The 144179-nt window shown below is 33.8% G+C and overlaps 5 protein-coding genes and 1 long non-coding RNA gene across 20 annotated transcripts in view; all 6 read right to left on the reverse strand.

Annotated features, from left to right (window-relative positions):
• Positions 1-10196: 10196 nt before the first annotated feature.
• On the reverse strand, positions 10197-24996 carry LOC125654240 (uncharacterized). The gene is made up of 10 exons (XM_048884099.2): positions 24980-24996; positions 14899-14983; positions 14556-14615; positions 14074-14139; positions 13593-13658; positions 13109-13174; positions 12630-12695; positions 11655-11723; positions 11309-11518; positions 10197-11217 (listed from the first exon to the last, which is right to left on the reverse strand). The coding sequence occupies exons 2-10, from the start codon at positions 14978-14980 to the stop codon at positions 11027-11029; spliced, it is 876 nt and encodes a 291-aa protein (XP_048740056.2). The 5' UTR covers positions 14981-14983; positions 24980-24996; the 3' UTR covers positions 10197-11026.
• A 13923-nt stretch (positions 24997-38919) lies between these two features.
• Positions 38920-41632, reverse strand: LOC130046336 (uncharacterized). The gene is made up of 4 exons (XM_048884095.2): positions 41438-41632; positions 40335-40530; positions 39632-39766; positions 38920-39477 (listed from the first exon to the last, which is right to left on the reverse strand). The coding sequence occupies exons 2-4, from the start codon at positions 40489-40491 to the stop codon at positions 39008-39010; spliced, it is 762 nt and encodes a 253-aa protein (XP_048740052.2). The 5' UTR covers positions 40492-40530; positions 41438-41632; the 3' UTR covers positions 38920-39007.
• A 210-nt stretch (positions 41633-41842) lies between these two features.
• Positions 41843-44258, reverse strand: LOC125654237 (uncharacterized). Its single transcript, XR_008796630.1, has 4 exons — positions 43820-44258; positions 42928-43302; positions 42744-42804; positions 41843-42034 (listed from the first exon to the last, which is right to left on the reverse strand). It is a non-coding gene; the product is annotated as an uncharacterized LOC125654237 (long non-coding RNA).
• A 15060-nt stretch (positions 44259-59318) lies between these two features.
• On the reverse strand, positions 59319-105147 carry LOC125654241 (interferon-induced protein 44-like). Of its 7 annotated transcripts, none has more exons than XM_048884105.2 (13): positions 104958-105147; positions 96568-96696; positions 94436-94520; positions 85539-85572; positions 85188-85262; positions 83243-83305; positions 79220-79282; positions 78021-78068; positions 75881-75936; positions 67160-67357; positions 66877-67032; positions 62609-62789; positions 59319-59744 (listed from the first exon to the last, which is right to left on the reverse strand). In XM_048884105.2, exons 4-13 carry the CDS (start codon positions 85564-85566, stop codon positions 59488-59490), a joined length of 1125 nt encoding a protein of 374 aa, XP_048740062.2. In that variant the 5' UTR covers positions 85567-85572; positions 94436-94520; positions 96568-96696; positions 104958-105147; the 3' UTR covers positions 59319-59487. The 7 variants fall into 7 exon arrangements, with proteins under 7 accessions (XP_048740062.2, XP_048740058.2, XP_055999325.1 ...); XM_048884101.2 differs by having other exon boundaries at positions 85176-85262; XM_056143350.1 differs by lacking the exon at positions 94436-94520.
• Positions 87584-88902, reverse strand: LOC125656717 (protein IMPACT homolog). The gene has a single exon (XM_048887308.2). It carries the CDS (start codon positions 88900-88902, stop codon positions 88246-88248), a length of 657 nt encoding a protein of 218 aa, XP_048743265.2. The 3' UTR covers positions 87584-88245.
• Positions 105148-116179: 11032 nt separating the features above from the next.
• Positions 116180-144179, reverse strand: part of LOC125654244 (uncharacterized) — a 40533-nt gene continuing 12533 nt past the window's right edge. The window contains exons 1-7 of one of the 9 annotated variants that reach the window (XR_008796632.1): positions 126608-126704; positions 118712-118748; positions 117892-117957; positions 117636-117737; positions 117181-117243; positions 116836-117045; positions 116180-116744 (exon numbers count right to left, since the gene is read on the reverse strand). Coding sequence is in view for 6 of the 9 variants with exons in the window: in XM_048884111.2 (XP_048740068.2) it covers positions 116539-116744; positions 116836-117045; positions 117181-117243; positions 117892-117957; positions 118712-118745 (579 nt within the window). In the remaining 3 variants the exon portion in view is untranslated. Of the gene's footprint in view, positions 116745-116835; positions 117046-117180; positions 117244-117635; positions 117738-117891; positions 117958-118711; positions 118749-124280; positions 124439-126607; positions 126705-136785; positions 137029-144179 lie in introns of those variants that run through there. The other 8 variants (XR_008796631.1, XR_007362264.2, XM_048884111.2 and 5 more) reach the window with 8 other exon arrangements.

Genomic DNA, 144179 nt, shown 5'->3' on the forward strand with positions numbered 1-144179 from the left:
CCGTGGAACTCTTCAACAATCGCTAAAGGTATGCTATAAATGGAGGTATACTGCAACTTTTCTGGTTTTGGTAATCCTAGCTTTATTTGTGGAAAATCTAATCATTATTCCGAAGATTCTGTTATTACACCATTGACGAATTGTACGAAAGATACATCTGCACATCTACGTTCATTGAACAGTTCTGATTATAACATATATGTACCAGAACCTCTCTTGATTCTCTATCGGACCGGATTTTTCTGTGTTACCGCGCAGACGTTCAAATTGAATATATGTCAAAAACATCATGACTGTTATGGCGTGTATTGGAAAAGGACACGGACAAAATGTAGTGCTCCAGACCACCCCTCTTCAAGTAATGCGAAGGCAGATCGAGGTGCATCCCCTTCATTGTGTAAAGGACATTGGTATCGGTCAAGGGGGGCAATTCCGGTTGGAGCTGGTAAGGAGAATTTGCAGTTTTAAAACGTTAGACTTTTGTTTCGTGTAGTCCGCCTAAATATACTGTTTTTAATTTAAGAAAATGATAAGTGTAGGGTAATTATCATGTGTTTCAAGTTTCACCGCAAACTCCATTTTCCCCCACCAATCCCCAAATTAAAAATTATTTGTTTACAATCTTCTTGACTTTTTGAAAAACAAAAGTATGCGTACCTTAAGAAAAGAAGTGATACCAAATGATTAATCTGTGCTTTTGTAATATAACAGTGATAATTGACTAGGTAATGGAAAATCATAAAATACCAGTATTTACAGTACCCGCAACGTTATTCTTGACATGATAAACGATAGAACACGATACACGCACGATAGGATAGGATACACGCACGATACGATAGGATACACGCACGATACGATAGGATACACGGTAAACCTGATAAACGCAAAACCTGATAAACGATCTTCACTATAGACCCGATAAACGCAAAACACGATAAACGATCTTCACGATAAACGGAAAACCTGATAAAAATGTTGTAAATTTAGAAACAATTTAGACAGAACGAAAGTTTGATACGTACAAAATAATTTCATTATGTTGATAATAATATTGAAGGATTTCAATACTTAATATATACCTAAAGCATATAATGTAATTATCCACGGTTGTACGTTTATTTTTTATTTTTAAAAAATTCTATTTATGTTTTCTTTAACGTCATTACAGCTAAAATCCGGAAGCTAAACTATATACGGTATTGAATTCATTATTAGATATCTATATGAATTTTCTCAGCCAATGATTCTAAAACGTATATTGTCACCTTGAATGTTTAATATATGAATCATAAATGGAGTGATTGATTTTTATCTTGCTTAACGTCTCGCTCAAGAATATTTCACTCATATGGAGACGTCACCATGACCGGTGAAGAGCTTTTAAATTTAGGCTTATGCTCGGCAATTACGGCCATTGAGCAGTGAGGGTTTTTTAGCGTGCCACACCTACCGTGACATGGGGCGTCTGTTTTTAAGGTCATCTCCGAGGACCCGTGGTATTCACACTTGATGCCGAGTGTTTAGCAATTAAACAGGGAATTAACAAAATGGAATATAATGTAGTGTTATCATGCTTCAATAGCTCTCTTATTCTATTGTCTATTATCTTGGATATCAAATAAAACTAAGTAATATTTTGTGTGTAGCGAGGAGGGGGTTATTTTGCATCAAGCTCCAAGTTCACCGCTCTTTCAACAACTACAATTATTTTCATAATGACCGCTTTAAATTCAATCCACTGCACTACACCATATGTTAGATATTTCTACACTATGAGTGATAATTGATAGTCACAAGTAATTGGAACATATTCATATGAATTGATATTTTGTTAACAAAAAATAAATAAACTATTAAAAACATATACGAAACCCGGCTTGATTTAAAGTCGCAATTTAGAAACGCTTTAAATTAAATGTTTGTGTTTAGCATGTAAAAAATTCAAATAATCATCAAAACCGGCATACATTTCCAGTATCTACACGTACGACTATTGGTATATGTGTACATGTACATGTACAAATAAAAAAAACAACGATGACAGCTGAATCGTGCCCAATTGAGCAGAACTGTGGGAGATGCAATATACCTTTGCACTCTTTTAAAACTTAATCTTCTAAATGTATGAAATACAATGCCCCTGAGAATGTTTACTGTCAAAACACGGGTGATACACAAAATCAGATAGATAAGAACGCGCACAAGTTCAGTAGTTGGTATATAAGTTGAATACAGGTGAACAAAATCGAAAGAAAAAGAACCATTATTAAAATATATGCAATAAACAATGTAATTTACTGATTTTTCCTTTCAGATCGGAACTTTCTATTTCTCTGTTAGTGTTAATTACAAATAATTGTTTCTAGACAAGGAACTGTTTATGAACTCCAGATGAAGGAGCTTTCAGTTTTATTGTCCTCGGTTTGCTCGACAAACCACTGCCTACTTTCTAGACAGAATGAAATTGCGATAAATTTTCACCCTCTTTGGATAGAATATAGCTCTTTTTCTGCTTTAAAATCAACAGCTTTATGTTCTCCTTCAAATATACTGTCTTTCCTCGATTCCTAAAAATAGCTTCTTTAACAAAACGAATAAAGCTTTCGGAAAGTATCTTACTTTTTCATTAGATTTAATATACGATCCCGATAGTTTCCGAAGCTACACGATAAACGATTTTCACGATAAACGGAAAACCTGATACACGCAAAATACGATACACGATAGACCTGATAAACGCAAAACACGATAGAAAACGGAAAACCTGATACACGATAGGATAGGATACACGCACGATACGATAGGATACACGCACGATACGATAGGATACACGCACGATAGAACACGATAGGAATGTCAAGAATAACGTTGCGGGTACTGTATGCTCAATACTAAAAAAAAAATTTGCTATACAGAGATCTTTGATAGTTATGCGAAAAAGCTGCAGAGTCACGGATGTTTTGCCCAATAGTAACAAAAAGGGATTAAGTTTATGGGGTTTATGTCCAATTTTAAGGACAGCATCAACCCAAAAGTGATTATCCAGTTGATTTGGGGGCTGGGGGTTGGGAAGACTTGGTGCAAAAAATCCAACTTCCATTGTAAATGGAAAAATATTAACTTGAGGCAAGGAAGTAGTTATTCCTTAGCAGAAAATATGTCAGGATCCAGGAACACTACGATACAATGATTAATGAAACACGCCACACATCATCAGATCCATACTGCTCGTGCACACTACGAAATGAGTGCATGTAGTCAAATTACAGTCATACATATGTATACCATAATACGTTTTAGAATTTGAAGAAAATATAGCTTATAGAATAGAAAGTTATATGAAATATAAGAAGAATGACATCAAGTTGTGTTTGTTTACTTGTATATGATTATATTATTTACAATATGAAATGCTGGTTGTCAATTTGACCAAAATATCGACAATTTTCCCATTTAGAAAGCCACAGGACCCTTTTGAGAAATGTATCAAAAATCACGGCTAAAATGAAATATATGTGTTTGCTCCGGTTTCCTGAACCTACCTACTGTTTTGCTGCCAACCCCAAAGATTTTATTTGCAATATATATATATATATATATATATATATAAATGAAATATATACATATGACTGCTGGTGGACTGTTAGTCCCCGAGGGTCTCTACAGCCCAGTAGCTAAGTACTTCGTTACTAGCTTGAAAATACGGATGTATATTTAATTACTGTTATAAAATTTAGAAATTCATTTCAAAATCAAGGATAATCTCCCTCATGTATAGCTCTTATCCTTGGACGAATTTGGCTCCACTTGTTTGGCACGCTGTTTTTGGCTATATTTAGATCTAAAACTTTATAGTTATTTCGGATTTCAAACATTTCGGTTGAGCATCACTGAAGAGACATTATTTGTCGAAATGCGCATCTGGTGCATCAAAATTCTTACCGTAAAAGTTTTACATTATGATCCCTGGGTCGAGGCCTCTGCTGGTGGATTGTTCGTCTCCGAGGGTTTCTACAGCCCAGTAGTTAAGTACTTCGTTACTAGCTTGAAAATACCGATGTATATTTAATTGCTGTTATAAAATTTAGAAATTCATTTCAAAATTAAGGATTATCTCCCTCATGCATAGCTCTTATCCTTGGACGAATTTGGCTCCACTTGTTTGGCACGCTGTTTTTGGCTATATTTAGATCTAAAACTTCATAGTTATTTTGGATTTCAAACATTTCGGTTGAGCATCACTGAAGAGACATTATTTGTCGAAATGCGAATCTGGTGCATCAAAATTGGTACCGTATAAGTTTTACATATGCAATGTTCAAATAAGATTTTTTTTCTTCATTTCACATTGGATTTTCTCTGATTTACATATCTACTACTATTTGATCCTCAAAATGTTTGAAAAGAAATCACATGTAGACAGTCACATGTACTCAAAGTTTAAATTAAGATTTCAAATAAAATGTTTCAATATTAGATAATGAAATGTTTTACCTACTTACCCTCAGGGTTGGGCAGTTAAAACCATCCCCGGTTTTAACCAGTGGTTTTAACCGTCCCGGTCAATACTCCCCAAGTGGTCAATACTGATCAATTGTGATTTAAACTGTCCATGTTTCTATTTTTGTACATTTCTTGCAAAGATAAAGAAAAATGAAGTCTTTTCATTATGTGGATCAATTGTTGATTGATATTTTTCATTAGATAATTTGATATATTTGGTTTATTGAAACTGACCAAAATATCTCGTATTGACCACTTTTTTGCCAACCCTGCCTACCCTACCTATTTCATTTGGGGATTGAAATAGGAAACACATATATTTTATTTTGGCCTCAAGTAACAACACATAATTTTTTCCATAGGTGAGTACTTCATACACTATTTGCAGGTTCTCATTAAGAGCTGAAGACTGACAAGTTCTCACCCCCTACTTTGTGCCCAAATTGCCACATTTAGTATTTTTTATAGCAAAGACAAATTTATAATAACTTGTGCAGCTATAAATATCAATATAAAATCACATATTTTACAATCAATTAATAATCACAATAAATAATTTTCAACTGAACTAGTCTAACAACACATGCCATGTTTGTTGTTTTTCTGCAATCCCTATTTTGCATGTGGTAAAAAAGTAGGGACACCCCCTCCCCCTTATTTGTTAACCTGTAGTAGAAGCCATTTGGAAAAAAAAATAACAGTCATTTTATCAAGAAACATTTATATACTTAGTGATGTCAAACTATATGCTCCATTCATTTGAAGTTGTATTTATTCAGTATTTATTCAGTTAGCATCAGAGTTATAAAAGATTTTAAAATAAACGTTGATGAAATTTAATTAACCCAATAAAGAATTGGTTAATTACTATCTAGCAAGAGGAGAGTACCAACTCGTTAGGATAAGCGAGTTATGTCCAAGCTCTCCTCTTTTCATTCATACTCCCTCAGTTGCTATGATCTCTTAATAAAACTGGGATGGTGGTGCAAGTATAAGTGGCAGCGCCTAAAAATAGGTCATGTCAAATTTTTATTACAGGAATGAAGTAGGAGGGAAGGGGTGTGTGTGGCTATGGGCTCCCTTGACTATCTAATTATAGGATTCTGTATTCGGCAAAGTTCTGTACCTATTGGGGTTGCTGAAAAAGTAATCCAAGTGAGGAGATGTACCACCGAACCTTTATAGCAGACAACATTAATATATCTAAAATATAGCACAATTTGCTGACATTCTCAGTGTTTTTTCCCCATGATAATTCAATGCTGTAATTCTAAAATTGATGAGGACCCTATACCAACTGAAAATGATGAATTGTTAGTCTCTCTGCATCATCACTGATCATATAATCAAATTAGCTATAGCTTACAATTCGGCACTGTTTTCTCTATTCTTGTTTTGTAAGAAAATCTATTAAGGGTTTTTCTTTTGCAGGGTTATGTAAGCAATGTGCAAGCAGACTGAAGGATTTTGTCACAAATGCCAGAATTGAGGATGACATTGGTAAGATAAGTATGAATGTGTATTCTGTAATAATTACTACATGTATAACGTGATTTTACCCTTACATGCCTAACTCTGTCAACTGAGCAAATAAATATACAGCAAGGTATATGTACTTGAGAAAAACAACATTCTTCATACATTTGACGTATTTGACTAAAAACAAAAGAATTCTAAATGCATCGGGATCGAACTCGGTGTGCTGTGACAGCGGGATCAATATCCCCTGAAATACTGTGTTTATGTCCAACCGTACATCATGGTCATCGGTCTTATGATTGTGAACTTTTCATAATCATAAAGCTTTTCGGTACATTTGTTGTGTATTATTTCTTATGATTCGTATTGATTTTTGATTTATCGATACATGTACTTATAAAATGGAAGGGTGTCTTCCCATTAAGTGTAAAATATAAAAAACGACCAATGTCTTATTTTGTTAAATAAAATTATATAGCTTGAAAAATTGGTTGCCATGGTAACATGAAAAATATCATAATATGAATATATGAGTCAACTTTAAATAATTTATCAATATTATATCCTTAATCTATTAAATTTGGCATCAACAATGATAAATATCATGAATTCTAGTGTTATGAAATATTTCAGTTGCCATGGGAACCATATTTCAGTATTTATAACAAGATTTTAATAAGTAATGCTAATTTGTATCAGAAAGCATTACAGGTCTGCTTATTACCATGTTATAGTGTAAACTCATTGTCATATTATATTTGGACATATAAATTGATGTAAAAGTCTGCTTAAATTAATTAGCAATCTCAATGATTTATTCTTTTGTTACCATAGTAACCATTATAAGATACATGTATATGGTTCCTTTAAGTTTTGAAGAAAAGCGCTGACTATCAAATTGATTTGTGTCTAGAAGCATTAACGTGTGTGCCTATTGTTAAGTGAAAGTGTTCTGTCATAATCTTAATAATTGTTATTGACCCCTGGGTCGAGGCCTCTGCTGATGGACTGTTAGCCCCCGAGGGTCTCTACAGTCCAGTAGCTAAGTACTTCGTTACTAGCTTGAAAATACCGATGTATATTTAATTGCTGTTATAAAATTTAAAAATTCATTTCAAAATTAAGGATTATCTCCCTCATGCATAGCTCTTATCCTTAGACGAATTTGACTCCACTTTTTTGGCACGCTGTTTTTGGCTATAATAACTTTAAAACTTCATTGTTATTTCGGATTTCAAACATTTCGGTTGAGCATCACTGAAGAGACATTATTTGTCGAAATGCGCATCTGGTGCATCAAAATTGGTACCATATAAGTTTTTACATTATAGAGTACAAATTTCATAATTTCCATGGATTAGTCATAAGTTGGTGTAGCAAACATTTAAAAAATCTTCAAGTCAAAAGGCATTGGTAGAAGATTATAACATTTAAAATGAAAATCAATTTTTTCGAATGTGTTTGAATTACTTTGTATTGAATAGAATTTTTACTTTTTACAGGACAAAATTACATATTTATCTTTAGGTATTTCTTGTAAAAGCAATATATGACTATGTTTAATCATTTAAATTTAAACATTAGAAAGGTAAAAATATGAAGAAAAATATGTTACTATGGAAACGATAGGGCCAGCATCCATAATCATTGAAAACAATTTAATATACTTCAGTAGATTTAATCTATAATATCATAACTTTATCATTGTATTCATTGGCTGGTTAAAATATAATAATTAAGAAATAATTCAATTTGTAGTTTAGTTGCTATAGAAACCTACTTCAAGGGAAACATTATGCAAGATGAAGATAACGAACAGTGATCAATCTCATAACTCCTATCAGCAATACAAAATAGATAGTTTGGAAAACACGGACCCCTGGACACACCAGAGGTCGGATCAGGTGCCTAGGAGGAGTAAGCATCCTCTGCTGGATATTTATTTCTTTTCATTTACATTTTAAATTACACGTATTTTACCTACTTATGCTCAGTTGAGTAAGTTTTGACCAGAGATAGCTAGTCCAAAAGTCATGTTATGAAAATGTTGGTAATCTGACTGTTTTGTCTCTATGGAAACATTAAATAGGAACTGTATCAGCTACATGTAACTGTAGTATATTAATGATTGGGTATGCATTCTTTTTCCAACATTTTCTTGACACTAATTTTGATCAGCTACCCACATACATATGTACTAAAGATTTCATCAAAATTGTTTTGTGTGTCAACTAAATATGCAGGGTACCAGAAAGATGATGTTGCTTAGGTCATAATCTACTTACACCACCCTTTCATTTCATTTCGTTCTTTCTCAATTAATCCAACTTTCGTGGGAAAAAAACTACTAAACATGGATGGCCTTTTGGCTTGTGTCAACACTTTCTCCATAAGTACATAAGTGCACATTTCTAATTACTTTGTAGCAAATAATTTCATTCATTTCAATAGATATCAGATTCTGTGATGACGGCATTAAAAAAAGATTTGCAATGCAAAATTAATGCCCATTAAAATTCCCAACACATCCATTGTTTATAACAACATAATTTACAGGGGTGGGGGATTGCTGTTGTTAAAATCAGGTTTAGGTTTTATATCAAAATTAAAATATGGGTTTATGTGTCATACATGTACATAAATGACTTATAAGATGCATGCATTGCAAAAATACTGCCCAACTTCCAATGCAGGGTGGGGGAGGGGTATTATTTTGTTTTTAAACGCAAATTTTGTGTCCATCGTGGTTATATTATGAATATGAATTTAAAGTTGTCCTGTTTCTGTCAGACTTATCCTGATTGTTTTCTATTAAATTAAAATTGTACATTTTAAATTGCAGTCTGTGAAGCTCTTAGTCAGTGCAGAAAACGAATTAACCCATCTTCAATTATATGTTCAAGCTTTATCTAAAAATGAGTTTGTTAACGATGACCAGCACACTATATTTGTTTTTGCATATATATCAGTATTGTTCTGTAAACTATGGACATGTACAGTTGCATTGTTCAGTTGAGTACAGTTCCTTCCATGAAAGGGGATGAGAAATTCAAAAAACAGGTCATCAAATATTCTCTAACAGTTTCAGCCTCTATAATGTCTCAGTGGACACATTCCAGCTGAACAATCTTTAAACAAGTTACAGTCATGTTAGACACACTTAAATTTTAATGACTCACGACTGTGTTGTCATATGATGATGCTGAGTCCTATACATTCCTCGCAGAAAATATTTCTGTCTTAATTTCATTAAGAACATCCAATTTTGAATATACACCCCTGACAGTCAGAGCTACAAATGTATATTAAAAATAATAAATATTTCTTGCTGATTAATAAGTTTAAATAACATCAGAATGAGCAATTGCAAACTTCAAAATGAAATTGAATTGACAGATGTATGAATATTTACAAACGTTAAAGTTAATGTGATAAATCTTGTTCACAAACACCTATCGGCACAGGCATTTCTCATGTACAAGATTTTGCTTGAAGTTTATATTCAACGGTGAATTGCATATGGATAAATCTATATATTTGTTTACTGTTTAGTTGTTTTACAAACTGCGACAAAATGAATGACAGTAAAGTACTTACGGATCTGAATTGTTATGATAACAGCATTGGACACATTTAATGCCGCCTGTGCGTTTCGTTTTCGGCTAATCTTCTCAGAAGTTTTTGCATACAAATTTTCCCTGTTGTGATCACGATTGCAGCGTAAATCCACCGATACATCATCATAGAAAGGTACCCATCGAGAGCATAACGGTCTCCGATAAACACTTAAATATCAAATGAAAAATTCTAGTTGATTTAAAGAATTCAACCAGCTTAAAATATCAAATCACCACTCAGGAATGTCTCCTTTCATTTCAGGAAAGGGACGTAACTTGTCTTGATCATGATTATACGTGGAATACGCATTGCAGTCAAGAGCCGAAGTGATCTAGATTACGGAAAAACTCGCATATTTTCGCAATAGCGCAAATTTTAAAATCAATTTATTTTCTTAATTGAAAAATGATATCTCTAATTTTTGGATATACTATTCTAGTAGATACGATGCACATTTATCAATGTAAGAACAATCCACAAGTGGTTGTGTTTCTGCACACAATTGAAACAATTTTCTTTCATTTTCAGTGGGATTTTGGGGTATTTGAGGGCATATATTTCATGTTAAGGTGTTGCAGCAAATTAATTTTATTTTCAAAAATTACACATAGCATAACTTAATTAAATAGCAATGGGAATTAAATGAAAAATGAATATACACATTTTTATAAAGGAAAATTCAATATTTACTGAGGCTCATGTCTTTGCAAAAAATTGGATGTCTTGTTGCCATGGAAACACGAGTCAACGCCCACTTTTAAAGGTGTCATGTTTAAAGGACTGAAGTATATATTCTTTGTGTAAAATTTCGTCAAAATCCGTGTCAGTCGTTGTCCACATGTTATGATGCTTACAGAGAATGGCTCACAAGAATGGAAAATTTTAAAGTGTAATGACATAAAATACATCAACATCAATGGAAATGAAAAATTACAACAGCAATATTCGTATTCGTATTTGTTTATTGTTGTCGTTAATACTAATCAAACATCTTTTCCACCGTTTTTGCCTATGCATCGCTGGTAAAATTGCTTTATGATAATTGATGCTCCTATTTTTAGATTTGTAACCAGTCATACGTGGCGATAGATGTTGCACGAGCTCAAAACATTAGTGCATTGTGTATGCATTGTGTATGTAAAATATTCCCCAGGTGTAGAAGCTTAGCGGTATTGCCTGACACCATAAGAGCGCCCAACTTTCAGATTTCGTTTGCACACCTTGATGAGTTCTAACAGAAACATGTTTCATTTATCGCAAAACAGGCGAGGATCAATAGACAGTCAATCATATTTACAAGAACTGACCCCGATACAAGCAGTTGTGTGAATCACAAACTACCGGTGATCAACTGGATAACATGATGTTACGAAGAATCAAAATATTTCGGAAATAATGTACTGTGACGCCATTACTCTGAATTTCAATCATTTTGTCCTAAATACAATCTGATGTCATTTTTCGCCTTTTCGTTGGTTGGACAGTCATTGATGAAATCATTCCATGTCAAAATATCTGTAAAAGAGATCACTCTTTTGTCTTCGCAGCTGCGTAGTTGTTTGGTTGGTCTCAGGGTCGGTTCACAGTTATGCATCGCTATCAACATGATATTGTCTGCAATATATAACAACAGTTCATTATCTATCATATAACTGGATGCAAACATCAAGTTTTATGTCCGGAAGGAGTTTAAAGTACCCATTACTCGTATGTGTGACGTTTTCCAACGTTGCATCAACTTCCCCCTTTAAAGATGCTGTAGACCGAAAAACAACTAAGAGTGGAAGACTGAATGACACCGATGTATGCTTCTGAATCCATTGTAATTCATATCTGTACCAAGGGCAGGCTGAGTAAAAGAAGTTCTCAAACAACGAACTGCAACTTGGAGACGCTTCCAAGCAAAGAACCTTCCCTGTAATTAAGTGTTGATAGTGATATGTTAACACCCTTTTTATATAGATAATAACATTCTCTTTTTGAAACAAGCCTAATTTTTAACATTTGAAATTGTTATCCGTAGGTACAAGTAAATGTCGTGTTTCCCTTACTTCTTGTCCATTTCAACCACACAACGGCACACATGGAAAGGCATAGAGCTGTACCACCAATATATTTCACTACAAAACATACATTTGACATTTAGCACAATCAACACATCTGTTTAAAAGAGACAATGCAAATCAATTATATAATGACTTAATGACAGCATAATTGCATAGTACAAGAAAGAGAAAATATAAGACAGGAAATAGTACTAAACAAGCAATTATTTTACCTCGTACCAATATGACTATCTATTTGTATATCATTTTATAAAACTGCCGAACATTTCTATATACAGTCAATAAGAAATCTATTTATGGTAATATGGTGGATATTTACGACATATTACGAAACATGAAAATTGTAACTTCCAAGACAAAACCACGTAGATGCAAGGTCCAGCAACCATAATCATTGGAAACAATTTAATGCACTTCAGTAGATTTATTCTATAATATCATAACTTTATCATTGTATCCATAGGCTGGTTAAAATATAATAATTAAGAAATAATTGAATTTGTAGTTTAGATGCTATAGAAACCTACTTCAATGGAAACATTATGCAAGGTGAAGATAACGAACAGTTATCAATCTCAGAACTCCTATAAGCAATACAAAATAGATAGTTTGGCAAACACGGCCCCTGGACACACCTAAGGTGGGATCGGGTGCCTAGGAGGGGTAAGCATCCCCTGTTGACCGGTCACATCCGCCGTGAGATATGATAAGTTTATTTGTACACCGTACCATAAGTGTGATGCTTCCTGGGTTTATACTGTATCTACAATAGTCTACACATTTTAAAAACATGTTCAGTTTATGAACACTTGCACGATAACAAGATTTGGCTACATCAATTTGAATGTAAATATGTATATCATGTACAGAAGTTGATGGTGATATATCCAGTGTGCACAGTTTATCTCGAGACTACGAAGTCATTGATGATAAAATTGATTTATGCATCTGACACGTTACCTTTAAAAAATTCTCTCTTCCTTTCCAATACTAAGTCACGAAAGAGACCATATGTTGCTCTGGTTCCTGGATTATGTAAAAATGATGGTGGACAGTCAAATTTAATAATGTATATGTTAGCAATATATGTAGGTTCATGATATCATTAAGAGGTTGGACGAGAAATGCGGAAAATAAGATCTTTATATGTAATCAATCCATTCATATGAAACAGTTTGAAGTGTCTTAAACTAAATTGAAATATGGCGAAATAAAAAAATTAATAGTCTACACGTTTTAAAAACATGTTCAGTTGATGAACACTTGCACGAATAAAAGATCTGCTACATCAATTTGAATGTAAATATGCATACCATGTACAGAACGTGATGGTAAATCACACATATCTAGTGTCATTAGACCTGAGTGCATGTGCACCGTTTATCTTGAACATAAGAATTCATTGGTAATAAAATTGTAGTATGCATCTAACATCTTACCTTCAAAAATAGCTCCCTTCCTTTCCAATATTAAGTAGCGAAAGACACCATAGATTGTTTCTATGCCTGGATTGTGTAAAAAAAAAAATGATGGTGGTCAGTCAAATTTAATAATGTCTATGTTTGCAATATTTGTAGGTTCATGACATCACATAGAGTTTGGACGAGAAGTACGGAAAATTCGTTCTTTATATATAACAGATTCATTGATATGAAGTATGTTGAAGTGTCTTAAAGTAAATTGAAGTATGAAGAAATGAAAAAAAGGAATAGCCTACACATTTCAAAAATATGTTCAGTTTATGAACACTTGCACTATAACAAGATCTGGCTATAAAAATGGACGTCAATATGCATATCATGTACAGAACTTGATGGTAATTCACACATTTCCAGTGTCATTAGACCTGAGTGCGTGTGCATCATTTATCCTGAAATTAGAATTCATTGAAAATACAATTGTAGTATGCATCTGACAGCTTACCGTCAAACATTTCTTCCTTCCCTTCCAATATTAAGTCACGAAAGATACCATATGTTGCTCTAGTTCCTGGATTGTGTAAAACATGATGGTGGACATTCAAATTTAATAATGTCTATGTTTGCAATATATATAGGTTCATGGCATTATTAAGAGGCTGGACGAAAAGTGCGGAAAATGAGATCTTTATATATAATAAATCCATTCATATGAAATAGTTTGAAGTGTCTTCATCAACATTGAAATATGGAGAGACAAAAAAAGCAATATTCTACACATTTTAAGAACATGTTACAGTTTATGAACACTTGCACGATAAGAAGATCTGGCTACGACAGTTTGAAGTAAACTTTCTTATCATGTACAGAACTTGATGGTGATTCACATATATCCAATGTCAATAGACCCAGGTGCGTGTGCACCGTTTATCCTGAAAATAAGAATTCATTGAAAATACAATTGTAGTATGCATCTGACACCTTACCTTCAAAGATGTCTTCCTTCATTTCCAATATTAAGTGACAAAAGACACCATATGTTGCTTCGATCGCTGGATTGTGTAAAAAATGATGGTGGACAGTGAAATTTAATAATGTCTATGTTTGCAATATTTGTAGGTTCATGGCATCATTTAGAGTTTGGACGAGCAGTGCGGAAATTCAGATCTGTATATGTAATCAATCCATTCATATGAAATAGTTTGAAGTGTCTTAAACAAAATTGAATTATAGGGGGGGGGGGGGGGGCAATAGGCTACACATTTTAAACTCATTTTCCAGTTTATGAACACTTGCACGATAACAAAATCTGGCTACATCAATTTGAAGTAAATATACATATCATGTACAGAACTTGATGGTAAATCACACATATCTAATGACATTAGACCTGAGTGCGTGTGTACCGTTTATCTTGAAACTAAGAATTCATTGGTAATAAAGTTGTAGTATGCATCTTGCACATTACCTGTAAAGTATTTCTCTTTTTCCAATATAAGGTGACAAATAAACCCGCATGGTTCGAAGCCTGTATTGTGAAAAATATATGATGTTGGGCAGTCAAATTCAACAATGTATATGTTTGCAATATTTGTACTTTAAGGAATTAAAGACGAGTGCGAAAAATAACATCACCATTTGTAATAAATTCATTCATATATACAACCACAGGAGACCTGTTCTCCTTCAACATCTGTATCTTATCTAGCACCTGTGTTTCCCCATTTTAATTTTCATTCAAGTTTTTTCAGCGTATATGTACAACTTTATCGAAAGTTACAATTTATAGATAAAATGATACTAACACATACCAATGTTGAATTGATTATCAAAATGTACAGGTGGTATAGCACTAATACCCAAATCTCCAATGCATGTAAAGGGTAGTTCCATGACCTACAACAAATGGTAAATTTAATTATGCAAGTACCTATCGACAAATCTCGTTACCAGCAAATCATTTGAACTTGATTGAATTTTCTGAGGGATGGGGAAACTACCAAAGTTCTATAACAATGTTGAACTAGAGACATATGTGTCACAAATCACTGTATATGTAGAGTCAACAATCTCGATTAAAGGTTTTGGATTTAAATCATTAAAGAAAGAGTACTCCCCTCTAAATGAAAACGGTGACAATGAACTTTTCTACAGTCACACCTGGTATCCAGTAAAGGTCAACAGTAGATTTAAACTCTCTATTTTGAAGATTTGACATACGATTTTGAAGATATGTATGTTATTGAATTTGTAAACATTTCCACTTTACTGGATTAATAAATGTGAAAATCGATTATTACATCTTATGTGATTTAGATTTAATTTAAGTAAAATCAACGTGACCAATCTCAAAATTATCGAATGAATGGCCAAAGTGGTAAAGTGAAATTAACGAACAGTGGTAAATCTCAAAACCATAAAGGAAAATGGTTCATCAAATTAAACTCATCCATTACTTCAATAAACTAACCGATTTCTTATCTTTCATTTCTACAAAATATAACCCGCAATATTTTACATCGTGTTTATAAGTTTACTACTTGCAAAAAGTAGCATTCTATATTACCACAGTTTCCTTCTCTGACTTGAAAACTGAAACGATAACAAAGACAGAAATTGCAAAGCGATTATTTTCATAGATCCTATGAAGTACATGGTGGATGTAAAATCGGGAACAGGAAAAACAGAGAATCCTAGAAATATCCTACCTAGGACAAATTAGAAGACGTAAGTCTCACCATGAACCCTACGTCTCTATCAGATAAAGGGAGTAATCTGTAAACATTAACAATATACTAAAAGTGTACTGGATATATATATGTATGTATATCCCTATACAAAGTCTATATACATTGTATAACACAGATATACCATTATAATTCTACACATGCATGCTCTTAACCTTAGATTTTCATACATTTTCTCTACCAACAATATCAATTCACATTAATATGTTGAGTCAATATATTCCAGTGAACTTAAAATGAAATACACACTAGAGTCACCCACATCTGCTTCAAATATGAATGTCTTAATTAAGATATACATTATCAGGAAACTGTAAATTCGTGATATAAAACAAACGGTAAGACTACCTTCTCCATTGCCAAAATGTCATCTCTATATAGCAATATTCCATTAACAACTCCATATGGCGTTTATGTTTCTTAAATGATTCGATACGCTATTTATAATATGTTCTGCGAAAAACAAGTTTGTTTGGAGTTCAAACTGAGAAACTCGTCGTAACAGCTCTACTACCCAAAGTGACAAACATGATACGAAAGGTAAAGAAGATATCATACATTGATCTTATGACGTACACCAAAATGGAAGGTCAGCAGAAGATACTAAATATTCATTCACAGATCATAGAGAACAAGAAGTTGCAGATTACGATACGTATCAGCACAGAGGCAACTCTCAATATATGTATGGTAGTGGAAGGCCAAGACCGAAGGTAAGCTTTGGTTACTAAAAACAACATAACAGAACAAAGAATAAGAGGACGACGAATGACTAGGGAGTTATATGTCATATCAGGCGATTAATTGCCAAAAGTTTGATTAACGATCTGTTCGCACGAGTAAACAATTCCAGACTGGGGCCTATATAGCGGAACAGCACAGTCGCATAATGTGCTTAGGAGAAGTGAACATCCCATGTCAAAGGGTATTAGTGTGCACTGGTATCATTTTTCATTATAAATTGAATCTATAAGATAGATAAGTAGATACATAGATATATATGATTCTAAGAAATATATGATTTCAACAAAAACGTTATCAGCCATCTTCCTCAATTTATAGTTTATGGAGTAATGCTGCAAACTTGATAGAAATGAAAAGTTGTTGAAATGTGAAATATTTTGAAACTGAAAAACTTTCAAATTTCCTTTATCTAATCCAAAAATTCAGTTTTCGTGTTTAGCAATCCGAAAAAAAAGAAGAAAGAATGGAAATGGAAATCCCTGCTGGTCTCCAAGCCCTGATCTACACTTGAGCAGTCAACGTGCTAACCTACTGAGCTAATCAGCTAGGCTACGGGAGAGTGGAGTCGGCGTCTCAGGTGACATTGAATTCCTTGATATTCCTATCAGAATTTTGACAAGTGTCGTCAAACACTTTTTGATATACATATATGAAATGGTTATCTTTACATGCATCAACAATCAGCATGACAAGTCACCATGATGTTGATAGCAGGCACTCCCCTATCGAATTAAACGCAAAATGATTCTTTTTTTTTTATCATTAATGATTTTCAAATTAGAATCCTTAATTATCATTTCTGATTAAATTACATGTATATACATGCACTCATGTTTTCATTTTGGACACATTTTTGTTCTGAATATGAAAATGAAAAATATTCCAAAGAGTTTAACGCGCTACATACATAGCTCAAAATAAAAGACACAACAAAGTCGTTCTTGGCTGCTTCATACTTATATATTTTATCGAAAGTAAATATTAACGGCAAACTAACAACGCCACTTTATGACTACCAGAATGGTTTCAGCTTCTCCACCGTCAACTTCCCATATTAATGTAGCAATATTTTATTATTACCTGCATATGGTGTTTATATATATCAATTGATTCGATACCCAATAACACCTTGTTCTGCGTATGGTCAGTTTTTAAATCAAGGCAAGCTACTGACAAACAAGTTGACGGTACAGGGATTTCAACAGCGTCGTTTAAAGTCAGCATTTAGCAAAGTATATGGTCGTTATAACCATCTCGTTTGCCAATACAATCTGCCATTGGGTCAAGTGCTGTCTGATGTGTTTCTTACCGATTGTTAGGCCGTTCTTGGCACAGTGATTTTGTTACGGATAACGGTTTACCTGATCAAGATACAGGGCTCACGGTGGATGTGACCACTCGACAGAGGATGCTTACTCCTCCTAGGCACCTGATCCCCCTTCTGGTGTGTTCAGACTCCGTGTTTGTCCAACTATTTATTTTGTATTGTTTATAGGAGTTATGGGACTGATCTCTGCTCGTTATCTTCACCTTTCATACATTGTAATATACATATGTATGGCTATATGAGCCCATGTTAGATTACAACAATGCATTTACTGTATGTACAAACTGAATTGCTCTTTAGAATTGCCTGTGCATTAAGGAACCGAAAAAAAAAATAGTTTGAGTAAAGGATGGTAATGTTACATTGTATACTATTGAAATCGGACATAGTCTAAAATAACTCAAATCGGGGTTTTTTAAAGGGTAAAGTTGTTTTCTATTCATTACATGTCGTAAATGTAAATATCCCAATGTGGAGTATGGTTGCATATATGTGTTTACTTCAACCCCCTTCCTTCCATTTTAAAATATTCATACTTGTAGTCAAAATAAACTTTTATTTTGGCACGTACTATCTCTTTCATGCAATGGGAAGGTATGGATTAACAAAAGTGTCCAAAATGCAAAATTTGAAATCGAAGCGAAACTGTTCGTTCCCACTTTGGGTCCAAAACTTTCCGTTTTCAATGACAACTGTTTGTCCCTATCTCAAAGGGCCCCCTACTTGTCGAAAACTGTTCCGTTCAAATCGTTCATCGTTCGTTCCCTATACAAAACTGTTCGTTCTCAACCCATCCAGCGTTTGTTCACCGTTGCACTGGTTTAGTTGTACGTTTGGAAGTCTGTACAGATAGTGATATAATTGGAATACGGGTTATTACGAGTTAGAATAGGTCCTCAATACCCATTGTTTGTCATAAGATTTCACTAAGTGGGGCCGTCCTTCGGATAAGACCACAACACCTGAGGACCTGTGTTACAGCTGTGGCACAATTACGACCCTTCGATATTTAAGGGGCGTAAACGGCGATCATAGGTTTAAAATGGCGTAGCCCTTCACCTCCAATGGTCAGGTCTTCATATGAGTGGAAATTCTTGAAAAGGACGTTAAATGAAATCAAACCAACCAACATATCGTATAGTCAAGTTACTGTTCCTAGAAACAGTAAGAAATCTAGAGAAAATATTTTAATATACATATACATAAAGGATTTTTTAGAGAGCGGTTTTTTTCCGAGTAAGTGCTTTTTTGTTGCGTGTTATATAAACCAAACATGACGACCACGCGAGGAGGATGTCTGCAAGGAAATCTACAATGTATTATAATGAAATATTCAAATGTAATTTGCTAAATCGGATGATTCGTAATTAGTTATATATTAATTTTTACAGTGAAGCTTCACTTACATGTATCTACACAATCCTAACAGCTGTAAAACCACAAATTACGAATTATTACAGTTTTAGAGGATCGCCATTTTGTTATTCCCAGAGTATGTTATATATGACCAGGAAGTAAATAACACTGTATCGTGATGTATTTTTTTCTTCTTGTTTAATCCCATCAGCTTTGATTTTTATATAAGCGTTTTCTCTTATTTACTATAAGGTAATAACCAGCTAGATAAGCGTGTACATGAGTTTCGATTTCTAAACTTACTTTGTCCTAGCTCCAGCTATGCGACCACTAACGAAGTGTGAAAACAGATGTTGGCCATTTAAATTTCATCGACAAAGAAACCAACTATCATGTTCTCCAATTCATTTCATTGAGGTGTTTTGTACTCCTTATGGGTGAAGAAGGGATGTGGATTTTATTCAGGTTTTGGAAGGAAGGTGTAATGAAACAAACTTGCATATAATTTCTTGGCGCTAAGACTTTTTTCCGTTAAAAAAATAATCGCATATTCTTCGTGCACTTTCAACATAGAAGTTCGACAGAGATCGGCATAAACTGCTAGCAAATTGTCATGCAGAAGTTAAGCGCAGCTACCGCATATGAATTCTGTTCTGGACCCTATCATTTTATAAAATCCACACTTGCGCCTTGAGAATAAAACTGAACTAGTGACAACATATACGCATGCTCTCAGTTCCTACCTACACGCAGATGCATTTTAAAAAAATCACAATGCTGTGCGATTTATCTCCGCCTGATTACAGAGGGCGCGGTAGATTGTGGTATTCAGTTGACAGTGCCATATAAAAATAGATAGCTGCAATCGATAGCTGGTTAAGGAATTTTTCGAAAAATTGAACGTAATGACTTAAAAATAGAAGAAACGAACAAAATATTTCATACACTTATGTCATCTTCTAGCAAGCAATATATGGCTATTATAAATATTAACTAGTTGTCGATTTCTTGAGATTAGAATCTTCAGTATAGAAGCATTTTTTCAGATTTAATTGTTATCAATAATTTCGACAACCCAACCACAATATGATATGCCTGAAAACGCATTGAACAATCGACGCATGCATGCATATTATTAAATTATCATTTCACACTGGATAACAGTACTTGTTGCTAAATATACACCATAAGCCAATACACAGAATATGTTAATGATCTTGAGTTGATATTTCTAGCTTGATATTTCTGTCGAAATATTTTTTTCGCTTAGGATTCAAACTTTTGGAAGTTAAATTGTGTATAAATCAGCTTTCAGCTTTTCTTGCACGTCAGTATTACTCAAATGAGAACGTAACAACTATGGATCTGCCTTCTCTTATCATTACATGCAAAGTTGGTTATTTCTATGTACAGAGGTCGATCAGTAGATAGGCTGGTTGCCCCTCTTTAAAAAAAACATTGTCATGATTGGTAGTGGAAATGTAAATTTAACCGATGAATGGAACTGAAAGTCAAACCCTTGCTGACATTCCTCTCGACCTTTGGATGTTTTTAAAATTTACTTCTCAAGAAAATTCGGGCAATATTATGAAGGCATCCCCCTTTAACGATGCTGCGTGTCTCATTACATCGCATGTTTTCATCGTGCTTTCAATTCAAAGTGTCTGTTGTTTAAAAAAAATCATATTACTACTGCCATCCTCGGTATTAATTGCTTGGAAAGAAACAAACGTTAAATACTCATTTGGCACCACACTTCCCTAACTCTATAAAATGACGAAGTGCATATTGTAAAACTTTTTTTTTTTTTTTTTTTTTTACATCTCCGTAAAATTGAAAAAAAAAAATTAAACCTTGTTCTTTGTCAAAGATTTATTAAGGGGATATTCTAAAAATCATTTTATCATAGAAAAGAGGTATCTCCTGTTTGAAAAATGACAATTTTTATATATGTAAATGAGTTCGTTTCCATGGAAACAACCCCTGAACCTAACAATGTTGAAAAAACACAAAAGGCCAAAATTTAGTAGTTGTAGATCCAAAAATATGTTCAACAAACAAACAGGTTGTAATATGGCTATACTTATTGGTCATCATACACACATTCTTTGTGCAGACGCTATGATATGAAAATATTATCCACGTAACGCAAAAACAAATTGCCCAAAATTCAGTCCGAATTTCCTCAGCACCTCTAAAAAATATCTTTTTGAGGATGAAGTTTTCTAGCAAAACATTTACTGAATGTAATTAGATTTTAATTATTTTACTATGATTTAAAGATGGCATCCATAGCTACAGGACTAACAAAAAATATTGGCATGTCAATGAATTGGATAAAAAGATATGATGAACCGAAGGTCATTTGGGGTCATCGAAAATTGTTATAAATAAATCTGACTAATTTTTTTTTCTTTAAAACACTTTTTTATAACCTCAAACACAGCGTTTAAATCTAATGTTCTTAAAAGTGGTTAATTTGTCAAAATATTTTGGTTGGTATGAAAAGAAATTCAATTTGGAAAGAAAACAGTCTGAATTTCCTCTGTCTTTTTTTAAATTTTGCATTTTGAGCCTAAATTGCATAGATAAACACCAAAAAAAAAAATCATATTCTGTATGAATGTATATAGAATTTTTGAAATTTCATATAAAGAATGCATAAAGGTACCAAACCAAACAACAAAAAACCACTTAAAAGCATATTAAAATAATATCACCGACCAACCTAAATGTTCTGATCTCATTAAAACTTTAATACTTTAGTGAATCTTTAACCATAATAATCAAATGTTTGGCTCGAATTGTTTTGAACACAGCCTTATTTTGCTTTGAAAAAATAATTCAAACAAGTAGCAATCTGACATCCGATATTGATACCGTAATTGCACCTTAGTATTTAATAATCTAAGATAGTCTTGTGCCATTAGTTGTAATTGAATCAGTGCATGTAATTCATTATAGTAAAAGTGTTAACTGTGAAAAATACAATAGAATTGACATGAATCAACGGATGATGGACACATACAAATTAGATTATTAATGATTCAACTAGATACTCACGTAAAGAAATTACGTATCGCAGATTTACATTATGTACCCCTCTAAAATGTAAATATTGTTTTAGATGTATGTATAAATTATTTGATTGCTATTGATTCTAACTATTCTAAAGTTTAAATTTATATTGTGGTGAAACCTATTAATGTTTTGAAAAGGGAGGGGGTGTAACAAGTTGGTCGCAGTAAACATTTTCATAAAACTATTAATGAAAGTTGAAGAAAACGAACAGTGAACAATCTCATAACTCCTATAAGGAATACAAAATAAAGAGTTGGACAAACACGGATGCCTGGTCTTACCAGAAGTGAGATCAGATGCCTGGGGTGGGGGTGGGGGTGGGGGGGGGGGTGTTGGGTGTTAATGCTTCATCTCCTCTAGATCCCCTACTTTATTATTTAAAAAATGTATACAAGAATTATAATCAAATATTTGGTTTTCTTTCTACGCAATCTGGAGAGGGAGTGGGATTGGCTCTATTTGAATATGGAATTTGCGTAACAAATATGCCCGTTTCAAAGTAGAGGAGAGGCAGTCAAGAACACTCGTTTAAGTGAAAGTTGAAGAAAACGAACAGTGAACAATCTCATAACTCCTATAAGGAATACAAAATAAAGAGTTGGACAAACACGGATGCCTGGTCTTACCAGAAGTGAGATCAGATGCCTGGGGTGGGGGTGGGGGGGGGGGTGTTGGGTGTTAATGCTTCATCTCCTCTAGATCCCCTACTATATTATTTAAAAAATGTATACAAGAATTATAATCAAATATTTGGTTTTCTTTCTACGCAATCTGGAGAGGGAGTGGGATTGGCTCTATTTGAATATGGAATTTGTGTAACAAATATGCCCGTTTCAAAGTAGAGGAGAGGCAGTCAAGAACACTCGTTTAAGTCAAGCCCCCCCCCCCCCCCCCCCCGATATGCAAATGAAAATTAGATGGGTAAAATACATTTGCTATGTTATGTTTTAAGTATACAATCATTATTTGATGAGAGAAGCTACAGGATGATAAAGTAAGTTTTGATTTTGCCTATTCCGCATTTCATCCGATTTATGACATCTAGGTGTTTCGACACGTGGCGGCCGATCTAATTTCAAATCCAAACATCTAACAATATATAATTTTGATTCAAATAAGCAATTAAACTTACGTACATTCCAATTATTTATGCAAAAAATGTATGCATGCACACATCATTTGGACTTCATTTTCTCTGATGAGTAAATCCAACGGTAATTAAATTCCGATATGCATATCCAGAAATTAGTGCTAAATAATACATAGCCTGCTTTGTATATCTCTACTTAAAATGTACATGTATCATAGATGAACCAATAATTCACAAGACGCAGACAGTATATACATGTAACGGTAGAGGTATACACGTGAGCGGTATGATATGTACCTATGTGCCGACAAAATGTTTAGTCCTCGGGTAAATATAGTTTTCAATTATTTTTATTATTTACGAAATATCGGAATATAATACAAAATATCTATTATTACTCTGGTATGATAAAAATTTTGCAGCATTTTTACCCCAAGTTTATTGTCGTTCAATTTGGCTATCTGTACTTTTAAAATTGTGCAGATATTATGTTCGACATGTTGCGACTCCGTCTTTCATTTCTATTTTGAGTCTATTTTGAACAGAATACACAGGTCTAGAAATATATATTAACATGCGGTACCACGACATCTGTCAAACTTTATTTGCTGTCAACGTAAACAACGTAAATATGGCGTCAAAAATCACGCGCTTATGTCGTTACCTCATATTTCCTAAAAACACGTCATAACGGCATTCATACAAAATTATTTAATCAAAATAAGGTCCCAACTGTTATTATATATGCTTTAGTATTTCGAAAATATTACTTTAGTCAAAGTCATAATCAATATATGTCACAACAATCATGACCTACGTACGTTAGTTCGAGTTGCGCAGTGACTTCAAAAACGTCACAATCATATCCCCTTAAAGTCTGTTAAAAGTCAGCATAATAACGAAATTAGTAACGTAAGCTTAACTATACACTATTTGTCACTACGGTATTTATGTGAATATTGGGACCGCAATTGCAAGCGCGCCCCCAACTTCCGGTATAAGGGGAATAACTACAAAATATGTAGGCCATTAAACTTGTATTTACTATATATAATGCGTTGTAATTCCTACCTTAAATTGGATTCTTTCAAAATTTGCTTGCAGTTATTTGAAGGAATACACTGATAACATCAACGTTGTGCTCTTAATTGCACACAAAATGCTGATTGCATTTGATCAAAAAGTAATATCTTGTGTTTATGATAAAGTGGTGTGATTTCAACTTTAAACTCAACATTTATGCACCGATGAAGGTAGTTGTCATCGATGGTATCATGAATTTTTCCCCTGATCAAAAGATAACTAGTTATTTCACGTTTTATATTATGCACAAGACAATGTGCTCGCAATTGCCGATTTCATCCCAGATTTTCTCGCTGCTTTTTATGGTATTTACGTCGATGTTATTACGAACTTATGCAGTTGAATATTAAGATTCGACAAAATCCGGTATTTGTTAATGTGTAGTGTAAACACATTCAGAAAACCAAAACACCACAGTTACAATGTAGTTAACGTTATAGAGGTTTATACAGTGGAGTACTTACGTTATATTCCCCGTCATCAAAACAGTACACACTTATCTCAAGAGATCATCTACTGTATATACATTATATCATGAGTACAGTGGATATGCGTTATCTGGAAATCACGTGATACCTAAAGATTAGTAAAATCATTCACAGGGTAGAAAATTCGTTATCATATTACTTTCCTCCGAAAGTTTGCTGCATAAAGTTTTATCAATATCAAGTTCGTACAAATTTGAGCTTTGGTGTATTATCGACAAAATCTAAGAATCATGGTTTTTATCGTTCTTAAGAGAAATAAATTTTACTATCACTGTCTTACGTAAATCTCAGCCCCACTTTTGACATAAAAATCCAGATGGGCTAAACATTAACAGCAGTGTAAACACTGTACTTCTTTATCTTTTCGTTTTAAAGATACAATAACAAATTCATGTTTATTATAAAATGGTATGACACAAAAAATGTATTGATTGTATTCCCAATCAGGCTAGGGAATGCGAATGAACAGTTCTCCAACAAAATAACTTTAAAATAATGGGATACCTGAGAAACCTAGCAAAAATGCATGGGTGTGTGTGTGAAAGAATTCACGAAAAACTTAAAAGTTCAACTTGACGACAGAGAACTAATAGCGGTGCGTAGGATATCTGGAAAAGGAGAGATAATGTCAATCATTGTTAAGGTCTTGAATTGAATGTATCAATGTATATGTTTGTACGAATATTGTTATGGTTGATACTGTAAAGGTGGTTACTGTAAACTGTCAGGGGCTTTCTACTCCATGCAAAAAGCAAGATGTTTTATTTTTTATAAAACAAAAGGTTTTTCTATTATATGATTACAAGACACTCATTTCACACGTGATATAGAAACTTGCATAGAAGCACAATGGGGATAAAGATGTGTTATTAATTCTTTTTCTTCCAACTGCAGGGGTGTTGCAGTACTTTTTAACAACAATTTTGAACTTGAATTCCATAAAGAAAAGAAAGAATCCAATGGAAACTTATTAGCAATTGATTTAAGTATCAATAACAGTGGAACAACAATAGTTAATATATAGGGACCTAGTTTTGATTGTCCAGAGTATTATGAGAAAGTAAGAAAATGTTTTATACAATTTTTATATTAAATGATTACATCATATTGTGTGGAGACTTTAATATCGCTTTGGATCAAATTCTGGATACTCAAACTTATTGTCATGTCAACAACCCCAAGGCAAAGGATAAGCTTATTAAGGTTATGGATGATTTACATTTAGTAGACTATATGCGAGTTTTCAAACCATGTAATAAATTGTATACATGGAGAGAAAAAAACATTTAAGCAAGCACGCCTGGACTATATCTTAATCTCAGAAAACTTTACCAATATCACTGAAGACTGTTCAATTAGATCAGGTTATAGATCTGACCATCCCATAGTAGTCATCGAGTTCAGATTTAACACATTTGAGAGAGGACGGGGTTTATGGAAATTCAATAACCTACTTTTATATGACAAAGTTTTTTTTTGAAAAAGGTAAAACAACATATTCAATTAGTAAAACACAATATTCTCATGACTCTCTAGATGATAATTCTGAGCTTCATGATGATTTATTTCTAGAAGCCTTACTTATGGAAATACGAGGAATGACAATTTTTTACTCGTCTTACAAAAAACGGGAAAGAAATATTTTAGAAGCCGGTTTGATTGAAGAAATCAATGAAATCGAAACCAATGACTCGGAGGAGTTTGGGGTATTCGAAGAAAAACAAAAACAATTGGAAAATATAAGAAAGGACAAATTAAAAGCTCACTTTGTGCGTTCTAAACCCAATGAATTGAAGAAGGGGAAAAATCACAAAATATTTTTGTCATTTAGAGGCAAGAAACTATTTAAATAAGACAATTAAAAGGATAGAAACCCAAAATAATAGGATTCTCTATAATCAATGAGATGTTCCGAAAGAAATGAAACAATTTTATGAAAACCTGTATAAGAATTATGACTCTGATTTTATCAATATGAACCTGAACGATATATTAACTTTAACATAATTCCCTAGACTTTATCAAAAGACTTCCATTGATCTATAAACAAATATTGGTGAGCGTGAAATTTTTCAAGTGCTTAAAGAAATGAAAAATGATAAGTATCCAGGCAGTGATAGATTTACAACAGAAGTTTAAAAAAAAATGGAATGATCTTAAAGTTTATATTACTGGTGCTATAAACCAAATGTTTGGACAAGAATATTTACCAGTCTCACAGAGACTTGGTATATTTTTTTGTTTACCAAAGGGTGATAAACCGAGATAATTCCTTAAGAATTGGTGGTCTATCACTCTACTTAATGTGTTATATGAATTAATATCAGGCTGTATTAGTCAAAAAATTAAATGTACTTTAGATTATCTTATTTCTAAATCACAAACTGGCTTCATAAAAGGTAGATATATAAGTGAAAATACCATATTTATATATGACCTCATGGCCTATACAGAAAACATAATTTACCAGGCTTGTTTATGCTTATAGATGTTGAGGAGGCATTTGACTCAATATAATGGTCGTTTATATGCAAGGTCTTAGATGTGTTTAGTTCCGTTAACAATATGATTATTTGGGTTAAAATTTAAATAACAATACCAAAGCTTTAGTTCTACAATGTAGAAAGCTTTCTGAACAATTTGACATTGAGAGAGGGTGCCGTCAAGGTGACAATATTGCCCCATACTTATTTATTCTATTTGAAGTATTTGCTATTTTGATTAAACAAAATAAAAATATTAAAGGCATAGTTATCAATGACAAAGAACAAAAATGTCTCAGTACGCGGATGATACATCTTTGACCCTTGATGCTCAGATAAATAACTTTTCAATGCTTTGGTAACCCTATAATTCTTCTCAAAGCTATCAGGATTAAAAATAAACAGCTCAAAAACAAACATTAAATGGATTCGAGCAAAAGAAATTCTGCAGACGTCTATCATCACCCAAGATGGAAACTAAACTGGAGATCCACAAGTTTCACTCTCCTGGGAATACATTTTTCAGTTGACCTAGAAAAAATTGTAGAATTAAATTATATGGCTCGAGCAGGTCCTCTCAACATGTATATATCACTATAAAGATATACTATTGCATAAGAAATGCACAAATTATATTTATAAGAACCTTACTTATCAGGAAGAAATTCCGACTTCAATTGATAAATGAAATTCCTATCCATTTTTGAGAGGCTACATAAAGATATCAATACCAAAGAAGTTTTTGAAATATCTTTTAAATTAACATCATATTCAGCAGCACACTGGTTGCAATACACAATTTTACATAGAATTATACCTGTTAAAATTTACTTCAAAAAAAAAAAAATCAAAGTTTAAAAAAAAAAACTGTCAACCTTGATATGTTATTATAATTAAACTATGTGTGTGGATGTTATTATCAGTCATCGACACCTTTATTATGGGACCTGATGGTAAAGAACTTTTTAATATTTTTCATATTTTTGCTCTAGTTTTTTCAATCTTTTTAATATATGTGAAAGTCTTGACAATATAATGGAATAAAATCAAAATGTCCCCGTTTAGAAAGACCCAGGGACCATCTCAAAGTTTCCTTCCTGAGACATTTTTGGCTCTCATAAAACACTGTTAGGCAACATTTTGAAGACGAAACCCTATAATTTTGTTTGTAACTTCCTCAATTCATAGAGACTTACCAAATCTATCAAAATAATCTATTGGGTGTGTATCATGGTAGAAAATGAAATCAGAAGATTAATTAGGAAACGTTTCAAAGTTTTCATTTGAGAATATACTTATAGTTTTAACTACTGCATATACATATGTATGATATATTAATGAATAAGTCATTTGTTTCATTGATTAAATAATTTCATGTTTAAACATCTTTAATTTTGTAATGACATAAATTAAGAATATTATGGTGTATACGGTTCACAGGGACTATCTCAACGTTTAATTTCCTTTTCAGTCAATCTTGTTTTTCTATTATTCATCAATATTAGGCCACATTTGTTGGATGAAAGCGCGTATCATTTTGTTTTGCAATATACTCAATTCATAGGAACTTACTTATGATCTTTTAAAAATCTTTTATATGGTTCATAATGGGAAATAAATTCGGGGAATTGCTTAGGGAATATCTCGCTTTCTTCTGTTGGTCTGAAATAGTTATACCCGTTACGTGTAATAATGATTTTGTGTGCGTGATTTAGATGTTTCTTTGAATATGGGATATTAGATAACAGTAGTACATTACTAACTTCCATTTGACCGGGGAAATAAATTAAACAGCTATATGCATATTTGATATAGAATAAAGAAATATCAGTAAATCTTTGTAAATCTCAGAAAAGTTAAAAGAATCACAAGATTATATTCTCAAATATTTACAAATTTATGTTTCGATCTCAGGTGTATATAAATACAACACTACTTTATAAATGATACTATCAAAAGTTTAACCATTAGGCCTACCAATCGCTCCATGTATACTTCAACTATGGAAAAATATACATAACAAGGTCAGAGAACATAATTAAGATCACCAGGTCGTTAAGTTTACTATTCGTGGGGGGGGGGGGGGACTGCCATTATACATGTGTGTTGGAATAAGTAGGCCCCAATTATATATTTCTATATCGAAATCTCTATGAAGTGTATTGTTTTACCCAACTACATTTACAGTATGTATGTGATCTGCAATGTATGAATTACAGAATTTGTAATTGGAAAACAAGTGCAATATACCCATAGTATGATAGTATAGGGATGGGATATTTATTAGAGGATCTACAAGCGAAATATAGGCCTACGGTCCACAATCAGACTGTAAACACTCCTTCCTCTTTCTCATCAGAACAGCAATCCTCATCGTTTTAATAACGTACATATAGAATATTTCGAAATACGGATTGCATTATAATAAAAATTACATTGACCTTTTGATAGAAAATAAATTATTTTAGTGAGAATGAGATGCTTTGAATACACAACAAGTACGTCAAAATGCATGTTGAGTATGACGCAATATGAGGTTAAAGTGTGACGTCAGCATTAGTAGAACATGATTTGTTAGGCGAATCTTTGTTGGTTTTTTTTTCTATGGGAAACAAGTGTAAATATGCGTCAAATTTCATTAACTATTAATTTACTATCTTCAATATCGCTATTATTTATCGCTTTTGCATTTTTTTCCCCTTCTAAACTAGAACATAGCATACACCTAGGAAATTTATTTTGAACAATATGTGCAATCTAAAATAACAGTGACATTATGTTTAAACCATGTCATGTAAACACTTCTTTTTCTTTTTTTTTTTTTTTTTTGCTGATGTATTTATACATTTGTGTGTATTTTCAAGCTGTCCCTTGAGGGCCCTTGGCGTTTGGAAATAAGTGTTAGAGATTGACCGAGTTTTTGTCAAAATAAATATAAAAGGAATGACACACTGCACAACATTTTACAATATATATATATATATATATATATATATATATATATATATATATATATATATATATATATATATATCTCCACTTTTACAGATTACATTTTGTTTCCTACAGTTCATTGAAGAATTAATGATGGTTTCTGCTTTCACTTCATATATCGTCTTGTTCTCAAACTTTGGTGGGCAGAGGTATAACGTGCGAATGGCGATATTCCCTGTATTTGGTGTACTGGTACCTTGGACATATAATATAAATGTCACTTCAAGAATACATACTGTATCGTTACACAACAGTTTATTATTTACGTAAACTTCATACTGTACATTTGAGAAATCCACTATACGTTAATACCGTGGTTTTACATTTTACCTCTACTTTTGTATACATCACATATTTTGCTATACAACGCATATACATTGTACACTGTACTACACGTAAAAATAATTACGCATATGTAACTTTACTACTCCTCTTTGAGCATAAAGTTCTACCCATATTTATTCATTGCTTTGACATGATATACTCATCACTGGTCCATTATGACGTGTGCAACAATATTACATGTACACTATGCAAACTTAAGATTACTTTTACTATAACGTTGTAGGATAAGAGAAAATGACAAAGCTGTTTGCAATGCAGTACGGTATTTACTAAATGTATTGAATAAAGATAAACTTACCTCAGAAGTGAAGTGAAGACAATCTGGTTTATATGAGAAATAAGTAAGTGAAGTTTTCAATATATCAAACACTGGGTGCCAACTATCTCTGTGCACACCTTACCTGCTACACCCAAACTTACTCGCAACTGGTATTTCAAGTGAATATATACACAGGCATCTAAATTTAGACCTGGTGAACATAATTAACTCTAACTCTATGGAAGCAAGTTAGGAATAACATTATATACATTTAACTCTTTTGTACAAGGTTGAAAATATGGAAAGTAGTTTGGACATAAAATGTGACAATAAGATATGAACATGTAGGGGGAAATACACATGTGTATACATGCGGATGATAACACATATTAATATCAATTATCTGACTTTATCTTAGCATGGGACAAAGGTTGACGTCGAACTTTTTTCTATAAATAATTTCTGTTTGTAATACCCCATGTGTTAAAACCACCAGGAATTTGTCTGACGTCTGCTCTGTTTTTCTCAAGTTGTAAAACCACTTTTTAAACATTTTTTTTCTTCTCAGCTTTAGGATTTACTATATTTGAACATGAATTAACAGTCCTTTAGTTTAAAAAACACCACACATCGTATGTGTTGAAATATCTAGGGTTCACATTTTACGACTTCATGAAAGTGAAACGATGCGCAACAACTGTGCAAAACGTAAAAATTCGAATTGTACTCGGTCTCGTTAATATTGATTTGTTTTCACTACATATTCGCTCCATTGGTTCAATGAATTTATATTTTTATACGAGAATATGAAGAGGTCCACACTAAAGTCCGTTGCAATACATTCAAACGCGCATAGCGTGATAGCCTAGGGAAGATGAACAAAGTCACCTCCCAAAAATGAAAACGAATTTGATACAACTCTCGATCACGGCAAAATTTACTTAAGAATGACAACATGACAGCTATGCAATCAATATTGAATGGGCGGGTAACTCATCTTTCAAACTAAGAACATTTCATTGAAATTAGAAATTATTGAATAGATGGATACTTTCTGTTAATCAGTATCACAGAACACAGTATCGTATCAATGGCACATCATACTCAAATAATCACTCTTTCCTATTATTTTAAAGCGTTTAACAATATGGCGGCACATGCAATTGATTAAAAATTTCAAAATATACCCCGCTGATATTTTATATGATTTGGGCACTCGTATATGCCGTCAATTTTATTTTGATCGCAATGTGTTTCTCTCTCTAAAAAATCAGTTGACTGTTAAATTAAATGAAAATTGTGACAAAAGTTTTCGTCAGTTTTTTTCTGTTCCTTGGATTACTCATCAAAGGGCCGGCGGTCGCTTTTTGATACTGCAGGTGAATGATACAAATATTTTGTGAGCAATTTAGAGTTACCACAATGCAACAAATATTTACTGCTTTAAACGTGAATTTAGTTTGTATTCATCCAAACTAATGCCAAATTAATGATACGTTTACCTGTATATAGATTTGTCCATGTGATTGATATATTGTATCTTGCTTAACGCCTCTCTCGATACTTTTTTCATTCATGTGGAGACTTCACCAAAACCGGTGAAGGGTTTTAAATTTAGGCCTATGCTCGGCGCTTAAGGCCATTGAGCTGTGAGGGTTCTTTAACGTGCCACACCTACTGTGACACGGACTATCCATTTTTAAGGTTATCTCCGAGGACCCGTGACACTCACACCTTATGCCAAGCGTTTGGCGATGGAACTGTGTTTGACGATGGGATTGTCATTGCCTGTTTTAACGACTTAGGTTTGTCGCGACCGGGATTCGAAGCTCGGCCTTCTGCATGCGGGGCGAACGCTCTGACCTTTCGGCCACCACGGCGTTAATTAAAACATCATTGAGGGTACATCACATAAATATTGCATGTAGCGGAGGGTAACATTAACCATTTTCACTCCAGAACAGGAGGAGTAAACATCCCCTGTTGACCGGTCACACCCGCCGTGAGCCCTATATCCTGATCAGGTAAACGATATTATACGCAGTCAAAATCAGTGTGCCAAGAACGGCTTAACAATCGGTATGAAACACGTCAGACAGCACTTGACCCAATGCGATGTTGTATTGACAAGCTAAATCCTTATAATGACCATATAATTTGCGAAATGTTGACTTCTATCGCGAGACTGTTGAAACCCATGTACCATCAACTTGTTTGTCAGTAGGTTACCTCGATTTAAAAACTGATTATACGCAGAACAAGCTCTTGCATATCGAATCAGTTTAGATATATACACACTATATGCAGGTGATAATGGAATATTGCTACATAAATATGGGCATGTATTATTTCATCATATTCTGTTCTTTGAAAATCCGGTTGATGAAAAACGTGGATGATGAGGTTTTGTTTCCATCCACTTATTATAGATAACATTATAGACACATATTAAACATTTCCAAACACATACCCAATATTTCCAGACAAATATCAAACATTTCCAGAAACATAATAGTTACGTTTAAACATTACTCTACATAGAATGTGAAGAGAACAAACAGTGATCAAAAATCATAACTCTTATAGTTGGGTTGGGTTGTCTTCACCTTCCATCCATTTAATGTTAATTTCTAGGATAAAAAGTTTCTCTTGATTTGTCTTTTGTTAATTTGGTATATGTGTCTGACAATGCATATTATGTGTGCGTATGCTTATTGCAAACCATGACATATGGTGCACATGTCTGAAAGTATTAGACATATTTAATATAAATGCATGGTATATGTATGAAAGTTTTAGAATATATATAAATATTCTTGATATAATTAGAACACATTTGTTATATAATAAATTATTAGATTTATTGTACACTATTTAGCGTTCCGCTCACGAATCTTTCACCTATATGGAGACGTCACCATTGAAGGGCTGCAAAATTTAGGCCTAAACTTGGCGTTTACGATCTTAGAGCAGGGAGGGATCTTTATCGTGCCACATTTACTGTGGCATGGAACCTCAGTTTATCGGTCTTATCCGACGGACCGCCCCATTTAGTCGACTCCTACGACAAGCAAGGGGTACTGAGGACATATTCTCACCAAGGTCCTCACGGATTGAAAGAATATGTCTGGAATTATGAAATACATACATGGAAAATTTTGAAAATATATAATTTTTGTTGGCATTCTTTTATATTTAGAATCTGCATCAAAAACTCAGTATTTGTAGAATATTGGGGCTTTTTTGTGTTTCTCGGGTTAATGCAATTTCTTGTTGATATGTTTAATATGCGCCTGGAAATCTTCGCTTTGTATCTACGATGTTTTATCTCATACGTGTGGTGTATATTGAGAGTGAGATAAAGCATTAGCTTAATCACACGCCCGTTTGATAAAGCACTTCCGGTCCGAACTACTATTGACACTATCCCGCTTGGATGACATATTTTCTGTGTTTATGTATATCCATGCATGACATAAAGCGAAAACTTATTATTCTGTATTTATTTAGACTTTCTTTTATAGCAAAATTAAAATAGTGTTGCCTCCACTGATATATAATGCAAGTCACCGGCCACAAAAATGCCAACTCGGTCTCTAACTACTCAAAATTACGATCAGAAAACAAAATATGTGCACACTATTATCATCGACAACGAATCGACGACTTACTGGACAAGCCTAATCGAAAGTACCTCGACATGCTGCGGTACCAAGTATTCACAAGCACAGTCTTTTTTTTTCTGGAGCATATTAAATGTAACAAATCTCAACAGCTTTACTTACTAGGCTAGACCTATTTAAAGTGCCTCAGGATTTTCTCTCACCCTTAGATCTAAAGAAACTACGTAAATAAAATCCAAATACACAAACACTTCTACTTTTCATTGTAAACTGTTGAACATTCTAATAGCGCTGCATTAAAATATTACTTTCATTGATCGTTATTACACATGTTTATTTCAAAACGACGACGACATCAAACTTTTATCAGAAGGTCAGGCCTACGTCAAAAAATAAATACTTGTTCAATAGTTGTTACTTTGTTGCAATGGCAAAACCATTATTAATTATAAAATATAATTCCTTCTAAAACAATTTCCATTCATGGTTTCTTTTATAAAAAATGACCTTTTGTACTGTATATTAATGGATTATAAGCACACTACTGTTTCCCGCGTAAGGTAGACATATTAAGCACGAAGTCTGAGCCACGGATTCAAAACAAATTCAATCAGGTGTTTCTATCAAACGGGGGATCATCTCAAAATTAAGTGAAAAGAAGACGTATGAGATAAATAGAACATCTATAATTGCGTATTTTGATATTTGGTTTATCCAACTCGTTGATATGGTGTATTTATTCGCTCGGCAAGCCTCGCAAATAAATACACCATATCAACTCGTTGGATAAACCAAATATCAAAACACGCAATATAAATATCCTCTATTTGTCATATGTCTGAAAACACTAACATTATCTCTGTGGGTACTGTGTAGCACGCTGTTCGTAGGATTTAACTAGGAACGTTCAATGTTTCTATGATAATGTTTAGTGTGTATTTGAAAATGTAAGTATATGTACATCTATATGTAGGAGAAAATGTTCAGTTTGTGTCTCAAAATCCAGAACATATTTGGAAACATTTAGCATGTGTCATATTTTTTGTTTAGTATACGTTAGGTTAGTGCACATTTGTACATGTTTAGTATTTGAATCTTCAATATATGTATGTGTATGAAAATGGTTTGAATGTGTGTTAATTATATATGTTTTAATGCTACATATTCTACAGTGAATTATAAATAAATTTTAGAATGTTGAATCTTTAAGTGATTCTTTTTATGGTTTTACATATTTTGAAAATGTATATAAATGTTAAGTATGAAAGGTGGAGATAACGAACAGTGATCAATCTCATAACTCCTACAAGAAATACAAAATAGATAGTTGGGCAAACACGGACCCCTGAACAGTATATGTCTTAAATTTAATGCTATCGTTGTTCTGGATATTGTTTAGCATATGTTGGCAATTTCTTAGCATTTTTCTGGAAATGTTAATGTGTCTAGATATGTTTAACATGTTTGGAAATGAAAGTGTAGTTTGTGTTTGAGGAAACAGTAGTATGTTTCTGGGGAAATCATATATGGTCAAGCTTTTTTGATGTAAAGTGTTTTATTTACTACTCAGCAATCTGTCTATTGATTTAATTTATTTGAATAGTCCTAACACATCCAGTTAGAGAGTTCCTTAGTTTTAAAATCATTTCATGTATATGATTTTCATTCTTATCAAATGGTATTGATAGAAACTAGTGTCCAGTGTATGGTGCAATGGTATAGTCATAAAGTTGAGTTGAGTGGAAAAGACTATACCGATACATCAACGTTTTATATGGTATTGCTATTCATTTAAATACAACTCAAATATGACTATACTACTAAGTATGAAGTGTATTAATCAGTGTTGATGTTTTAAGCAGCAGTCATGTGTAAGATATCACCTGCAAATAAGATGATAATGTGTGTTTTTTAATTCTGTCTATTGCGGTTCACTGTTTTATATATTTAGTCAATATTTCATTCACAAAGATTTGGCAGAGGCCAGAACCTATTTTTAGGTCTCTAATCTTTCTTCGTTTTGAATCTGATGGCAAAACATTTATCATCTGAAAGACATCGGATACCCAAAATAAAATCGCATTACACTGTGAAACTATTGATCCATATCATCTGATCACACAGCAATTCAAATCAACTATAAATTCATGCAAGCAAAAAGCCAGATATCTTGATGGATTTTTTTTTCATGATTTCAATGAATGTAAATTTAGATATTGATGTAAAGATTTTGGCAAACATGGAAAAGAATGGTGCGCTAAATGTGCTAAAACACATGTAGTACATTCCGGAAACAAGAAGGGGACTCTATTCTCCCAGTATTTTTTCTCCCAAACGGATGAATGTTTCCAAGTGATATCAAGACTAAAATATTAATTCTGATGGATATCAATTCAGTAAAGCTCATACATTATGCAAATAACAAGTCTTTATAAAGACATACAGCTCTTTATAGGTCTATTTTTATGTAAACCACATTAATACAGGTGTTTAATTCATGTCTACATATCTTGGGCAGTATACGGAATTTCGGGAAGAACTTTGGTAGTAATGTAGATTGTGTGAATATACCAGATCACAGAGTAGAATTTTATGGAGACCCGGACAAAATGCTAGGAAATGGTTATGTAGAAGCTAAGAACAGCATATTCATTATGTTCTGGTCCGTATCATTTCACAAAATACACATCCTCACCTTGGGAATGAAAATGAATTTATAACAAAATACAAAATAAGCATATGCTTACATTTCCTACCAACTCGTTAATTTACAAAATTGTTAAGGTATCTGATGTACAATTGACGAAAAAATTATGCCTGGTAAGGTATATATTTCATATCATCATTAGATAGGTATGGGTGTGTAGTTTCTCAAAATAGCATTTTCCCCCGCCAAAACACTAAACGGAGGTAACTCTAGCCATTTGAAAATAACATGGAAAAACGCATTTATTCTTTGAAGATGAGCAAAAAGTAAGCTTGAAATTAATATTTGGACACATCTCGACTTTTCTTGTTTTTAAAAATGTGTGTGAGGGGTCGTGTGTATCTGTAAGGGGGGGGGGGGTAATTTTTTCTAATTGATTTTATAATTGAATGCAATAAATGAAACAACATATGTTCATATTATGCCTGAAATAAATTTCATGATTTTCTGGTTCAGGATACACATGTAGATATATGCACAAAATGAATACCAGTATTTATGACAATTTGGTTACATGCACATGTAATAAACAAGTGGCCCACAGGCCTTAACGATCACCTGAGTACCATACCCCATACATAGACCACGCAATTATTTTATCCACACACTTGTCTGAAAATAAAGATTTTATAGAATTTGATTCAATATAATAATAAAATTATAAAATATAATACATTTTCACTCTACAGCCCTATTGGTAACATTAGTCTAGTCTATGTTTTCAAGAGAAAATGAAAAATGTAAAAATGTTAGCCGACAACACATGGCGACGAACAAAGACCAACAACACTAGTCCATCTGAGAGTGAATAGGGTGACCTAAAAATTCTTGGTCAGCAGCATCCTTTGAACAGATAAAAAATGGCACAATTTAGGCATCTAATCATATAAAACATACTTTAAAATAATTCCAATGTTATTTATTACAATTGTTTTGATTGGACAAAAATAAAGCTGAACAAGAGTTTACACATCAATAAATCCGAAAACACAATGTATTCATACACACCTGAAAACAAATAACATAGTGCGGGGAAACTATTCAAATTTTTGCAATTGTTAATAAAGTGAATGAACTGGAATTATAAGAATCAAACATTCTTTGTGAACAATTTATCGATGTGTAAACTCCGGACATTTTACTCACAAACTTAACACAAAAGTGCTCTGAGTCTAAGACACATCATTGCACTGTACAGGTTTGCATAAAGTAACTTCTAAGTAGTAGAAGACAACATTTCTATTGTGAAAAAACCTGACATAATTTAGGTACTACATAATCCAAAACCTTACAATCACTCGTAACTCGTGGTTTACCACGAGAGGTTTGGGCACACAAAATATTGCGCAGACCATCTTCACCAGAACGCTTATATATTAGTTTCAGATGATGCAGGCCAAGTCCAGAGCCTGCAACATTCTCTGCCATGTCCATTTTCATAACACCATTACCAACAAGAATATTCAATGATGGCAGATATAATGTTTTTTGCGGAATTAAATTTATGTTGAAGAAAAGGGGTTTCTGCATCATATGCAGCTTTTGACAATTCACTTTGTGAAACAGCAACTGATAAAATTTTTGAGAGCATTTTCACATCTTCCACTGCATCATGTGCAGAATAAGTCTCATTACAGAAGTGCTTAGATAAAAAAAAATCTGTAAATACTTTTCAAGTTTCTTATGTTTTGAACGAATCAATGACAATGAGTCAGTAAAATCATACACTATTTCTAGAAAGTCTTCCTGTAATCCAATACAGTCAATGGTACGGGAAAGGACACGGAAATCGAACACACGGCCATTGTGAGCAATCAGTATAATTCCATATTTGCCAAATGTACCTAGCCACTTGAGGAAGTTCAATATCGCTTCACGTATGGGGACTGCAGTGACTTTGGATCCATGTGCAAATACAGAGGTCCCATCACAGACTATTCCTGTTGTTTCTTCTGCTCCGGGCTCTATTGGAATCTTTGGCTGAACATAAGTTGAAAACACATTTCCAGACTCTATCTCCACTGCGCCAATTTGAGTTATATGAGGCATAGCTCCTTGTCTGACTTTTAAAAAGAAAAAAACACATTTATTTTGATTCATTATCATGATTTAGAAAGCAAAAGTACATATACCGGGTATATTGATAATCATTTTAGTATCTGTAATATCCGCAATCACATTTTGTCTGAAAAAAGGGAAAATTATTAAAGAACTTACTAAGGCCTGTAGTTTCAAAATCAAATATAATGTACTTTGCCTCCGTGTTCTTCAGCTTTCGGACAGCACAAAAATTTGGCTTGGGAATGGGATTCGGAATCTGTTCAATGTCAGCCTCGGTACCTAAACCAATCTCTATAAATACAAATACTGTGTATTTAGTTATTATGTAATGATTATTTGTCCTGATTTCTATCTAAGATATAAACTAATTAACTCCAGGAGGTTAATGCAGAAAACAAAAGGCCCACGGGCCACATCGCTCACCTGAGCCTATATCTAAATATTTTCCATTGTATTCATGTAATACTTTGGTGCCTATTTTGGCCCGAACATACCCCCGGGGGGCGGGGGCGGGCATGATTTTTACAAATTTGAATCTGCACTGTGGCAGGATGTAAACTTCTTTGGCCCAGTGGTTTTTGAGAAGATGGTTTTAAATGACCGCATCCTATTTTGTATTATCTTCCCTTCGAAGGGAGCATGACCCTTCGTTTGAACAAGCTTGAAAACCCTTCCACAAGGATGATTTGTGCTAAGTTTGGTTGATATTGGCCCAGTGGTTCTGGAAAAGATGAAAATGTGAAAAGTTTATGCCGACGACACCAGACAACGGACACATTTTGATTAGAAAAGCTCACTTGGGCCTTCCGCTCAGGTAAGCGAAAATCATTTTGCAGGGAAAAAATAGTGAATAGTGAACCTGATTGACAGGTGGACCCCTCAAATGCCTCGGATGCATTCATTTGCATTGCTCTTTCTTGTTTTAGGATAAGACATCTTTTCCTTTTTGTCCCTGGCAATCTCATCTTCTCCCTTCGTTTCACCCTGTATTCATCCACTTTGTTGGAGAACTTCATGTTGAAGTGACCAGGGGAAAGCCCATTTTTACTGAAAACCTGAAATCATTAAAATAAAGATATAGATTTCCATAATAGTTTGTTTTTTTCAATTAGTCATTAGACAATGTCACATTCAGAATACAGCTTTAAAAATATTTTTAAAAGACAATCCATGTGTATTTACATTCTATATACATGTATTAATAAAATTTACTTTTGAATAACACAGTGTGTTACAATAAAAAACACCACAAAGTTGGTAATAATTTGAAAAGAATAAGCAAACTCAAATGAAATGAACTTACAACTCAAAACCCAAAACAGAAACATCATTGTAACTAAAACTTCAATGCTAAAATAGACCTCTGAGAGATATTTCCTTCCAATATTTATGCTGGCTGCTGTTGCATGAATGCGGAAATCTAGGCTTTCACTCTCCCCATAATGTAAATGTTTAAGGGCCTTCAGCATCGCTGCACGATTTGCATAATCGCATGCTTGACTGGAGCCAAGGTCAACATACACGGCAGACTTAGCAATAACTGGTTCAAAAAGTAAATCAAGTTTTTCACGCAGTAAATGGTCACTAAGTGGTGCTTTGTATGGCAAACTTCTGTGTACACATTTCTGTGTGTTTCCTACTCGCTTGTAACCACAGAAGCGAGCATGACAATGGTTGTGATCTCCAAACTGGTGAGGTAAAAGTGACTGTAGGTTATCACGCATCCCATCTACACCACCTTGGTTTTTGCTGAATACATACTTGATGCACTTATGAAGATGCTGAATTACCATATTACTGATTTTAACATCCTTCCTATTGCGAAAATCATAGAGAAGTTTGACTATTTTTTTATGCAATGATTCCTGTCAATTTTTTTCTTAACAGTCACTCCAAGACTCTTATGTATACGAGCCACAAGAGTATTATCACCATCACCCTCTATTACATCTACAGGCGTACCTTCTTGGATCATATCCTTGATGGCTTTCAGGCCTGCTTCACTCTCCATGGCCCTGGCAGATCCTCTGTGATTCCACACACAACGATGTTCCCGGACTTTTACTCCTGGTCTATTTCTCTTTCACCATTTGCATACTCCACAAGTGCGGTGTGTTACAACTGCCTTCAAAACCTTATTTTCTTTGCTCATCATGAATGTATGCCCTGGGAGAAAAACCACATTTATTCATTACTTTGGGATTTAATTAAATTAGTGGTGCTACATGTTTTTAGAAATTCTACATAACTTGACATTAACTTGAAGTAATGTCATAATCATTTCACAAGGTACACAGACAACCAACCCTTGGACTAACATTCATTATTTTTTGATAATTAAAAAACTTTGTCAAATATATACCTGTTAAACTGTCAAACCCCCGTTTTTGCCATCCATGGTCGATGCAAACTGGTATGCCTTTACGGGACTTAGGAGGGAAAGAGAGTTTCTTGACTGCTGGATGCATTTTCTTTGATATGTGGGCATCATAAGCGACATCTTTATTGGGATCCAGAATCACTTCATAAGTAGCCTGCTCAAGTGTGGATCCTTTAGAGCTAAAACATTATGTTATAAAGATATTATATAATCAATCACCCCTCATCATGTCAACATGGAAAAATGAGAACCCTGGGTAAAAAAAACAACCTAAAGTGATATATATCCTGCATTACTCCAACAAGTTAGAGCCTCGGTCAACGTCCCTTATATACGCGGCACCAGGTCAAAAGTATCTCATCATGAACCTCTAGCAGGCTGGAATAATCCTGCATTTGTAACATGCATTTACATTTTTACACTCTGTGTATCATTGTTGAGATTACTGTGCACATAGGATTGTGCACTGAATTCAAAATTTAAAAGATAATTCGAATGATCCTGACATATTAGAAATTGAGAATTGTTCTATCACAATAATTCAGTATAATTCTATGTCTAATAAAAATCCTACCTCTGTAACATTACATGTATAAAGACATTGGAGCTATCTCGGTGATATATTGTTTACAAAAGAGATCCAGACATGATGCACATTGTGCACAAAAATGATGATGTAGTGTATGCATGTTAAGCAAAGGGGCAGGTGGAAGTTTAGATGTACGATTGGAATTTAATATTCACTCGACATAATCTGTTATCATTGCTTTTACAATGTTATTTCCAATCGATTCGTTCACTATCATATTTCAGCTGTCATTGATAATAATGGCTGTCAATATAATGCATGTGCAATTTTAAAAAAGTAGTAATGAAAATAATCTTTACCTGTTTCCATCACCTGGAGAATCAAAAGAGGTGCATGTACTCTGCCAGTCTAGACACATCTCTGTGCAGAATTAAAATTAAAATGTTATAATATTCATAATACTAATACACATGGTGTTAATCATTTTACATGTACTAAAATACACTTATCATAAACATCAGAATAGATATATAATAAATTTACCCATGAAATTCATCTGAAATAACAGCAACCCCTAAGTCGCTAAACTCCTCCTTGACATTCTCTTCTTTCTGTGAAATAGCTCTAAAACAACCAAGTTTAAAGATTTACATGATCAATATTTATAAACATTTTGATATCAAATTGAATGAACATAATTTTTTTTAAAGAAAAAATAGCAATGAAATTTTTATTATATCATTTCTTTCTCATAGGCCATGGCACTTTCTTTCTTCATGTTTTCTTCTGCATATTTCTCGATGAACTGGCCCGTTCTTCTCTCCATTGTTTTCAAACTTCTGTTGTTTATGAAGGGAAGGTCAAGGGTGGTAAGCAGGTTGTTCATCCGCTGGGGTCCACCAACACTGTCTATCATTGCTTCAATATAACATGGTACTGTGTGGTGATTAATTCTTCTTTTTTTATGTTTCACTTTTGTATTTTTAACACATTTATACATGCAAACATACAAACTGTAATCTACACTCGATCATTCACACTTGCAATTACTCTGTGCACCTTCTGTATCAACAATAACAGTGAATTGTATATATGATATATACATGTATAATATATACATACACACACATAAATATATATACACACATAAACATACATATGTACACATTCAAAGATAACAGTAATTATTTTATTTTTCATATACCTGTAAATGTATTGTAATTTTTTACAAACTACTTGTCCATTATATTATGATACAATGCCCATTTACCAAGCATTTTGGATCTGCTATGAAATACATTTTGACAATATTGTTCAAAATTTCTATAGTATAAAATAATTCATGCTAAACTTTATGACAATGTAATGCTACATGTACTTCATAAGATATAATTTGTTTATATATAAATTATATTTTTAAAAAACGACAACATACCTGCGCCGACTTTAGTATTTATGCAAAAACTTGGCATCCCCTTGTCGTTTTGTTTCTTACTTCTGTGGGTCTTTCCATACGGTATCCTTTTCAGCCGGAGACAGAGTGTACACTGGATATAGAGATATCCACCTAGTCCCAGTTTCATCTCACCCTTAACTGTCTATTTAGTTAAATAAAGAGGCCCGCATTTACATTGTTGACAACTTGAAAGTGCGTCTATAATTGACGACCACTCAACGATTCGTCGACCGTTGTTCCACCCCGTAGAACTGAATTTTCTACTGTTTATCAACGTTTTCATTCCGGGAAAACACACCTCACAACATTCCCCTTCACAATAATGTCCTGACACATAATTATGATCCAGAGTAAGTTCATTAACATTTACTGACCGTACCGTACCGTTTCTTTAAATCGACCTTTCTTGTTTCGTTTCACGGCGACCGTCATTTTTAAAAACTGTTTATATTAACGACGTCGCGTCATACAAGTCATACAAAGAGATTTTAATTTATACGATTACAAATTTTATTAAAGCACAAAATCAAACATTTATTTGATAGTTTTGACTATTCAAATTGTTAGATTTGTTCATAATGTTGATTTTAAAGATTTATGCTCGTTTCCGAATATTACCGAGGTCATTCCGGAAAATACCGAGCTCTCGTGCTCAATTGTACATCAGATACATTAATATAAAAAAATGTTGATTTTTTCTTCTAATAAGACATTGTAATTTTTACATTAAATTGAATTTAAAATGCGGTAGAAGTCATTCCAAGAAATGAACTCATACAATCAAAGATAACGGTATGCTCTCAGTTACTTGAAAAAAAAAGAAAAATACAACACGTACATTGCTTGCGTTTATGATAAAGAATTATTGTGTCTACTTTAAATTTAACATCTATGCAGTTGTGACGGTAGTTGTCAATGATGGTATCATGACGTTTTCCTCTTGATAAGTATTTATTGACGCTTTATATTACACAAAACATCATGGTTGTGTGTAATATAAAACGGGCAAACAAGAACCATGTGCGATCTCATAAATCCTACATATCCTACTGTTAATGATATGTTCTTCATAGGATTGATGGAAGTGATCACTTCCTCATCTTCATTCATTATAAGAAATTCTAAATCCAAAGTAGGGTAAACACGAACCACCGGGAATACTAGTGGAACCAGATGCCTAGGAGGAGTAAGCATCCCCGGTTTACCGTTCAGAACCGCCGTAAGCCGTCTATCACGAATAAGATAGTATTGCTCACTGCACATGCCAATGAAAATCTATTTTCAATGTGATTTTTATGTATACTTTGATTATATGTTACGTGTTTTCCAGTAAAACTCCCCACACCTTTATAAACACAAATTTCTGTATACGTGACGGGTTTGAAAGTAGTTTGACAAGTAAGTTTCAACTACAATCTTTTGTCATGGGTCAGAACTTACCTCGAGATCAACAGAACTCAATCACAGACAATTCAAAGATTTTACTATTTTCAGTTATTTACAGAAAAATTTAAGATTGCAGTAGGCCTAACCACAATTCACAAAGCGGTGTTCAATGCATGTTACCACCCAGCTGAATTACCATACGAGAATTAACTGTCACAAATCGGCTATTAATTCCAATCCAATTCAAAGATTTCAAAACAAAATGTAAGTCTGTATAGTGATTACTACCAGAAATTGTACGGTCTATGTACAGTGTATACTAAAACAAATATCTTGAACATTCATTATCTGGAAAGTGAACAGTAGAAATATACAGGTGTTCCATCATCATTCAAACATTGTTCTAAAAATAGAACGTCTACGAGATTAGATCACATACGTCAATCAAGTACAATGCATTACACAACACTCTCCAAAAATAATTAAAACTATATTCTAATCAAGGTCCAGGATACAGAAGAGTATACATGATTGTATTTGTCTGCATATATCACCAACGCTTGTTTGGTTTAATGTGTAGAGTAAACACCAAAACAGTACATAATTATCTTGAGAGGACATCTAATTTATATCACGAGTACAGTGCGTTATCTGGAAATCACATGATATCTACTGATTAGGAAAATAACTCACAGAGTAAACATAAAATTAATAATCATACTTAATTTCTCTGAAAGATTGCGACATGGGCTTATGTATTATCAAGTTATATAATGTTAAGGTCTTATAATTTAGGCTTTGGTCAACATCAACAATTGCTGAGTATCATCACTTTTGACTTTGTTTATGATATATGAATTTTACGATCAGTGTTACGTAATATCAGTCCCACAATCGACTTGACAAACACAGTCTACGTGACGGGCATAACGTTAACAGCAGTGTAAACAGTGTAATCTTTATCTTTTCACATTTAAAGGATGAAATAACAAATTCAAGATTATTCTGACACTAAAAATATAAAGTTTGTGTCCACAATCAAAGTACGGAGTGTACTCCTGGAAGTTGAACATTTTGGAAAGAAAAAATAATTACTGTAAAAAGGTGAAGATGACAAACAGTGCTCAATGTAAAAACGTGTACGGTACCAATTTTGATGCACCAGATGCGCATGTCGACAAATTATGTCTCTTCGGTGATGCTCAACCGAAATTCTTCAAATCCGAAATAACAATAAACCTCTAAGAGCTAGTTTAGGGGAAAACAAAAGTGGATTCAAATTCGTCTAAGGATAAGAGCTATGTATGAGGGAGATAATTATATCCAATCTTATAGTTCCTGTATCAGAACACAACATAAGTATATCAACCATACTTCATATCTAGTACATGGATGTAGTGATTTTTGTAACCATGACATCATTTTGAAGGGTTCAACGAATAAGAATAATCCAACATAGGAATTTTCAAAACATTTGTTTACTACTTGATTTATTTCAACTAGAATTCAACATTGAAGTATATGAGTAGAGTATGTTTTATTAAAATATTTATAAAAGAAATTATAAATGCATACAAATCTCTTGGTAGAAAGTCAAATACACTTTTTCTTTATGCAAATCCGAAATAAAATTTATCATTTACGGCACACATATCTAGTAAATTATATTTTTTTGTTATTTTTACAAAAGGCAGTTACTCTTCAAAAAGTCACAAGTGCCAAAAGGTTAACTTTTAAGCATGTGCCACTCATGTGAATTAACTACTTCACTTTTCATCGCTATTTAACAATGAACATTTATTCTGATTTATTTTTTTCAGAATTGCTCTTTATCCTTTCGTTATACATTGGATACTTTAAGAGCAGGAAAAACACGGACCTTGGATATAAGTACTGCTCAGTTACTGTCTTTAGAATTTGCAAACTGTAAACACGTAGAATTACGTAAAGACAACTGCTACAAACACACACACACACACACACACACACACACACACACACACACACACACACACACACACACACACACACCAGAAAATGTCAGTTACGTAGCAGGAGTAAGCCTCCCATGTAGACTGGTCACATCCCTGTGAGCCCTGCATCTTCCTCGTGTATACGGTGTAATCTGTAGTCAAATTTAGTTTGTAAAGAACGACATAACTATTGTTGTTAAATAGTATACATCAAAGCAAGTTCGCTCTCTCTTTGATTTAGCATTGATTTATGTTTCTTAGATTTGCGCTGTTAACATTAATTTAATGCATTTATGGCATGAACTCCGAGGTCCACGCAGATAATGAATGAGGGAAGTTAAACTAAATGCACAAGTGTACACTATTTGAATCGGGATTCACCTGCTGCTGTAAGAAAAACTTTAGCTAGATGACGCAATCTCTATTTATTGATTGAAACCTTAATAGAATAGCATGTTGCCGTACAACATGGTAGATAAATCAGCTTGGACTTGCACACGGATATATGATTCAATACAATGAGTAAATGTTGAATATGGGTGTGATATTATTACTGTTCAAGCTAGTGGCGGATACAGACATTTGTGTTATATGTCTTAATCAGGTAAATAGAGTAATTCGTAGTTAAAATCAGTGCGTCAAGAACGGCCTTGCAATCGGTAGTAATAAGTATCAACAAATACTCTACAATAAGGAACCTTTCAGACGTGTTCCAATTTTGTCAACAAATGTAGACATTGGGAACTCTCGAGGAGGTAGAACTGTTTTGTATCAAGTGTCTTTGAAGCAAGAAACGGAAACGTAATTGAACGAATTTATGTCCGGCTCGAATACTTTGCGTTTTAAATTTAACGGATTCTTTTTTCTTTTTTTTTGTAACTTCACAATCAAGCAGCATGGAATTTGCAAGTTAATTACGAATCGTAATAATATCTTGCTTGTTTTGTTCACTGCGATGATTATAGACTATGCCGTAATGCATATAGCATTTTATCACTAAATCAAATTTATGTACTTAGGAAACTGAAGTTTGATAGACGCGGCGAAAGTTTCCACAACTTAACAAACACGTGTAAGATACGATCATGTGTATGCAAGATGAAGATAACGAACAGTGATCAATCCCATAACTCCTACAAGCAATACAAAATAGATAGTTGGGCAAACACGGACCCCTGGACACACCGGAGGTGGGATCAGGTGCCTAGGAGGAGTAAGCATCCCTGTATACGACGAAAACAAGCCACGACAAAGGTCATGTGCAAAGACTCGACCCTTTAAGACACTCAAAACAATATTTACCGATGCATTTCAGGGTCTTCCTTTCTCCCACACTTGCAGAATATACGAAATACCATGAATGTAGCAGAATATGGTCTTAGTTCTACTATTTACACAAGACATCATTTGTAAGTTAATGATATACTGTAATATTATTTTCACAGCGGCTTTAATATGTTTGTTTCCGATCATTAGAACTCGTGTCACTTTTACATGCTTCGTACATTTTATGTGTGATCATTGAACCGGCATTAAACATTTTCTAGTGCGAGTATTCCTGTTGGATAAGAAACGATAGGGTGATTTAATTATTTAGCATTGGATAATGGGCTTTAACTATGAAATTATGATGCCGACGAAGATGTCCCGACCAGGCACAAAAAAGCCTACCATAAAATATGTGTTATAATTCAGGGGCTTTTAACAACGCAAAAGTCGCTATTGCATGTTTTTCTTTATTAGTGATAAACAGTAGATATCGACAGTTACTACTTATCACCAATAAAACAAACAGACCATAGGAACTATCCGGAGATAAACAATTACGTCATGGGAGTCCCCATTTGAACGGAAATTCAACTTGTTTTCTCAGTAACCTGGCTCGATTTAAAAACAAATCATACGCAGAACCAGCTCTATCTTGCCCAGGGGTCCGTGTTCACCCTACTCTGAATTCATTGTTTTTATAGGAGTTATGGGATTAATCGCTGCTCGTTATTTTCACATTTTCCTGGCTGATGTTTAAATTTGTTCCATTAAGTTTTATTCTTTTAGACCATCGGGACCCGGTTTTGACCGCGTTTGGGGTTTGCAATTTTGATTGGAATGTAGGAAAATTCTTTTAAAATTTTGATAACTACACGGATACAATATTATAAATGAATATGCAAGCATTTAGTGGTAGTGTAGAGTCAAGGTAAGCAGGATACCTTTATTGAATGATAATGTTTAACAAACCATATGACAAATTCTCGAGAACCACAGCAATGGGGGTTTAAAATTTTATATTGGAATATGTGGGACAAAATATTTTCTCAGAAGTTTTTTTTTATAAAACAGTGGTGGTACAAAATATATCATATATACATATTCGAACTCTGATCAAACTATGAGCCATAGGACTATGGTGAAGCTATAATGAGGTTTAATATTTTACAGAGGATTTTAGACAGACCATCGAGTAGTAAGTTGATGTTACATGGGTTTCAAGAGTCTTATCCAAAGTGAACATTTCTTTTATTCTGTAGTCCTTTTTGTGACATAATTTGCATCGGGTCGAATGCTGTCTGACATGTTTCATACCAATAGCTAGAACGTTCTTTACATACTAATTCGGAGTACTCCGTGTACCTAATCAAAACATAGGACTTACGGCGGATATAATTCCATGCTATGAACACACACAACTGATAAATACAATCATTTTGATATTAGTTTCTGTTCACATCACATACTTTCCTAATCGTGTTCGAAATTATTTCCAGATTATTTCTATCGGTCATTTTATATGTTTTGTTATCATGTTTCGTAAATTGAAATATGTCTAATGTTACAAGAAATCCTTGGATATGCAACAACCAGGCAATGAGGCAAATCATACAGGTAACGGTGATTTTTAGATAATTTTAAGATAATTTTCATTAAAAAGTATGAGTTACTAAGGTTAATAACTCTCCTATTATTGCAAACTTGAATACAGTCTATTTTGAAACAAATATTGCTGAGAGCATATAAATGTTTCAAATGGAATATTTCTGACGTTGAAACTTATAAAATGAATAAATTATATGTGTGGATGCAGTGATAATGTATACGATGCGGAAAATTTAACCAGTCCACAAGAAAATAATTGAAGTCTTTCCAAATACTCAAAGATGGAAACGATGCCATGGACATCGTTCATATAAAATACAAGTATGAATGATGTCACGCTTGATAAACATTTACCTTACGCCAACAGACAATTAGGTCCACATCATATTCGCACAAAACTTTACTCTGTTCTATTGAGAGTTTTACATACGTTATCTGAAGAAGCCACAGCTAGTCAATACTTGAAATTTTCGACACACGGATATTGACTGAACTCTATGATTATGGATATTGCCAATCACAGGCTCTTTAAGCCACCGCGGGTAATTGATTATGTTCCTTCCGAACCATGTCGCCAATTTCTCAAGCTCAACTTTACAAACAAAGTAACACATGCCGTCAACATTATGGATAACTGCCTCTTCAATAAAAATGGAACATGGAAATATATCTTGTGATCAGTCATCCATAAACTTACTTTGTTAAACTCCACTTTGATTTTACGCTTACGTACTCTTAAGTGATATCAAAGAGATCGCATGTTTCTAAAATATACAAAAATTATATGCTTTTTGTCTTTCTTACGCTCTTAGTAATTAATTATAATAGTTATTTCACCGAAATATTGCGATCATTAGCCACAATATAGATTTAAGCGCCGGTTTCAAAAAGTACCGTTAATTAGTTAGGTAGTCACGTGGTACAGTGATGTCACACGCGGGCTTCGTTGATCAACTGATTGTGAAAGTAGTCTGAGGTATTTTTAAAATTTCAAATTTGTGGGGCTCAATTTATTCACCATGGACAAAATGTAAATCAAAGTTGACAGATTTCCCGCATCTTATATGTTTAGGCCACCAGTACATAACAATGGCGATGTAAATTACCAAATATAGCGAGGAAAGCGAGCATGAAATCGGCAATATTCCGAGTAAATAATGTTTATGTATGGGTCACTGTCTACACACTATTTGATAATGTTATTCCTTTAGACATCTGTAATTGGTGCTGTTTTTGTAACATAAACAGTACAATCATTATTTATTTTGGGATTTGATATGTTATGATACGTTACAGCGTTAAACCCTAGGCACACTGTCACGGGTGTATTTTGAATAAAAAGAACACCCAGAAATCGAAAAACAATACTTAAATTTAAAGTGGAAATTACAATGCTTTATCTTAATAAAGTAATCTTATTATTATTATTCTTGAATTGTGATATGCACGTCAATAGGAAGATGTTACAAGTTCATTGTAAAAAAAAAAAAAAAAAAAAAAAAAAGAGAGGCATGATTCTATGATTCAAGTTAAAAGTTAGCAAATACAATATTTTATTTTTTATAATTAAAAGTTCAGTTATTTTGGATCTTTCATTTTTTTGTAAATATACAAGATGGTAGAAACTTGGAGCAAAAGTTATATGTTGTTACAAGGTGAAGGTCAGTTGTTCCGAGTGTGTATTGAATATTTGAATATTTGAAGACCAGAACAAAATGTATATGCTGTAGGCCTAGCAATGCTTAGCTTCGATATATTCGTTTTCTCGCAGTTTATCCAAGAGGTGTTCGAAAAAGTACATGAATAAAGGTGACTGGGTATTTCTTTTAAGATGAGGTCCTTGCTCCAACAAAAAATATCCACGTCTTATTTTTCACACATTCCTTAAAAAAATTGAAAAAATCTTAATTTAAACCCTTAAACGGCACATCACAAATTTATTACACTGTTATTTACAATCCCCTAACATGATAATTGTGTTGTTGTCGACTAAATCTAATTTGTTAATGGAATGGCTAATTTTTTTTTTTTAAAACCCGATGGCGCATATGACGTGACACAAAATGCTGCGTAAAAAATCAAAAGCAAATATGCATGCAAGATTTGAATTTCATCGCTTTCTAACTCGAAAACTGCGCAACTATTTAATTTAAAACACATTGAAAGTAGTTTTAGGCATAAATAAGTAATTATGGTAGATACTGATTTTTATGTAACGTGTTAATTGTGTATGTTCTTTTGTATGTTCTATTGTGTATATTTTGGATAAGTAAACTATGGTAAATATATATGTTTTGTATAACATGTTAAATTTGTTTCTTTCACGTTTGATGGGTGTTGGGTATGGACATTTTGTTTGTTTGAGCCCCCCTCCCCTTTTTGGGATGCCCCATATTGGTATGTTTCTTATTGTCGCTGTCTTGGATGGAAATTTCCGATCAGGCAAAGTTAAGATGATGTAATGTTTTGTTTTAGGGTCCTGTACTTAGCTTAATGCATGGATGACCAATCACAGCGCGCCGTCAGACGCTTTAGTCACTCCTCTTTGTTTGCTTGGAGTGCAAAGACTGCTCAAGTATTTGTGTACACAAAGAAAATTAATTTGATACTGGAATTTTATTCACTATATGTGTGATTATATATATATATTACGACATCGGGGGGTCGTTCTGAAGTGGTTCCCCTCGTATGAAACGTGAGTTAGGCTAGGCCTATATCATTTGTTTTTAGATTGATGCTTGTTTAAATTGAAATCCGTGCCTTTGGAGATGACGGGGCTTAATAGACTGAATGTATTTTTGATTGGACATCCCTTTATTCGACGGGTTGGACAGTATATGGAGGATGTTTTTGCACTGGAAAACTTTGTTTGGACGGTGATCGATTCAATGTTTCTATTCGGGTGCGGGGCGGCATGGAGCTCGTGCATCTTACACAATCGACGGAATACTTGAATTTCTCTACGATTCCTGACATTTGCTTCCTACATATCGGGAAAAATGACTTCCACCAGTATAGCAGTGACCAATTATCTAGCAATATTGTGTCCATTGCAAACTATATGCGGGAAAGTAAAGGCATTCGGGTTGTAATCGTAAACCAATTGTTTCGTCGTCGACCTTCAGTCGTGCCACCAAGTTTCAATCAGAAGGTGATTGAAGTCAACATTAACTTGAAACGGGAGCTTGACGCTAGGCAGGGGACTCATTCCTGGCGTCACAAAAGATTCTGGAGCTCTCTCGATTTCCTCAGCGCTGATGGTGAGCATTTACAACCCCCTCGTCAAGGTCATCTCCAATGTACAACTATTGGCGTAGTATTCGCTGTGCGATACAACATCAGTGGAAATGATTTCAGGCCAATATAATTCCATTTTCTATGTTGAATTGATAGATATTTTGTTTGAGACATACATATTGACATAATTATACAAAGCAAGCCTAGGTCTTACTTTGGATCAGTGTTTACATGTGTATGTAGGCCTCGTTAGGTTGACGGTGAGTCGTATATATATATATATATATATATATATATATATATATATATATATATATATATATAACACGTTTGAATAAGTAAACAAAATCGACCAACTCCAAACAAAAACAAAGAATAAGCAACCTAGGAAATTGAATCAACATCAGACATTCCCGTACTGATCATGTCTAGGGTAGACGTGCAAAAACAGAGAATCACGGAAACTGATAAATGGGTTTTACATGTAAGCAATCGGTTATGAAGGTCAAAGTAATTAAAGGGGGGGGGGCGATTGTAAACAGAATTGAAAGGGAAAAAAATGTGTTAAAAATGGTCATACTACCACTGTTAGGGACATGATCAAAAGAGTTGGTCTAGATGAAGCTTAAAATCTAGTAAGGGTTTAGCCCGTATTCATCCTGGTGAAGTCAGTAGGTTTGTTGATACCATGCGATTCAAATGACTTCAACCCGTGCATCCATGATGTTTCCTTCTGCTTTCTTTCGGTATCTGACCAACTTGGGTCATGATCAATAACCACTACTGTCATGTCCTCCCATCGGTAGTTATTGCCATTGAAATGTCTTGCTACTGGCAAATATTTTTTTTTTGTTCTGATGGAGGACCGGTGGTTGTGACCGGTCTGCGAAGGTCTGTTGTTTTCCCTATGTACTGCTCCCGACAGACATCGTAACTGATGAGATAGATGCATTTATTGGTTTTGCAGGAAAAGCTTCCCAATATCTTATAACTGCGATCTGTGACAGGACTGCTAAAACCCTCAGTGTCACATACGTATCCATACATAATATTCAGGTGTTTTGGCATGTATGTGGGTTACTTGAAACGGGGTCATACGTTTTCGAGTATGTTGTTTTGTATCATGTATGGCACTTGCATGTGTTTGGTCACTGAATTACTTGAAACGGGACCATGTGTTTTCTCGTAATGTGACATATTTTTATTTGTTCAGATCGGGACATTTATGTATGACACTTGCATGTGTTCGGTAACTAATTACTTGAAATGGGACCATACGCTTTTTAGTAATGTGAGAGATTTTGGTTGTTCATAACGGGATCATACGTCTCTGAACATTTTTGTTTGGTATGAGCATGTGTTTGGTCACTTAATACTTGAAACGGGACCATACGTTTTCTAGTCATGTGACAGATTTTTGTATGTTCTAGTCGGGTTCATACACCTCTCAACATTTTATGGTTTATGCTTGCATGGTCACAGTTTTGTTACTTGAAACGGGACCATATGGTTCAAGTACTGTTACCCATTTCTTTGTTTAGGGTAGGTTCATATTTCTCTGTTCAATACACATACTTTTGATTCAATAACATGTATTCCAGCATTGTAAACTCCTCACTAGGTTCACAACAGGACCTAGCCTCCATGTAATATTATCTACTAAGATATACTTGTACAGATTATGAACTTGTCATTGATACTCATTTACAGTATATCTTAAGGGGATCATGCCTTTTTAACTATGTTTTAGATATACTGTTTTAGTCTGTGTATTTTTGTTAACCGAGGATTCTTGTTGTTAGGTTAGTACCAGCGGACAATGCCTCCAAAGAGAATAGGTTCTGTACCTTGGGTCACCCACTCAAAACGGACTCGCAGATTCACACTTGTTATAATCGCAAATGTAGCAGACCCAGTCCCCCCCCCCCCCCCAACGGATATATATCATAACAATTAACCAGGGCTCTATTGGGACAAGGGTCCCTGAACAGAATAATTATATCTAGTCAGGAGCAGGCCACCGTAGCTGATGTTGAACCACACGTTCCACTGCAACAAGCTACTAGTACAACTACTGGGTACCTTATGGTATCCCCTGTCCCAATGTCATCAGCTACGTTCGGTCCAATTTTGGACCAAGTATTTTTAGGTAAGAACACATAATCCGCGGTGACAAGTGATACTTTAATGTTAAGTGATTTTGTACCTTTAGTTGGAAAAATCTCCAGGCGAAGCTCTGCATCTACTTAAGTACGGTCATATAATTTGGCAAATTCACCATCTTCATGGGGACAAAGCGTTCCGTATGTATGTTGAGCATCCCCATGACCTCTCATACCCCAAACAACATTCAGTTAATTCTGGTATTCCATAAGAAAATTCTTCATTCCATTATGATTTTATTATGATGCCAATGCCCTAGTCAGAAAAATTTGGCAGAGGTGCCATAATAACTAAAACTTACATTCAAGATGCATTTCGCATTATACCAATACACTTAGATGACTATCATCTTTTTGGGTTCTCATGCGATAGTAAGTACTACTATGACAAATGCCTCTCAATGTGTGCTAGCAGTTCATACCAAATTGTTTAAACCCTTAGTACTAGCCTCCAATGGGCCATGCGTGTGAAGTATAAGACAGCAGGCATGTCGCATATGCTTGACTTCTTTTCCATAGGTCCAAAACAATCAACCAAGTATCTTGAAGATTTACAATAATGCATGCGCATTTGCTCTGAAGCAAGTATTCCAATTAAGCATGATAAAACAGCCCTACCAAGCACAACTCTTAATATATATGGGATAGAAGTAGATTCCATGGCACTGTAATGCAGATTACCCGAGCCAAAACTTACTAAAGCAGGTCCATTTTAGATCAATTTAACTCAAAAAAGGTTAAGCTTAAATATTTACAGCCTGTTATAGGGCTCTTTAACTACGTCTGCCTAGTTGTAATACTAGGCAGTGCTTTCTTGTGTCGTTTGCTAACCCTCACATGCAAAGTTAACAATCCTGAATGTTTATTTCATTAAATTGTAAGCTCGTGCAGATCTTTATATGTGGTCCCACTTTGTGGATACCTACAATGGAAAATCTGTTATGTGCAAGAAATATGGTCTTCATCCGATATAAATCCTTTTCACTCATGCTTCAGGGTCCATGCAGCTATCTGAGGGAAAGATTGGTTCGCTTTACGTTGGAACTCTGCTTATTCCATACCAATGAAACTAATTGCTATTAACCCCTCAACAGCCTCTGCATAGTTACATAAGTGGCAACTTCTCAGTTCCTGGAATTCTATTATCACTCTACCAGTTTCAGTTATTCTGCTTGTAATTTTATGGGGTACCTTTTCACAATAAAATATCCCCCTAGTACTATTGCATCACATATGTCTTCTATTAGTTTTCTGCATAAAGTCTTGAACATCAGTGACCCAACACAAGTTTTTGTTACGAAAAAGATTATGAAGGGTTGTCAGGCTATGAGTCTTTCAAAGAATGGAATACTTCCTATTACAGCCAATTTCTACATAAACTGTTATCAGCACAAAATCATACAGTGCCCCAATATTCAAGTCGCATTCTGATGAAGTCAATATTTCTGTTGACCTTCCATGCCTCTTTACGACTTGGATAAATCACTGCAAAATCACCTAAGACAAAATCACAAATTCTGCAATGTTAAGACATTTCTTTGAATGTAAAAATGCACAACTTACTGCAGTACAAATAGTAATGAGGCATTTTAACACAAACAAACATCATGGGCCTTTAATCATTTGCCTTACAACAACTAAAACTAGGGATTTCTGTCTTGTCTGGGCTATGTGGGAATACTTGCAAGTTTCGAAACACACACCCGGTCCTCTTTGCCAACTTCCGTATGGCTCCCCTGTTCCTTACTCAAAAATAGTGCTACATTGAAAGCAAGCAATACAGTTCAGTGGTCTTGATCCCAACAGTTTTAAGTACATCGTTTTCGAATCGGTGCTGCAACACACGCGGCTTCCCTAGGTTACTCCCAGAATTTAATACAAAAATTATGCAGGTGGCATTCAGAGGCATTTCGAAAATATATTCACATTGAGTCTTTTCGGATTTAAGGCCCTTCCCTCATGGGTAGTCCATATGTCTGCTACCCCTTTTCCGTTCAGTATAAGTTCCTGTGCTACAACCAAGTTTTCTTTGACCCTGGTGCAAGTTATTGATTGGTGGTATATTATTGTAATTTTTGGGTTTATGGTATTTCATGCCACTTTTTTATGTATGCAATCATTCCAATCTACAGTGTATGCAATCTTTATAAAATATGTATCTGTGTCAGTTCAGAGATGTCTGCTGTCACTTAGTCTGTGTATATGTTGGTGTTGCAGCTCAGATATATCTGCTGCTTCAGACTGTGTTCATTTAAGGATCAGTTCAGATATGTCTGCTGTCCAATTTTTCTGCATGTATACATTCTAACTGTTGGTTGTAATTACGTATGCTTCATTACCTCTCGGTCACTTCTTTTTAATTATATAGTATTTATAGAGTTCATTTCTGCTTTGTTGATAATTTGTTCATCAGCCTTGCCAGTTGCCTTTGTGTGGGCGGATCCAATTTGCAATTGGATTGTGGCCTGTTTTATTTGTAAAACCAACCTTATTTGATTACAGGCAGCTCTATTTCGATATTTCATTATGTGTTGTAGGGGGTCAGATTGCATAATCATACCTATGTTATACATATGTTTTTGTATTTTTCATTCTGACCCCCACTAGCTATTATGTTACATAACTTCGTCATTTTGAAAATAAATGACATTTTTTTTTCAATCACATCACTGTCCTGTTTTCACTGCCTTTATCAAGTAACAAGCAAAGGCTACTTGGCAAGTCATATTAACAAAGGAACATACATAGGTAATTATGGTAGATAATGACTTTTATGTAACGTGTTAATATTGTATGTTCTATTGTGTATATTCTGGATAAGTAAAATATGGTGAATATATATGTTTTGTATGGCATGTTAAATTTGTTTCTTTCACGTTCGATGGCTGTTGTGTATGGACATTTTTCTGTTCGAGACCCCCTTTTTGGGATGCCTCATATTGGTATGTTTCTTATCGTTGTTGTCTTGGGTGTACATTTCCGATCAGGCAAACTTAATATGATGTAATGTTTTGTTTTAGGGCCTCGTGCTTAGCCTATTACATGGGTGACCAATCATAGCGCGCCGTTACGACGCTTTGGTCATTCATCTTTGTTCGCTTGGAGTGCAAAAACTGCTCCAGTATTCGAGTACACAAAGAAAATTCATTTGATACCATTCACCCTGCACATCCTACTTTGTTATGCTTCTTTGATATGCGTGAGCTGGCCTGTTTTATTTGTAAAACACCTCATTGATTGCAGGCAGTTCTATTTCGATATTTCATTATGTGTTGTAGTGGTCAAATTGCATAATCATACTTGGCCTGTTTTATTTGTAAAACCCACCTTATTTGATTACATGCAGCTCTATTTCGATATTTCATTATGTGTTGTAGGGGGTCGAATTGCATAATCATACCTATCTTATACATATGTTTTTGTATTTTTCATTCTGACCCCCACTAGCTATTATGTTATATAAATTCGTCATTTTGAAAATAAATGACATTTTTTTCAATTCACGTCACTGTCCTGTTTTCACTGCCTTTATCAAGTAACAAGCAAAGGCTACTTGGCAAGTCATATTAACTAAGGAACATAAAAAGAATTAATTTTGCTGAAAAAGTGAAAAGATATAGAAACATGTGTTGTGTCCTCCAAAGTATATTGCGCCAAAAGATAAAACTACTTGTTGAAAAAATGTGCTAAATTGTTCCGATGCCAAAACTAACCGATATACTATATACCTTTATTTGTGTTTATACATAGTATATATCATCATTGCTCACTTTCATTATCTGTTATGTAATTGTTCATCAGATGATCGTAATTCTTGTCAATACTTAGGAAAAATCACACGAAATATATTTTTTTTTGAAGTTTATTTTTGTTAGTTTTCATAGAATAGACAAGATAGTAAAATATAATTCGTTAATTGTTGTATCAAATTATTAGGTCTGGCATTTTAATACGAACAGCAAATGTCACGTCGCACTATTTTTTTTTACGTTTTCACAGAGGAAAACTTTCAGTCTTAAGATGCATTTTGTACGCATTCTTTCGCTTTTCCAATAATCGTCCATATGTTGAATAAGGTTATCGAATCCTTCACTTCATTACGGATAACATCATTGCAGTAATTTACTTGGGGTAACACATCTCCTTGAGGAAATCCAAGGAAGGACGATGCTTCATCGCAGCTCTTCTCGACTCTTTCATCGTAGAAAATTTTCTCAATGTGTTTGATACCAAGTCGGTCTATCTTTGTCAAAAGTATCAGCCGAGGAATGTCTACAAAAGCCAGGATATTTCGCGATACAAAACTTTTTTTGAAATCAACAGCATCAATACGTACGTCTTTTTAACACTTTACACCAACATTTTTCACGTAAAATTAAAGATTAGACTTTTTGACTTGATAAACAGTTAATTTTTTAAGAAGGAACTAAAAAATAATCGTAACTAATATTCAGTCAACTCAAGCATTAAATTGTTAAACACTCCTTTTTATTCTACCCATAAGTACTTTGAAGTTGATATTAAAGAGATGTCTCAGTTCCTCATACACAAAAAATGTTGGCACATATTGTATTCCTTTATTACCTGACCTATTTTTACATCCTCATTGGGCACAATTAATCAAAAACTACATCAGGAGAAGAAACCACTTCATATGTTGAACATATGTCAACGGCAAACAAAGTACACGGCTTTACGACTGATTACATAATTTTGCTTCTCCATCGTCAACTTTCCGTATTCCATTACCACACTGATTTGATAAATGAGAGCTTGTTCTCTGTGTGACCAATTTTTAGATTAAGGGAGGCTACTGACAAATGCGTTCATGTTACAAGGGTAACCATGGCCTTAATTAAATTCAGCATGTTGCATATATGGTTGTTATAATGGTTTAACTTGCAAATGAAAGTTATGGCTTGATCGAATCATTTCTTATGTGTATCATAACAATTATCTGATCGATTATTGCATACTGTTTTTGTTCACCAGATTGAGATATAAAGGTAATAGAAGTTGTGACTGGTGAAAGACAGATGCTTAATCTTTCAAGGCATATGCTTCCACCGCTGATATGTTCAGGGTTCCGCGATTATCCTTCTCTTAATTATGTAGTAAACAGGATTTACAAAATTTATCACTGTTCTTTATCTTCACTGGTTCATCTTGTTGTGTCCATCATCTGGTCATTTAAATAAATCGACGATGGTTTATCTATGAACAATATGCACTTCCATTTAATTATCAATTCGATATATTCCAGTAAATTCAAATTAAAAGCTCTTCATATTTGCTTCATATTTGGATGTTTTACTGAAAATAGACGATTGACTAGAAGCTAACAACTCAACTTTATGACAAACGGGATTTATTCAGTTTCTCAATCATTAACATCCAATATTTTGTAACAATATGTATAAACACGTTTTGTTTATATCAAATGCTGTCTAAAGTGTTTCATACCCATCATTAGACCGTTCGTGGCCTACTGAGTTTAACTAAGGATAACTCCGTTTACCTGATAAAGATTTAGGGCTCATGAGGAGTGTGACCGGTCGACAGGGGGTACTTACTCCTCCTAGGCACCTGCTCCCACCTCTGATGTATCCAGGGGTCCGTGTTTGGCCAACTATATATTTTGTATTGCTTATGAATTTATGAGATTGATCGCTTTTCCATATCTCCACCTTTCATCAGTTGGAAAAACATGTTTTCTCTGCACATGTTGAACATGGCTATGATAGTCATCGTTTAGTAACAATGACAATCAGACAAAGGGCTTTATCGGTACGGATTGGTATCTGGCACATTATATTCTATAATACCGTTAATGTTTTCAATTCCAAGTATGCTCTTGCGTTTTGAATCAGTTGAGGTACATAAATACCATGTGCAGGTGATAATTTAATATTTCAATATAAATATTGGAATTCGAACATAGACATGCTGAAATAATTCCATTTGTCATGATTATAAAGTTGAATTGTTAGTTTCTCGTTAGCATTTATGCTTAATAAAATATCTACGAACGAAGTTGATTTGGGGGAATTTATTGTATTTTGTTTAATTTGGATTCACTTGAAACAAAATGAATTGTTATTGCTTATGGATAAAACGTCGTCGATGAATCTGAATGTCAAGTTCAAGGCTACAAGAAGATATTTTTTCTTCTTATATATAAATTTCTGGAAAAAATATGCCCCATAAGAGATAAAAACGGGTCAGCGAACAAAAATGCACAATTTGTGGCCATACGAATTGCAACAGACTGTTGGAAGACAAGATGACCGTAGGCTACGTACATATTGTCAATAGGGAACTCCAGCATCCTTTTTATATCAATTTTAAGGTACTTTGGTGGATAATCCTAGTGGTGTCTAACAAAGTATTTTTTGTATGGCTGATTTCTAAATACGAATATTCCCCTTTTTCATTTTTTAAGGAAGTAACTGCCTTTGATGTCAAAAAGTCTAATCTTGTGTTTAATGTAAGGAAAATTTGTGTGAAGTGTTGAAAATACGTTTTGATATTGTTCATTTCAGAAAAGTTTTGTAATTTCCAATATACTAAAAGTTCTTTGAAATTTTTTGAATCCAAATTTGATTTATACCGCTTCGGGCATATGTTGTGGCTGAATACGTTTACAATTTTCTCCTTCACAGCTCTTATCAATTTTTTAAGGATCAAAGATATGGTCATGGTAGAACATTTAATGGATCCAGCAATGTATTTTTCACTACCAAATGTGGAATTAATACCACGTTCGTTTTAAAATGCACAAATAAACAATGAAAATAGTTTTACGATCTTTCTCAGCTGGAACTCAAATGTATTCCTTATTCCTAACCTATTTAAGTTCTTATTACTTATGGTATACTACCCACAGAGGGATATATGGTATATAATTTTGTTTTGATGTGTCTAATATGTGATTTTAATATTCCTCTTATATTGTTTATTCGAACTGTATCAACTTCGTCGTTTCCCATTGATTTCATATTCTGGCAAATGTATTTCATATTCGTCTATATGTTTAAAAATAGTTTCTATTTCTGAGACGTGGAAAACAATTATTTTTTGTTTCATAGATTTACATTTTCGAAATAGAAAATGCTATTTTGATATTGTATACTTACTGCGCAGACCCAGTTCTTCCCTTACTTTCACAAATTGCTTTTTAACATTTTCAAGTACAAATCCATTTCCCATCCTGTTTTGAGCATCTAAAACGTATACAACACAATGTATCTTGTCCATTTCTCCTGGGCTTACACGGAAATGTGGGTCGTCAGAATTGATAGGATTTCCGGGTTGTATCTATTAAAATGCAAAAAAACAAACAAGGTAATAAAATGTCATAATCTTTTTCATTTGAAAATTTGTGGATATTTCATTGAAAATCGATGTTAACAGCAAACTCACAACTCATCACTATATAGAAACGGACTAGAGTAAAGTGTGTTACCCTAGTCCAAGATGGCGACAGGCAAGTACGCTTTCACTTTTCTTCTTAAAATATTGATATTGTCTCCTATCGTTCTATATTTATTTTATACCAATTAAATGTTAGCTTTAAATTACTATCTGGAAATTTAAATTGCACGTAGTTAACAAGAAAGTCTACGTCGACGCTTTGCTACAAATTGATCACTGTTTGTTATCTTCACCTTTCATTAGGCAAAAGTTTCTTGAATTTTAATATGAGATTAGTGTAAAGATTTTCGCGATTGGAGTAAATTTATTAATCGTAAATTCAAAATATGCAATGTTGTATTGGTAAGTGAACTCCAGCAGTAGCTCTGTGATATATGAGAGTATTTACTTCGTACCGACAAGTCCCGCTCGCTTCATGTCCGCGTCGAATGTGATCCCATGTTGGGAATGATTTAGACTAATTGAGTTTGCATAATTGATAATTGTCGATATGAGGGATTGAAGGGTTGGGTGAGTCAATGTTTACAAAGAATGTTCCCAAAACGTACATTTTTCAATGGAAAATGCGCACAGTTATTAATCTATACGATGGAAACTTAATTATTTTTTCAATCCGGCGTAACAAGTATTCCGAAAAAGAACTATGCCACCCAATAAGTAGTGTTCTTCTTCTTGCAAAGTTGAGGATTCTATCATTATGTATTTCTAACATACCTTCACTTAGGTGTTAAACAAACGACACAGTGCCTCTAAAACACCCACGTATCATCCTGTATATAACAGATCAGATGTTAGACTGTTCTTCGCACATTGATTTTGACTACGTATAACTCCGTTTACCTTATCAGGATATAGGGATCACGGCGGGTGTGACCGGTTGACAGGGAATGCTTACTCCTCCTAGGCACCTGAACCCACCTCTGGTGTGTCCAGGGGTCCATGTTTGCCCAACTATCTAATTTGTATTGCTTGTGGGAGTTATGGGATTGATCACTGTTCGTTATCTTCGCCTTTTATGTTATAACTGGTATTGGAATATCGAAGACTATCTAGAGGTCTGAAGGAAAAATAATCTATGTTAAGAAGATGATGAGCTACTATTTTCGGAAGAACTTTAAAGTTCCTCTCCCCTCTATTAAAACATTCTACTCCTTTTTGTAAAATGCTCTTCATCCTCGTTTTTATCTGTCGTTGACGGTGTTTCGTCGATTCTGTTTCACATTTTCAGAGATTTTAGGTTCAAAAGTGTCAACGTTTTCTATGATACATTGATATTTAGATGTTTGAAAGCATATATATTTTGATGTTCAATTATGTCAGATATATTAAAAAGATCCGCTTGAGTTTACCCGTGTGTTCATTTAAAATTTGACACAGAGATAATTTAAATCTTGCGATGTTTAAGGACATTTTCTCTAAAATTAGTTGTCCATCTCCTTAATATCAAGAGTTTGTATGATCTCCAATTTAATCAAAATCAAAATCAAATTTCCTCTGACCGTTACAGTAACGGTTGGAGAATATCGTATTCTAATTAGAGTGAAAAGTGTATGAAAGAAGTTTAATTTTTTTATATTGCAGTAATATTACCAAATAGTTTATATCGGTCTGAGTAGCACCTAACTTGTAATGTAATGATGCCGGGTTCCATACTTGATGTTCCAACGATTAACACAAAAGTAACATATTATGGCATACCTTGAAGCAACCAATCAATTCAAAATTAAACTCATTTATTAATTTATTTCTGAATGTGTTACTCTAATCATTCAAATTCATCAAGTTTCCTTTTATCCTTAGTCGTAAATTTGCTTTACCCTAATCACGGCTGAGTTTCAAAACTACTATCTAACTGTAGTAGGCTGATCGTGCAAATGTTATGGAATATTTACTTTTCTACATTTTAGAATATTGTAACATTAACAATGGCGTTTGCAATATATACTCCATATATTTGTATATTCAATAATAGAAGTGTATTTGCCTGCCGCCATATTGGATTAGGGTAACGCTGTTAACCCTAGCAGTTTCTACACAGTACTTGGGACAAATGGGTGATGTTAGCTTCTTCATCGTCAACATTTCATATTTATGTAGCAATAGTCCATTATAACCTGCATATGGTGTTTATGTTTCTCAACTGAGTAGTTATGAAAGCATTTTTTCTGCGAATGATCAGTTTTTAAATCGATACAGACTATTGAAAAAAAAACAAACATTGATGTTACAAGGGTTTTATCAGTCGAATAAAGTCAGCGTATCTCAAATCATATAGTAGTTATAACGATCTAATTTACCAATAATACTTGTGATTCGACCAGTTGCTCTCTGACGCGTTTCATAACAATTGTTAGGCCGTTCTTTGCATGCTAAATGTGGCTAAAAATATATCCGTTTACCTAATCAAGATACAGGGCTCACGGAGGGTGTGATCGGTCGACATGGGATACTTACTCCTCCTAGGCACTGTTAGTTTTGTATTCCTGCTTGTTATCTTACATTTCTATCATTCTATTGATTAAACAGTGTTTTTCCGAGTTAAGCATGGGTCACATCACAATTACAGCATAACCCATGGTCTGGCGGCTGTGGATGCAAACATTTCGACATACACTAAAGAAAAAATGTTTGCCCATGAACGGTAAAGATAGCGAACAGTGATCAATCTCAAAACTCCTACAAGCAATAAAAAATAGATATTTTTGACAAACACGGATCTCTGGACACACCAGAGGTGGGGTCAGGTGCCGAGGATGAGTAGGCAACCCCTGTCGACCTGTCACACCCGCTGAGTGCCCTATATCCTGATCAGGTAAATGGGGCTATCCGCAGTCAAAATCAATGTACCAAGAACGGCTTAACAATCGGTATGAACACATGTCAGACAGCATTTGACCCAATGATATCTTGTATTGACGAACTAGATCGTTATAACGACCATAGAATTTGCGAAATGCTGACTTCAATCGAGACTGTTGAAACCCCTGTATCATCAATTTGTTTGTCAGTAGCTTACCTCGATTTAAAAACTGACTATACGCAAAACAAGCTCTTGCATATCGAATCAGTTGAGATATATAAACACCATGTGCAGGTGATAATGCAACATTGCTACATAAATATGGGAAGTTGACGATGGAGGAGCTGAAATAATCCCGTTTGTCATACTGTTGAGTGGTCAGTTTGCCGTTAATATCTACTTTCAATAAAATATCTAAGTATGAAGCAGAAGTGGATGACTGTTGTGTCCTTTATTTCGAGCTCACAGGGATATATGAAATCGACATATGAATGAAAGTCATTATTGTTGATAGACAAAACGTCATCGATATATCTAAATGTCGAATTGAAGCCCACAGCGAGAGATTTTTTCTTCTCACGTAGAAGTTTTTAAATAAATTCTGCTTCGTATGAATATAGAAACAATTCAGCTCAGAAAGGAGCACAATTTGTGCCCATGGAGATTCCAACAGACTGTTGGAAGACATGATCACCAAAAAACCACGAAGATATTGTCAATGAGGAACTCTAGCATTTCATATTTGGTGTTGTGCACTCTTAGTGGGAGATGGGCGGGTACATATAGGTTTAGATTAAGGTAATGGCTGCGTCATATTGTTTCTGTGGTTATCTTAGCGAACCAAGGCGGGATTTAACAAATTCAATACTCAAAAACGTGTTCAGTATATATCAAACTCTGCCTTTGAGAATGAAGAGCGATTAAAGAATATTGTATATTCTTTTACTTAACTTTTAAATATTCAGTTACCTATTTTCCGCTGGTCTATATATTTACATTCATAACTCTGTAAAAAACTTATTACAACTTTAGGTAAGTGTTTCTCATCCACAGGCAACAATATAAGTATCTAAGCTCGTATAAAAACAAACAAGATACTCATTAATAGTACAATATTATTAAACAGAAGCAAATTATATTACTGATTCACAAATATGCTGCTAAACCTACCAGATAATTGTTTTTTATGTGGCCATCACAAATAGTTATGATATCCTCAGTCTGTACTCCTCTTTTTTCATCCAACAGTCCTCGGCAGTCAATCAGTCGGACAGGTAACTCTTTATGTCCATCGCCATCCTTGACTGTCATCGGATATGCTTTTAACTAGAAAACCATTGCACCAATGATGAATGAAAAGTTATTGATATAAACAAGTCGTATTGTAATCAATTTCTCTTCCGTGTAAAATGCATCATGAATCTTCTATTGATAAACCTGTTGTAAAACCCACATTTTTTGTTACCGATTCCGAACCCCCTTTCAAAACAGCTGCTATTTGAGAAATGGGACCCTCTTGTCTTAAGGCAGTTCGACAGGTGTTTATGAAGGAAGATTTCCCACTCCCAGCTTGCCCCAGAAGTAGAATATTGAGCTGTGCGTCTTGAAAATGGCTAATATCAACTATTTGTCTCAAATAGAAGTCTTTCATCTAATGAAATATATAATACACATCATTAACTAATGTAGATTTGCGCTTATTATTAGGAATATAATAACCTTCTTGGTTACATTTGTAAGTTGTAAAAATGTACATTTAAAAACAAATATCAAAGCTTCAAATTCAAAGTGAATAGATCCGATATTTCCATTCATATACTGTTTCATTTTTTCATCTGCGTTTTAATTTTCTGTAATCTGCATAATCTATGTACATATGTTTGCAGAAATTTCATTTGTTTTTTATCGTTTACTTGGTATTCTATATTTCTACATTTTCGCGTCATATTCTGTATTTATGCATTTGCATTCTTATGCTATAATTCATCATTTGTATGAAAGGTGAAGATAACGAATTGTGATCAATCTCATAACTCCTATAAGCAATACAAAATAGAGAGTTGGAGAAACACGGATTCCTGAACACAAATCTGGTGTGTTCAGGTGCCTAGGAAGAAAAAGCATTTCATATCGACTGGTCACACCCGTTGTAAGGCCTATATATTGATCAGGTAAATTGAGTTGTCCGTAATCAAAATCAGTGCGGCAAGAACGACCTAAGATATTGCAGATTGTCATGAATATGAAAATAAAATGATGCAAACCAGTTACATAATATCGGGATTTTGCAGATTAGCAAACAGGTTCATGAAAGTAGAGTGGCATGTACTTCTATATCAATACACAAGGAAAACAATGACATGATAGAATATAGGCGTTGTACTAAAATATTGCATAATGCATAGACGAAAATAATATGATTTTGATGCTGAAGTTAAGAATAATATACAGAGATAATGACTAGTGTTTATATCAAAAATATAAAATTTGACAAACAATTATTGCCCATTTTTGCACCGATAGCTAAAAAAAACTTCATAGCTTTTTAAAATGTTTTTTTTTTCTGGTCATCGCTTTGATCTCTGGCACAAGTCCATTCCAGTAAACGATGCTAGAAGACTCTTTGCCTTTTATCTTGGTTATGAAAAGTGAAGGCAACAAACAACAATAAATCCCATAATCAAAATCAAGAGTTGGGCAAACACGAACCCCTAAACACACCAAATGTTAGATCAGATACATAGGAGGAGTAATTATCACCTGTCAACTGGTTACACCCACCTTGAGCCCCATGTGTTGATGAGGTAAATGAAGTATAATTTAAAGTGTTTATATAACGACCTAAAAATTGAACTTGTCAGATAAAATTTAATCCAATGATACGCTGTATTGGTAACTTAGATCATTATAACGATCACATATTTTCCGAGTTGTTAACGTCGAACGAGACTGTTAAAACAACTGTAATATCAACTGATTTGTCAGTAACATGCCTCGATTTTAAAACTAATCGTACGTAGAACAAGCGATTACATGTTAAATCGGTTGAAATGGGACTGACGTAATTCTGTTTGTCATAAACTAAAATGGTTGGTTTGCCTTTAACATCTATGTTAAATAAAATATACATGTATGAAGCAGACGTGAAAGACGTTTGGTGTTCTTTGTGTCTATTTCACTTGTTCGAATTGACATTTGAATGGAAATGATTATTATTAATGGATAAGACGTCATCAATATATTTAATGTTGATGTGGAGGCCACTGCAGGATACTTTTTATTCTCAAGCAGAAAAGTTTGGCCGAATTCTCCCTCGTAATAATATAAAAACAGATCAACTAACATAGAGCACAATTTATACCCTCTGAATTCAAGTACCTGTAGACTGTTGGAAGACTTAATCAGTAAATGCTACGAAGATATTGTCAAAGTGTAACTCCAGCATTTAAAAAAATCAACTTCAGAGAACTTGTACGTAACATCCGGGTGGTGTTTAACGAAGTAGTGTTTTGAATAACTAGCTTCAAATAAGCAGCTGTTTATGATGTGAAAAACTCTAGTTTTCAATTCATCGAAAGGAATAGTCGTGTAAAGTTTTGAAAACTCATACTCTTTCATGTTGATTTCAAAAGGTTTTGTAATTTGAAATTTAATAAGAGTTTAGGATTTATTAGAATCCAAATTTGGTTTACGTTTAATACGTTTGAAGTTTCCACTTCAGGGTTGTGAATATTTTCGCGAGGAGTAAATATAGGGGCTTGGTAGACCATTTACGGGTCCAGCAATGTGTCTCTGTAAGGGTGTTTGTGAAGTTTAGAAATCCAGTATATTTGCGGTAAGTTTTATTTATTCGTCCCGTTGACTGGTATAATAAATGTGTTTAAAATGAAGAATGATTTTGGAGAATTTCTTGTGTTGAAAAGGAAGTTCGATACAAGAGAGTATTACCAAAAGTGGAATTGTAATGAACCATACGAAGAACGACAACGCTGTTACATGTACAAGCTTTGTCAGCTGGAACTTATTTCTGGTGTAATCTTTCTAATTCTTTTGTCACTTCTGGTTTATAATTACTAAACACAGAAGTATATATTATACGCACTTTTTATTTGTCTAATAGATGATTTAAAGACTCTTCATAAACATTTGATCCATTCTGACACTATATCAAGTTCTTGTTGATATCTAACCCATCGTCTGGCATCATCTTTGGAAAAAAATGATAATAGAGGTGTTTTGTCGCAATTTGAAAGATATGCCTTCTATCAATTGAGGACCTTTTTGAAATATGCGATTTCAGATCCTCATTTGAATTTAATGCATTAGATTAATATTGAATTGAATTACAATCAGCAATCAGTGTCAATGGTGGTATTGTACCCTTAAATACTTAATGTCGAGTGGATTATGGTGTTTAGTTGTGGATTTCGGTGGGTTTTTTTTCTTCTTTTTTTGTTTTTGTTTTGTTTTGTGGATTTCAGTCAAAGTAGACCTGCATGCTTCTAGATAAGAATAAATATCGTGAATGTATGCAAACATACGTTTTTTTAATGGAAGTGCATGTAGCATTCTGAAACACAATTTGAATATCTATAGGTTTCAACAATCACGTTTAAAAATCAGCATTTTGCAAATTTATGGTCCTTATAACAATCTACTTTAAGTTTACCAATATAATTTGCCATGTGCGTTGGGCTAAATGCTACCTGGTGTGTTCCATAGCAATAGTTAGGCCGTTCTTTATGTACTGATTTTTGACTGCAGATTACTCCGTTTACCTAGTCCGTTTATAGGCATCACAACGGGTGTCACCGGTTGGCAGGGGATGCTTACTCCTTCTACGCGGGTACGTTAAGGCAGGTAATGAAAAGCTTTACTGCGATAAAATCCGCGAAACAATGCGACGTCATAATTGAAATAAGTATACCATTAAGTATATATATCAAAGTCCGATTTTATTTTTATGTAAGTTTTATTTAAGCAAAGAGATGGAATGTTATACTGCTGTCATGAACTTTCTGTCTGATCGATATGAAAGTAAACTGATGACGTCATAACTATACTTTGAGTGACGTTGACACATGTAAAAAAAATGTTAAAGTGTACGATGTAAATATCATCAGCATATGGAGTATTTGAAATATATGACATGGGATATATGTGATATATATGTGTGAAACAATGAACATTTATTGATATTATGAAGGTGTGTTGATTTCATTCATTGACAATTTTGGTTAACGAGGAAACACTCCCGTTCAGCATGTCGATCCAATCTACCTCTGTCTTACACTGAAATAATATTGCAAAGTAACACACCAAGCCGCATACTTTTAGATGTTTTTATACACCATGTGAAAGGCCATAAACTAATGTACACGGTCATTACTGATATAATTGTTTGTTAATTTTTTAAAAAAGAAAACTGCATAGTATAATTCAGTGCAAAATCTAAAACATGGGCTAGATGGTTTCGTGTTTAAATGTTAAGTGATAAATTTCTTACTGAAAGTGATAGGATTCGATCAGTAATTCTGATAAGCTATGGGTGTTTTACAGTCATTACCGCCATTTATACCTATATTTAAATCCATTTCCATTTCGTGATCTATTAATAACAGTTATGTAATGACGTCATACAGAAGCGCATGTTTGTCATTTTGTTATGATACAAAATGTTCTCATGTAAACAACTAAAATAGTTTTAAAAGGTATTAGCTCCTTCTCTCTGTGTATGACATATTTTAAAAGAATGCAGTTTGCGTGAATAGATGGAGCACGACCTGCCTTAACATAACCGCAGGCACCTGATCCTACCTCTGGTATATCCATGGATCCGTGTTTCCCATCTCGTGATTTTGAATTCCTTAAACGAGTTATGGAAATCATTCCTGTTCTTTATTTTTTCATGATAGATTGAAAAACACTAGGGCCGTGTCGAGTTCATACGAGATACCCGAGGACTTTCGTATTTAGCCACGCCGGTCACATGATATAAACAGAATGTTCCACAAGAGTACGTCCGCTTAATTTTGTTTACACTGGTAACAAAATTGTCTTTGACAAAATATAAATGTTGTGGCAAAAACGGTTGCAAATCAGATAAAGGGTAGAAAGGGATATATATATTTACTTTGGAAGATGTCAAAGTTTACCTTTTCTTAAACTCGGGAAAAGCGTTCACGCTGAGGAAACGACGGCGTCATTTGTGTAGAAAACCACGAGCAGTCGAAATTTAATGCGATTATTACATTTCGTGAAAACTGAAGCAACAGAGAAACATCCTTGTTCTAGCCATTTTGCTTATATCAACTTTTAGGAAAACCAAGAGGTTTCTTAAGATTATGATATAGAACATGCAACATCTTGTCAATCTTAAAAATAGGTATACTTGATACCGTCATCCATATCTGAGCAGTGTATGTATTTTACAACGGTGTTCATATGACATTAAATAGATGTAAAACTTATATGGTACCAATTTTGATGCACCAGATGTGCATTTCGACAAATAATGTCTCTCCAGTGATGACCAACCGAAATGTTTGAAATCCGAAATAACAATGAAGTTTTAGAGCTACTATAAGAAAAAACAATGTGCCAAAAAAGTGGAGTCAAATTCGTATAAGGATAAGAGCAAGTGATAAAGCATCATATAACAAAGAATTTCAATTATGATCTCATGATTCAGTCTCATAAGAATTACGACGCAATTTCACAAGGGAGTGAAAAAGGGGTGGGGGCATATATAACATCTGTCAATGAAATAAAATACTAGAACACCAGGGCCCATATTCACAAAATATCTTACGACTAAGATTAAAAAAATAATTCAGTCTGATAATCAAATACCGATCGCAAGGTCATAAGAACGTATTCAACTTTTATAAATCATGGATGTACTTTACATATTAATTAAGAAAGTCTACAAGAAATGAAAAAATAAGGAAATTACAATGTTTGTAAATTTTGATCTTAGTCGTAAGATAGTTTGTGAATAGGTGCCCAGGTCCCAATACAACAAAGTAATAATACTTTTGAGTCTAAATTTCAAATTCAGGTAACTTTTGAAATATTTTTCATAAACAAATAAAATGTTCAGTCTGTTTGCATTTGAATGTTTCTATAAAGCTGCATTTAAAAAAAACAAACATATGTGCTAGATATATCTTAAAATATAAGTAAACAAATTTTTGACTTAAGGCTATGCTCAGTTTATGGTCTTGGGGCCTGATAATATATCCCTAGGGATCTAGATTAGAATTTGCATAATCATTTATCCAAGCTCCATACCGATGGTTCATTCACAGCAAAATTTTAAATCATATCACAGAACTTTCATCTATCTTAGCTCTCAACTTTTAATACCAATCAAGCACAGGCAATGGCATTGCTTGGGGTCGAATTTACTATTAAAGATTATTCTTTAATAGTAAATTCTAATACAAGCAATGCAATTGCCTGTGCAATCAAGAAGCTTTGCATATACATCAGAAATGTACATTTCCACTCAAACCACTTGTATACAAGAATGGAACCAGCTGAACATGAGCCAGGTTATATATCAAATATGTGCTCTTCTACCCCTTTGATTCAGTACTGTGTAAGGAAATTTGCTATTGAAAAAAAGAAAAGAGTAACAAAGAATAACAATTTCCATTCATATTTCATTCAACACATATCAATGATAACAATGGCGGATCTGCATATATTAGCTGCTAGTTTTGAACTAGTTATTAGCTGGCATGCAGTGAAAAGAAACTAAAAACAGGAGTAAAAAGTTCATGTCAGCCAGGTCAGAATTTATTTCTTCTTTTTTGTGTGTGCTATACATATCTAATTCTTCACATTTTGTGTATTTGAAACTTTTCAGTCTAACATGTTGGCGATGTTATAGATAGTGTTAGTGAAATACACCAGTGTTTAGGAAAGTCCAGTAATGACATGACATCCATAAAATAGTTCTTACAAGTTTGTTGTTATTTCAGATTTCAAAAAATTCGGTTGAGCATCACTGAAGAGATATTATTTGTCGAAATGCGCATCAGGTGCATCAACATTGGTACCATATAAGTTTTACATCATGACCCTGGGTCGAGGCCTCTGCTGGTGGATTGTTAGTCCCTGAGGGTCTCTGTAGCCCAACAGCTACGTACTTTGTTACTAGCTTGAAAATACGGATGTATATTTAATTGCTGTGGTAAATATAGACATTCATTTCAAAATTAAGGATTATCTCCCTCATGTATAACTCTTATTCCTGGACGAATTTGCCTCAACTTTTTGGCACTCTGTTTTTCCATAGAATAGCTCTTACACGTTTGTTGTTATTTCGGATTTCAAAAATGGCAGTTGAGCATCACTGAAGAGACATTAATTTTTCGAAATGTACATCTGCTGCATCAAAATTGGTAACGTATAAGTTTTACATCATGAGAGTCATGGGAGCTTGCTTGCATTTAGAGTTCTGACATTAATCGGCAAAAATGTTAATATTTCATCACAAGAGTCATTTGAGCACTTTTAAACATGAATAATCTATCAAACAGACTTCAAAATCTTCCCAACATGTTTTAAATGAACACAAAAGGTTCGTCCTAATTTCTTTTTTTTCTTGTTTCAATTTTGTTCATAAGTATTGAAGTCAATTCACCTTTTCCAAACTGTTGATGAATTTCCTCTATATTGCTACATCTATCAGGCCCAGCAAAATCTCTATGTTTAGCTATATGATTTGATAAAGCTATTTCAAATAGCTCCATTAAACTAGTTTTGATTAAATTAAAGTGTAATGACACACAACAATATATATAAACTTTGAACTAACCACAACACAATTCCAGTTATAGATCATATGACATTTTATGAATTTTCATGAAAAGAGAAATTCTTGTGTATTGATAACTGTCCACTACCTTGTGTGTGTTGAAGCTTTGAGAAGTATATGCTGATATACATAGTTAATCATAGATATTGTGCTGGTCCAGTCTATGTGCAAATAATTGAAATGGTATTGCTGAAAGGAATAATGCTACTTTAAGCATGATCAGATATATATTTTGTTTAGTGATATGAATATCAGTGATCACAAATACTTACTGGGTTGTAAAAAGTCAATAAAATGACGACAAAGAATCAATAATCATGCTAAAAGAATCCAATTACATGAGTATACTATTAGAAATCAAACTACAAAGACTTAATTTTGACACATAAATATTTATTTTCAAATTAGACAGCATATTGACTATACCAAAAAGTAGATAATTTTATCCCCACCCACGTATGGTTATATCATGACTATACCATTGCACTTAAGAAGAAACCCAATCAAATTGAACCTAAACTAGCTTATGTTGGTAATAAAGCTATTTCAAATACCTATAGTGTTATATTACTCTTCACTGTGTATTGTCATTACTTATGTCTTATATCAATAATTATATATGTTACATGTTTATGCCCATTTCAATCCTGATTTGGTAACGTAAATTGTATTTTATATAGACAGTACTGGACCTAATATCTCCTTTATGAAGCACATTGTGTTTTGTTAAATCATATATAAAATTTCGTTATAATTTTTATTTTATCTGTTTGACAGGTTTTACTGAGTCTAATACGTTCTTTTTATTTCCCTCCTCCTATTAATAGACAGCAGGTTCTTGGAGTTCTTCTGTTCTTGACGAAGTCTTCCGTTGTATTCCGAAGATCAATAGTAGCTTATCAAAGTATCATCAACAAATATGCATCGCATACACCCCAAACTATTACATGTGCATTTCAATATCATGATGATCGTATTAGGCCTAGTAGGGTGCTATCTGCCCCCTACTAGGCCTAATATACGAAGTGTTGACCGTTGGTAAACAAACAACGATAAACCGGAAGCAACCCCGTGGAACATTTCTGAAGCGGCGTGGCTAAACACAAAATAAACACTGTGTTCCGGAAGAACTCGAAACACGGCTACTAGCAAGTCACATAATAATTTCTGGACATGTAAATTACAAACTGGATTTTTACAATAAAGAAAAAAATGTGGGATAAAAAGTGGAAAGGATTGCATTATCATGTGATTACTATTCGTTATTTTCACCTTTCATTTACGTAGTTAATTAAAAAATTAATTAGTTATAATAACATGCATGCATATTATTAATTACAAAATTACCTGTGAAATGCTAGTCGCTCTTGGATGGATTGTGCGCCATGGTTCAGGATACAAAGCTAACATAGATTTCAATGTATATATATTTAAGTAAACCCTATTGCAAATATATGTACTATTTCTATGAAAAGATAATGCTAAGAAATATATATTGTTTGAGACACTAGCACAATCAATAAGCTATAAGACTAAAAAACAGTATATATACATAGTGAAATTATCGAGTGTAATGTGGAGCAATAAAAACGTGTTTTATTCTGAACGAGACCACTACTTTGCAAGTAACACACACACACACGCACGCACGCACGCACGCACGCACGCGCGCACGCGCGCTAAAGGAAGTCATTTCGTTATTGAAGTAAGAAAATTAATGACTATCTTTGAATTCATTGTGTTATCCAAGATCATCTATGATTTCTAAAAATTAAAATGGCTTATTTGAATGAATGGTAGAAGTATGACCAACAATTGGGTGTGCATTTCTTTTTCGTGTCAGTATATATTAGAAAGTAAGAATTTAATTTCAGATTATCGTGCATCTTCATCTTTTATTAGTCAAATGCTGTCTGACGTGTTTCATACCGATTGTTAAGCCGTTCTTGGCACACTGATTTTGACTGCGGATAACTCCGTTTACCTGATCAGGATATGGGGCTCACGGCGGGTGTGACCGGTCAACAGGGGATGCTTACTCCTCCTAGGCACCTGATCCCACCTCTGGTGTGTCCAGGGGTCCGTGTTTGCCCAACTATCTATTTTGTATTGCTTGTAGGAATTATGAGATTGATCACTGTTTGTTATCTTCACCTTGCATTAGGGAGCCTTCTAAGATGATTTAGTTTGCTTTTAGAAAATGTTTCACATATTTAGAGACGTCACATTCTTCAGGTGTAATATAACAAATTCTGAACTCTGTATGGAGCACACAGACGTAACAGTGGGGATTTTTAATAGTACCAATACCTCCCGTGACACGTCATATCAGAAAGACCCATGACTTTCACTTTTCATGCCGGAGGCATGTCGTATGAAGTGTCACTATTAGTGAATATTACGTATGGTGTTGTACAGGGATGAGAATTGAACCCGTGATACCCGAATCACTATGTAGGCTATTGGGACCAATGGTATTTAAATTGTCATTGTACTACTGTACATTGTACTACCATACAAAACTATCATGACAATGTTACATATACAACCTTTCAAATGCGAGCTAAGTCCATATTCATGTAAGGAAACAAATACTAAAGATGCGGAGAGGTAAACACGGAATTACTGCGTTGTCCATAACAAAGTCATCGCCCACAACATTGTCTTGTCCCCCCCCCCCTCTTAACATATTATTATCATAATTCTATATAATACATATAAATGTGATATGCTGATGAGGTATTTACAAGCTAAATTTTAGTAAGAATCGAGTAAATAATATCTTTGCCAACTCAGAACCATACACAAATGTTGACGTGGAACAAGTATTGCATTCATGACTATTATTCTACATGTATTCTACATGTACCTGGCAATAAACAGTGAAAGATATTGTTAGAATGTTAATGCTCTAGCGCTTGTAATGGCAGCTTGCACTGTATGCTTCCTAGGAGGCTGGAAAAGTTCTAGATTGATATAAGGTCTGCCGGGGTAATAATGTACATTGATTATTGTAAAGCGCTTTGAGCATCATACGCTGGAAAAGGCGCTATATAAAACCAATCAATCATTATTATTATTATCATGATGTAAGGTGAAGATAACGAACAGTGATCAATCGCATAACTCCTACAAGCAATACAAAATGGATAGTTGGGCAAACACGGACCCCTGGACACACCAGAGGTGGGATCAGGTGCCTAGGAGGAGTAAGCATCCCCTGTTGACCGGTCACACCCGTCGTGAGCCCCATATCCTAATCAGGTAAACGGAGTTATCCGCAGTCAAAATCAGTGTGCCAAGAACGGCTTAACAATCGGTATGAAACACGTCAGACAGCATGTGACCCAATGCGAGGTTGTATTGACGAACTAGATCGTTATAACGACCATATAATTTGCGAAATGCTGACTTCAATCGAGACTGTATGATGTATATTATATTCTAATCAGTAATAAATGGATTGACTGAGAAAAAGTATACATACAAGAATTCTCATCACTGCCTTTTACAACCTCACTTGTAAAGAACTTTTCTGCAAAATGCAAAACGTTAATTTACACACATTATAAGCTAACTAAAATATATTTCAATTCGATGTTTAATTTCTTCATTGGTTAACTTTTTATTCATTTATCAAATTGTATTATATCATGCATTGTCGTCAATGTAGATATTCATATGAAACTGATTATGTGATTACAACAGAATACATTTTATTACATAGATATATAACTGATGCATAAAGATTTTAATATATGTTACATTCCTTTTTGGTAAATACGAAGAGAAAATTGGAATGCATTGATTTTCTTAGGAATTCCCTATTGCCAAGGAAAATAACTGTTGTCAATAGCTCTTTATATGTCTTCACAGTATATGAAATCTCCTGAAAATTAAAGCTGGAACGATGTGCAATCTGAAGAATAATAGCTATAGTTGCACACAAATATGTGCAAAATTCCTATTTGAATCGATCCTTGTTTGCATCATGTGAAAACAAATGCTATTTGGAATTACAAGCATGACGACCTATGCAATATATTTGGAGAGTCCTGTTCCTAAATATATTTTAAAATCCGTCAATTATACCCAGTTAAAATTGAAATGAAAGCAATTTGTGTAACACATGAAATCTATATTTCTATAACCTATTCCCATTTTCTAAACCATTTTTATTAGAAATAACACATATTTCAAAATTGTCATCTTACGCATTCACCTAAAAGATATAAGAATATAAAGTAGAATAATAAATTTATCGTCGATGCTTTCTAATCTTCTGAGGAACAAATACACATATTGACTTACATGTAGCGAGAAATAAAATACCCATTGGAAACTTGACATTATTTTCAAAACAAAAAAGAAAAAAAAAGTTCGCGCCAGTGAGATTATGTATTTCACAGTTTATGCACGACTTAATTACATGTAGCACCCTTCAATCAGACTACGAATAGTTGCTCTCTTGTGTTAAAGATTGCATTTGTGTATTCGTTGGTTTCGAGTTTAGAGCCAAATACGCAATATCCTTTTAGAGAGTATTCATTCTATATTGGCGATAGAACACAGAAATGTGATCATGTTTAAAATTGGAAAGATCAAGAACAAAGTAATCTCTTCAGCAATAATACTTAGTCATATCAGAAGTTTTGATAAGCTACACACAAAATACTGGTATCTTACTTTTTATCAAATAAGCAAGCAGGAGTGTTCCACCACCCACCAATACTGCAACGACTACACGAGCTGAAAAGTATATATCACTCATTAATGGACATGTATATCACTTAACGCTGAACAGTAGTATCTCTATACCTCTCATTATTTCTCTATTTCAAACAAAATTGCCGCAATTGTTAATACAGACTAATATATCTAACGAGGTTCTACATGAGTTTTCTACATTAAGTTGTAAGTACAATTGAAGTTTCTACATTGAAAGGGTTATCAAAAGAAGATATAGTGTTTGCTATTGATCTGTAGTGTGCTAAAATTGACCTTTTGTACTTGTAATTTAGTTTTTGATATTGGTATCAGCACTAACTACTTTTGTCTGTTTTTGTCACTAATCATTGTATGAAATCAATAGATATCCATGTCTTCTTTAGTAGATTGTTAATCAATGAGGACCGTTTAGGTCTTAAATGTTGAAATGAAAATCACTGAAAAACACTATAGTAATAAATAAGTTTCAAGACGCCTCGATATCTATAATAAATTTCCAAAATGAAATACACACAGACACACACGCATCTATCTACATGTATCTATATATCTATCCATCTATCCATCCATCCATCCATCTATCTATCTATCTATCTATCTATCTATCTATCTATCTATCTATCTATCTATATATCTATCTATTTATCTATCTATCTATCTATATATCTATCTATCTATCTATCTATCCCAGTATCTATCTATCTATCTATCTATCTTTTTTTCTATTTATCTATACATGTATATATATATATCTATTCATCTATCTGTCTATCTATCTATCTATCTATCTATCTATCTGTCTATCCTTACTTATTACACTATTGCAAAACATTACAGGTATCTTTATTGAGTTGAATATTTCTTTAGAATAAGAAAGTATGGATATGGTCCAGTCCCATGCCCGTTTGTTTTGTAAAGTCAGAAAAAACTTATCTGCATCATATTATTCTAAACATGCTGACATTTGGGGAGTGCGCTTTCATGGTTAGCAGAGAAAGAATATTTATAAATGTTAAAGAGATAACAGAATAAAATTTCCTGTAAAATCAGCAACCATGGCGGATATATGGACTTATAAAGACTACGAACCTCCGACCAAACAAACAAGGACTCTGCTAGTCCCCAATCTCTCACGCTAAAATTATCAACAACTACAGTAATGCATATTGCTTTGTGTATAAAATACCTAGCCCTAAAATCATAGCATTCTAAATGTCGTTTTAGTGTATATTTGAGGAAGGGCACTAAAGCAAATGCGTGGACGATCATATCATATTCGCTGTGTTAAACAAAAGAGTTTTTTAGTTTCTTATTCTATAGTTAATCAAAATCAGATGCTTTTCCTGTAATTCATAGATTTCATGCAATTCCATTTAGGACTGGAAATATTCTAACCAATTTAACTGCAAAGGTAGACATATGCATATTTATGAAAGGTGAAGATAACGAACAATGATCAATCTCATAACTCCTACAAGCAATAGAAAATAGTTGGGCAAACACGAACCCCTAGATACACCATAGGTTGAATCAGGTGCCTAGGAGGAGTAAGCATCCCCTGTTGACCGGTCACATATAACTAATGCTGGATAATTCGCCCCTAAGACAACTCGCACTTAGGACAACTCTCCCCCTTCTCAAGACAACTCGCCCCCTCTCAAGACAACTCGCCCCCTCTCAAGACATGTTGCCCCGTAATTATAAAAAAAATGTACACTTTTAACCCTATAAAGATACGTCTTTTTATTTCATGATATTTGTCATAATTCATTAGACAAGGACAATTATTTCTACTGATATTCAGGTAATTGATTAACGGTTTCCAATACTGAGAACATTTTTTGGGGGAGTTTGGGAGGTGGGTGTGTGTTTTATCGATATAGTATACTTAAGTGTAAATGAGAACATGAATATTCTGATACATGTAAGTATCTTCTAATGTGTTTTTCAACTCATTCCCGTTGAAAAATCATAAAACCACATGTTAGAAAATTTATATCGCTTTGCTTCACTGATTCTTTTCATGCAGCGATTTCAAAGTGAAGAATACTCTGATGATGATTACTTAAACGTTTGAAGTAAATTGATAGCAGTTTGGGGAAAATCAGACAATTAGGTTTAACAACAGTCACATATTATGGATAATTATACTACGTCAGTCGTAGACCAAGCTAATATTCCCCCTACCAAACGCTTACTTGCTTCCCCTGAAATGATATATTTTACATGTACATGTACATAAAAGTGATGATGAATTTGAACTCAAACAGTGGATTTTCACTAAAATATTTCGTTTTCCATAAAGAGACACGAAGTTCGGTGTGAACATGTCTTTTTGTCTGTGATGTATATACAATCTATAAGAAATTTATTAATTTTTGCTATTACACCTCTTGGATTTAGACGAAAACTACAAATTGTAAACATGTATGATATGAAGGGAAAGTTATTTTAAGAGAGGGGGCGAGTTGTCCCAAAAGGGGAGGGGCGAGTTGTCTTGAGGGCGGTAAAACTGACTATACAGAAAACAAGCTCTTGCATATCGAATCAGTTGAGAGAAATAAACACCACATGCAGGGGACAATGGGATATTGCTACATAAATATGGGAAGATGACGAAGCTGAAATCATCCCGTTTGTCATGCAGTTGAGTTGTCAGTTTGCCGTTAATGCATGCTTTCAATAAAATATCTAAGTATTCTCAAAATATTACTTTGAGATTTGAAACCACATATCCCCCACAACTTCAACAGCATCTTTTCAACACTTTATCATTTTTGACAATAAATTCAGATTAGGCTTTTAATAGTATACACATCTTCTTCGTCAATAAAGATGGAACTCTGAAATATTCCCGTGTTTAGATCAGTTATAATAACTTCTTTGTAAAATGATTCTGATTCTATGCAGACGTTCTCCGGAATGGGAGTTAAAAGATTGCTGGAGTTCCTCATTAACATTAGTTACGTAGTCTGAGAAGACCCACTCCATGACCATATATTAAAAATACAGTAAAATTCTGGAATATATCTAATTGATCTAATGAAAGGTGAAGATAACGAACAGTGATTAATCTCCTACAAGCAATCTAATACATTGATCTTCATAATATTATGTTGAGAGTAGAATTTAGATTCAATTCAAAACATCACTAAAATATTTGTATGAATCTAGCAAGTCAAGAATATACGAGTATATAACATCGATTTGTCCCAGTTAGCAGGTACCTAATAAGATAAGCATCACCTGTTGATCAGTCAAACCCGCCGTGAGCATTATGTCAGTGTATGAAGACACCTCGCCGCCAAAACATCTCGCCCCCTTTTTGGGACAATTCACCCCTAAGAAAACATAAATTCAGACAAGTTACTGACAAACAACTTGATGGTACATGTGTACAGGGATTTCAACAGTCTCCATTGAAAACCAGCATTTGGCAAGTTATATGGTCGTTATAAAGACCTAGTTCGTCAATACAACCTATCATTGGTTCAAATGCTGCCTGACGTGTTTCATACCGGCTGTTAGGTCGTTCTTAACACACTGATTTTGACTACGGATAACTCTGTTTATCTGATCAGGATATAGGGCTCACGGCGGGTGTGATCGGTCGACGGGGAATGCTTATTCCTCCTAGGCACCTGATCCCACATCTGATGTATCCAGGGGTCGGTGTTTGCCCAACTACCTATTTTGTATTGCTTATAAGAGTTGTAAGATTTATCACTGTTAATTATCTTCATCTTTCATTGAGAAATTCTTTTAATCAACACTACTACATATTTTGAAAGTATCTGCTTATTGAAACATAGATTTCATTAAGCCTATCAATATGATTGATTTGTATGTATGTTAGGCTTATAATTGACTATAAAACAACGACAAGACTTAGATTATGATGAACTTTACTGTGATTTCACAATTGTTCTTCAGCTGAATGAACCCATTGTGAATCCCCCTAGAATGGTAATAGAGACTTACTGTTCATTTGTTCTCGAAGCTTCTTTATAGCCTCGTCTTTTTCGGCTATAATCTGTTCGTTGTCTAGTGGAAACAATGATAAATCATGAAGTATAATGAACAATGATTTAACAATGCAGCTGGATTGAAAAAATGAAGATTAAAAAGATCTGGAAAATTATAGGAAAAATACAAAATTAAGAGAAAAAACCAAAGATCTCTGGAGACACCAGAAGTGTGGGATATCATAGGGAGCTGGGTCAAAATGCTCCAAATGTTGCTTATATATTTGGAAGAAAACATCAACAAACAATTGTTATGCATGTAAAAATGTGTGCGCATTTTGACACATAATTTCTGTATTTTCATATTCACGATGATTTCATCATACTGGATGTTTATGATAGTTACTTAATTGTAAAATCCACTGTGGTATGACATCATATGAATAATTAAAGCCTTGTCCACATTATTCTTAAATTTGATAAAATGCGTGTAGAAAATTATTTCGGTATAAAAATATAATACACTATAAGAAATGCGTTTTAACAAATATTATAATTACGTACACTACTAATAAACGAATTCCCTGTGGGTTTTTTTTATTGTGTGTATGTGAGCGTTAGGTACACATGGAATAGATAGACCCACTAATAATCATATGGATGCCAAGTTCTAACCAACATCACATTCCCACCACTACCTTACCACTCGGACATCCTCTGTTAGGCCTTTGGGTGGGACGGGTCATTTATTGAATACAGCAAAATTTGCAACATGACCAGAAACAATACCCCGGTAAGCATATAATCCATGCATTTAGTTTGAATGTTTGTTAATGTCTCATGGTGCTGCCAATGTGTAAGATCGTCTATTCATTATATTTTAATTTCAGTTTTATCATGATGGTAATTTGATAAATTGAGGAATTCAACGTTTCTAAACCAAGGCTACAATTGGTTTAGGTCAGAAGTATCAAAATGAAATAATGATTAAAAAAACACCAGCAAAAACAAGCATTATAAAGTCAACAATTTAACAATCGAATTACAATTATTCGCAGAAAAATGACGAAGATACTAACCTACCATGATCAAAGTTAACAACAGAGTATCCGTTGTTCAATCACTGCTGTATGTACGCACGGGGATACATGTGAGGCTGTTTATAGCAATGTACATTCCAAGTTGGTCCTCACTATTGTAAAATACATTGTTCTTCCCCAGAACAGTTATTGATATAAAATTTGCAGTCTATTGATTGCGTGGACAATTGCGTGGTCAATGGGGTCCAAGCAGAAATAGTTAAGCGAAGCTAAACCGGATGCTATGGAGAAAAGTCAGCTTGTAAATGTTCATTGGAGCTTCATGTATAGATTGGAACCTAAAGGATAGCACGTGATCATACATATGCTAGCGTATGTACAAGTGCATGTTTATCTAGATCGGCAAAGTTTATGAAAGAATTTTGAGAAAATGAAAATAGCTGTCCTGTGTAGTTTGTAAAAAAAAAACTGTTTTACTATTCTTATTTTACCAATTACAATTATGGATTCTAATCTAGTTATTTATACATAAATAAATGTCACTGTGAGGTCCATAAAACTCCAAGATGGATAAGCATATCGTGACGGAAAATTATTATCGTCAATCTTGTAATGATAAAGGATCAGACTTGCTTGTTTCATGTTACCATATATATAAATATGAAATATACAACAGCTTTTTCACACGTTAATGCCTAAATGAAGAAATCAACTGTACAACAATGGAGATGAGGAGGGTAACTGTAACAAGCAATATCCTACAACTAATAAGGAAACCTAGATAAAGGAATCTGTAATTGCTGGTTTGTGTTATTTTTGTGTCCTTTTATTGTTGATTTGAATTTTAATATGTAGCCCAATGCTTAGATATGCCGATTTATTTTAACAGAATAAATATAAAGAGCATACTTGAGGCTTTACCATGTATTTCCTTTTGAATCATCTGCATGCCCCAGTTCATTTGATCCACCTCATCCTGTAGTTTGTCAAAGGACCCTGCATGGAATTTTTTCTTTTAGTTGACAGATCAATGCGTCACAAAATGATACTAAACCTAACAATTTCAGTTAAGCTATCATGCTTTTGAATTTCGTAAAGTTTAATTGTTTAAATTCAAAGGAGATACCAAATAATGCCGTTATCCAATGATTCAATGGACTAGAAAAACAATGAGATTGTTTATCTTTCTCATTTTTACATTCCTCAATTACATTTGACTGTTAGGGTTTCTAAAAGAAATGTATTTCAACTTGCTGAATAAATTGATGTTACCTTTATCAACTGACTGTAAGTTACCCATTGTTGCCTTGAAAAATGAAACATAAATATGATTACAACAAGGATATACAAGTTAGAAACATAATGTTTTCAAAGCTATAGAGAAAATACTTTCCTGTTGTTCAGTTGATAATCAATTTACATTACTACCAAAGTTCAACCCGGAATTCCGTATACTTCCCAAGATATGCGGAAATGAATTCACAAAAACGTCCATTATTTTGGTCGACTTTTTTGCTAGGTCCTTCGACTATACGACTAAATAGAATGAATGTTTAAGCATTGCAACAAGCTTTTACATAGAATATGCAGAATTAGATATAATTTCTATGTTGAATTTCTTACCCAAATTCACGAACTAAAGTCCATAATGAATCTAAGTGACTGAAAATTCTAAAATTGTCTGTACTTTCGCTTATCACAACCTGGACAACTATTAATACAAAAGGGATGAAAAGACCTATAACAATTTAGGGACTCAAATACTATTTTTATATCAATATTAATTCATTATACTACATACATTATGTTAATAGCAGGTCTTTATTAAGATACGAATGTCTTACCATGTATATTTTTGTCCAATCCACATAACGCAGGCGTTTGGCGATTAATAATGTTGATGTTACTTTGGGTAAGTTAGTTGCACCGGTCAAAATGGCTGTGAAAACTCAGATAAGTGAAAGTACAGACGGTTTTAGAATTTTCAGTTACTTGAAGCTATTATGGACTTCATTTAATGAATTATGGTAAGAAATTCAGTCGTATAGTGGCAAGGCCCAGCTAAAAGTCGACCAAAACAATAGCAATTTTTCCTAATTCATTTCTGAATAATTTTATTCTTAATGTATCCTTGTCTCTGATTGGTCAAATTCCAATTGAGGAACGCAAGTCATTTTTGTATAATCTGGTTTGGTGTGGGGTCACACCCCCTTGAAAACCAGAAGCCGGAACTATTGTTTTCTCTCTCTCTAAATTTACATCGCATCACTGTTTTCAACCTTCTATGGAATAGAAAGTCAACGTGTACAATAGGATATTTCGGTCTGATAAATATGTTGTTTTATCGTTGTCAATATCAGCATCTACTTGTACGCAAATCACTGTTGTAAAACATCTTTCTCTTTATGTATGGCCGAATAATAGATTAAAACAAAGATATTATATTCGAATTAATGATTTACCAAGTAAGCATTACCCTGTTCATTTTGAAATATATTTCTCACTGGGGAAAGTTTTTTTTTTCATTACTTGATCCGTCTTTCAACAAAGCAAACAAACATTCATACGTCACATTTTATCACATTGATATATGGATCGCGATTTGTCACTTGCTTACATATTTTCTTGTGTGGGATTCAGTATTAGACACAACGTTGAATACAAGGGTACGTTTTCATATAGTAGAAGTTTCACAGATTTTTTTTTTTTTTTTTTTTTTTTTTTACAAAATTTTCACTTCACACATTTACTGTTGCATACATATATGAAATAGGTTACATGGATATTTTCACAACATATTAAATTCATTTTGAAATACGAAGTCAATAACTTTAACTCAAATACTGTCTACATTTCATATTTACCATATTCTTTCATGTAAGTATATGTATGATGTAAAAATCTTTTTCAGGAGAGAGAGAGAGAGAGAGAGAGAGAGAGAGAGAGAGAGAGAGAGAGATAGAGAGAGAGAGAGAGAGAGAGAGAAAGAGAGAGATAGAGATATCTACATAAGTATTATTTTCTTGGTAACATATTTTGATAAGTATATTAGATCTAGATATTATATATCTATTGATCAAACACAAAAAAGAAAAAAGAAGCATAAACCTATTTGATGAGTACATATAGACCTACTTACTGATCGTACATTTTCACATATTCTCTGCCAGTGAGTTTCATATTCATCATATCTACATTTTCGTAGCAGCAAGTACTATTTTTCTAATAGCATATATATGTACTTGCGAACTCTTTTGATATTTACAAAAAAATAATATATTGTTTTACTATAATGTAAAACTTATACAGTACTAATATTGATGTACCAGATGCGCATTTTGACAAATGATGTCTATTCAGCGATGCTCAACCGAAATGTTTGAAATCCGAAATAACAATGAAGTTCCAGAGCTATTATAGGGAAAAACGGTGTGCCAAAAAAGCAAAATCAAGTTTTGAATTTCATACATATGTCTATTACATTATTTAACAAATAGTACAGTGAGCTTGTCAAAATATACAGGGATATACAACTGTTCTAAAATCCATTGTTCATCATCACACCATAGCTCCTTTATTTGTATGCAATTAAAAAAAGATATTCTATTGTTTCGATATGAACACCACAAAAGCTGCACATTGGATAGTCTTTAATTTTCTTTGCATCCCCATTATGTTTTTATCATATTTTCTTTTTCAATAGAAAAGAGTGTGTCTTGTAAAAAGTAAATATTATAATGTTTTGTGTCACCTAGTCCCTGGCAGTTTAGTGTAAGTATTCTAAGATTGTTTTCACTTAAGTTTTTATCCATGATAGCCTGGGTTCAGACAGGAGTTTTGTCCTGTTCAGTGTACATGCATCTCTAAGGAAAGAAAAGAGAATAGAAAAATTAAAAACAATTGAAAAAAAGACTTAAAAAAAACAAAAACAAATATTGAACATAACAACATGCTCGAGGATTGCAAGAGTATGAACGAGTTATACCACAACGAGCGAAATTTCAATTTCATTGTATTTTTGTGTAACTAAAAGCGCTCGTCCTGTCCCATGTTCACCGTCGTCGTCTGACCATCGTGTGATCCCGTCATTACTCGTGAAGCGGTACGCATAGATATTGTGACTGGCACTCGGAATGGAGTCTAATCGCATTACTTCTAACAGCGACTTTCTGACAGACTTGAAGGAATCCACAGATGTAGAATGCGCAAGGAATCGATTTCTATTGTCTTTAATTGACTTCCCTGATGAAATCGATACATTGACCTCGTATGGGGTGATCACTTCGTCTCCTATTCGTCTGGAGTCCACCTTGTCCCGATAAACGGAGTTACTCTGTGTAAATACAAGCTTGTCACCTTTCACTTTTGTCTCTATCTGTCGTTCTGAATACTTTTTCTGAATTTCAAACAGTTGTTTTCTCTTTTCTCGCATCTCTTTTGGTAATTGGTGGACAACTCTGATGGCTGAGCGATTGGATTTCAACATTTTAGCACTGTTCAGCATCACCTCCTTCTGAGATTTGTCAGTGAGCTGAACACAAATTGGTCTCGGAAATTTCCTGCGGAGATCATACTCCCCTAACCGGAAGACTTTCAAAACTCCAAGGTTGTCGACTACTGATCTCTCTATTTCCATCTCAGAAAAACAGAACACTCCTTATGGTTTCCGGGAGATTATCTTTGGTCTGTCTTCCTTGGTTCCTCTCTGGAACCCCACTAACAACTCTGTTGTTTTCCATGGATTTGACCTTTAACTCTATTATATGTTTGTTCCTCGTGTTCACTTGGAATTCCAGTCGGATCAGATAATCCCTAAGCCGTTTCATTTCACGTTTCATATTTTTCTGTCTGTCTTGTAATTAAGAAATAGTATATAAAGTATCGTTTGCCTGCTTTTGCACACTTTCCAGTCTTTCATTTATACCGTTTTTCTTCCTCGCTGTCTTCGTCAAATCATCTTAATCTCGTCCCTGTCCGTCCAGACGCATCATGAAATTAGCTATAGTATTTTAAATGCTGTTGATACCTTGCATTATGTCTCTAACACGGAAATCATCTAATGTAGAATCTATGGAAACTGGAGTCTTTATTCGTGTCGTTTCCTCGGCAGCGCGTTTCCTAGGGTTATCAACCATGATGATTATCGTTCACAGTCAAATCAGCCAGGCACTGTTGTGTATTTTGATTACATCATTCAAATATACAACTTTATTCACTTTAAATTCGCATAACAGTGAAAGAAAGTAATTTTAAAACCTATTGAGTATTGTGAATTTTATAATCCCAGTTTTTGATGAAAAACTATCGCTCGATCGAAAGACACAACCCTACATATCGAGCATGCGCCAACTCTTCCAGTCTTTACAGAGTTAAAAGCCGGAACATTTGCATTTTCGGATATTTGAAGATTTATTTTGGAGGCCCAAACAATGCAATTTCCCGTATTTTCTCAATCTGTGGGAGATGAGCGACTTCAAAGTCGATCTCTATCTCTGATGGGCAGCGAAATACGCATTGCATGCATAGACTACACATATTTTGTATCATGACAAACCTCACCTTCCGGCTTCGATACAATATTTTGATAAATGGCTAGGCTCCGTAGAACGAAGATTAAAGATGGCGACCTTCACATAGACGCTTCGTGTCGCTGTTGCTAAGTGAACCATTGCGCGGCTCAATTGACTTGTATTTTTCCTAGTTTATGTACATTTTGATAAACGAAGGTTAGCATCTTTGTTTCTTGCATTAAATTATAAGGAATAAATTTAATTCTGAGGCAAGTTATACGAGTATAACCTGATTTTGGGTCAGTTTACCCTTTTTTATAATCCACGCTTCGCTTCGCGGATTATAAAGCGTAAACTAGGTTAAACGCGTATAAATTGCCCCAGAATTAAAGTCATTCCTTAAATATCTTACATGTATCTTGGGATTATAAAGAATTTCAAGATGAATTTGCTAGTAATGTAGATTGATTATGTATGGATATATTAGAATACAGAAACTAATTTTATACCATTTGGTCAATTGTTTTTTGAATTCGACTAGCTTGGGTACTCTATAGTTATAGCTCCATACCTTTACTTTTTAAACAGAATTTATGCAATTGCTTATGACCACGAAGTGTTGCATCCACAACGTGGATATAAGGTCCAATACAAAAAATAGAATAATTAAAATGACCACACGAACAATCAGACTGTCAAATATCGGGGACGACCTGTCCCTCTTCAGGACAAACGACAAAGATACCTAATGCGGCCAATGTTAACAAAGAATAATAAGAAAACAACAAAAACTATATGTACATATAAATATACTTAGCACTACAACTACACTAAATCTACAATTGTATTTACACCGCATACTACATGTTTTTGGTTTTTAGGCTTAGCAATTAATGTCAAGAGCAGAGCTAATTAAACCTGTCCTGTTCGTCCAATGAGCTGGATAACGTACTTAACTTCATAGGGGTTCTCGCAACCGGGTACCTACGCTGTATTCCCTGTCACCAAAGCAGTATATACACGACTGATATCGAGATGATATCTGTTTTATAGCACCAGTACAGTGAATATGCTTATTTGCTAAGCACGTGGGTATATACTAATAAGTAAAAGCATCCATATACTAAATACAGAATTCGTAAATCATATGATATTTCTCAAAAATAGTTTCGATCATCAACTTATAAAAGGTGAAGATCATAGAATTTGTGATTTGTTGTATTATCGATAAATTCAGCGTAGCATAACTTTTGACTTTTTGATGAGAATTAAGTTTGACTATCACTGTGTTACAGCGCCACCCCGACATAAAAAAACAAATGTAGGTGATGGGTTGAACGTTAATAACAGTGTAAACAGTACAACCCCCTTACCTTTTCATTTCTAAAAGACTAAATGACAAATGCAGCATTATTCTGAAATGTTATGACACACACAAATGTATAAATTGCATACACAATCAATGTACTGAATGTGCCATTGGGAGTTTAACTTTTTCAAGCATTCATTGTGGTAAATTAGTAAAAATTAATCAATCTTATATTTCCTATAAAAAGTGTAAAGTAAAGTGTATGGCTAGATGGAGTGAAGATCCCCTGTTGACGCGTCACAGCCGCCTTGAGATCTATTTATCTTAATCAGGTAAACAGAGTAATCCATAGTCAAAATCAGTAAATAAGGAACACCCTAACAATTGCTATGAATATGTAGATCTCAAAGTAATCACGTTGATTTTTTATCAATTCAATATTGATTATTTATTTTCACTAGATGTTTGCTGATAACAATGGTTCAACGAATTTATATTTTCTTTTATCCACGGACACCCTGATGAATTATGGAACATTCTTAACCTTCGAACTCTGAAATGAGGAATGAACTCGTCAATGTATGTTCCAGAAATGGAAGATGGATCTCTAGTCAGGAATTGCTCTACACATTTCACGGAAGAAATTATCATAAAGTATTTACAGAAACTGAAAATTAGCAAATCATTGGGTCCAGATGGGTTTCATCCAAGAGTGTTTACGGGGCTGGTACCTTGTATCGCTATACCCCTCAACATCATCTATATAACGTTTTTGGACTCCGGACATCTACCGACACAGTGGGAGTACGAGCAGGTTAGATCCATCTTCATGATGAGCAACACGGGTTTACGAAGACGGTCCTGTATGACACAGCTGTTAGCGTGCACAGTATAGAGGAGACCCCCTTAACACAGGATATCGAAATTTCAAACAGACTTGATTAGATTCAACACAAGAGATCACTGAGCAAGATTGGAAGTTATGGTATCAAAGGCAACAATAGAGCAAGGACAATCAACATCTTAGAAGGTCGCTCGCAACATAGCAGCAAATCTAAGTGGCCTGATGTCACACGTGGAATTCCGTACGATAGCTTTCTTGGACCCTTATTCCTCGTAATTTTCATAAATGATCTCTCGGATGCAATAATACAGGGGGATACAGTGTCAGAGTGGTCAGGCAAGAGGTAACTCAAGTTTAACACACGTAAATGTAGTGCAATGCACCTACGGCGGAACAACCCGAACCATTCATACAGCATGGAAGATAACGGTGGTCAGCAAAGAGAACTGGAAATGACAGAGACAGAATAGACGTTGGTATATTGGTGGACACGAATCAGTCGTTTCATGAACATTTTAACAATGTTGTAGGGAAAGTCAACAGAGTTTTTGGGGTCATCATAAGGACATTTCCTACAAGGGCCAGCGCAGTCGTCAAAATTGTACATAGCGAGAGTTCGTTGAATATTTGAGTACATAAATGTACTTCAGATACAGCAGTTGGTAGATTTTATCACCAAGTTAGAAGAAAGGTAGAGAAATAAGCAACAGTGTCAAAAATCTTTCCTATAAGGAAAGGCTGCAGCACCTCAAATCATCATTACTATACTACAGAAGGAAACGGGGCGATATGATCCAAGTTGAAGAGTAATATAATCCGTCATTAGTACGAGTGTAGGACGACACTTTGCCGAGTCCTAGACAGTGAATCTTGTTCCAGAGGTGAAATGTCCATATCCCACACGAGTAAATAATGAAAGATTGTTTTTCTCACATTTTACTTACAGTTTCGTGCATAGATTTAGGAGCTTTGAGAAATTCTAAATTACTAAAATCCTCATTTGAACCTCGATGCAAAGACTAGCTAGATAGGCACAAAGAGTATACCCGAAAATGGTATACACTACAAGTGCAAACTATAAAACCCAAGGCTGTACACCAGAAAGCTATACTGCATTAAAATTTAAAGATAACAATGCAACATATTTTTTGCTTCACCGTGTAACGTAAATCATAGAAAATATATCACGTCACAATCATATGACGCCGCAGCAGTGTGAGACAAAAAATCACATGGCTGTCTCACATGGGTAAAGTTGATCTCACACTGGGGATGATGTGAGAGTAATAAAATCCTTCATTAGTACGAATGTGGGATAGGGAAATTCCACCGAGGGGACAAGATTCGCGGTCTAGGGCGAGGATTTGCCGAGTCCTAGACAGCGAATCTTGTTTCAGAGGTGGGATTTCCCTATCCCACATGAGTAAGTAATGAAGGATTATTTTTCTTACATTTTACCTACAGTTTAGTGTATACATTTAGGAGCTTTGAGAAAATTCTAAAATATCAAAATCCTCATTTGAAATTCGATGGAAAAACTAATTAGATAGACAGAAAGAGCATACCCAAAAATGGTTTACACTTTAAGTGTAAACTAAAAAACCCAAGGTTGTCCACTAGAAAGCTATATACATTAAAATTTAAAGATAACAATGCAAACTATTTTTACTTCACCGTGTAACGTAAATCATAAACGTGTAACGTAAATCATAGAAAATATATGACGTCACAAACAAATGACGTCACAGCAGTGTGAGACAGAAAAAATCGCAGATGGCTGTCTCACGTGGGTAACGTTGTTCTCACACTGGTGATAATGTGAGGATACAAGATCTTGACTGGGAAAGACCGTGCCGACAGAGAGAAGCTGCTATGAATTTCAATTACAACATAACTATAGGCCACATTTTGAAACTGTTAAAAAGACACAACCTCCTGAACATTAGGAAGTACTCATTCACAATAAGAGTCATCACTGATTCGAACAGTCGTCTACTTTATTGGGTCGTGGGTGCGAAGGACTTGAATGATTTTAAGACGAAATTTGATTAGTGCTGGAATCATAAACAGTATCAGAGCGGAATAACAGGCCTAATATTTTTTACTGTAGAAGAGGTCCCCAGGTATGAAGTGCCAAGCGTGGGTATTGCAAACATATCCTAAACAATCTCTAGACAAATGTTAATGTTAAGTATTTCTTGATATGTTTTCATCTGTCTATAGATTGTTTAGGATATGTTTGCAATTTCTTATCATTTGTCTGGGAATGTTAATGTGGCTAGAGATGTTTTCAGCGTAGTTTGTGTCTGAGGAAAGTTTAACTTTTCTCTTGGAAAATGTTTGTTTCTGGTAAAGTTTAGCATTCGGAGAAAAACAAAACTTCATTTCACTATGTTCCCAGTCACTGAAGCTTTTCCTTTATACTTCTCTTCAAATTGACAATAAATACATATTTTTTGTAAACTTCTTCGATTATATTTTTAGTATTTGTCCGCGTAATCATTACCAAATATGGATCATAGTCAAGGTCAAATGAAGTATGCGCTGTTCCGTTTCAGGAGGTACTGTACATCATCATAATGGCTGACTTCCTTTTAAAAGATAAACATATAAATCACCAATATTTGTCTATTCACTTCATATTGCATTGTCTTGATGAATAGCTCAGTAGGTTAACGTGTCGATTGATGATTTGTAGATCGGGGGTTTCATTCTTACAGGGCTTTTAAATGTTTTAAAATTATTTGTTGACGGTGCTTTCTACTAAATCTGCATTTGTTGACTAAATCAAGTAAATTCGAAAGTTTTCAATTTCAAAATATTTTTACATATCCCGCAGTTTTCATCAATGTCAAATTTCTCTGGTGTAGCATTCCTCCTTAAAGTAGCGATTTGGGCATTCAAATCTACTTTATACTTCTTAAATACATATAGAATACTGGTAATGTTTGATATTTGATACTTTCAATTGGCGACATAACTCCATGTCTATCCTGTCGAAAAGTATGCCAGACGAGGGGTTAAATATGAAAAAAGAAGAAATTGATACATTGTCAGAATGCAAAGGTTTGCAAATATTGAAGATTTAATTGACATTTAACCATCCTTACAATTGGTAATCATATTTAGTATTTGCAGTGATTTGAGTTTCGTGTTTGTTGCAATAATGCATTTTTAGTGTGGTGATGTTTAGTATGTACCTGGAAATCTTCACCTAATACCTACGATGTCTTTATATGTCTGGAAATAATGATATTATCTCAGCTATATGTCAGCACATTGTCTAAAACATATATCTGAAAATATCTAGTCTACATTAGTTTAGTGGTAATGTTATATTCTATAATATTGAAATCGGACCTATCCCGAAATGACGCAATTTGATTTTCAAAATGTAAAGTTGATTTACACTGATTACATTGCATAAATGTAAACATCCCCGTGTGGAATTTAAGGTACGTAGGTAATTATATGTATTAATTCACTTCCGCTCCCTTTCCTTCCATTTCAAAAAAATCAAAATAAATTTTTAGTTTGGCAAGTTATATCTCTCTTTCCAGCAATGTCTAGGTATGAATAAAAAGATATTGAAAGTGTCCAAAATACAGAATTGGAAATCAAGGCCAAAGCGTATATTCTCATCTCGGGACAAAGCACTCCGTTCTCATTGAGAACCGTTCATTTCTAATATCAAAGCGTTTGTTTCCGATAAAAAACGTTCTGTTCTCGCTGATAACCGTTCAGTATTTGTAACCGAAACAAAACTGTTCTTTCCAAAACCGTTCAGCATTTCTTCACCGTCCCACTGGTGTAGAAGGATGTGTAACAATTCAATAAAATGCATGTGTAGGTCATCAATACACTTTGTCGTTAGAGGCTGTCCTTCGGATGAAACCGTAGAATCCGATGTTCCTTGACACAGCAGGTACGGCACGATAAAGACCCCTCCCTGCTCAAAGGCCGTATAAGCGCCAAAAATTGGTCTCAAATTTGCAGCTTTTCACCGGCAACAGTGACGTCTCCATATGAGTGAACAATTCTCCAGAGGGATGTTAAATAATATACAACCAACTAACATGTCGTATAATTACGTTACTGTTCCTATCAATAGCAAGGGATATAGAGAAAAATTAAATATACATTAAGTAGTTTTCAGAAAGCGATTCTTTCCGGGTCAGTTGAGTTTTTAATTGTTGCATGATTGAAAATTCGGTACGTTTTGATAGTCCAAAACCAATGATTATGCGAGGAGGATGTCTGCAAGGAGGAATGTTAGAGGGGAATGTCTAAACGAAATCGGTTACATCGTATGATTCTTTATTAATTTTAAATCAATTTTTACAATGAAGATTCATATACAGTGTATCTGCACAATTCTAAAAATAAATCTAATCGATATCAATTCACAGCTTACGAATTATTAGACAGATTTCAAGGATCGCCATTTTGTTTTCCCCCTGACTAGCAAGTAAAATCACTATGCTGTGATATATGAACAAAGTTTTTTTTAGTTTTTTCCAATGCTATACGTTTAGATTTTCGTGTAAGCGTTTTTCTTAGTTACTAATAGGTGAAACAGAATATACCTTAAAAACCGACTAGATAAACGTTTAAATGAGTCTCTATCGTTAGACTTACCTACCCCAGTTCCAGCTATGCGACCTAGAGCGAGTTGTGAAAACAGCTGTTGTCCATCTACATTTCATCGACATTGAAACTATCACTTTCTCGGATTCATTTCATTGGGATATTTTGTGCCCTTTACGACTGAAAGAGAAACGTGGACTGAGTTTCCCAAGGTTTTCGAAGGAAGACGTGTTGAAAAAGACTTGAATAAATTTTGCCGACGCGAGGACTTTTTTCCATTAAAATAGTCGCCTGTTTTCCTTGTACTTTTCAGCACAGAAGTTCTACAGAGACCCAAATAAACTGCTAGAAAGAAATTGTTGCGTAGAAGCTATGCGCAGCTGCAGTATATGTATTCTGTTCTGTATCTTATTATTTAACAAAATCTACACTCCCACCTTGAGATAAAAAAATAAATAACATCTGTACATGCGCACAGTTCCTACTCGTGGATTTATATATATATATATATATATATATATATATATAAACCTTAAATAAAAAATGTTTGAATTTGAGTTAATACATAATAATTCCTATATTAGATTGGATGCTTTCAAAATGCAGTCGAAATGATTTTATGAAACAAGCTCATAACATCAAGTAAAACGTTGCGTTCCTAATTGCAAACAACGTGTTGATCACAAATGAAAAAAAAAATAAGAACATGAAATTGCTGATATTCAGAGTAAGGTATTGTGATTTCTACTTTGAATTCGATATGTATGCACCTGTGACGGTATTTGTCAGGAGGGTTTCCCACTGATTTATAAACAGCTATCTATTTTACGTTTCATATTACAACCAACTGTAACATGCTCGCATCTGCTGAGTTCACCCTCAATTTTTGCGTTACTTTCTGTGGTATTTACATCGATATTATTATGCACTTGTGACTCAAACATATGCAGCCTAATGTTAAAATTCTCCGTAATTCCGTATTTGTCCTTGGGTAGCGTAAACACATGTATAAAACTAAACACATCACTTTATAATGTACTTAACTTAATAGGGATTATTACAAGGGAGCACTTACGCCGTATTCCCTGTCACCAAAGCAGTACATGTACGACTTATCTCGGGAGGATATCTATTTTATATCATACGTACAGTCAATATGCTTATCTGCTAAGCACATAGATATTTGCTGATAAGTGACATCATTCACAGGGTAAATATGAAAATCGTAATCAAATCACTTCCTCAAAATAGTTGCGACCTATGCTGATATATAATCATGTTATAAAATGTCAAGGTCGGACAATTTGTGCTTTGGTGTATCATAAATAAATTCAGAGCAGCCCCTGATCAACCAACATCATCACAAGAAACCCCTGCTGTGACCCAGAATTTAGCATTACCTAATGACTTTGCACAATTTATAGGGCAAATATTTTCAGATGAGTCGGGGGCAAACACTTGTGAAACTCAACCTACTTCCTGTTCCCTTACTGATGCCATCCCTTTGGGTGCCAATATCCCCCTCAAGAGCAAACACAAAATTTTGTCCGACCAATTTATTGATTTTAAAACATCATTACCCAATTACAAGGACCACACAGTATATATTCAAATTGATCAAAATTCCCTCAGTTTTTCAAACATTAATGATCAAAAATCGAATCTCTCCATTGACTAGTGGACCACTGCCTTCTTCCAATTCATGGCAATCTACATTGAGAAAAAAAACTTTAGATGCTCCACACTTATTGAAGTATCGCTCCGTAATTAGGGACATTACATCGAGCCATAGAGATACAGCGTTGCCTCATCATGATGCCAACTTCCGCAAATTGCGGCAGAATAATACACTTCCGTGGCAGACAGTTCTCTCTGCATTGCTTGTCTCTGCTTGTACATTGTACCATCATCACAAGCAATCATTTCGACCCAATTTTCGACCCAAATCTGAAAAACACCCCAAAGTCTGCTATAACTACAACAATGGTAAGGAGTGTAAAACATATCCCTGTCCGGTCAAACACGTCTGTCAATCCTGCAGGGATACCCATCCTATAATCAAATGTACTTCAAAACAATCAGACTCTACAAAATCATACAAACAAAATCCCAACACCAATAAACGCTCAGATACTAGGGCATGAATTGCATGGTTATAATCCCTTATTTGTTAGATATCTAGTAGATGGATTTCATTTCGGTTTTAAACTTGGTTGTGTAGGAGAGCCAACTAATTCTATTCAAAGAAACCATAAATCCGTTCTTGAAAATACTGCTGTAGTTGAAACAAAGTTGCTCAAAGAACTCAATCTAGGACGTATCCCCAACTGAATTCTCAAAAACCATTTCCAAATTTCGTTTTTTTCTCTTTAGGACTTGTGCCTAAAAAAGACTCCTGGTGAATTTCGTATCATTCATGATTTATCATTCCCCAGGGGCAATTCAGTCAATCCACAGATCCCCTCTGAAAACTTTACTGTTCAGTATGAATCTATTGAGGATGTAGTGCACCTCATTCAACAATTTGGACCACATGCATCAATGGGCAAAATGGAATTGAAGATGGGTTTAGGAATATACCTATTCATTCTGGTAATTATCAATGATATGGGTTATTTTATTTCAATAAGTGTCTGCCTATGGGCGCTAGTAGTTCTTGCAAGATCTTTGAGACCCTTAGTTCAGCGTTACATTAGGTAATGATCAATAACTATCAAGCTTCAGGTATGTCGCATTTGATAGATGATTTATTTTTTATAGGACCCCCAAATTCCGGAAAATGTTTAGAGGATATTTTCTGTTTCGAAAATTTGTGTAATAAAATCGAAATCCCTATAAAGAAATGAAAAACAGTGCTCCTAACAACAGTCTTAACTATAAATGGGATTGAAGGAGATTCTGTTTCTATGGAAAGTCGTCTTCCTGAAGATAAGTTAAATCGTCCAAGGTCCCTGCTTGTTTCAACGTGTAGGGGAAAGAAAATATCCTTACATGATCTCCAGTCTCTTATCGGACTTCTCAACTTTGCATGTTTAGTTGTTTCTCCTTGTCGCGCCTTTTTAAGAAGGCTCACTGATCTCACTTGTAACGCAGAAAAGCCACAACATCGCATACGGCTTACTTCTGAGGCAAAAAATGACATAAAACCTTGGCAACAATTCGTCGAGAATTTTAATGGCAAAACTATCTTCTTGCTCTTGAATTCTGGGATCACAAGTTAAAGAATCACAGGATACTGTTCCTTTGCGATAATATGGCTGTAGTTGAAATCATCAATAATCAGTCAAGTAAAGACAAAACAATCATGCGTTTAGTTAGGAGGTTAGTTCTAGCAGCATTGTCACACAATATAATTTTTCAAAGCAAAACATATTCGTGGAGACCATAATTGTATTGCTGATCACTTGTCACGGTTTAAATTCCTGGAAGCAAGAGCGATAACCCCTTGGTTGGATCAGCAACCTGCAACCCTACCACCTCACTTGATCTACATTGAACATCAGTATCTCAGAGTTTGCTTTGCGAAGCGTTATCCCCATCAACAAGAAAAGCTTATATGCGGAACTGGAAATTACTAGTTGAATTCCGTAATTCAACTTCCACATCATTTATTTCCCCCTGTTCTTTGAGTCTAATGGGCAAATACATAAGTGAATTGTATCTGCAACACCTCAGCTCATCCAATATTTGTTCACATATTTCTGCAATTAGTTACGCTCACAAACTGTGCAATGCAATTGATCCCACTCAGCATTTCGTTATTCGCAAAATCATCAAAGGTACTCAGTATTTGAGAAAGTCTTCAAATACTAGTTTACCTATTACGATACCAATATTACTGCAAATTTTGGTCGCTTTACATCATACAGCGGTGGAAAAGGAATGTGTGTTACTCTTAAGAGCAATATTTCTCTTAGCTTTCCATGATTTCTTTAGACTCGGCGAATTGGTCTGTCGTAGTGACATATTTCTGGATCTTGTCGTACAGCGTAAGGACATTTGCTTTCTTCAAGGTCAAGGGGTGGTACACATCATTATCAGACATTTCAAAACCATGAAAAATAATCAACCTGCTACGATTATGCTATCTCCAAGTTAACACTCTAACATATACCCGGTACGGGCTCTGCAATTGTATACCAATATCTTTCGGCATGCATCTGGTCCTTTGTTTTCATTTCAATCTGGAGCCCCAGTCATGCACCCCTTTGTAGTACAACAACTCAAATTAGCTCTTGTATACTGTAATCTCGATCCACTTCAGTACAAAGGTAACATTTTTCGAATTGGAGCCGCAACAGAAGCTGCAATATTAGGCTACTCTGAAAATTACATCCAGCACCTTGGTAGATGGCAGTCAAATGCTATTAAACGTTACATCAGCATATATTCATTTTCCATGTAAATACTGCAGTTGGCCAATATTTGACTGTCGTCAAAATTCTTGAATTTAAACCCAAGAACAATCCCTTTCCCAGCATGTAATTTCAGCAGGTCATTACCAGTACATACACGTTTCACCCCTATTTTATGAGTGAAACCCATTTTTTGAACGGGTCAGAAGTTGTCTACTGTTCAAATCTGTTTTATTTTTCTTTAAATAACAAGATTACCCTGAGGAGGTCAGAAGTTGTCTGCTGCTCAATATATAGTTGTATGTAGCATTTCATATATGGAGCAGGTCAGAATTTGTCTGCTCATTAGCGTTGATATATAGATGTAGATATCATTTCGTATGCGGAGCAGGTCAGAAGTTATCTGCTGCTCATTTTTGTTGTAAGTCCTGAGTCATTTTAAAAAAGTTCCCTTCTCCAAGCAGGTCAGATGTTGTTTGCTGCTTTGTTTAGTTTGGTTTTTACATTAGTACGTTTGCATTTTGACTGGTTTGCCCCCGGCTCAATTTATCTTGAATAAGCTATATCTTATCATGGATCCTAGTATTTATTATTGTCTAATTTATCTTACTATAGATACTTACAACATCCGTATCTTATATTCAATTAGTCATATTTATTATTTGATCGGAATACTTTTATTATTTTTCATCAGACATTCCTTGGTGGCGCAGCAACTTACATGCACCTCGTTGCATGTCTCATTGCTTGGTGCCCTTTTTGTGCGCCACCTTTTTGACATCATTGGTGTTTTAGTTGTACATTTGCTGGGATCGATCTGTGTAATGTATATATATTTATTTGCACAGTTGCAAATATAGTTCTATTTTTTATATTAAGTGGTCCCAGCCAATTAATTTTTGTAAAAAAAAAAATTGAACTATGATGTATGTTTTCTCTGTTGTCATTTGTTTCAATTAATGATATAAGCACTCAACAATATTGTTATTTCATCATAATAATAGTCAGCTGTAACAAAAACGAGCTTCGAAATGCCAGAGGTGCTTCCAATATTATACATCGCTTATCTTCAAAATTGTTGAATGTAATAAAGTTTGACTTTTTCATAAGGATTGGATTTTACTACCACTGCGTTACATAAATCAATCACAGCGCCACCCCGACGTAAAAAAAAACCCACAGCACGTGATGGGCCGAACGTTAATAGCAGTGTAAACAGTACGACCTCCTTTATCTTTTCATTTTTCAAAGATTAAATCACAAATGCATGATTATTTTAGAAATGTTATGACACAAAAGGGTATAAATTGTATACACAATCAATGCACTGAATGTACAACTGGAAGTTTCTTGGAAACTTGTTTCTTTCTGGAAAAGTTTAGCATTCGTCAAAAAGCTTTTCTTTTATACTTATTTTACTTCTTTTAAAATCCATAATGTTTTCATCCTGAACAATAAATACATATTTGTTGCAAACAAATTCGGAACGGTTTTTAGTATATGTCTGCGTAATCATTACCAAATATGGAGCATGATCGAGGTCAAATGCAGTACTGTCTGTTCCCTTTTAGGAGGTACTTTACATCGTCATAATGATTGACTTCCTTTTAAAACATCAAAATATAAATCAACAATATTTGTTTATTCACTTCATATAGCATTGTCTAGATGAGTAGCTCAGTGGGTTAGCGTGTCGATTGATGATCTGTAGATCGGGAATTTCATTCTAGCAGGGCTTTTAAATGTTTTTGAAATGATTTTTCACATTTTTCACTAGTTGTTGACTAAATCAAGTAAATTGGAAAGTGTTCACAATCAAAAATATTTTTTTCCATATCCTCCACTTTTCATCAATATCACATTCCTCTGGTGTAACATTCCTCCTTAAAGTAACGATTTTGGTATTCAAATCTTCTTTGTATTCTTAAAATACATATGAAATACTGTGATGTTGATATAGTTCAAACTGACTACCTGAAATCACTTATTTAAAAAGGTCCTAAATGCAGAGAACCTCGGTCCTTCAATTGGCGACAGAACTTCATCTCAATTCCGTCTAAGAGTATGCCAAACAATGGGATGAATATGAAAAAGAAGAACTCGATACATTGTTAAAATGAATTAAAAGTGTAAGGGCGATATTAAAATCCCACATCAGACACATCGAGAGAAAAGTATGTACCATCTATCCTTTTGCGTTTAGTAAACTAAAAATTATAAAGAATTAAATAAGTTACATGAGACACATATTGTGGTCCCAGCTGACAAAGCTTGTATCAGCATTGCATTTGCTTGTAAGGCTCATCATTGTATCTGTATTTTAAATGGACTTGGTATTATTTCCACTTTTAGTAATTGTACTTAAACTCCAACTGCCCTTTTAAAATATGACATCCTTCCAAAACCATGCTTCAATTTTAGATATATTTAATATCCCAATCAAAGGGTTGTGTAATATCAGTTAACGTGTACATACGGCATTACAAAACTTCATAAAAACCCTTACAAAGAAAAATACTGTGCTGGGTCCAATAGATGTTCAGGCAAGCCATTACCCTTGCTTCTCACGAAAATATTAACAGCTGTGAAGGAAAAACTTCCAACGTACCGGGACACAACACATGTCAAACGTTGTGTAAATCAAAACTTTAGCCCCCACGAATTAAAATGATTTCACAGTATATAGTAGATAAAACGTAATAAGCCTAAAATTGCAAAAGGTCACCCTAAACAACAAATATAACACTGAAATTGTTTTATTTGACTATGACTGTACATATGCCCGTTTGATAAAAAATGTCATGCTGAAAATAACTAAAATATGACGGATCATTCCCAAAGTTACCTCCAGATGTAGTAAGTTGTCCAATGTGAAAAAAATAAAATTCCATGCTTGTGTGGCTTAATGGTATATGTGCTTGGTAATACTGTATGAAACATAGATTCTGAATTCAATTCATATAGTCAATTATTTTTTTCTCTGATTTTCATAACTGTTATTCATTATAAAATTAGTATCTAGATATATAAAAAAATATTAAGTAAATTTTAATTTCATAATAAATACTAATATTTGCAATTTAAGCTTTTAAAATATTTTTCTGATATCACAGTAGTTCCCAAATAATATCTTGTTTACACTAACCTTACCCTGTGTGCACGGGATTTTGAAACTGTAATATAACTGACAAAAATTGGAACGAAAGCTACAAGAAAATAGCATGACATGTGAAAGGCAGGTAAAATAGACCAAGGGGGGAGAATACCTGTTTAGTAACCTTTTTCAAAAAGTAAATATTAACATAATGACAAAGAAGACATACTATGTAATCCTTGAAGGATGAATGTTTACAACACAATGAGACAACCAAAATCTCTCAATGAAGATATAGCTACATCTGTTGGCGATACCACCGAATATAATGAACCTAATGATAACGAAGATGACAATAAAAATCATATACACACCTTCTCTACCGACAAAAAATTACACACTATATGTCATATGGTATTTAGGCGAAGGAAAACACTCGAATCACCAACCAAAGGAAGATAGTCTGACGAAATTTATTAAAGATGATGCAGCCATATAGGTTACACCAGTGAACAGGAGTGGATGCTTATTCCTCCTAGGCACCTGATCTCACCTCTAGTGTGTCCAGGGTTCCGTGTTTGCCGAACTATCTATTTTGTATTGCTTGTAGGAGTTATGAGATTGATCACTGTTCGTTATCTTCACCTTGCATGATTCGTCATTAGTTATAGATTAGTTCTGACAATAACGCTTCGATTATCTACATAATCCTACAGATAAATGTAATCGCTGTTAAATCACAATTGCAGATTTTACAGTTGTTGAGGATCGCCATTTTGTTTTCCCCGCGTGTGTAATGTTCATGTATGTCTAGGAAGTAAATAACACTGTTCTGTGATTATGGACAAACTACTTTTATTTTCATGTTGTTTAATGTCATTTGCATTGATTTTTATGTCAGCGTTTTCTCTTAGTTACTAATTGGTAAAACAGGATATACCTTAATAATCGACATTTTAAACCTTTAAACGAGTTCTTATCGCTAGGCTTACCTTGATTCAGTCCTAGCTTCAGTTATCCTTGTTAAGTGATTTTTTACCTATGTCGCGCAATTTACGCTCCGATACTTTGCGTTTTGGCCGCAGTTTCTAAGTTTCTAAAATTGCAATGCTTCTTCTTGATTTTTTTTGTAGTATTGAGATGTCAATTTCCTCACCACTATTAACGTTATTGCTATTTTAATTTATACCACGTGCGTTTTTACTCATTGAAATGTCAGAGGTCAGGTTAAGAAACCGGAAATAAATCTGCAAGAGCTATGTAGTAGGGTATAATGTTGTTGTGTGTATTATGTAATGTGACAGTATATGCCATTTATATGTGCTTTCATATCACTTAGCTAGTGGTGCGAAATTAAAATACAATGTTTTCATTGCATTTGAAAGTTCTTCCTTATTATCTAACTTGATCATCATTTACATATTCATCAACATTCATCTACATTATCATCAGCACCCATTATTAATCATGTGTAATACACTGTTTAGTATATTGGGCTACATGCAATGCCACATCACTCTGTTGGTTTACTGCATTGTTAGAAATATATCTTTGAGCCTAACATATTTACACCTGTGTGGTCACTTTCAGACATGTGATTGGAGGCCGATGCTTCTCTTCCTTTCTCGCGTTCCAAGTCCCTAGTCTCTGTTTAGGATAAAGTTCATACATCACTATGAGATTGAACACTAGAACTTTTCAAAACATAGTCTGATAAAGACATTTGAGGGGTTTGGACATTCACTAACAGTAAGTACACTATTATTTCATTCTTCTTTACATCTTCGATTAATGTTATTTCTGTAATGTTTCTAATTTAGTAAATGCAAAATTAATAGTGATAGAGATATAGTTTAAAAATCAACTAACTCAGCAAATCGCCCAATTTTAGACCCGCGAAAAAAACCGCTATACAGTATTTGATGATGATATATGAAATGAAAATATTTTGCCTATAAAGCATTTCATGATGATTTTTAAAACATTGTAAAATTGTAAAAGTTCAAGATGACGACCAGTCATCAATCTCATAGCTCCTGTAACTAATACAAAATTAAGAGCTGGACAAACACAGACCCCTGAATATATCAGAGGATATAGCTGTCTTGGTGTGGTGAACGGAGCAATCCGTTGTTAACCTCAATGTGCCAAAAACAATATAACAGTCGGTGTGACACACGTCCGACATATTTTTTTAAACTGTAAACACATTCTGATCACAATATCCATTTAAACAAATGTAGTGGTTTGTATAGAGATAACTTATATTGTCTTCTTAGAGAGCTAGCCTATCTAGTCTTTATCACATAAGTTAAGCAACAGCGAGCGTGATAGCTCCTTAAATGGGATATCGCTACACGTTACAAAATGGTGGCAGCAGTGGGGTACTGATGTTTGGTGTGCCTTCGTCAGATAAAGTCTCCTAAGGGCTATCGGACCGGGTGTCCATTTACGGACGTGGCGTCGTTCGGAGACAACAATGTTTATCCTCAGGAACGGTGGATAATAGGTGCCAAATTAAACATTCGGAGAACTATCGCTAAGTTTCGGGATCAAGCTCCCCTAACCAGAGGGAAGTGTAACAGACAGTATAGAGAGAATTTATACTGCCTCACTAGTGAGTCAGCTTTTCTATTGACATGACAGTATCTCTCTTCATCGCGCAATTTATAAGCAACAGCGAGGGTGATCAGCCTTGGATGGATAAACACCGTCTTATTGAGGGCCTCATGTATCACTTACAAATGCAACGCTGAAATATACTTTGATTAAAATTACCTCTGAAGTAAAGTGCATTTATCAACTCCTAAAATGCATTCAGAAGAATATAGGAAAATGTGTTTAATTGAAAGTCAGAAACACGTTGTTTTTTTTAAAAACGTAATTGAATGTTTTTCATATATACTACTCAAAATTTGATAAGGATCACAGATATTTTTCTCTTTAAAAAATTAATAACTGCATCACTCGCAATATTGTGTCCAAGTGAAATAAAAGACGTCTTCAACAAACTTGCATGTGCATTTCATGCCATGGGAAATGCGTTTCTCATCACAGTTTATGCTTTTGCTACCATAGCACGATTTTCACTCAGGCATTGGTGTCTGATTCTTTCTAAAATTTCAAACTCACTTGAGTGTTTACACTACGTTTATCAACACAATGCCCCCTCAACGTGTAAGGCGTCGCCTGACGACAAAACAACTGGGCAGCTGTATTGGAATGCTTGACGCTGGCTATTCACAACGTGACGTTGCAGATGCACTAAACGTCAGGCAGAGCGTTGCAAACAGGGCCTGGAACCGACAGCAAACTTTTGGTACAGCAGCACACCTACATGGGGGTGGTCGTCAGAGGTCGACAACCCAACACCAAGACCATTTTGTGGCTCTTCAGGCACGACGCCATCCTTTCTGGACAGCAACCAGCCTACGTAACGACCTCCTGAACGCCTCGAGGGTGAATGCGTCCACTCAGAATCGGCTTCACAATGCAGGCCTCAACTCGAGAAGGGCATGTGTTTGAGTCCCTCTGACTGTTCGAAACCGGCGGGAGCGATTGGACTGGACTGATGATCATGTCACTTGGACACAGAACGATTGGGTTCAAGTTCTGTTCACCGATGAGTCTAGGTATTGTTTGGACTTTACAGACATGAGGCACCGAGTGTGGCCACGACAACGTGAACGTTTCCATGATGCCAACATCAGTGAACATGACCGTTATGGTGGTGGTTCCATCATGGTTTGGGGTGGAATCAGCAGGGATGGAAGAACATATGTTCATGTCCTGGAGAGAAGAACAATGACGAGGATATGGTACCGGGATGAGATCCTCGATGTTTACGTCAGACCCTACGCTGGTGCTGTTGGCCCTGAGTTCATCCTGATGGATGATAACGCCCGTCCTTATCGCGCCAGGGTAATGAAGCAGTACCTTCAGCAGGAGACAATTGTCCGTATGGACTGGCCAGCGCGCTCGCCTGACTTGAATCCGATTGAGCATGCATGGAACATGCTGCAGGTTGCCCTTTCACGCCGTAGAGCACAACCCACGACTTTGGCAGAGCTCGGAAACGCCCTCGTGGAAGAGTGGAATAACATTCCCATTGGAAACAACCGGGTGCTTATTGACAGCATGGCGCGACGTTGTCAAGCCGTCATTGATGCAATGGGAGGCCATACCCGGTATTGACACTTCATTGACTAAGTGTAATGATGGATTATCCCCCAAAACGGTGTAATTCTTTCTCTGGTTTGCTGTTAACTTTTTGTAATGAAATGCCTTTTGGTGTTGTTATCAGATTTCAAGCATTCCGTATTGATAAAAGTTCATGCCGTTCATGAATTTTCATTCATAACCTGAGTAAACACGTTTCTGAGTCAAATTTATGTCTTTTGTTATGTTAGTGGTAAATTACACACATATAACCTAGTGATCCTTATCAAATTTTGAGTAGCATACTTATAAGAGAGTTTACACAATTCTATACTTTAAGTTAAATAAGGCAATATAATATACCCACATGATACCTATACCCAATGCACACAATGAATCCTGAATTGGCCAAAATTGAAAAAAAAAATATCTGTATGATTATAAAAAAATCACTTCTTTTCCTTCAATTCTACTATTGTATCTTAATTTTGATTTCTAAGACCTTTATAATATTTATGTTTAGAAATGTAATGCTGTTCGTTATCTTCACCTTGCATGCTATAAATAAAACAGCAAATGATTCTTACAAAATGCAGTTGATTTATAGTATACAAGAATAGTAAATTACAGTCTCATGCAATGTAATCATATTTGCTTACTCCTCCTAGGCACCTGATCCCACTTCTGGTGTGTCCAGGGGTCCGTGTTTGCCCAACTATCTATTTTGTATTGCTTGTAGGAGTTATGAGATTGATCACTGTTCGTTGTGCTTAATGTTGGATTGTCTGTGTGATGGTAATTGTTTTTCTAAAATCCTTATCCTCATGGACAAGATGGAGTGGTCCGGTGCATTAAAATGTAATGTCTAAACTTGACATTTCCTATGTGAAAACAGAATCCTTTTCCTGATTTTGCAGTATTAGATAAAGTGAATTTATTATCTAAAGATAATGAAATATATTTAGTGGCTCACGCTGGGCAAACATTTTGTGTCGCGACCTGACCTGATTTCTGTACATTGAAATGTTTGTGGTATATTCCATATAACTTTCCTATGTTATTAGATGAAATTCCGCGCAAGCGCGGGAAATCAGATGAGAAATATAAATACCATATGTAGGTGATAGTTGAATATTGCTACATAAATATAGGAAGTTGACGAATAGTGAACTGAATGTAATATTTCAGCGACGCTATGCAACATCAAAAGTGAAATATGACACTTTGAAAGAGAAAATACCTCTCCATTTTTTACGCTATAGTTAGGCAAAGGTCCAAATTTAAGGATGCTGATTTGTTCGTACCATTTCTCTTATTTAGGCTTTAAAAGCTGATGTCGTTCGAAAAATGTTGTATGAATACGATAATTCATATATTACGAAAACAAGAGTACCGCAAATGATACAGTATACATCCTTCGGACAGTGAAATTCAACCTGGAAGCATATTGTGCACTCTGAATTGATACAAAACAGATTCTGAATAGAAAAGACTTAAAGTAGGTCATGGTGCACCAATCCATCTGATATTGAACTGATTATGTATTTCTCTGAGAGTGAGGTTTTGACAAAATGTCATTGCGGTATCTATCCATGATGATATAAAGTCCAGAAAGCCATTATATCTACTTTTATACCTAAATTAGGTCATGGTGCACCAATTAAAATGAAATCTTTCAAATGTAAAACGTATATACGGTACCAATTTTGATGCACCAGATGCGCATTTCGACAAATAATGCCTCTTCAGTGATGCTCAACCGAAATGTTTGAAATCCGAAATAACTATAAAGTTTTGGAGCTAAATATAGCCAACAACAGCGTGCCGAAAAAGTGGAGCCAAATTCGTCCAAGGATAAGAGCTATGCATGAGGGAGATAATCCTTAATTTTGAAATTAATTTCTAAATTTTATAACAGCAATTAAATATACATCTGTATTTTCAAGCTAGTAACGAAGTACTTAGCTACTGGGCTGTAGAGATGTGAACTGATTATGTACTTCTTTAAAAGGGAGATTGCGACTAAATTTCAGAGCAATACCTGTGACCATACCCCCCAAAAAATCGGAAGAACTGTTTTACCTATTTCTACCCCAATAGTACTGTAGGTCATAGTGTGCCAATCTATCTGAAATGTTAACTGCACTTGTCTTCCTCCGAAAGGAAGCCTTTGACCAAATATCAGGACAATATCCGTATCTGTAATGAAAAAAGCCTGGAAAACTGTCTGACTTATTTCTAGTCCAAAAGTAGGTCAATAATGGACTAATCTAGATAAAATACAAACCGAACTTGTATTCCTCTGAGAAAAAGCGTTTGACCAAAAAAGGGGGGAGGGGCAATATATGTGTCCGTAATGAAAAAAGTCCGGAAAACTGTCTGATCTATTTTAGCTCAACAGTAATTTAAGGATAGACCAATCCAGCTAAAATGCAAACTGAACTTGTACAGTGTATTATTTCGAGAGGAACCCTTTAACTAGATATCAGGGCAATATCTGTATCCGTAATGGAAAAAAGCCCGGAAAACTGTTTGACCTATTTCCCCCCAAAAGTAGGTCAATGGTGGACCAATCCAGCTGAAATGCAAACTGAATTTGCATTTCTTCGAGAGAAAGCCTATGACTTAATATCAGGGCAATATTTGTATACGTAATGAAAAAAGCCCGGAAAACTGTTTCACCTATTTTTTGCTGAAAGGTGGCTTAACCCCTTCTCTACCGTACCGGTCAATTTGACCGGTGGCGTGTAAAAACAGGACTACGCAAAACGAGTGCCTCTAAATCTTTGAAACTACGGCCATAAGATATATGATCTATATATCATATTTTTGGAAATTTGCTCTATTATCAATAAAGTAAGTAAAGCCATTAGATATAGAAAAAGCATTTAAAGTGAAGGATGGCTTCGTCAAAATATGACGCAACGCTTTGTCGGAAGTTCATTTTCCCCCTCGATATGATTTTTTTAAAATTTTCCTTATGAATTCAATATTTTTTATATTTTTGAAAAGCATATATTCCCTGCTTTCAGAAGATATAGAAATTATTTTTAATGTCTAGCAAAGCTATAATGAAATAGCCATTTTTTGCACATGCACTTTTTCTTACGATTTTATTCCTCAATGTTTAAACATATCCGCGTTTTACCTATATTTATATATAGAAATAGGGAAAAGTAAATACAGCCTGTAACAGTAGAGGGAATTTCCTTTTTGATGGGCCCTTATTCCTGTTATAATTCTCGGTAGTTTTTATATTACGATAAAATGAGATTGGGACATGCTGGCGATTTTCTTTAAAATTAGCGACAAAACGTCGTCGCTAAATGCCATCGACGCACGTCGTACAATAAAGTGGTGAAAACTATAAAAATTGTATTGTCCTCTTTTAGTAAATTCAGTACCTTTTGATACACTAAAACAATATACACATATGTATGAAATAATCAGCCACGTATTCTCTGCTTTTTTAAAAAAAAGCATAAAACCAATATTGGTATATATAACAGTTACACAACCTACATGTAACTTCATAAAACACCTATTGAGAATGTTACATCGGCAGACTAAAAAACATAAATAAAATACTTCATATTCAGATATAAACGTTATATTTGTTCGGAATAGTAAGATTTTTTCCCCTGCCAAACAAAGAAAACTAAAAAGAAGTTCGCATATATAGCCCTTATACTTTCATTTTTCCGTGATCGGGATCGCGGGCCCCGCGGGGTTTTCTGAAAGTGCACGGGGAACACACGTGTTTCCATTTCAACGAAAACAACACAGCTTCAGTGTGACTGTCACAGCGAAGGCTTGTATTTTACATCTTTAAAACGACCTGATGTCAGAAGAAGATGCCCTGGATCTCCTGTTGCAGGATGACCCAAACGATCATGCATTCAGTATATGCATGTAAATGTAGCTTCATGTAGCCACATAGGCCGACTAGAAAAAACATTTGCAATGTATAATAGAATATTCCATTCATTTCTAACACATGTACGCAATCCCCTACCAAATGCCACTTCAAATACAGGATATCTCTATCTTTAAATAAATTTGAGCTGTACTTAAGTGCGAAACTGTCCCTTGCTAACATGAAACAGAATTTGCTTTAAAACATAAACCAACAATTCTTAATTGTAATTTCTTTTCATCTTTAAAAAGGGTATTGACATCCCAATATTTAGTGGGAAGTTCCTAGATATCGTCCGCTAGTGACAGTCTACTGGCAAAGCCAGACATGCATTGGAAGGATGCTGATATGAAGGACACAGGGATACCTGATCCAAGAACTGTGGCATTTCATTCGGAGCGACAGTCTGGCATGCAGTTGGTATGACTCTTTGAGGTTGAATATAGGGTTAAATCTGTATACATTTGGTTAGCATTCAAATAAATCCAGATAATACATTCACAAATGGAATCATGGCGTCATGATACACTGATTGCGTGTACCATTTTATAGTTTTTACTGCATTACTAGGTATCACATACATACAAAAGAGACAAAAAACGGAAAATCAATATTCTTTTTATAATTATAAGTTATGACAAGTGTTCTAAATGCTGATAAATAAGGAATGGTGGCCAATACTGATTTCATTTGCAATTTCCTTTCAGATATGGGACCCGATTATTCAGAGAACTGCAGATTTTAGGAAGCTGTTTTTGACAGAAGATTCGGTTTTCTCCATCTGTGTCGCCACCAATTATCATCCTGAGATGGTCATATCTAGGGGGAAGGATTGTCATTATGCTTCCAAATAAATTCGGAGCCTCTCACTGAAGAGGAATTATACAGGTATTACTAGTTTTAAAGTACCGATATTGTGACAGTAATTTCCAGTTTAAAACGAATAATAAAAAGACTATCTTTACCAAAATTAATCTTGCTGTGCGTCTAACACATTTATTAGATGTGAACTAGAATCACCTCTGATAAAATTCCATAAGTAATTAACTGTATACTAGAAATTTCCAGACGGCCTTGACAAAAGAAAACATTTACAGAGCCAATTGAGCATTCAAACGCTCTGGAGATACATTAGTATTTAGGGCTAAGTATTAAGAAATTCTTTTTTTTCCAGATTTTTGTGCATTATCGTATACATGTCTGCTGTGAAGTTCCAGTCGATAGACAGATATTGGTCAATGCATGCCCCTATCGGAAGAACCCAGTACAGTGTATCAAGAATGATGTATAGAAATAGGTTTTAAGAGGTTGAATATAAGAACATTTTTGTTAAATATGATGCAAGTATATTTAAATCTAGTGATTGAAAGTAGGTACTTGAACATTCGTATACGTTGAACTTGGAGAGGAAAAACGGGTAGTACTTTTTGATAACAGTTGATAAGGTGCTGTTGCTTAGAAACCAAATATATTTGAATGCAAAAAATTAAATTATTTTAGATTAACAATAAAGATCTTTGTTTCAATGTTGTAATATTTATTTTAATTAGTGGAACATAATGGCAAAACGTCATATTATTAGAAAATTATGGATATGTACAATGTATATAAAGTACAGTTTCCACTTAATGACCTTTGGCCTTTATTCTCATCATCATATTTTTTGTTAAAAACCTTTTAAAATGATTAAGATTTATTTAAAGATTATATTTTTAAAATAATGTGACATTTACTAATCATCGTTCAATGTAATTATGTATAAATGGTGTCGAATGTATGCAGAAAGGGAAATTATGGTCAAAATTGTACTGAGTGTTGTTACTTAGCAACCAAAAATGTTTGTTTAATTTGATTGTGATGTTTTTGTAGTATTTTCAAAGGCACATCTCATACATTTAAAATTTCCTATTTTTGACTCTAATCTAGTATATATATTTCAGAGAGAAAAAATGCCAAAATGTGCACTTATATGACCTTTGACCCCGTACCTCTTTGAGGTCATGGGATACCTTGACAAACTTTATAATAAATTATTCCCTGTCCAATTCCTAACAAAATCATATGTCATATGTCTATCCCAAATCGTGATACACATGTACATGCAGATTTAAGTCGATGTAAAGATATTATCATTTAGTCTTTAAAAACCTCTAAAATGTGCCGGTAGAGAAAGGGTTAAATGGACCAATCCAGCTGAAATACAAACCGAACTTGTATTCCTCTATAAGGAAACTTATGAATAAATTTAATATTGTGACCAAAATTCAAAGTTGCACATGCTGATTCGATAAGCAAGAGCTTGTTCTGCGTATAGTCAGCTTTTAAATCGAGGTAAGCTACTGACAAACAAATTGATGGTATAGGGGTTTCAACAATCTCGATTGAAGTCAGCATTTCGCAAATTCTATGGTCGTCATAACGATCTAGTTCGTCAATACAACCTCGCATTGGTTCAAATGCTGTCTGACGTGTTTCATGCCGATTGTTAAGCCGTTCTTGGCACATTGATTTTGACTGCGGATAACTCCGTTTACCTGATCAGGAGATAGGGCTCACGGCGGGTGTAACCGGTCAACAGGGGATGCTTACTCCTCCTAGGCACATGATCCCACCGCTGGCGTGTCCAGGGGTCCGTGTTTGCCCAACTATTTATTTTGTATTGTTTATAGGAGTTATGAAATTGATCACTGTCCGTTATCTTCACTTTGCATGCATCTCTTACGGAAAAAGTCCGAAACACATGACCCCGGACGGTAAAACGGACAGCCAGTCAGCCAGCCAGCCAGTCGGACAAACGCACGGACAGCGCCATATCATAATACGTACCGTATAAAGACAGGCGTATAAAAATAAGAGCACATTATTTAAGCTTTATATGCTGATGTCGTTAGAAAAATAATGCATTGGTACGTCAATTTATATATTGGGAAAAGAAATAAAGCGCAACATTTACATTGACACTGAAATTCCTTACATAAAACTCATTTATTTCCGGTAGAAATTTCGCCAGGTCTCGGGTAGCTGGCATTAGAGTATCGGGAGCAGCGATATCAAATTTTATTCGAAAGTCCTTGATTTTCTGTTCAACTTAACATTGACAAAGGATAAATTCTAAATATATAAGTAAGAGGGTTTCCTAAAGGGAAAACATGCTATATGAACAAGTTAAGATCAAGAATACGTACACATTTAATGTTACACGCATTTGCATCTGATCCGATCTCTGGTGCTTACAATGGTAAGTGATTTCCGTACTCTCAATTTTGTATTCTTTCCACAATTCATGAGATTGATAGTTATTCGTTATCGTTTAATTCAATTATCTCATTCCCTTGGGTAGGGGTATTCAACCATATGTCTACATGTTACTAACATGTATATGATATGCAAGTGCACTAGCTACTATGTGTATTCCACGTTTACGTATATCCCTCTATTGTTTTCCCCCTTTTTTTCTTCAGATGCCAAATTTGTATTTTGGGTGACATTAATAATAGTTTCCTTAATAAGGTATCTCTGGATCTTTTCTAAAAATAATCCCAAAACGAGGAAAAATCAGTTTCTTAGAAATCATTTTTTAATACTGTTAAAAACTCCTATCAATTTAAATCACATGTCAAGTTCCCTATATTCGACATGCTCTTTGAAAAAAAAACCAATGATGTAATGAGCCGTTCCTAGAAGAAATGGTCCTTAAGTATATTACACATGTGTCATCTGCAATGATGTATGCAAGTATTATTGTGTATAGAATTGATTTGACCATAAAGCGCAAAAGCACGGCTTGATACGTCCGCCATGAATTGTTCATTGAAATGGTATAACAATGATAACTCAATATTAACATCGATTCCAGTTCTCCCATTACTGGGAGATAATTGCAATGGCATGCAATTGGACCAAGAGATAGTCAAGCAGACATATATACTGTAGTAACACAACTATATTCTCAGTCAGTCCTGTAGTTAGTCATTCAGACAGAAAGTCAAACACACATATGGTCAGATAAGCATAGAGCAAAACATACAGATAGTCACAGATACATATACAGTCTACTCCTGATATAATGAAATCCAGGGGACGGACCTAAATTGTTCATTGTATGCAAAGTTCAATATAACAAATGCTGAACTACACAAATATTGCCACTGGGGGATTTATTTTAACTTCAATATAACATATATTTCAATATAATCGACTTCAATATAAGTGTATTGGACTGTAGTCTGAAAAATCAAGATCAGAAAGACAGATAGTAGCCGCCTTGCATGTCACACACTGATCTCCTAAACTTCTGAAGTTGTCCATGCAGCTTGATCAGTTTTTAACCAAAACTTGCTTGATATATCGCCAAAAAGGCGTGAATTAATACACAGTTAATGAAATTTACAAACGGTCGTGTGAATCACCAACTTTCAGGGATTAACTGCATATTATGATGATAAATACTAAGAAAAACATTTTGGAAAGAAAATGCTTTGACACCATTACTCTTCATTTCAATCCATTGTTGATTGTGCCTTAGATGAAAGGTACAATTTGATATCATGTTTTGCCTCTTCGTTGATTGAACAGGCATAGATGGAGCCATTCCAGGTCAAAATATTTGTAAAAGAGATAACTCTTTTATCTTCGCAGTTGCGCAATAGCTTGGTTGGTCTTAGAGTCGGTTCACAGTTATGCATTACTATCAACATAATGTTGTCTGCAAGATATAACAACAGTTAATTATTTATCATATCACTGAATGTAAACATCAAGTTCTCTAATGGAGAAGAGTTCAAATTACCCATTACCTGTAAATGTGACTTTTTCCAACGTTGCGTCAACTTCGTCCTTTAGACGTGATATAGAACGAAAAACAACTAACACTGGAATGTTCAATGACATCGGTGGATGTTCCTGTATCCATTGCAATTCATACCGATACCAAGGACAAGCTGAATGGAATAAATTCTCAAACAACGAACTGCAACATGGAGACGCTTCGAAGCAAAGAACTGCCTCTGAAATTAGGTGTTAATAAGTGGAATACTATCATAATTTTAGATGAATAACAATATTCTCTTTTTAAAACAAACTTAGTTTTGAAAATTTGAAAATGTTACCCGTAGGTACAACTAAGTGTCGTATTCCCTTACTTCTTGCTTTTTTCAACCACACAAAGGTAACCATTGAAAGGCAAACTGTACCAACATATTTCCCTACAACACAGGCATTTACGATAAGCACAATCAAGTGTCTTTAAAAGAGACAATATAAAACAATTATATAATAACATGATGACGGCACAATTGCATAGCAGAATGGAGCTAGAATATACGACAGGAGATAGTATCAAACAAGCAATTATTTACCTCGGACCAATATGACTATCTAACTGTCTATCATTTTAGGAAACTGCCGAACATTTCTATAGACAGTCAGTAAAATATATCTTTGCAGTGATATGGTGGATGAAGGGCGAATATAACGAGCAGTTATCAATCTTATAACTCCTATATGTATATGTATATATAATATATCACGAAACATGTAAATTGTAATTTGCAAGAAACAACCACATAGGTATGATAGGTTCATATGTACATCGTACCTTAAGTGTGATGCTTCATGCGCTTATAGTGCATTTACAATAGTCTACACATTTTGATAACGTGTTCCAGTTCATGAAGACTTGCATGATGACAAGAGTTTGCTAAAACAGTTTAAATAAACATGTATGTCATGTACAGAACTTGATCGCGATTCACATACACCCAGTGTCATTAGACCTGAGTGTGTGTACACAGTTTATTTCTAGAATATGAAGTGATTGATAATAAAAGTGTAGTATGCATCTGACATATTACCTTTGGATATTTCGTTCGTTGTTTCGCGTATCAAGTCACTATAGAAACCATATGTTGCTTCGAAGCCTGGATTGTAAAAAAAAGATATGATGTTGGACGGTCAAATTTAATGTTCGCAATATCTGTAGGTTCATGTCATCATTTAGGGTTTGGACGACATGTGCGGAAAATACGATCTTTATTTGCAATAAATCGATTCATATGAAATAAGTTGAGGTATCTTGAACACAATTGAAATATAGGGAAATAAAAATATGTATATCTTTAATGAATTATTAGCGATGAAACATGAATTTCAGATGTCGTTTAACGCTAAACACCAAGGGTAATTTAAATATTTGAATTCATACTAATGTGCAATATGCTATAATGTTAACTTGTTTCTAAGCATTACTTTCAACTTTAAATTCATATGATATCTACTGTAAGATGTAACACGTCTAAATAAAAAAGGAGGGGCAAAATCATTCTAAAATATCAAGCAAACAACCACATCAATTTGCATGGAAATGCGAACTAGATGATTTTCAATATCGAGTCCAATTTAATCAATGATGAAAAGTTTCGCATCATAGAAAAAATGTATGCAAAACGCTTTATTTCAATATTTTTGCACTGATTTGAAAGCCAATGTCTGTTACTTATCCTTCTGGAAGTTATTGTTCTACAAACACAGAAGACCTGTTCTCTTTCTTTCAACATACGTATCTTATCTAGCACCTGTGTGGCCGCATTTTAATTTTCATTCATTTTTTTGCATCGTATATGTAAAACTTTATCGAACGTTTCAATTAATAGATAACATAAATATAATACATACCAAGGTTTATGTCACATTGTAAGAATACGCCCATGGCCTACAACAAATGGTAGATATAAATTTAATATATAAAGTGTTTTTCGACAAATATCGTTACCAGCAATGGGTTGGAATTTTATTGATTTTGTAGGGGTGTGGAAAATATCGAAATTTTATAAAGATCTTGTACTAGATAGAAGGGTATCACAAAATATTTTATTTTAGATTCCCCAATCTCGATTACAGGTTTCGGTTGTTCATCATCAAAGAAAGAATACTCCCCCGTCGATGAAAACGGTGAAAAAGGAACTGTTCTAGTTAAAAACCGGTCAAAATAGAAACCAGTCAAAACTGGTATCCATGAAAGGTCAGCAGTAGATTTAAACTATCTATTTGTAAGATTTAGCATAACATACTGAAAATATGTATGCTATTTAATTTGTAAACTTTTGCAGTTTACTGGATTAATAAATAACAAAAACAATTATTCAATGCTATACAATTTAGATTAAGTGAAAATAATGAACAGTTTGCCAATCTTAAAATCATAATGAAAAAATAGTCCAACAAATTAAAATCATGCATGAATTCAATAACCTAACCGATTCATTATCTTTTATTTGTGTTGTACAATAGAAATAGCACTATATATATATATATATATGTTTATATATATATATATATATATATATATATATATATATATATATATATATAACCTGCAATGTTTCAAATCGTGTTTGAAATTTTATTATTTGCAAAAAGTAACCGTTTTTATTACGACGTTTCCCTCCTCTGATTTTAAAACTATAACAATGACAGACAATTGCAAAGTGATTAATTTTATAGATCCTATCAAGTACATGATGTATGTAAAATCGGGAACAGGAGAAACAGAGAACCCTAGAAATATCCTACCTAGAACAACCTAGAAGACGAAAGTCTCACCATGAACCTATGTCTCTATCATATTAGTAAGACAGTAATATGTATACATTAACAATATGAAAGGCGAATATAACGAACATTGATAAATATCATACCTCCTATAAGCAAACTAAATAGAAAGACAGGCAAAAACGGACCCAATAACACACCAGGGGAGTAAGCATCCCATGTCGACATGTCAAACACGCCGTGAAACCTATATCATGATCAAGTAAACGGAGTTATCCGTAGTTAAAATCAGTGTGTTAAGAACGGCCTAACAATCGGTATGAAACACGTAAGACAGCATTATGCTGAAAGTATACTGGAACTATGTCAATTATTATATGTTTTTTTATTAATGGGATGTTGTACATGGATGGTTTCAGTATAACGATTATCGACACTCTCTGTACATGATTATATGTCTCTATAACTTGTGCCACACAAATAAAGCATTCTCATTTTACGCATGCATGCTCTTAACCTTTTGCTTGACATTTACATACATTTTCCCCACCAACAATATTAATTTACATTAATATGTTGATTCGATATATTCCAATGAACTTGAAAAAAATACAATAAAGTAATCCGCATCTGCTTCAAAAATGAATGTCTTAATCAAGATAGACATTATCAGCAAACTGTCAATTCGTGATATAAAACAAAAGGCATGACTACCTTCTCCATTGCCAACATGCCATCTCTATATAGCAAATATTTCATTATTAACTGCATATGGCGTTTATATTTCTCGAATGGTTCGATACGCTATTTAGGGTATGTTTTGCGAAAAACAAGTTTGCTTGGAACGATGCATAGGATGGAATTCAAACTAAGCAAATATCGTCGTAAGAGCTCTACTCCAAAAAGTTACAAACATAATACGAAAAGTAGAAAGGTAGAAAAGGTGTCACACATTGGTCTTATGACCTACACCAAATGGAAGGTCACCATAAGATACTACATTTTCATTCACATATTACAGGGAGTTGCAGATTACGTTACATATCACCACAGAAGCAAGTCTCAATATGTTTATGGTACTGGAGGGGCAAGACAGAAGATATGCTTTGATGACTAACACAATCATAACAAAACGAAGAATAAGAGGACGACGAATGACGAAGGAATTTTATGTCATATGGGGTGAGTAATTGACACAGGTTTGATTAACCATCTGCTCCTACGAGTAAACAAATCCAGACTGGGGACTATATAGCGGAGCAGGACTGTCGGATCAGGTGCTTAGGAGAAGTGAACATCCCTTGTCAAAGGGTTCGTGTGTGCACTGGGATTATTTTTCATTATGAAGTGAATCTATAAGATATATATATATATATATATATATATATATATATATATATATATATATATATATATATATAATTATGATTCTAAAAACTATATAGTGTCTACATTAACAGTCATCTTTCTCAACTTATGGTTTATGGAGGAATGCTGCAAAGTTGATAGAAATGAAAAGTGGTTGAACTGTGCAATATTTTGAAATTGAAAACTTTCAAATTTACTTTAGTTAGTCAAAAACAGCAGTTGTAGTAGATAGCAATCCGAAAAAAGAATTTAAAATCCCTGCTGATCTCCAACCCGCGATCTACACAACAGCAATCAACGTGATAACCTACTGAGATACTCAGCAAGGCATTGCTATATGGAATGAATAGACATATATTGCTGTTATTTATATTTTCATTCATGTTTTAAAAGGAAGTCAGCCATTAAGACGATGTAGAGTACCTTCATATGTAGGCATAACTTTTCGAGTAATATGAATTTGATAGGTTTCAAAGAGATGAAAATGTTGAACAATTAAACTGAATTACTTATTAGAATTGCAACTGGTATGGTGGTATGAAGGTATGAAATGAATGAGCCACTAAGAGTGTTTTTTTTTTGTTTTTATAATTTTATCATTTATTAGAAAGTATACATAATATTAGTTGGGAAAAAATATCCTCGGATACTCCCGCATAATTCTCACCATTTGTGCCAGGATTGAACGAAAGGTGAAGATAACGAACAACGGTCAATCTCATATCTCCTACAAGCAATACAAAATAAATTGTTGGGCAAACACGGACCCCTGTACACACCAGAGGCGGGATCAGATGCCCAGGAGGAGTAAGCATCCTCTGAATGTATTTTATTATGATTATTATTTTATGTAAGGAATGTATATAATTTATGTAAAAATACATACTATCACTATACATGTATATATAATATGTATCAAATATAATAGAAGTATTTTTCAAAGTCATAGAAATAGCATATGAAGATATAGTAACAGTAGAATAACATAGAAATTACTTATGGAATAATGTATAAACAATGTAGTCGTAAGTTGACCGTATAGTTTTAATACTAAGTATCTAAGGATATATACATTGTAGACTATGTAATGAAAATTAAAGAATATATGTATAACGTGAAGTCTCAAAGGGGACTACGGCAAATGCAGTCAAGTCGCAACCCTTTAAGACTGTCCTACTGGAAGAACCACTAAGAGTTGCTAGAGTAACGTCATACATGTAATTAACTACGGGAGGGTGGAGTCGGCGTCTGAGGTGGCAATGAATTCCTTGATATTCCTATTAGAATTTTGACAAGTGTCGCCAAAAAGTATTTTAGAATACTTATATCAAATGGGTAAATTTACGTGCACCATCAAACAACATGAAATATCACCATTATATTGATATAATGCAGGCATTCCCCTATGGAATCAAACACATAAATCATTTTTTTTTTTAAATAATTACCCTTAACGATTTTCAAGTTAGAATCTTTACTTAACATTTCTTATTAAATTACATCTGTATGTACTGAGGTTTTCCTTTTTGGATACATTTATTCTAAATATTAAAATGAAAAAGATTTCAAAACATACATAGCTCGAAATAAAAGACACAAGAGAATTCTTCACGTCTGCTTCATGTTTACATGTTTTATTGAAAGTAGATATTAACGGCAAACTAACAAATCAATTTGATGACAAACGGGATGATTTCAGCTTCTCAATCATCAACTTCCCATATTTATGTAGCAATATTCCACTATCACCTGCACATAATGTTTATATCTCTCAACTTATGAAAGGTGAAGATAACAAACAGTGATCAAGTGGGATCAGGTGCCTAGGAGGAGTAAACATCCCCTCTCGACACGCAAAAGCTTGTTCTTCGTATGGTCAGTTTTTAAATCGATGCAAGCTACTGACACACAAGTTGATGGTAAAATGGTTTCAACAGTCTCGTTTAAAGTTTGTAGTTCGTCCTGACAACCTATTATTGGGTCCAATGTTGTCTGATTTGTTTCACACCGATTCTTAGACCGTTCTTGGCAAAATGATTTGACTACGGATAACTCCTTTTACCTGATCAAGATGTAGGACTCACGTCAGGTGTGACCTCTTGACAGGGGATGCTTATTCCTCCTAGGCACCTGATTCCACCTCTTGTGTGTCCAGGGTCCGTGTTTATTTAACTGTCTATTTTGTTTTGCTTATAGGAGTTTTTAGATTGATCACTGTTTGTTATTTTTACCTTTCATACACTGTAATATACATTTGTATAACTGTATGGGCCCTTCATTAAAGGTTACAAAATATATGTAATGTATGTGCAGACTGCATTCCTCTTTAGAATCACCTGTGCATTAAGTAATCGCAAAATAATTTAAATAAGTAAAGGGTAGCCATGTTACATTGTATACATGTACTATTGAAATCAGACCTAGCCTAAAATGACTCGAATCGTTTGTTTTTTTAATGAAGTTGTTTTCTATGCATTACATTGCATTGATGTAGATATCCCCACGTGGAGTTTAAGGCACGTGCAATGGTATGTATATGTTTACTTCCGCCCCCTTCCATCCATTTTGAAATATTCATAATTATATTGAAATTAAACTTTTATTTTGGAACGATTTTACTGAAAGAGGAGGTCCTTCGGATAATACCACAAAAACTGAGGTCCCGTGTCACAACTGTGGCACAATTACGAACCCTCCAATTTAAGGTCCGTAAGCGCCGATCATAGGTATAATTCTTGCAGCCCTTCACCGGCAATGGTGAGGTCTGCATACGAGTGGAAATTCTCGAAAGGTACATTAAATAAAATTCAACCAACCATCATCATATATGACATTAATATAGTCAAGTTCCTGTTCCTATAGATAGTGATTTTTTTCAATGTTAGCAACATTGAAAATGTGTTGCGTGTTAGATACGTGTAAGTCAAACATAATGACCATGCGAGGAAGATGTCTGCAGGGAGAACTATACTATGTGTTAGAAGGACATTTTTAAATGTAAAATGTTGAATCGTACGATTCGTAATTAGTTATATAATATTTTTTTTTACAATGAAGTGTCAACTACATGTATCTAACCAATCCTAAAAAAAAATGTAACAGCTGTAAAATCAGATACACAGTTTTAGAGGATCGCCATTTTGTTTCTCCTGTATATGTTATTTATGATCAGGAAGTAAAGAACACTACTGTGGTGCATGTTTTTGTTTTCTATCTACTCCCTTATGCTTTGAATTTCATGTAAACGTGTTATCTTACTTACATGTACTAATAGGTAATAACCGGCTAGATAAACGTGTAAATGAGTTTCGATCACTAAACTTACCTTGCGCTAGCTTCAACTATGCGACTACAAACGAAGTGTGAAAACAGCTGTTGGCCATTTAAATTTCATCGACAAAGAAACCAACTATCATGTTCTCAAATTCATTTCATTGACGTGTTTTGTACTCCTTGCAGGTGAAAAAGGGATGTGGATTTTTTTTCAGGTTTTAGGAGGAAGGTGTGATGAAGCAAACTTGGATATATTTTCTTGGCACGAGTACTTTCTTCCATTAAAAACAATCGCCTGTTATTCTTCCACTTTTTAACATATACGTTCTACAGATATCCGCATAAACGGCTAGAAAATTGTCATGTAGAAACTAAGCGCACCTACAACATATGCATTCTGTTCTGGACTCTATCATTTTACAAAATCCACACTTGCATCTTGGGAATAAAAATGAACTTGTAACAACATTTACGCATGCTCATATTTCCTACCAACCCGTGGACGTATATATGTATATATATATATATATATATATATATATATATATATATATATATATATATAATACAATTTTACAATGGTGTGCGATTTATTTCCCCTTGATTACAGAGGGCGCGCAGTAGATTGCGGTTTTCAGTTGACAATGACATATAAGGAATAAATAGAACATTTATAATTTCTGATTGCAATCAATTGCCAGTTAAGGAATTTTTCGAAGAATTAAGTGTAATGATTTAAAATAGTATAAATGAACAAAATAATTTAATCACTAATCACATTTATGTGTGTCCCTTCCGTGATTCTTTAGCAAGCACGGCATGACTATTGTAAAATTTAAATACTGGTCGATTTCTTTAGATCAGAATCGGGAGGTCTTTAGTATAACAGCATTTTTTAGAATTAATTTTTATTAATTATTTCGACAATTAAACCACAATATGATATTTCTGAAAACGTATGAGCAATCTACGCATACATGTACATTATCAATTTATCACTTCACACTGAATAAAACTAATTAAAGCCAAATGTACATCAAGTGCCAATAAACATAACATTTTAATTATCTCGAATTGATATCTCTAGTCTAATGTTTCTGTTGAAATATGTTTGCGCCTGATTCAAACTTTTGAAAGTTAAATTTTGTGTAAATCAACTTTCAGCTTTTCTTACACTTCAATATTACTCAAACGAGAATGTAATAACTAGGGGTCTGCCTTCTCTTATCATTACATGCAAAGTTGGTTATTTTTATGATCAGAGGACGATAAGTAGATATACTGGTTGTCCCCATTTAAAAAACAGCATTGTCATGAGTACTAATGGAAATGTAAATTTAACCGATGAAAGGAACTGAAAGATCAACCCTTGCCGTCATCCCTCTCGAGATTTGGATTTTTTAAAACATTACTTGTCCAGAATTATCAGGCAATATTATGAAGTGAGCACCCCCTTTAACGATGTTGTGTGTCTCATTGCATCACATGTTTTCATTGTGCTTTTAATTCTAGGTGTCTGGTGTTTAACAAAAATATTACTACTGCAATCCTCGGTATTAATTACATTAGAGCTTGGAAAGAAATAAACATTAAATAATCATTTGGCACCACACTTCCCTAACTCTACAAAATGAGGAAGTGCATATTGTAAAAAGGTTTCATCGTAAAATTGAAAAAAGCAATCCATGTTTATGTCAAAGATTTAATAAAGTCTATTAAAACTCGGCATAAGAAAGAATTTAGTAACGTAAGCTTTACTAGACACTATTTGTTAATACGATATCTATGTGAATGTTAGGACTTCAATTGGAAGCGCGCCCCCAACGTCCGGTGTAAGGAGAATAACTGCAAAAATGTAGGTCATTAAACTTGCATTTACTATAATACATTATAATTCCTACATTAAATTGGATGCCTTCAAAATGCGGTTTAAGTTATTTGAAGAAATAAACTCATAACATCAACATTGTGCTCTTAGTTGAAAAGAACGTGCTGATTACAAATGAAAAAAAAAATATTGTGTGTGTTTATACTAAGTATTGTGATTTCTACTTTAAACTCGACATATATGCACCTAAGAAGGTAGTTGTCATCGATGTTATAATGAATTTTCCCCTTGATCAAACGACAAATATTTATTTCACGTTTTATTTTATGCACAAGGCAATGTGCTTGTAATTGCCAATGTCACCCCCGCTTTCCTCGCTGCTTACTATAGTATTCACATGGATAATATTACAAACTTGAGACTCAAACATGAATGATAAGATTCACCAACATATGTTAATGTGTACATAGTGTAAACTCATTTAGAGAACTAAACACATCACAGTTACAATGTACGTAACGTTATAGTGGTTCATACAGTGGAGTACTTACGTTATATTCCCTGTAATCAAAACAGCACAGACCTATCTCGAGAGGACATCTACTTTATATCACAAGTACAGTGTATATATGCGTTATCTGGAAATCACGTGCTATCTACTGATTAGTAAACTAATTCACAGAGTAGAAAAATCGCTCTCATATTACTTTCCTCCGAAACTTTGCGGCATGAAGTTTTATCAATATCAAGGTCGTACACATTTGTGTTTTGGTGTATTATCGACAAAATCTAAGAATCATGATTTTTATCTTTCTTAAGGGAAATAGATTTTACTATCACTGTCTTGCGTAAATTTCAGCCTCACTCCCGATATAAAAAAAAACCCAGATGGGCTGAACATTAACAGCAGTGTAAACTGTGTACTTATTTATCTTTTCATTTCTTACAAGATCCAATAACAGATCATGTTTAGTCTAAAGTGTCATGACACTAAGAAATGTATAGATTGTATACTCAAATCAAAGTACAGAATATACAATTGGAAACTTAACTTTTCACGACACCCATTAGTGTCAATGGATGAAGACAACGAACAGCGATTAATCTCATAATTCCCATAAAGAATACAAAACGAAGAGTACGGCAAACACGGATCCCTGGACACACGATAGGTGGGATCAGGTGTCTAAAAGATGCAAACATAGCCTTTCGTCCTATCACACTCGCCGTGAACCCTAAATCTTGATCAGGTAAACGATGTAATCCGTAGTCAAAATCTGTATGCAAGGAACGGCATAACAATTGAAATGGATATGTTCACATCAAAGTACTTTCATTTTTTTCAATTTATTATTGATTTATTTTCACTAGATATTCGCTGCCATCGTTTCAATGAATTTATATTTTCATTTATTTACTATATGCATATACTTTGGGTTGTTTTGGGGTTTTCTTTACCTTTAAGAGGGTGTCCATTATGATATCAGGCAGAGGTCGGCACATGCTATCTCTCAGATTTTCATGAAACTTTGTACACAGGTTCCTACTGACCCCAATATGAAATTTGCCAAATAAAAAGTTTCTATCATGTTTAGTTTGGGTTCGACATGGAAAAACAACTTTGAGATAATTTTCGGTGCAAAAAGGTCACGAAATATTGGAAAAAAGTGCTATGTTTGAACAGCTCTAAAATGTCATATAACTAGAAAATAGAGAAAAGCAATATTTTATATGTTAGATATACACTATATGCAATAACTAAGAGGGTTTTTGTGTGTATATTCATCCAATGAATGAATTTATTAATTGTTAGAATTGCAAATATTTCACACCAATATATTTTACAAAATAATGATCAAAATATAAGATCTCACAAATTCCAATACAATGTCTCAAAAGAAATAAATTATGTATAACCAGAAACTTGAAGAGGTGTATTTCAAGTTACAGAAATAAATTCAGTGGGAAAAGCAAGGTTTGATGGTGAAAAGTTGAACTGAAATCTCAAAATTTTCAATAAGTGCAAAAAGGTCAACTACTTAAATGAAGATTATTGAACTACATAAATAGAAATAAATATGAAGTAGATATAACAAATCAATGATTAAATGATTAAAATTCATGAAAAATTACTAGAACATATGAACATTCAGAAATAAATTTCATGTCTTTGTATACATTCTATATAATAAAGGCAAAAAAAAAAAAAAAATGCCTATGTAATTCATTGTATAAAATTTTACAATGTTGATTTTTAGAGGTCATTTCTGACACAGGATTTGAGATAATAGTCCATTAATTAACACACATAGATGAAGTTAAAATTATCAGTAAATCAAATTTTAATAAATTGCCTATCATGAAGAATCTAAAATCATTCACTCACATTACAAACTTGACATTGGCAGATCCCGAGGGGGTTGGGGGGAGGGGTAGAAAACACCCTCTCCTTTTCTCTGGGATATCTAGATAGTTATTTAGCATTAACCAGAAATTTTTTGACTCTCTTGTAAAGCATTTTCCTTTGCATTCATGAAATAACATGCCATATTTCATTTTCTGCCTACATCAGATTGGCAGACTTGCTTTAATGCATGTTTACTCTGATGTTGAAATATATATTGACCACTTCCAGATACACAAAATGTTTGTTGAATTTTACCCAGTGACAGAAAATGTTCATAAACTATCTTCAACTGATGCATAAAAGGTTACATGTAACTAGCAATCAATAATAAACTTATTTACTTTATCAATTCATCGGATATGACCTAATGCAGATTTTAGATCATTTTTCTGGACCCCCCCCCCCTTTCAAATCACTGTATCTGTCTCTGTTTAACAAATGACAATAAACAAATCATGTCTTAATACCTGGTACTTAGTAGTATGGTTTGCAAAGTAAGAGCTAGTGCATATTTCTGACATTTGTTACAAACTTTTCCCCTAGAAATTATGAAAATTGGCACTGAATTTATATTGATACATGTATATTAACAATTGATACATTCCACAGTATGGAATCTTATTTTGTCACCCCACCACTCTCTTCTAATTTATGTCTAATGCCATAGCAGTGTTTCTTTTGAATATTGGTTCACAAACAGGAATAAAATTTGTCACTTCAAAAATTGAAATATGCTGCAACCATAGAGTTAAAGTAGTGGTCATCATTTGATTATCTTTGTCAGCTGCAAAGTGTTTCTGTGAAATAACTGTCAACATATCTAAATTGAAGTGGAGCTATGAGTTCTGCAATTCCCCTTATAACTTCACAAGTCTTTTGTCTGTAGTAATTCTGTGTTCTCTCCAAAGCTTCTTCCTATCTTGGACTCAGCTGAGATCTAAATAACAACAGTTGTGTAAATTAATGGAAATAAAATGATGAACATGTTTAAATAGCACTGTAAGCAATGCACTAAGAAAGTCAAGATCATAGGTTTGATATAGTCCCAAGGTCAAAGGTCATGATATAAAATAAATTCTGGTCATTAGGCATTTCATGTGAAACAAACTAACCCAATACCTTATCCCTCAAGATATAACAGATCTGGTAATAATGAATGTTTTTCAAAAGTAGGTCAACATGGTCAAAGTCAGAAGTTCAAAAGTAAAGCTCTTTTCATTAGTAATCTATAATATGTGAAATCTATATCAAAACCCAATCCAAAGTGACTGAGAAACTATATACCAATTTAAAGTTTTTGAAAATCGTGCTATTTTAAAGACTAAGGTCAGGTAATAAATTAAAAGTCTGGTAATAAAGAATATACACATTTTGTATATCTTTATGTAAAATACCAATATAATAAAATCTGGGTTAAACTTCAAAATCAAACTGCATGGAATCAAATGAAAGTTCTTGCCATAAGATATCTAAATACTAAACATAAAAGGCTAGACTACCTTATATATAGTTCAGGAGAATTGTCTACTGTAGGTTATATTTTGTTAAAAGTAGGCCAAACACAAAAGTAAAAAATAAAAAAAAAATTGATATCAAAAGAAATGTCTTATTATAAGGAATAAAAATATGAAATATGAGAGCCTTAATACTAACATGAGCAAGTTCCAGACAGACATTGCCCCCCCCCCCCCCCCCTCCCCCCCCTCCCCCCCCCCCCCCCGACTTTAGTCATGGGTGGATAGAAATGAAAAATGAATCAACACAAATTAGGAACATTTGCAATTTGAAAGGATTTAGTGTGGCCCTGCTAACCTTGAAAAGAATTTGTTTTAATTTCCTGTATATTCCCACATCATACTTTGATCTCCTCCATACCCTAATTCTTTAGCCTCTGAATTGAACAAAATAAAATTTACACTACCTGAAGATCTTTGCTTATGAATATGACTAATCATTGACATACTCTTCTTGAGAAAAGGATTGTTAAAGATGTTTCCTTATATTATCCCTTATAAAACTTTGACCCCCTATTATAGCCTCATCCTACACCCAGGTCATGAATTGAACCAACTCCAATCTACACAACCTGGGAATGCTTGCATATTTTCATTACATTAAACGACCCCATCCTATTTTTGCCTTTTCTTGATTATCTCCCTTCAAAGGGGGCATGACCTTTCATTTAAACGAAAATGAATCTCATTCAATTGGGCCAGTTGTTCTGGAGAAGATGAAAATGGGAAAAATTATTACCACAATGATGACAACAGAATCCAGACAAATATTTATGAGAAAAGCTCTCTTGAGCCTTCAGCTCAGGTGAGCTAAAAAACAACAAACTATATATTCATTGATTCAAAAATTAAACCACATTCCGATTTCAAAACATCACCTCTGACTTATATATATATATATATACGAGCTAGTATTTGAAATTATCTAAACAAGAATTGTCTGAAGAGAGTTTAAAACTTGTCGAGTGGGTTAAAATCTTTGATAACAGTCATGAATTAAAAATGCATGTATGTGTTGTGTGTGACATGGTGACATCACATAAAACTTGCAATATGAAGGGTCAAGGTCGTAAGGTAAAAATGTTACTATCATATGACATGAAGGAACACACATTTCTTAAATATCCAACCCCCATCTCTAACCATTCTTATGTTATTGTCAAAGTTAAAGTTTTTATATTCTACATGTATGTCTGTCAAGTGAGTTAAAACAAAAGGATTGTGACATCATAACATTGGATGCCTTTGGTCAGGATTTGTCTCAAGAAATATACATGTCAAATGTGGAATTAAGCTCTTATCTGTAATAGTTCTAAACTTACATAATTTATGAATTATGACAATATGACAAGGTCAGATGTACCATGTTCTGAATTTAAAATCTTTTGATTGAAATAAATAAATATACTCACTGATACAGTCTGATAACTGGCTTGCAGTAGGGGTGATTTGACTATAATTATTTTCCAAATCTGTAATGAAATGGGCGTTGTATTCATTATCAAGCTTTGGTAATTGGTATATACATGTATGTCACACTAATACACTTTAGTACCTGTGTGCATGCAAATAAATCATCAGATTTTGTGTCACATTAAACCATCTGAATTTCATAATCCATTCAGCTTAAATTGAGAGAAATTAATGATATACATCAACCTGTAACACACACACCACCCCCACCCACATAATGGTTCTTATAGTTGCATAATTACATGAATAAATATATATCATTATTTTTTTTATATTTGTTATTCGGTTTTTGTCACATACATACATGTACATATACTACCCTCTCACACTGATTCATTCATCCTTTAATAGTTATTAAATCTAGGAATCCAAAAAAAAAAAAAACACATGTGAAAAGTAGCTAGTAAAAAAAAATCTCAAAAATAATCTGATATAATTTTAATATATATTATTTTTTATGCATGCATGCTGATATGTACATAGCTTGCAGGACAATAAACACTTTTCACCACTTTCATCTTGTTTTTGTGTGATTCTATTGTTTCTTAATTCAATGATTTGTGGATAAACATTGTGTTGTAGTACAGATTTTAAAAATCCCTACATTAACAACACCCCCCCCCCCCACCCCCACCCCCCGATTGATTTAATGTTGTTTTTACTGTGGGGATTTATCATTTTAATCATTATTATTTTAAAAAGAATCATTTCATCAAATGAATTGTTTGCATTGACACATCATGAGAACTTGCATCAAAATTGTCTATCAATCAAAGACAGTTTTCAAAGAAAAATAACAGAGAAAATTCGACATTTATACTTACCACTTCCAACGGGAACAAATATTTCCCTTGAAACATTGAAGTTTACTGCTCTGTCTGCTTTACACTTTCCTTTGTGTAGTAGATAACAACATTTGGTGGTGGTTGCCTCCAGTAAATCCCCAAAGAATCGCAATGACCTCGGCATACTAGTAAGCATCTGCACCGTGCACGATAGTTTAAACAGTTAAACTTTTACGTCGAATTCGAAGTATCCCGATCTGTACAGCAGGGGGTCAATCTCGGTTGAATATTACACGCAGTTCCAACTTTAAAATATCTTGAATATCCACTTATGTCCTTTGAACAATTATTAAGGGTTGACAAGTCCCTAAAATAAGGACCACTCCTAGAAAAACTTCACGTTTCTATCACTTGTCAGCCATATCTGTTTACCCACGAAACTTTGATAAGGTCCGGGCTGAATATTTATTTTTCACCATCAAATTAAAAAAAAAAATAATTCCACGTTTACACTTGATAAAAAAAATCGAGATAAGTGAAAAATGTTCTAAATAAATACTGTTTTCTTCGAAAATTACAATTTATGCAAGTTTCGGATCATTTTACATTTTTTACGCCAAGGGAGGTAACTCAAATTACTGGCTTTTTGGCTACTTCTGTCAGTAAATGCTCAACAACAGGATTGTTTCCCAGCAATTTTATTGTTTCATCTTAATTATTAAGGAATTCCTTCAAATATTGTTTATACTTTCTGGACAAATTTTATTGTATTGGGTATTATTTAACTTTACAAAATGATCATTTTCTATAGATTATATAGTGTCCTCGAATTTATGAAATAGGCCAAGTTTTGGCATCTAACAATGTTTTTTGTGAAATTCACTTTACATACGATAAAATTGGCGTATGACCTTAACTTTTATTGGGTATGAATAAAATTTTGGGGAATTGCATGTGCCAGCCGTATTATAGCTACTGCCTGATATCTCCGTGGACGGCCTCTTAACACCTTTAATCAGCAATGAACTCGTCCATACCGTACATGTACCACGCACGCGATGTTCGTTTACACATATAAAAGAAAAACCTATGTTGATGTATATTTTCGCATCACTTCGTAAAATTAACATATTTTCTTATGTTGAGCTAAAAAATTAAATGTTATCTTTGTTTTAATTTTAAACTTTTGAACATAAGATTATGATGTTTGGAGAACGTTTTGTGGGAGTTACGTTATTTCAAATAAAACGAGAATATGAATAGGCCTACACCAAAGTCAGTTGCAGTACATTCAAGCGCGCATAGCGTGATAGCGTAGCGGAGATGAAAAAGTCAAATCCCAAAACTCAAATCGAATTTGATACAACTCTTGATCAGAGCAAAGATTACTTAAGAATGACAAAATGAAAGCTATGCAATTAAGATCGAATGGACGAGTAGTTTCCCCCTGAAACCAAGACGATTGTGGATATTTTTTTGTTAATTACTATCATAAAACACAGCATCGCATCAATTTCATATTATATTCAAATTACCACACTTTCCTATTTGTTTAAGCTGTTTAACAATATGGCGGCACATGTAATTTATCTAAAATATCGAGATATACATAAACCCTGCTGACATTTTACATGTTTTGGAGGTATATGTTAATTTCATTTTGATTGCAATGTATTTTCTCTCTCAAAAGAGAAAGAAAATCATTTGACTTGTTAGATTAAAGAAAAGTTATGACATAAGTTTTCATCAGTTTTTTTTATGTTCCTTGGGATACTTATCAAGGAGCTGACGCTCGCTTTTTTGATACTGCAGGTGGATGATGCAAACATAGTTTGTGAGCAATACTGAGTAACCACTATGCAACAGATATTTACTGCTTTAAACGTGAATTTTGTATGTATTTATCCAAATTAATGCCAAATGATACCTTTACCTGTATATACATTTGTCCGGGTAATATTGATTAAAACACCAATGAGGGTAGATAATATGAATATTGCATGTAGCTGAAGGTAACATTCCACATTTTCACCCTAGAAAAAAAATGGTTTTTCGAGGGGTGAAAATTTCAATGTTATCCTTAACTACATCCAATATTTGTTTTATTATACTGAATGTTATACAAATAACAAAGCAGAACGACTTGTGTCTGTTGACATTTCATCAATCACTGTCATGCGATGTTTTATAATATAGCAATGCAGGCTTGATAGTCATTTTGTCTGCATGTGCATGCACACGAGCGCACGTGAATTGCAATTTTGTTAAAAAAAAATGAAAAATCAGAATATTAAAGGGATCGACATGAAACCTTAATAGGATAATATTATATCATTTGTAGATGTGAAAAATGATATGCATTTGCCTGCACGCGCGTGCATGCGCATGCACGTGCATCACAATTTTCGTACACTAACTTTGTAATCAGTCTAACCTTTTGATGTTCTTTGAAATGGGTTGATTTTCATATCATAGGTAAGTATTGAGACCCTTAACTGATCTGTGTGGTTAAAATTACCAATCTGCACGTGCATGCACGTGCGCTTCATTTTGCTTGGATAATACTAAAATTTCTGTAACTCTTTCATGAATGAAGCAAATGAGTTGATATTCACAGCATAGGTAGATAATATGGGTATCTATATGTTGGGGTAATAAAAAATGCCAACACACACGCGCTTGCCATTTTTCAAAGGACGGTAACGTCTTTGCTTTTTATAAAATTCTTTTGATTTTGAGGTTTTAGGTGTGTCTTGGTACTCCTTCCAAATTGCTGTGGTTAAAACTACTGTTCAGCACGTGCATGCACATGCGCTGAATTCTGATTGGACGATTTCAAAATCACTACAACTTCCTTATATTTGATGGAAACGTTGTGAAATTCATACTCTGAGTATATGATACAAATGCCTGTTGAATGGCATCAACAAAAGTACAGAATCATACTCGCGTGCGCGTGTATGCACGTGCCTTACTTTCTTTCATTTTTTGTACTGAAATGACCATATTAAACTCACTACGTGTAATTAAAGGCTAAAATAAAATCATATTTTGCTATAGCTTTACAATGACATCACTTTTTAATTGGGGGAAGTTTGGGGAACATATGTAACGGTCCCCGTTACAATTAGAACTAGTTGTAGTTGGCATTTTACGATATTTAGAATCTGTATTGAAATTTAGTATTTTCAGAAATTGGGTTTTTTGTGTTTCTTGGAATAATGCATTTTAGTGTGGATATGTTTCGTATGTACCTCAAAATCTTTGCTTTGTAACTACGTTGATTTATCATATGTCTGGAAACAATAACATAATCTCTGTTGGTACTGTTCAGCAAGCTGTACGTAGGATTTGTCTAGAAACGTTCAATGTTTCTATGGGAATGTTTAGTATTTGAAAATGTAAGTATATGTATATCTAAGAGAAAAGGTTCAGTTTGTGTCTCAAAATCCAGAACATATATTTGGAAATATGTAGCATTTGTCATAAGTTTGTAGTATACGTTATGTTAGTGCATGTTTGTGCATGTTTAGCATGTGTGTTTCAATCTTTAATACATCACTGTTCGTTATCTTCACCTTTCATGCATGTGTATGAAAATGTTTGGATGCGAGTTTATTATATATGTTTTAATGCTACATATTCGACAGTGTATGCTAAATAAAGTTTAAAATGTTGAATTTTGAAGTGTTTCTGTTTATGCTTGTACATATATTGAAAATGTATATAAATGCTCGGTATATGTCTTAAATTTAATGTTAGGTATTCAACTTGATATGTTATCATATATCTGGGTATTGTTTAGCACATGTTTGCAATTTCTTAGCATTTCTCTGGAAATGTTAATGTGTCTAGAGATGTTTAGCTTGTTTGGAAATGAATGTGTAGTTTGTGTCTGAGGAAAGTGTAGTATGTTTTTTAGGAAATTATACCATGCAAGGTGAAGATAACGAACAGTGAAATGATTTAATGTTGTTTTGAATCTCATATCCTGAAACAATGCGTAGAATATCAATATTGTTACATGTTGTATGACCAACTTCCCGCTCCCATAGATAACAAGGGACATAGAGAAAATGTTACAATATACGTATACATTAAGTAGTTTTCAAAAAACGTTTTTTTCCGGGCCAGTTGATATTTTTCAATTGTTGCATGATTGCAAATTTGTTACGTTTTCGATAAGCCAAACCTGATGAACATGCAAGGGGGATGTTTAGAAGGAAATAGCTAAATATAATATGTTAGATGGTATGATTCGTAATTAGTTATGTATGGATTTCTACAATGAAGAATCACTTATCCACACAATCTTAAAGATAACCGCTGTTAAATCCCTAATTGTGAATTGTTACAGTTTTTGAGCATCGCCATATTGTTTTTGTTTTTTTCGCGTACGTAATGTATGACTTGGAAATATCGGTTTTTTTTCATTTCATTCAATTCCATATGTTTTGATTTTAGTGTAAGCGTGTTCTCTCAGTTACTAAAATAGGATATACCTTAATAACGAACTAAATAAACGTTTAAGTTCCCATAGCTACACTTACCTTACTCCAGCTTCAGCTAAGCTTGTTCAGTGAAGTTTTACCTCTGTCGCCTAATTTACGTTCCGATATTTTGTGTTATGGCCGAACATTTAAAATCGTAATATTTTTCTTGGTTTTTTTTTTTGGTAGTATTGATAAGTAAACTTTTTCACCCCTGCTAAAGTTCTTGTTATTTGAATTTATATCACGTGAGTTTTTTTTACTCATTGAAAGATAAGAGGTCAGGTCAACTTCCGCAGTGAAGGAAACCGGAAATAAATCTGCCAAAGCTATGCAGTAGAGTGTAATTTTAATTACAAGAATTATGTAATGTCGCAGTATCTGCATTGTATGCATGTGGTTTCATATCACTTAGTGGTGAGTAAATACAATACAATGTCTTCAATATCTTTGAATGTGTTTCTTAAACTTAATTATCTCACCTAATCATCATATACATATTCATCAGCATTCATCTATATTATCAACACCATTCATTATTCATCATCATGTGTAATAGACTGTTTAGTGTATTGGGCTACACATAATTATTATTTTGGTTTACTGCATTGTTAGAGAGGTTTCTTTGAGCATTAGGTATCTACACCTGTGTGGTCACTTTCAGATATGTGATTAAGGTCAGGTGGTTCTCTAAACCAATAGTTTTACTGTCTAATTCCCCCGCTTTCAAGTCCCTAATTAAGAATAAAGTAAGACTTCAGAAAGCACTCAGGAAGTGGGTATTAGAGCTTTTCTAAGGCATAATCTGATAAAGTCATTTGGAGGATTTGAATATTCACTAACAGTAAGTACATGCTCACTATTTACGTCATTCTTCTTTCTTCATTTCTGTAAAATTTATAACTAAGCATTTCTGTTAAATTGAAGTTAAAGAACAATTTCGAATTAAAGATAAGTAAATTGTAGCATTCGATTTATCATCAAATCTGTATATTTTGTTCATGCATATACCATGTATATCTAGGATTCAATCAGTATAGTACTTTTGTAAATATTTTGTAGTACTGAATTGAATGAGCTACATAGGTATTAGCTCTACTTGCCTTCTGAGAGGAGCCTTGTTCCACAAACAAGTGATTGAATCGTATTATTATGTTGATGTCATAAAATATTATGCAACAGCTTTACAAGGATATTGGTATTTATTATTCAATAATGTAAACCTGTGGACATGTGCAATATGCATTATGACTAGAATTATATTAATATCAAGGGGAATAACTTGTATTCCTTTGATATCTAGATGTTTCATTACAAGAGTTATCCTTGTTTATGTTTCAGGGTTTTATTCCCTTTAGCGTGTCAAATAAAGTAGAGAACACAAGCATTCATAGTTGGTATGGTATTGATAAAAAAAAAAAACAAGAGAGCCACAGGTCTCTTCGGTCACCTGAGTACTAATTAAAAGTATCACTAGTCTCAAAGGCTATGTAATCTATAAAAACAAGTTATGTTCTGAATATCTAATCTACAATTTAATATTCAGCTACAGTACAAAACAAGTGCATATACTGATGAACAGCTTTGCATGATATATGATATGTATCAAAATCAACGATATCACAAATTTTGACCCATATTAAGGTAAAAACCCCTTCGATTGCCATATTCACATATATATTTCATAATATGCATTTGGTTTTTATAATGCATAAGCAAGTTAAAAGAAGTCCGTCAAATGATAAAGGCAATTTATAATCATGGTGATAATTTTGGCTCCATCCCGAAACTAACCCCTAAGATCATGGAAGTTACAATTTTAGTAAATGACTTCTAAATATTTAATCTGTTTCATCTTAGTATCAATAACATGCAAGCATATAATTGGTTATATGATTTACACATATACACTATAAGTACCACGTTTTGCCTTATTCTGGGGTCAAAAGCTCTATCCCGGAGATCATGAAGATACCAATTTTGGTAGAGGTATTCCTGTTCTATATCATGATGCATTTAGTTTTTCTTAAAGATATGCGATTGTAGAGATTTAAGAATATTTGTCAATGTATGCCCGCCTCAAACGTCGTAGATGTGTACAAGTCCTGAAAATTACAATGTATGTCCTCCTTGTCTTAAAAATGCTTCAAGACAAATTTGAAAGGACTTGAAATATTAGTTCCTAAGAAGAATATTAGAATGTTTTATTGCTCAAATATTTAATAACTGACCATTTTGGCCCAACTCTGATACACAACCCTAACTCTGAGATCATCAAGTTCACAATTTTGGTAAATTAGTACCTGTTCTGTCTAAATATCCATTTAGCTTCAATTTAGTATCAATGGCACTAAAGACTAAAGTTTGCACGTAAATACTATATCTCAAGTTTGGCCCTGCCCTTGCGTCAGAAGCTCCACTGTGGGGATCATGATATTTACAATTTTGTTAGAGGCCTCCCTTTTCAACTTCACGATGCACTTAGTTTTGTGTTACACATGTGCAGTTGTAGAGAAGATTTTTGAAAATTAGTTATTTTTAAAAAAAGGTTTTGCCCCGCTCCTAAGGCCTCAGGAGTGCAGGTGTCCTGAATTTACAATTTATCTTTTCCTTCTTCCAAAGATACTTTGTACCAAATCGAAAAAGTGGAATGACAATTATGATGAAGATATTCAATTATGAACGCATGACGGACAAAGACGGACGGAGACCAATTGTAATAGGTCACTTAAGTTTTCTCTGGTGATCTAAAAAGACTATCACAGCTATAGTAATTTTCTATATACATGTATAATATCATCATTACACTATAATTATATAGAAAATTCAATTGGGTTAAAAACGAAAATCTTATATATCCATATGATAAGCATACCTAGTGCACACAATGACTTGGCCAACATTAACAAAAAAAAAAATCCCTGTATGATTATAAATAAAATCATCTCTTCTCCTTGAATTATACTATTGATCTAGCTTAATTTTGATTTCTGAGACCTTTAATATATCTATGTTGAGAAATGTAATAATATGAATGAAACAGCAAATGTATCTCACAGACAAAATATATTTGATGTATATCAAATAACAAAAGTTAATTCCAGTATCATTACAATGTAATCATACATCTATAATTGTTGACTTATTAATATTGGCTTCATATTTGGATTTTTGCAGTTATTACATGAATAATTTAAATATGAAAAAAGATCATTGACTTGATGTGCACATACTACATATGTGTTTCCATAATGGTTTGTGATTGGAGTAAGTAGATCTAAATTTAGAAAAAAAGAGAAGTGGGGTTATTTCATTCATAAAAGTGGAACAAGAAATGATTTAATGATAATTTGTTGTGTACCAGTAAAGTAAAAAAAAATCATGATGTACATGTGTGGTTTTCCCTCACCTTAAAACAATGTGTTAATGATTAATATAGTTATAATTTTTTTTTTTTTTTTGATATTCGTAGGATTGGTTAACTATATATCGTTAACCGATTGGTGACTGTATTATCTGCCATAATACTATCCATCTCATTGCAATCCAGCCTCACCCTCCAACACCTCCCAAATGCACCAACATAGTGAAGTTGAAGTGTGTTGTAGTAACATACATATGGTCCGTATGGGACGTATGGGTTGTCCCATGGTTTAAAAATAAATAAATATAAATAAATAAGGACCATCGTGTACCAACACATCTGATGACTGCGGTACTGTCTTTTGATGGCCGGACACATACATGTGGTCGTATGTCATAAATCATAATGAAATAAAGAAGTAACTTATATTTTACAAAACTAAATAAAAAGTAAAAACATTTAATAAAATGAATTATATTTTTTATTTATATAATAATTTTAATAATAAATTTTATTTAATTTATTCAATAAATTAAAATTTAAAAAAATTGATAAGTAAATTAAAATTGAATAATTAAAATATTTTTTATTTATAATAAATTATATTTTTTTATTTATATAATAATTTTAATAATTACTAAATATAAAATTAAATATTTTTATTTATTTGGATTCTAATAGAAGGTAATAATTAGTAATCGCACGAGTCTCCGTCCTTCGTCCAAATAAATCAAGATACACCGAAATAAATATACTATAATTATTACATAATTAGTAATATTAGTAACAGGTAATAGTAATAGGGATGTTTTTATGTATATACATGTGAAATAACTAAAATATATACAGAAAAGAATTAGGGTAGGGTCGCCAAAGAAAATTTTGATAATAGAGTGCTACTAGTTAGTTATTAATTATAAATTTTGCCATACAACAATTTTGAGATCGTCATTAGGCAAGAATTTTGAGGTCGTCATCAGGTGCTACACCTCATACCCTGTACCATGTTTCTGTAGCTAGATCCAGCTTATAGCACGACATGGCTCCATAATTCTTATTCGATAGTATGTATTATGTGTATAAAACTGAAGATGCATAATGTAATAATTGGTGAGTTAGTACTAATGTTAAAATTGTATGACAGATAAAATATTAACCATATAAAGAAGTGGTATACTTAATTACAAAACATATATATTTAATTAATTAATGAAAATACAGAGTAGATGCAAAATCACAAATCGCATACATCCAACAAGCTTACATATATTATATATAATAGTATGTAGCAGGCCTGCATACATACAAACTGCGACATTGCATCTAAATGTTTGTCATAAAAAGAGAAGTTTACAAAATACATACGTATAATAACATACCTGAATTTTATGTATATTTGCATATACATGTACTTATAATATACCTGGATTTGATGTATAGCTGAATTTATACTTTAACATACATGTTTATATAAACTAAAACGATAAAAACGCAAAGTTTATATTCCTAATATTAATATGCTACGATACTTATATATGTAATTGTTTACATACTGATAAACATATAGATATACACGATAGAAAACCCGAATTATACGCTTAGTTGTTTATATAAGTATAACACATGTAGTTGTTTCTATATTAGTAAACATATAAAAATTAACAGTAGAATAATGATGCTTAGTGGTTTCCATACTTATAAACATACGAAATTGTTTACATATTTGTAAACATGCATATAAACATACGAAATTGTTTACATATTTGTAAACATGTATGATAAAACCTTAGTTATACATATAAGTAAAACTTTTTACTCACCAACCAGAAGGAAACTTACGAATGATATTGGAAGCTACAAATCACGCAAATTGAAGATGGCGAGTGAATAGATTAGTTACGTGGCAGCCACTGTGAAGACGCTCATACAACGTAATTTGTGACGTAATTTGTGACATTGTGACCTTTCATCCACTGAAACCGCTCATACAACGTAATTTGTGTTATTGTGACGTTTCACCCGCTGAAACCACGGTACGATGGCCTATTATATCAATAATAAGCAAAACAGAAGGTTAAGTTAATGAATGCATTGAATACTGAATAAGCATAAATTATCAATGGAATTATAAGGACATGTAAATAATTAAAATTTTAATAGTAAAGTAATTTAACATAATGATATTGAGATTGAAAAAAAAAATTAATAGAATTATAAGGACATGTAAATAATTAAGATTTTAATAGTAAAGTAATTTAACATAATGATATTTAGATTGGAAAAAATTATATTATTTAATTTAATAATAATTTTAAGATGTAAATTATATGTATAAATTACAGTAACTCAACTCGTTTAAAAGTACTGTCAAGAGTGTAGAGTAACTGTCGCTATTCGATGGACCACCTTGGAAGTAATGCTTTGTTTGTTTGATATTTGTAGGATTGGTTAACTATATATCGTTAACCGATTGGTGACTGTATTATCTGCCATAATACTATCCATCTCATTGCAATCCAGCCTCACCCTCCAACACCTCCCAAATGCACCAACATAGTGAAGTTGAAGTGTGTTGTAGTAACATACATATGGTCCGTATGGGACGTATGGGTTGTCCCATGGTTTAAAAATAAATAAATATAAATAAATAAGGACCATCGTGTACCAACACATCTGATGACTGCGGTACTGTCTTTTGATGGCCGGACACATACATGTGGTCGTATGTCATAAATCATAATGAAATAAAGAAGTAACTTATATTTTACAAAACTAAATAAAAAGTAAAAACATTTAATAAAATGAATTATATTTTTTATTTATATAATAATTAAGTTAAAATCAGTGTGTTAAGAACGGCCTAACAATCGGTATGAAACACGTAAGACAGCATTATGCTGAAAATATACTGGAACTATGTCAATTATTATATGTTTTTTTATTAATGGGATGTTGTACATGGATGGTTTCAGTATAACGATTATCGACACTCTCTGTACATGATTATATGTCTCTATAACTTGTGCCACACAAATAAAGCATTCTCATTTTACGCATGCATGCTCTTAACCTTTTGCTTGACATTTACATACATTTTCCCCACCAACAATATTAATTTACATTAATATGTTGATTCGATATATTCCAATGAACTTGAAAAAAAAATACAATAAAGTAATCCGCATCTGCTTCAAAAATGAATGTCTTAATCATGATAGACATTATCAGCAAACTGTCAATTCGTGATATAAAACAAAAGGCATGACTACCTTCTCCATTGCCAACATGTCATCTCTATATAGCAATTATTTCATTATTAACTGCATATGGCGTTTATATTTCTCGAATGGTTCGATACGCTATTTAGGGTATGTTCTGCGAAAAACAAGTTTGCTTGGAACGATGCATAGGATGGAATTCAAACTAAGCAAATATCGTCGTAAGAGCTCTACTCCAGAAAGTTACAAACATAATACGAAAAGTAGAAAGGTAGAAAAGGTGTCACACATTGGTCTTATGACCTACACCAAATGGAAGGTCACCATAAGATACTACATTTTCATTCACATATTACAGGGAGTTGCAGATTACGTTACATATCACCACAGAAGCAAGTCTCAATATGTTCATGGTACTGGAGGGGCAAGACAGAAGATATGCTTTGATGACTAACACAATCATAACAAAACGAAGAATAAGAGGACGACGAATGACGAAGGAATTTTATGTCATATGGGGTGAGTAATTGACAGAGTTTTGATTAACCATCTGTTCCTACGAGTAAACAAATCCAGACTGGAGGCTATATAGCGGAGCAGGACTGTCGGATCAGGTGCTTAGGAGAAGTGAACATCCCTTGTCAAAGGGTTCGTGTGTGCACTGGGATTATTTTTCATTATGAAGTGAATCTATAAGATATATATATATATATATATATATATATATATATATATATATATATATATATATATAATTATGATTCTAAAAACTATATAGTGTCTACATTAACAGTCATCTTTCTCAACTTATGGTTTATGGAGGAATGCTGCAAAGTTGATAGAAATGAAAAGTGGTTGAACTGTGCAATATT

This window comes from Ostrea edulis, chromosome 7 (assembly GCF_947568905.1).
Source record: "Ostrea edulis chromosome 7, xbOstEdul1.1, whole genome shotgun sequence".
In the NCBI taxonomy this organism is placed as follows: Eukaryota; Metazoa; Mollusca; class Bivalvia; order Ostreida; family Ostreidae; genus Ostrea; species Ostrea edulis.

Excerpts from the sequence above, each read along its gene's own strand:
- LOC125654240 (XM_048884099.2), bottom strand. The coding sequence starts at position 14,980 with ATGGAACTACCCTTTACATGCATTGGAGATTTGGGTATTAGTGCTATA. Across the intron at positions 13,175-13,592 it reads GAAGGAAGAAATGTTTGACG|GCATAGAAACAATCTATGGT; the intron begins GTAAGCTGTCAG and ends TACACAATCCAG. Across the intron at positions 12,696-13,108 it reads GAAGGGAGCTATTTTTGAAG|GAACCAGAGCAACATATGGT; the intron begins GTAAGATGTTAG and ends TACATAATCCAG.
- LOC130046336 (XM_048884095.2), bottom strand. The coding sequence starts at position 40,491 with ATGAAGTTCTCCAACAAAGTGGATGAATACAGGGTGAAACGAAGGGAG. Across the intron at positions 39,767-40,334 it reads GGGGTCCACCTGTCAATCAG|AGATTGGTTTAGGTACCGAG; the intron begins GTTCACTATTCA and ends TTGTATTTATAG. Across the intron at positions 39,478-39,631 it reads TTTTGAAACTACAGGCCTTA|TCAGACAAGGAGCTATGCCT; the intron begins GTAAGTTCTTTA and ends TCTTTTTAAAAG.
- LOC125656717 (XM_048887308.2), bottom strand. The coding sequence starts at position 88,902 with ATGGAAATAGAGAGATCAGTAGTCGACAACCTTGGAGTTTTGAAAGTC.
- LOC125654241 (XM_048884100.2), bottom strand. The coding sequence starts at position 85,566 with ATGGGTAACTTACAGTCAGTTGATAAAG. Across the intron at positions 75,937-78,020 it reads AGGCAGTGATGAGAATTCTT|CTTTGTATCCTGAACCATGG; the intron begins GTATGTATACTT and ends AATCTATGTTAG. Across the intron at positions 59,745-62,608 it reads GGAAGAACTGGGTCTGCGCA|ACATTCCTCGGCTGATACTT; the intron begins GTAAGTATACAA and ends TGGCTTTTGTAG.